The 144179-nt window shown below is 39.2% G+C and overlaps 1 protein-coding gene across 4 annotated transcripts; it reads left to right on the top strand.

The window, feature by feature from the left end:
- On the top strand, positions 85763-143797 carry PELI1 (pellino E3 ubiquitin protein ligase 1). Of its 4 annotated transcripts, none has more exons than XM_018055418.1 (7): positions 85763-86143; positions 127826-127965; positions 131023-131152; positions 137660-137761; positions 140300-140497; positions 140585-140773; positions 141345-143797. In XM_018055418.1, exons 2-7 carry the CDS (start codon positions 127895-127897, stop codon positions 141909-141911), a joined length of 1257 nt encoding a protein of 418 aa, XP_017910907.1. In that variant the 5' UTR covers positions 85763-86143; positions 127826-127894; the 3' UTR covers positions 141912-143797. The 4 variants fall into 4 exon arrangements, with proteins under 4 accessions (XP_017910907.1, XP_017910909.1, XP_005686855.1 ...); XM_005686798.3 differs by lacking the exon at positions 85763-86143 and adding an exon at positions 113425-113692 and having other exon boundaries at positions 141345-143791; XM_013967837.2 differs by lacking the exon at positions 85763-86143 and adding an exon at positions 123667-123806 and having other exon boundaries at positions 141345-143791.

The raw sequence follows: 144179 nt of genomic DNA, 5'->3' as shown, positions 1-144179 counted from the left end.
TGCTAAACTGGAATAAATATTTACTTCATAGATATGAAAGAAAACACAATAGAGCATGCAACACAGGTATTCAAGAAAGGTCAGTTATTATTAAGATACAATTTAAAAGGTAAAAAGTCAAATATGAACTCAGGAAAAAAATAAAAGAATTTTTTTATATTTACTGTAATCTCAGTGTGAAATAACCAAGTAACATGTTTCAGGTGCAGACGAAAGCTTGTTAATGTAAGTATGCGTAAATCAGTAAGAAAGAGTCCAATTAATTCCAATTGGTCAGATCCTGTCTCTTAAATTCTTTGTCCCTTTCTGAGTAGCATACTTGAAAGGTAGCAAGGAAAAATTAAACAACATCCAGGATGGTGGAGACCCAGAAACCACAATATATGAAAACTAATTGAAAAAAATGGTGGTGTTTACCTAGGAGAAGAGATCAAGTAATAGCTATCTTCCCATATTTGAAGAGCTATAATGGGAATAGGGTATTAACTTCGTTGTCCAGTCCAAGTAGTAGAATTGGGACAAATGATTGGAAGTTGCAGTGATAGATTTTGGACTCAACATGTAAACTATTCAACAACGCAATGAACATTCTTTAAAATAGCAAGCTCACAATTACTAAAAGTATTCCTGTAGTGGGTAGAAGACAGTACTCAAAGATAATGTAAAAGAGATCATTGTGTTGGAAAAGAAAGTGGCCTGGTCTTAGATTAGACTTAATAATATACCATATATATGCCTATACCCTGACCATGGCAGGTATGACTAATCAATGAAAGCTCTTTTTCTCCACTGAGCTAAGCTCAGCCTAGCAATCCTTTTCAGTGTAGTGCTCCAAGAGCATCACCACCATTTCATCAGAGCTGACAGAGTTGACAGTCCACCCAATCCAGATGATCCCTTAGAGTCTATAAAATTCTATAACTTAAAAATTTCCCCTATAGTATAAATATAAAATATGTCTGTAACTGGGAAATGAGCCACAGTTAAATGCAAAAAATATTTCCAGATAGCTCTGTCTGTGTGTATTTTTAATTTTTGTAGGTGTACCTTTGTGTGTGCATATATATGTGATAGTACCTAGATGCATTGGCCCAACCCTAAAACAGGAATCCCATGAGGAAAATAACTATGCACTAGAGCCCTTTAATAGTGAATCTCAATAGGGAGATGACAATAGTTAATGACACTGCTTTATGAATACCCACCCATTTCTTCTGTACAAAATTTAAAACTTTTCTTACCCTATCCCATGCCCTAGAATTTTCAAATTCACTTTTCAAGTTGTAACTTTTTGAACATCAAGGACAAGTTGATATTTTTAAAAAAAGAGAGAGAGAATTTGAAGCATTGGAAGAGATAGGGCTGGAATACTTAGTAAAACCTCAAGAAAGGGGAGCATTATACTAATAAATAAAACTAACCAAAGAGAGGTCAATGAGGACTAAAGTACAATGTCCAAAGATATAGCAAACTTAGTTTTAATTGTTGTTTAGTCCAGGCTAGTGAATGGACAGCAGGAACCTCCTGAAAGGGGCAGCTGTTGAAACCAGGTGAGTGGTAGCTCTAATTTTGGCTCCCAAGCTAGAAATTAAGAGAAACACTGAAGCCACTCTAACTCCCAAGGAGAGGGACAAAGGTTCAAAGACAATCAGTTAGTGAAAAGATAATCCTTTCAATAAATAGTTCTACAACAACTGGATCCTTGCATGCTCAGTTGTGTCTGACTCTTTGCAACCTCATGGACTATAGCCCAGCAGTCCCCTGTCCATGGGATTTCCCAGGCAAGAATACTGGAGTAGGTTACCATTTCCTTCTCCAACAACATGTTGGATGTCTATATGCAAAAAATGAAACCTCTCATCCCATGCCTCTCACCATATTTCACAAATTAATTCAAAATAAATCATAGACCTAAATATAAATCTTAAAACCATAAACCTTCTTGAAGTTTTCTTTCTCAAAAAGATTAAGTATGAAGTGAAGTCGCTCAGTCGTATCCTACTCTTTGCGACCCCATGGACTGTAGCCCACCAGGCTCCACCATCCATGGAATTTTCTAGGCAAGAGTACTGGAGTGGGTTGCCATTTCCTTCTCCAGTGGATTTTCCCAACCTGGGGATCAAACCTGGGTCTCCTGCATTGCGGGCAGATGCTTTACTGTCTGAGCCACCAGGGAATCCCCCCAAAAGATTAAGCTATTCCAATTTTAAGAGTGTGTCCATTTATATGTGTGTGTGTGTGTGTGCACATGCATACGTAAATAAGAGTATATACCGGTAAGATGCAAATATCCAAAAATGATGAAGGTTGCATCCACCACTACCCTTTGCCACATCACCTCCAAGGGCTAGAGAGGGTAGTCTAGCTCCATCTAGGCAGTTCAGTTCAATTCAGTCACTCAGTCATGTCTGACTCTTTGTGACCCGGTGGACTACAGCACACCAGGCTTTCCTGTCTATCACCAATTCCCAGAGCTTAGTCAAACTCATGTCCATTGAGTCAGGGATGCCATCCAACCATCCTATCCTCTTTTTTGTCCCCTTCTCTTACTGCCTTCAATCTTTCCCAGCATCAGGGTCTTTTCCAGTGAGTCAGTTCTTCCCATCAGGTGGCCAAAGTATTAGAGTTTCAGCTTCAGCATCAGTCCTTCCAATGAATATTCAGGACTGATTTCCTTTAGGATTGACTGTTTTGATCTCCTTGCAGTCCAAAGGACTCTCAAGAGTCTTCTCCAACACCACAGTTGAAAAGCATCAATTCTTCAGCACTCAGCTTTCTTTACAGTCCAACTCTCGCATCCATTCATGACTACTGGAAAAACCATAGCTTTGACTAGACAGATCTTTGTCCGCAAAGTAATGTTTCTGCTTTTTAATATGCTATCTAGGTTGGTCATAGCTTTTCTTCCAAGAAGCAAACATCTTTTAATTTCATGGCTGCAGTCACCATCTGCAGTGATTTGGAGCCCAAGGAAATAAAGTCTGTCATTGTTTCCATTGTTTCCCTGTCTATTTGCCATGAGTGATGGGATGTTTAATGCAGAATTCTAGTCTCAGGAGGAAAGTCAGCATGCCAACTAGGAAACTCTACTGGAACCCTGTCATGTGGGTGTGGGAAATTGGAGAAGAGTGAGAGGAAGCTGCTGTCTGCAGCCCAGAACTTCCCATCTCCCAGGATCTTGAGTCTAGGAGACAAGAACATCAATCCTAGATGCCTCTAGTCAATGCTTGTGTGGCTGCTTTTCAGCAGCCTGGCCTGACAGAGTGGGCTCAGCTGGGCAGGTCAGAACTTGAGGAGTAAAGCTATCAGTACTTGCAGCTAAGTGAGCTGAGGAAGGCCAAAGATGAGGAAGGTGTGCACTGCTCATCTCTCATCTTAAATTCCTGGACATTAGATTATGACACCAGTTACAACATCTTCCTTTATCAGGATCAAACTCTAATATGTCAAGAATTATAAAACAGGAATACTGCCAGGGAACTCCCATTTCACCAGCTGATTTTCTAAGAATGTAACAAATAAAATATTCCATCTTTCTTAACCCATAAAATTCTCATAAAGACAACACATTGTAAAGTTTAAAAGTATTAGCTATGGTGTTATGTTGCCTGGGTGTGAATCCCAGCTCTGTCTCTGACTAGATGTGTAAGCTTGGCCTGGTTTCTTAAGCTCTCTGAACCTTAGTTTATTCTTCTGCAAAATGTGGATGATTTAAAAAAAAAAAAAAAAGTCTCCCAGAGATAGAAGATGTTGCTTATGAACGTGTTTGTTTTATGATGCATTTAGCACACAATAAGTACTAGGAGTTACAGAGTTGGAGGGATCTTAAAGATCATCTAAAACCTCTTATCTGCTGCATTAATAGAGCAAGGCCCCCAAACACTGGTGACCCCCAGTGCCCCATAGCTAAACTAGGACACACACCTGCCTTTCAGAGACTGAAGTACTGTCATTTTTTATTTCAGTTTCCTTTCCTCCCTTGGTGGTTGGGATCATTTTCCTAGTACCTCCTCTTCTTATGCCAGGCTTAGAACAACTTGCACCATATTTTACTCTGATTTTCCATGGCTTCACTGTGACCCTGCATTCTTTTCGCACTCCTACATTGTGAAAAACTGAACACCATCTGTCATTTGATCAGTGCACAACAGTCCCTTAAGAGCTTAGTAAAAGCCTTTTCTATGAAGCATCCTTTCCTTTTAAGGATAATGCAATGTTATAACTCAACTTTCAAGATCCACTCAGGAGAGAAGGGATAATGAAACAGGTCCATACATCAGCATTCTCCCCCTGGGCAGCCTTGACTATAAATACACCAGGATGTGCCCTTCTTGAGCTAACAACAAATTACCTAATGATCTTCCAGGCTTTTAAGTGCCTTCTCTCAGAAAGAAAAGATGGTGTGTTAGTTTCTACATTATCTCTTCATATAATGGCCATAAGCTGTTATTCCAAGAATATCATCTAGCCACACGAACTGATCCAGGTGGAAATCTCCTTTGCCCTCCTGTTTTCTCAAAGTCTATAGGGTAGAGTCACATAAACTACAGCAGCAGGTTTTACTAATAACAGCTCACCAGAAGGACAACGCTATTTGGAAATTAGGTCACATCTTAGGGCTTTCTGCCAGACTCACACACAGGAATAGTAACATCATTGCCAGAAGAATCTTTGAACACAAAGCACAGTGACAGATAATGTTCTCCTGGGAAACGCTGAACAGCTAGATTCCTTATAGGTTCTCCTGGGGCAGAAGTTTCCTGACGAAAATAAAGGGGTGACGGGAATGCTTTCAATGCCTGCCTTTCCAAAATACACTACTCCTCTGTCCATTTCCTTATTATATTTCTATTCCCTGTGTCTAAAATGCCTGGCTCAGAGTAGGGAATTAAAATATGTGGAACAGAGAAATGAACCATGTATTATCTTTCTCTTCGTCTGTCATCCCATCACCGTATCACCTCAGAGAAACACATAAATAAGGGCAAGCTTTCCCAGTGAAGAGTCAGACTCTCCTCCGGGTTCTTTTCCTGATGTTTGTGGGACATTTGATTGGGGCATCATGTTATCAAGTGGCCTGTTGAGTGCTCAGCACACTTTCCTTGTCATACCGCTTGTCTGTACTACCTTGGAGAGATGATGAGTTTAAAATCCCACTCCAGGTAACACCTGAGAGGGTGCTAGAGCTGTAGGATCTCAGGTCTCACCCCAGAATCCACATCTGCACTTTCATGGGGTCTCCACAAGACTCATGCACACATTTAAGTTTGAGAAGCATGAATGTAAAGCCTGCTCGAATGGTGGGCCTGCTGAACACTAACTGCCTGCCAATTTCTTGAGAGGCATAGCCTCAGAGTGCATTTCAAGTAGCAGGTTCTTTCCAGAAAGGAAAGAAAGACAAGGAGCCCACCAGACGTCAAGTGCTTCCAAATTGACAATAGTCATCAGATACATGGCAAGGGACAGAGCCTCTGCTTCAGGGGACTGAGGCTCACAGTGGGCCCAGACAAGCAAGCAATATATTCATTTCCGTACATCTCAGCAAGACTTTGAAACTACCCAGGGCCTTTTGCTGTTTTTCTTCTGTGTGTTTCATAAAAACTGTTGCCAAAGCATTTCAAAACTTAAAATTACAACTGATCGCCTAGTTGTCTATTAAAAGAATAAAGCTCCTTGGGGGACACAAATTTCCATTCCAGAAGAAATCAATAGAAAATTTTAATCTGTCAGTGATTAATCATTGTATGTATTGATTTCCATGGCTTTTAGGGCTCTTAGTGGTAACGGGGAAAGGCTAATCTTTCTGGACTATGTGTGCACTTGGAGCATCGCCCCAGGGAGCGGGGAGCTCGCCTGTTAGTCAAGAGTGCGTTGTACACAAATTAAAAGCAAAAATTCCTTTAACGTGATAGAATTCTCCCTTTCAGCTACTCTTTAGCATTTGTAAGGCAGACAATATGAAGGATGGAACAAATGTTTAACAGCCATCTGCTTTGCATGTACAATTGGACAGAGCAATTCACATGCAGCATGCTACTTCAGTCTTTCTTTTCAAATACTGCCAGCAGTGTTGTTCATTGAAACCCTTCCCTTCAGTCAAACTGGAAAAAAACCTGCACACCACTATTCTACTGGTTCTGTCTTATGAGACTGATACACAGCTGATAAAGAATGAGAGAAATGTACTGGAAACATCTATGATATACGTTCTTTTGTAGTTTGAATTTCACCTCCATATATTTACTCATGGAGTTCCCGCTGCCCACATGCTTCCCCCACTATCTCCACCATTTAAAATCCTACTTACACTTAAATTTTTTTTTTTTTTTTTGGAGAATAATTGCTTTACAATGTTGTGTCAGTTTCTGCTGTACAATGAAGTGAATCAGCTATATGTATCCATGTATCCCCTCCCTCTTGGACCTCTCTCCTACCCCACCCCATTCCAATCATCTAGGTCATCGTTATTCTTCATAGTGTTCCTCTGTGTTCCGTTCTCAGAGCTCTTGGAGTTCTCTTTGCTTCCTTTGTGTTCCCATGACAAGTTATGTGATCTTCTAGTACACCACGGAACTCTTTCTACCTTCCGTTATAGTTATCTGACATGCATTATTCCTGCTGCTACACTGTAGGCTTCTTTAGAGATGCATCTCATTAATCTTTGTGGATTTCTGTCTACCACAATGCTTGACACATTGTGTGTAGTCCCTAAGCAGATTTTAATTTGAACAAATGAGGGTTTGTTGAGTTCTCATTATCCAGGGTCTCACAGACCAGTGTGACCACAGAGCAATCAACATAGAAAAGCAAGTATTAGGGGACAAGGAATGGGACTATACTAAGGTCTTAATTCTCTTTGTCACCCAGTCAACAAATATTTAATTAGCGCCTATTGCATACTTGGAAAGAGGAAATTCTAAAACAAGGAGAAGAAAGTTACAATCAGGTTATGAAGACACGATATTCAGGGCAAGTAAAAGGCACAACTATGAAGCAGAAGTTTAATCCACCACCATCAGAGGGAGGGGGACACCAGCAATCCCCCTCCGTCTAATTTCCTGCTGTCTTCAGTTTCTCATCTCTTTTGCCAGGTCTCTGTATGTGCATCTAGTGTAATTCTTATCACTCTATATTATCTGCAAGTCCAGAAATTAAGTTTGAGCCTGGACCATAGTTGAGGGTCATGTATGTCTATTCTCCACTAATGACCCAAGAACCAGGCTTGAATTCTTACAGAAAGAATCTGACAGAGAATTTGAAAAGACTGTGATCACCAAGGACTTGGGAAGAGAAAGGGCATTAGGACCCAGAGAACAAAATGTAGCACCCAGTGAGGGGAGGGGTATTCATTACTGGACAGCAGTGAAATGTGGAATACAGGACTAACTTTATTTTGGCATCATCCATTCATTTTGTTCATGTATGTCTTGTTTATATGAGATGCTAGTGTCTGGCACTGTCTTGGACCCAAAGAATACAGCACTGAAGAAAAAGGACAAAACTCCTGCCTTTTTGGAGCTTATTGTTGCTATGATGACCAAGAATTACTGTCTGCAGAAATTTATGCTCTTTTTTTATGTTTATTTATTTTTTATTAGACTTTTTATTTTGTATTGGAGTATGGCCAATTAACAATCTTATAGCTTCAGGTGGACAACAAAGGGACTCAGCCATATATATATACATACATATATATATATGTATATATATGTATGTATCATTCTCCTCCAAACTCCCCTCCCTTCTAGACTGCCACATGTAACATTGAGCAGAGTTCCATGTGCTATACCGTAGGTCCTTGTTGGTTACCAATTTTAAATTTAGCAGTGTGTACTTATCCATTCCAAGTTCGATAACTGTCCTTTGTCCCATCCTTGCCCCCTCCCCCAGCAAGCATAAATTTGTTCTCTAAGTCTGTGAATCTGTTTCTGCTTTGTAGAGAAGTTCATTTTTATCATGTCTTTTTAGATTCTGCATGTAAGGGATATCATATGATGCACAGAAATTTATTTTCTTTTAAAATCTACTGCTGAAAATGAGGGGCAACTGGCAGAGCTTGAGAAGAAAATATGGTCTCAGCCACTCTCTTGTTCCATTTTTCTCCTATACTCTAGCTATACATTTGCTTAATGAGTTAAACTTCAGTTCAGTTCAGTTGCTCAGTCATGTCTGACTCTGTGACCCTATAGACTTCAGCACACTAAGGTTTCCTGTCCATCACCAACTTCCAGAGCTTGCTCAAACTCATGTCCATCGAGTCAGTGATGTCATCCAACCATCTCATCCTCTGTCATCCCCTTCTCCTCCTGCCTTCCATCTTTCCCAGCGTCAGGGTCTTTTCCAATGAGTCAGTTCTTCGCATCAGGTAGCCAAAGTATTGGAGCTTCAGCTTCAGCATCAGTCCTTCCAATGAATATTCAGGACTGATTTCCTTTAGGACTGACTGGTTTGATCTCCTTGCTGTCCAAGGGATTCTCCAGAGTATTCCTCAATACCACATTTCAAAAGCATCAATTCCTCAGCCCTCACCATTCTTTATGGTCCAACTCTCACATCCATACATGACTACTGGAAAAGCCATAGCTTTGACTACACAGACCTTTGTTGGTAAAGTAACGTCTCTGCTTTTTAATATGGTGTCTAGGTTTGTCACAGCTTTTCTTCCAAGGAGCAAGCATCTTTTAATTTCATGGCTACAGTCACCATCTGCAATGATTTTGGAGCCCAAGAAAATCAAGTCTTTCACTGTTTCCACTGTTTCCCCATCTATTTGCCATGAAGTGATGGGACCAGATGCCATGATCTTAGATTTTTGCTGAGTTTTAAGCCAACTTTTTCACTCTCCTCTTTCACTTTCATTAAGAGTCTCCTTAGTTCCTTTCCACTTTCTGCCATAAGGGGGATATCATCTGCATATCTGAGGTTATTGATATTTCTCCCAGCAATCTTGATTCCAGCTTGTGCTTCATCCAGTCTGGCATTTTGCATGATGTACTGTGCATATAAGTTAAATGAGCAGGATGACATTATACAGACTGATGTACCCTTTCCCCAATTAGGAACCAGTCCGTTGTTCCATGTTCGGTTCTAACTGTTGCTTCTTAACCTGCATACAGATTTCTCAGGAGGTAGGTCATGTGGTGTGGTATTCCCATCTCTTTAAGAATTTTCCACAGTTTGTTGTGATCCATACAGTCAAAGGCTTTAGCATAGTCAGTGAAGCAGAAGTAGATTTTTTCTGGAATTCTGTTACTTTTTCTATGATACAGCGATGTTGGCAATTTAATCTCTGGTTCCTCTGCCATTTCTAAATCTAGCTTGAACATCTGGAAGTTCTTGGTTCATGTACTGTTGAAGTCTGGCTTGGAGAATTTTGAGCATTACTTTGCTAGCGTGTGAGATGAGTGCAATTGTGTGGCAGTTTTTCTCCTGTTTTAGCTCTACATTAGCTTACTGAGTTAAACTTGTGTCTTCCTTTTTGAAGCGGGTCAGTCTGGAAAACAGTAATTCTCTACTCTGAGTGGTTCTACAGACACTAATGGTCAGTCAGGCTACATACTACAGAGATTTATCCCCAGTTGTGAACTGAACTGAAATTGTTTTTTAGAATTTTTTTTTAAAAAACAAAGTGAAAAGCTTAAACCATATTATCATTGTTTTCCACCATTACAGAAAAGTTTTGAAAATCAAAAAACAAAACAAAACAAAACCCAACCAACTGACCAACAACAACAAAAAAAGCAGCAGAAACCTGAAATGGAAATGGGTAAGTGGTCAGCCTGGGAACCCATGTCAAAAGCTTGACCGGAGGCTGTGTTCCACATGCGTTAAGTGGGACAAAGCTTGTGAAATTTGGGCTATTTGTCTTAGGAGAACCATATTTGTACTCAGGAACTGGTGGAAACCTAGACAAATTTGGTTTACATAATGACTTATTTATTTACTTCCTCTCCTTTTAAACTATGGACACACTGATACTAGGGACTTTATCTCACCAGCACATAGAAGACTTAAATGTGCTTATTGGGCATATCATGGTGTCTAACAATTATGTGAGAAAGGAAAGGAAAAAAAGAAAATACTCAATGATTGCAGATATTTAAGATGAATCTTTTTTTTTTTTTTTGCAAATGGCAGGAATTAACTCAAAGCCAATCCTGATGACAATGTGATAGATCTTCATCAATATCAGATATGAAAATAAAATGAGGAGACTGGAGAAATTCTAAAGATGCTTTGATACGGCAGCATTGTTGAAATATTAACTTTTAGCTGCATTTGCATTTAACAAACTTCATTGGATGTCTGAGCAGTGGCATGTGTGCTTAAGTCTTTTTGATACTCTACAGTCATACCTCATGTGTCAAGAGCTAGATTGTATGTTATTGATCATAAGGCCTGCAGAATTCAAAAAAGAGCTCATTATCAGGGAAAGTTTTCATCTGCTCAATTTTTAAAAGAATTGGTATTATAATCTTGTCACTGGAATACTGTACTTAAGAAAGGAAGAATCAAAAAGAAGAAATAATATGAACTGATCAGCATCTTAACCAGAAAAAAAAAAAAGTAAAATGATTAAAAGAGTATCTATGATGAGGCTATGGTTTTTCCTGTGGTCATGTATGGATGTGAGAGTTGGACTGTGAAGAAGGCTGAGTGCCGAAGAATTGATGCTTTGGAACTGTGGTGTTGGAGAAGACTCTTGAGAGTCCCTTGGACTGCAAGGAGATCCAACCAGTCCATTCTAAAGGAGATCAGTCCTGGGTGTTCTTTGGAAGGAATGATGCTAAAGCTGAAGCTCCAGTACTTTGGCCACCTCATGCGAAGAATTGACTCATTGGAAAAGACTCTGATGCTGGGAGGGATTGGGGGCAGGAGAAGGGGATGACCGAGGATAAGATGGCTGGATGGCATCACGGACTCGATGGACGTGAGCCTGAGTGAACTCCGGGAGATGGTGATAGACAGGGAGGCCTGGTGTGCTGCGATTCATGGGGTCGCAAAGAGTCGGATATGACTGAGCAACTGAACTGAACTGAACTGATGGTGAGAATCTGAAAAAAAAAAAAAAAAAAAAAGGTAAAGATGTGTTTGTTTACAAATAACAGAAGTAAACTCTGGCTGGTTTAAGTTACAAAAAGGACTTAATAGAGGGATAATGACAGATTAATAATTAGCCAATTTACCCCAAGATAACTGTTGTATGTGTTTGTGGTTGGTTGGTGCTTTCTGCATGCATGTGTGCATGCTAAGTCACTTCAGTTGTGTCCGGCTCTTTGTGACCCTATGGACTGGAGCCATCCAGACACCTCTGTCCATGGGCTTCTCCAGGCAAGAATACTGGAGTGGGTTGCCATGCCCTTCTCCAGGGGATCTTCCCAACCTAGGGATTGAACCCGCATCTCTTATGTCTCCTGCAATGGTAAATGGGTTCTTTACCACTAGTGCCACATGGGAAGCCCAGTGTTTATGCATACCCTTGGTTAAATATTTTGGCCATCTCTTCTGAGCACTGAAGATCCTTATAGACTCCAAGGGCAAGATGCAGCTGGCCCTCAGAAATGGACTAGAACCTGAGTATCATAGGTGGTAGTTTGGGCAACAAGTAACAGAAAACGGACTCAAAGTGGCTTATAATGGAGGCTAGCAAGTGACTGCAAGGAGATCCAACAAGTCAATCCTAAAGGAAATCAGTCCTAAATATTCATTGGAAGGACTTATGCTGAAGCTGAAACTCTAATACTTTGGCCACTTGATGCAAAGAACTGACTCATTTGAAAAGACCCTGATGCTGGGAAAGATTGAAGGCAGGAGGAGAAGGTTGAGACAGAGGATGAGATGGTTAGATGGCATCACTGACTTGATGGAAATGAGTTTGAGTAAGCTCCAGGAGGAAGAAGCCTGGTGTGCTGCCCATGGGGTTGCAAAGAGTCGGACATGACTGAGCCACTCAACTGATTGAACTGAGCAAGTGACAGCCTCAGGTTGGTCCCCAGGTATTAAGTTGGAGCACATTCATAGCCATCCATATATGTATTTCCGAAGGCTGTTTTAGTGCTAAATGGCAGAGTAGACAAAGTAATGACAAAGACTTTCACTTCAGTTCAGTTCAGTCTCTCAGTTGTGTCCAACTCTTTGCGACCCCATGAACCGCAGCATGCCCTACCTCACTGCCCATCACCAACTCCCGGAGTTTACCCAAACTTATGTCCATTGAGTCAGTGATGCCATCCAGCCGTCTCATCCTCTATCGTCCCCATCTCCTACCCTCAATCTTTCCCAGCATTAGGGTCTTTTCAAATGAGTCAGCCCTTTGCATCAAGTGGCCAAAGTATTGGAGTTTCAGCTTCAACATCAGTCCTTCCAATGAACATCCAGGACTGATCTCCTTTAGGATGGAATGGTTGGACCTCCTTGCAGTCCAAGGGACTCTCAAGAGTCTTCTCCAACACCACAGTTCAAAAGCATCAATTCTTCAGTGCTCAGCTTTCTTTATAGTCCAACTTTCATAGTCATATATGACTACTGGAAAAACCATACCCTTGACTAGATGGACCTTTGTTAACAAAGTAATGTCTCTGCTTTTTAATAAGCTATCTAGGTTGGTCATAACTTTCCTTCCAAGGAGTAAGTGTCTTTTAATTTCATGGCTGCAATCACCATCTACAGTGATTTTGGAGCCCAAAGAAATAAAGTCAACCACTGTTTCCACTGTTTCCCATCTATTTGCCATGAAGTGATGAGAGTGGATGCCATGATCTTAATTTTCTGAATGTTGAGCTTTAAGCCAACTTTTTCACTCTCCTCTTTCACTTTTATCAGGAGCTCTTTATTTCTTCTTCACTTTCTGCCATAAGGATGATATTATCTTCCTATCTTAGGTTACTGATATTTCTCTCGGCAATCTTGATTCCAGCTTGTGCTTCTTCCAGCCCAGCATTTCTCATGATGTACTCTGCATATAAGTGAAATAAGCAGGGTGACAATATACAGCCTTGATGTCCTCCTTTTCCTATTTGGAACCAGTCTGTTGTTCCATGTCCAGTTCTAACTGTTGCTTCCTGACCTGCATACAGGTTTCTCAAGAGGCAGGTTAGGTGGTCTGGTATTCCTATCTCTCTCAGAATTTTCCACAGTTTATTGTGATCCACACAGTCAAAGGCTTTGGCATAGTCAATAAAGCAGAAATAGATGTTTTTCTGGAACTCTCTGGCTTTTTCCATGATCCAGCGGATGTTGGCAATTTGATCTCTGGTTCCTCTGCCTTTTCTAAAACCAGCTTGAACATCTGAAAGTTCACGGTTCATGTATTGCTGAAGCTTGGCTTGGAGAATTTTGAGCATTACTTTACTAGCATGTGGGATGAGTGCAATTGTACGGTAGTTTGAGCATTCTTTGGCATTGCCTTTCTTTGGGATTGGAATGAAAACTGACCTTTTCCAGTCCTGTGGCCACTGCTGAGTTTTAAAAATTTGCTGGTATATTGAGTGCAGCACTTTCACAGCATCATCTTTCAGGATTTGAAATAGCTCAACTGGAATTCCATCACCTCTACTACCTTTGTTCATAGTGATGCTTTCTAAGGCCCACTTGACTTCACATTTCAGGATGTCTGGCTCTAGGTGAGTGATCACACCATCATGATTATCTGGGTTGTGAAGATCTCTTTTGTAAAGTTCTTCTGTGTATTCTTGTCACCTCTTCTTAATATCTTCTGCTTCTGTTAGGTCCATACAATTTCTCTCTTTTTTTGAGCCCATCTTTGCATGAAATGTTCCCTTGGTATCTCCAATTTTCTTGAATAGATCCCTCATCTTTCACATTCTATTTTTTTCCTCTATTTCTTTGCATTGATTGCTGAGGAAGGCTTTCTTATCTCTCCTTGCTATTCTTTGGGACTCTGCATTCAAATGGGTATAGCTTTCTTTTTCTCCTTTGCTTTTCACTTCTCTTCTTTCCACAGCTATTTGTAAGGCCTCCTTAGACAGCCATTTTGCTTTTTTGCATTTCTTTCTCTTGGGGATGGTCTTGCTCTCTGTCTCCTGTACAATGTCACGAACTTCATTCCATAGCTCATCAGATCTAGTCCCTTAAATCTATTTCTCACTTCCACTGTATAATCATAATGGATTTGATTTAGGCAATACCTGAATGGTCTAGTGGTTTTCCCCACTTTCTTCAGTTTAAGTCTGAATTTGGCAATAAGGAGTTCATGATCTGAGCCACAGTCAGCTCCTGGTCTTGTTTTTGCTGACTGTATAGAGCTTCTCCATCTTTGGCTGCAAAGAATATAATCAATCTGATTATGGTGTTGACCATCTCGTGATGCCCATGCGTAGAGTCTTCTCTTGTGTTGTTGGAAAAGGGTATTTGCTATGACCAGTGCGTTCTCTTGGCAAAACTCTTATTAGCCTTTGTCCTGCTTCATTCTGTACTCCAAGGCCAAATTTGCCTGTTACTCTAGGTGTTTCTTGACTTCCTACTTTTGCATTCCAGTCCCCTATAATGAAAAGGACATCTTTTGGGGGTGTTAGTTCTGAAAGGTCTTGTAGGTCTTCATAGAACCATTCAACTTCAGTTTCTTCAGCGTTGCTGGTTGGGACGTAAGCTTGGATTACTGTGATATTAAATGGTTTGCCTTGGAAACAAACAGAGATCATTCTGTCATTTTTGAGATTGCATCCAAGTACTGAATTTTGGACTCTTTTCTTGATGATAATGGCTACTCCATTTCTTCTAAGGGATTCTTGTCCGCAGTAGTAGATATAATGGTCATCTGAGTTAAATTCACCCATTCCAGTCCATCTTAGTTCACTAATTCCTAGAATGTCAACATTCACTCTTGTTAGCTGCCGTTTGACCACTTCCAGTTTGCCTTGATTCATGGACCTAACATTCCAGGTTCCTATGCAATATTGCTTCTTAAAGCATTGAACCTTGTTTCTATCGCCAGTCACATCCACAACAAAGACTTTATAGTCTTCAAATCTTAAACTTTTTACTCTCTGCCCTTAAGAAAAACTTTGATGACCCTGACTTCTGTAATAGGTCATTTACTATCTAACACAGTTGATTCAGTCCAGGGTGGGCTTAAAAATGTCATCAAAGGCTTTTTAGAATTCCTCCTGCTACCTTCTTCATGTTGCCTTCATCCCAGGATGGTCACTCTCATAGTGGCAAGAGAGCAGACAATGATAATCAGGACTATGTGCTTTCCTGTTCATGTCCAGCAGGAAAAAGAGTAACTTCCCCCAGACATGAAATATAAATTTTCAATCAGATTGGGTCAATATAAGAGGCATGCCCCTCACTGGATCAATACCACTGGCCAGGGGTTTGCTGTGCCTATATTTTTTCAGTCAATCTGCAACCCCCTCTAAGGATGGGAGGACCCAGAACATCAATATTGTTTAAAAAGGAGAAAATGAAAAATGGATGTTAAGGAAGCAAGCAGTAGTGCTGAGATAGTCAGGCATGAGAGGACTTTGGGGAACCTCTTCTGTGCTTCCATCCCTAAATCTCTGCTTCTCTCTTTGACTCTGATTCATTGTTTTTACTCATTACAGCCTGTTTTCTTCTACTTCCCCTAATACATGGTGGAAAACAAAGCAGCCAATAGCTCATGTATTTACTCTTACAGTCTTATAATTCAAAGAGATGAATCTCTTTTTTATTTTCAAGTTCCTGGGGAAAGCTTTTGATTGGCCCACGCTAAGTCAGGGGCTCATGTTTCAATTAAGGTGAGGTCATGTTCTTCACTTTAACTAGGTGAATGGTGGCAGAGAGAGCTAATAGTTTTCAGTTTTGGAAAATGGTGTCAGAGAGATGAGCTATTAGGTGTCTGCTACAGTATGTTTATTTCTTCATGTCAAATGAAATAGTCCAGTATTTTCCATTGTAGGTGATTGTGTACATGTGGATTAGTTTTCATTTTGAAAAACATTGACCCATAAGAGTATTCATTTAAACAGGATGGTTTATCTTTCTTTCATATAAAGCTGCAAAGGTGGGCAAGCTGGTATGACATTTCTACCCCCTCATCTGCTGTGTTGCCCTTGTCTTCATGATCCAAGGTGTCAGTGAGAGCTCCTGCTAGCATGCCCATGCTTGTAGCAGCATGATGGAGGAAGGGACAAAGAAAGGGCAAGAGGTACACATCAACTGTCACTTCAGGCAAGTTCCAGAAGTTGCCATATAAAACTTCCACCCAGTCCTATGCAAAGGAAACTGGGAAATAGTCCTTTCCCCGCCCCCCACCCCCGCCATCCCCCCACCACCACCCTGCTGCCCTCTGAACAGCTACATTCCCAGCTTAAAAATGAAGGGTTCTATTGCTCTGGAAGAAAGGAGAACACATATTAAGGGACAAATACCACAGTGATCATAGTCTCTGTATACTCTCTGTATAGTGATTACTCATTTTTAGAATACATGGGTTTTTAAGCGAAAGGGATTTCTTTTCAACTCAGAAAGAAAATAGTCCTTATTAAGAAGCATAAAGGATAATTTAATAATACAATACAATGTCTTATACACCCATAATTGAGATTTCAACACATTAGAGTAACAAGAAGTATACAATACACAGCCATTGTTTGCTTGTGCATGTAAGACCTTTGACTAAAGGCAATGCTGTGTCCTAGTGAAGAATTATCTTGCAAACTATGATGACCAGTTCACATCACATTAGACAAAATTCTGTGGAATTCTATAACTATTGTTACAAATTAGCATTTCTTAAATTCAGACTCAAACATAGAAACATAAAATGCTGAAAAGCTATTATTTAAGCCCAGGAAACTTCGGCCACTGGCTAAGCTATCAAGATTTAAATATCCAAAATGACCAGGTATATTTCCTCAACTGAAAAACGAATTCCTAGTTCTACTTGCTGCCATGACAGCTTGAGAAGGTTTCATCAAAGGATTTGTAACTTGCCTTTCAAATTATGATTGATAGACCTGCCCTTTTCATAGCCAATTTCCAGGGAAAGGAGATTCAAATTGTATTTTCCATGCTGCCGTGGTCTGTCCTTAATGGTGACTATAAAAGCCTGACTCTCAGTCCATTTAGATTGAGGAAAAAGTAACAAAGCCATGAGTCTCTTGCCTGTGAATGAATGGGGAATAGAAAAAGGTTTTTTTTTTTTTTTTTTTTTCCCTTTAGAACCTGAAAAGTTCCATCAAAGCCAAGTTTCACTGCAGAGGGTGTGCCAGCATCCAGGGTAACACCCTTCCTGCAGTCAGGGAGTACAAGAGCATGTACGCAAGTATTATTTGGTGACAAAAATAAAACAGTATTCTGAGCAATAAACTGTTATTCAAATTTTACCAAAGTACACAGTTGCTATAATTTGATAATTATTCTAAGAAAGAGTGTTTAATTTAGAAATTACCTAACCTTTTTGGTTTCTATCTTTGATGACATTTGTAATCTAAATTAGCAACAAACCTATGTCTCTCAGGCTTTTACATTAAACTCCAAACCTGATTCACAATTTTATTTTAGGATCTGTAACCCATTTACTAGGGTTCAGCCGGTCTCAGAGATTTAAAGCCAGTCTAGGCCCAGGTAATTTGCAGATGAAGGGTAGAGAAGCAAAGGAATTAGTGCCCTTATCTTCAAGCCAAAGCAGAGGAGTGACCATGTCACCACGGGGCTGGCATCCTCCCTCCTCCCCTGCCCACCATGCTTCTCCCAGAGCTCTGGGAAAAAGAGGAAGTTACAGAATGGCTGATGTTTCAAAGTGTTGTGACTTTGGCCTCTCCCTATAAACCAACAAAATACCTATAGGGTAGCATAGGACCTAGTACAGACAGGTGCTTGGAAAATTATGGCCAAAAGAAAGAATTATTAAATGGGTTTGCAGAGGATCTAAAAGTTATCTACAACCAACATCAGACTATTTTATTGGTTCACAAATGATCATAACAGTTAGATGGCGTTACAGGTAATCTATTTAATTGTCCAAACTTCTATAATGTTATCATATTCCTATAATGGTAGTATATTCCTCTAATACTTTTAATTAAAGAGAAACAGTAATTTCAAGCAATAGTGTTAAAAATTGAGTGATGAATTTTGATCTGTCCAAACAAAGTTACTTTAAAGTAATAGAACTGCCACTATAAATAACAGATAGTTGCTTGTTTAAAATATAAATCAATTATTTAATCATAGTAACAGATCCTATCTATCGTATGCGTAACACAGTTACAGCAAATCCTCTTAAGGCTTCCCTGGAGTAGGGAAAAGGGCATGGGTGAAAACTACAGAATAAAATAGCTTATACTATTTTGGGCTTTCTGTTGAGAAAGACAGTGAGATAATGACCCTATTTTAACCTCTATACCTACTATGTTGTCATTCACTAAGCACTCATGATGTCATGGTTAGGCTTACCAGAAAACACTCATGGGCAGCCTCAGAAATTCTGTTATTAGTACATGCAGTCAACCTTATACTATTGAGAAAAGTACTTCTTGAAATGTCTCAAAAAGGGAAGTATTAATATAAACACATAACAGCTATGGTTAGTTAGGCCAACAGACCCAGACCAATGGTGTCATGCTTTTACCCACAAACCAACTTGCTGTCAGAATCCCTCCCATTTTCAGCCGAGAAAATAGGTCTCATGTATTAATATAAACATGTAACAGCTATGGTTAGTCAGGCCAACAGACCTAGACCAATTGTCATGCTTTTACCTGCAAACCAACTTGCTGTCAGATCCCTCCCACTTTCAGCTGAGAAAATAGGTCGCATGAATTTTAAGGCCCCTAACAGTATTATGAACATTATGAAGCCTATTCAGGTGAAAACTATGAATATTATCATCCAGAGACAATATAGAATAAATATTGAGGACTTGTTTTGGCCAAGAGCCCTGATAAATTCTATCCTTCATCTAAATGCCTTTCTAATGTCTTCCCAGCAGAAACAACCAGGTTATTTGAGTATTTAAAAGGAGCTTACCCCAAAAGAAAGATAAGATGTTTTACCAAATTCTTCAAAAGCAACAGTTGAAGTGAACAAACTGCCGTGGGTGCTTTTAATATGTGAGTTTGTGAAGTTATATGCTCATTTCTGTCATCAGGAAGTAAGATATAAGAATCCCTTTTTAAAATTACTGAACCAATATAGATATGATCTTTACAGGCTTTTCTCATTTCTGTCTCTGAAGATTTGAATTTTCATTCATTTAAAAATATTTACTGATTTCATACCAGGTAACTGACACTGATCTGGTGCTTAGAATACATCAGTGAACAAAATAAACAGATCTCTGTCCTTTGGAGACTACATTATAGGTGGGGAACAAAAAATAAACCATAAACACAATAAGTAAGTAATTTCCATAGACATTAGAAGGGATAAATGTTATGGAAAATGGAAATAGCAGGGTAAGATGATCAGGAGTTCTGGGTGTGGAGAGGGAAGGCAAGTTCAGTTTCAGTAGGTGGTGGGGTGGCCCCACTGAGAAGGTGAAAACCTAGGGAACATGTGAAGAAGTTGAAGGTGTAGGCCATGTGGTTATCTGGGGAAAGCTTTCCAGGCCGAATGTCTGGGGTGTTTGAGGAACAGCAAGGAGATCAGCATGGCTGGAGGGGAGTGAATAAAGGGGAAGTTAGCAGGAGTTGAGGCCAGAAAGGTGATGGGGAAGCAGGTGACCTGGATTGTATAGGTCTTTATGGGCACGTGTATTACTCTGAGTGAAATAGAACACCATTATGAGGTTTCTGAGCATAGTGTGATTTGACTTTATTTTTGAAGTGTCTCTCTGACTGAATTCTCGAGACTAGCCTGTAGTAGAAGCAAGGGGAAAGGGTAGAAGAGAGGTGACTTGTTAAGAAGTGATGGCAATTATCCAAGAGAGAGATGATGATGGTGGCTCAGACCAGGCTAGGAGAGGTGGAGGTGGTGAAAAGTGGTTGGATGCCAAATATACTTTTTGGAGGAGGAGCCAACAAGATTCGGATGAGAAAAAAGAGACAAAGAGGAGTCAAGGATGGCTTTGGTCAGAACTAATTAAGGGTAGGATCGTCATCCAGTGAGGAGGTGTAGACTGTGGGTAGAGCAGGCTTTAAAAGGAAGAATGGGAGTTCGAGTTTGGACTTGTTAATTCTGAGATGTCAAATTGGATAAAGGTCTAGAGTTCAGAAGAGGAGTCTGGGCTAGAGATGTACTTTTGGCAGCATGTAAATGATATTTAAGGCTGTGAAACTAAGTTGAGATAACCAAGGAGAGAGTAAGGAAGAGAAGAGGCCTAAGAAGAAGACCCGACGGCCCTCCGGGATTATGAGGTCACAGAGGAGAGGCAGGACCAGCAAAGGAGACTGAGAAGGAATGTCCAGTGAGGAGGAGGAAACCCAAGAGAGGGCGTGTCCTGGAAGCAAAGTGGAGAAACTTTCAGAGTAGAAGAAACATGTTACTGCGGCAAATGCGACTGACACACACCTAAGCAGAGGCCTGAGAACTGACAGATGGACTTAGAAAAGTACAGTCATCAGCGTCTTCAGAAAGAGTAGCTTCAATGAAGCATTCATGACAGATACATGCTTGGAACAAGTTTGAAGAGGTAATAAGGAGAGAGAAACTAGAGGCAGCAAATATGGATAACTCGTTAGAAAACTTTTGCTTAGAAGAGTACAAAGAAATGAAGCTGTGGCTCCCATTTTCTGAAACGTTTTATTCATTTATAATACGAATAATTAATAATTTCCAAGGGAATGCTTTATTTTCTTTCAAATAGACAAACATGTCCTGAACATGGTTATTCACTATGGAGTTATTTAATTTTTAACTGTTAATATTACTTTCTGTACAAGTTCATTTCAGAGATTATAAAGTCACCTCCACTATATAATTTCCTTGATGCATATGATCCAGCAATCCCATTCCTGGGCATATATCTGGAAAACATGAAAACTTTAATTCAAAAAGATATGTGCACCCCAATGTTCAGAGTGACACTGTCTACAATAGCCGAGACATGAAAGCAACTGAAATGTCCATCAATAGATGAATGGATAGAGATGTGGTACATACACGTAGTGGAGTATTACTCAACCATAAAAAAGAATGAAATCATGTCATTTGCAGCAACATGGATGGACCCAGTGGTTATCATACTAGGTGAAATAAGTCAGAGAAACACAAATATCACATGACGTAACTTATATGTGGAGCCTAAAAAAATGATACAAATGAACTAGTTTATAAAACAGATTCATAGACATAGAAAACAAATTCATGGTTACCGAAGGGAAAAAGGGGTGGGGAGAGATAAATAAGAAGTGTGGGATTAATAGATGTATGCATGTATGCTCAGTCACTTCAGTCGTGTCTGACTCTTTGCAACCCTATAGACTGTAGCTTGCAAGTCCTCTGTCCATGGGATTGTCCAGGCAAGAATACTGGAGTGGGTTGCCATGCCCTTCTCCCACAGATGTATACTGCTGCTGCTGCTGCTGCTAAGTTGCTTCAGTCGTGTCCAACTCTGTGTGACCCCATAGATGGCAGCCCACCAGGCTTCCCCATCCCTGGGATTCTCCAGGCAAGAACACTGGAGTCGGTTGCCATTTCCTTCTCCAATGCATGAAAGTGAAAAGTGAAAGTGAAGTCGCTCAGTCGTGTCTGACTCTTAGCAACCTCATGGACTGCAGATCACCAGGCTCTTCCGTCCATGGGATTTTCCAGGCAAGAGTACTAGAGTGGGGTGCCATTGCCTTCTCCGAGATGTATACTATTATACATAAAATAGGGAAATAGTAAGGACCTACTGTATAGCACAGGGAACTATATTCAATATAATATCCTATAATGGAAAGGAAACTGAAAAAGAAATACATATTTTTTCAGATTGTATAGTTGTTTGTATAGTTTTATATACATATATATGCATATATATATAACAAAATGAAGAGACAGAGAAATATGTTCCCAATGAAAGCACAAAATAAAACCCAGAAGAAAAACCCTAATGAAATGAAGATAAGTAATTTATCTGATAAAGCATTCAAAGAAATAATCACAAGGATGCTCGCTGAGTTTGGAAGAAGAATGGAGGAACTCAGGAAGAATTTCAACAAAGATTTAGAAAACATAAGAAAGAACAAATCAGAACTGAAGAATACAATAACAAATAAAAAACATACTAGAAGGAGTCAACAGTAGATTAGACAATACAGAAGAATGAAAAAGTGATCTGGAAGATAGAAGAGCAGAAATCACCCAACCAGAACAGCAAAAGAAAAAAAAATTTTTAAACTGAGGACGATTTAAGGAACTTCTAGGGCAACATTAAGCATACTTAACATTTGCATTATAGAGATCCCATTAGGAGAAGAGAGACCGAAAGGGATAGAAGACTTACTTGAGGAAATAATGGCCAAAAACGTCTCTAAACTGCAGAAGGAAACAGACATCTAGATATAGGCAGTACAGAGAGTTCCAAACAAGATGATCTAAAAGAGATGCGCACCAAGACATAACGAAAATAGAAAAGGTAAAGATAAGAGAACCTTAAAAGCAGCAAGAAAAAAAACAAAAACAAAAACAAAAACTAATGATATACAAGGGAAATCCCATAAGACTAACAGCTGATTTTTCAGCAGAAACTTTACAGGCCAGAAGGGAGAGGCAAGATATATTTAAAATGCAAAGAGGAAAAAATTATACAACTGAGAAAACTGTTTGGCAAGGTTATGATTCAGAATTGAGAAAAAGATAGAGTTTCTCAGATAAGTAAAAACCAAAGGGCTTCATTACACCTAAAAAAGCCTTGCAAGAAATGTTAAAGGGTCTCTCTCCTTTAAGCAGAAAGGACCATACCTAGAAATAAGAAAATATATGAATAAAAATTTCACTCGTAAAAGAAAATATATTGTAAAGGCAGTGAGTTCAGTTCAGTGTCTGACTCTTTGCAACCCCATGAACAGCAGCACGCCAGGCCTCCCTGTCCATCACCAACTCCCGGAGTCCACCCAAACCCATGTCCATTGAGCTGGTGATGCCATCCAACCATCTCATCCTCTGTCATCCCCTCTCCTCCTGCCCTCAATCTTTCCCAGCATCAGGGTCTTTTCAAATGAGTCAGTTCTTTACATCAGGCGGCCAAAGTATTAGCGTTTCAGCTTCAACATCAGTCCTTCCAATGAATACCCAGGACTGATCTCCTTTAGAATGGACTGGTTGGATCTCCTCACAGTCCAAGGGAATCTCAAGAGTCTTCTCCAACACCATAGTTCAAAAGCATCAGTTATTCGGAGCTCAGTTTTCTTTATAGCCCAACTCTCACATCTATACATGACTGCTGGAAAAACCATAGCCACTAAAAAGCTAATGTGACTGTTAAAAGACAAAAGTAGTATAAACAGATGTAACTACAATAGGTAGTTAAGGGATACACAAAATAAAAACAATTTTAATGTGACATCAAAAACATAAAACATGGAAACAGGGAAACTAAAATGTAGTACTTCTAGAATGCCTTCAAATTTGAATGACTATCAGCTTAAAATAGACTGCTATAGACAGGGGTTTGTATGTATGAACCTCATGGTAATAAAAAAATCCTACAATGATATACATACACAAAACGAAGGGAACCCAAATATAACAATAATGGAATGCACCAAACCATAAGTGAAGAAATCAATATCAAGAAACAAACAACAAGACTAAAACTTATAGGATCTGAGTAGACATTTTTCCAAGGAAGACAAACAGATGGCCAAAAAGAGCAAAAAAAGTGCTCAACATCACTAATCATCAGGGGAACGAAAACCAAAACCGCAGTAAGATACTATCTCACCCCTGTCAGGATGGCTATTATCAAAAAGACAAGCAGTAAGTGATGGTGAGGTTGTGGTAAAACAGGAGTCTTCATGCATTTTTGGTGGAAGTGTAAACTGGTGCAGCCACTATGTAGAACAATATAGAGGTTCTCGAAAAACTGCAAGTTGAACTGCATACCATCCAGCAATTTCACTTCTGGATATTTTTCTAAAGAATATTAATTCAAAAATAACTCATTCCATTATGTTCATGAAGCACTATTTATATAGCCAAGATATGCAAGCAAGGTAAGTGTTCATCAATAGATGGATAAAAAGATATATATACACATGTATGAAATTTTAAAAAAAACAAGCAAATTAAACAAAACAGAAACAGACTCATAGAACTGGTGGTTGCCAAAGGGGAGGAGAATGGGAGAATATACGAAACAGGTGAAGGGGATTAAGAGGTACAAACTTCCAGCTATATAATTAATAAGTCACAAAGATGTAACGTACACAAAGGGAATCTAGTCAACAATATTGTTAACAAATTTGCATGGTGACAGGTGGTAACTGGAGATCATTTTGGTGATCATTTCATGATACATAAAAATGTTGTACATCTGAAATGAATATCTTCGTATAAATAAATAAACACATAAATAAGGTGTACTCCCCTCTCCCACAACAAAGTCGTAACTGGGAATCAGACAGGTTAGAATTTGTATCCCAGTCCCTCAGATTACTTGCTAGGTGACTTTGGGTCAATTATTAACCTGACAGGGCCTTGGTTTCCTCACTGATAAAATAAATGGGAATCATTCAGCTTACCTTCATGGGTGAGGATCAGGTCAATTAAGGCAGTAAATCACTTGGCAGCTAGTCAACTCTTAACTGTTGATCGCTATCGGAGTTCACCATTTGGATGAAGAGGATGTGGTCAGGAGCCCTCCTAGACAGACTGGAGTCTGCAGTGGGGAAGGGGTGTCAAGGCAGCAGGGGCATCCCAACCATTGGGAATGCCCAGGAACTGCTTTATCAGTACCGCTGCTGCCCCCAGCACCCTCCCCCATGCTCACAGCTTCTCAGGGGGGACTGAAAATATATGGAGAACTTTGTAAATGTCAACTGTGGCTAATAATCTACCTCAGTGAGAAACTCAAACACACACACACACCACTGCACATACAGACAGGGATCTAGCTTCAGAGCAATCAAGAATGTTATTTTCCCTGGGCCAAAGCAGGGTCAGAGATATTCCAGGACCTGTCCTCAGGGGAATTATTTCTAAGAACCTTGACAAAATGTACAAAACTAGGGTAGAAAATAACAAGGTATAAAGCAGTGGTTAGGCAGAAGGTTTTTGAAGAGGAAGGACTAATTAATTGCTCCAATTGGCACTTCTTTTATATATTGATTCCTATTCCCAGGTCAGCAGCATCACTTTCCAGGGGATGTGAAAATAGTGAATATACAGCAGAAGGGCCTGGCAGGTGTACAGAGCTAAGTTAACAACTGTCAACTGCCCCGAAAGTATCTTCACTCATGGGTTTGGGGGGCTGCTTCTCCTAAGGATCCTTTCCATTAATTTTCTGGTAATAGAACCTAAAAGACCAATGAAACAAATATCAAATTTGGGACAAATTTATAGCTAAATAAACACAGGCTTTGGGATGCCACAAAATTGGGCTCCTAATACCAGCCTGGAAAATGTGGCTAATAACCTAACATCTCAGAGCCTTGATATGCTCATCTGTTAAATGGGTCTTAGTAAAGCCTGCTTCTCTAGGTAGCTGCCAGGATCAAATGAGACATGTTTGCAAAACTCCAAGTACCATGCATGACACAGAAAGAACTCAACTACTGGAAGAGTATTATCATTAAGTAAAATGTGCAATGATTCTTCGGTGGCTTCTTTTAACATAGGAGTTTCTATCCATCCCCAATACAGAATAGCTATTCTAGTAAAACTGATCATTTATTATGATTTGTGAGTTCACTGTCCAACCCAAGTTCCCGTGGAACATTTCGTGTAATCAAGCTGAGGCCCTCAGCAAGGTCCCTGGGTCCAGTCTTCAAATCCAGTATCACTATGGCAAAGAACTAGAAAAGAGAAGAAGAGTACCACTGTATGAAACACACCCTCTTTCCTTTTCCTTAAACCTGTTTATGCACTTCGCTTGTTAGCTCTTCAGTTCCCAGAGAGCAGAGACTCCTGGGAAACAGGAAGTAGCAAAGCCCTATGAGAAAATCCCCAGATGAAGATCAGCAGTAAATCTCTCCCAGCAACACTTTGGTCAGAAGAGGGAAATTCCCCACCAGCCCTCAAAAACAGTCCCTCAAGAAAGCTTAGAGAAGGTTAATTTGGGAAATCCCCTCAGAGGCAACAGAACAGAAACGGAAATCTGCTTCTTAAGAGAAATCTGAAACGAGTAAGCCAGTTAGTGGCTGCCTGGGGAGCGCTCAGTGTTAAGCCATAGTGCTGCTGCTACCTCATTTCCCCCTTTTCATCCTGATCCTGAGGGCAACCCTGACGGGACTCAGTTGCCAGAGCCACTTGACACCCTCTCTTTCTAGGCTCCCACCCCAGGGGAATGAGTGCAACCAATGCTAAGCCAGATTCCCCTCCCATGCAAACCCTCTCCACACGTGCGTGCATGCTAAGCAGCTTCAGCCATATCTGACTCTTTGTGATACTAGGGACTGTAGCTGCCAGGATCCTCTGTCCAGGTGATTCTCCAGGCAAGAATACTGGAGTGGGTTGCCATGCCCTCCCCTCCAGGGGATCTTCCGGACTCAGGGATCCAACTGGGGTCTCCTGCATTGCAGGCAAATTCTGTACCTTCTGAGCCACCAGAGAAGCTCCAAACCCTCTCCATACCCAGCTATCATTTTCATTTTGTGAGTTTCCTTTAGTGCCATGAAATAACAGACCCTCAGGTTTTACTGAGTTCTAATCTGAATGTGACCTTAGGGTCACATTTCTTAGCTGCTGCTAAACTCCAAGAGGTGGGGGAGGAACCCTTCCCACAAAGAAGAAAAACAAAATCACATAAACCTCGTCCCTTTGAAGAGCTTAGAATGGAATATCTGCTGATGAGTGGTAGCAGAGAAAGTGTATAAAAACACTGTTAAAGGGGCCTGTCAGGGGAGGTGGAAGTGGGGGAGGGGGGGACTGTGATCTCTACATGCAAACCAGGCCCAAGTCAACTAGCTGTCCACGAATAGGATCATTCCCACAGGGCTTCCACTGGGTGTTTTTTGTTTTAATTTTTATTTTATATCAGAGCATAGTTGTTAATAAACTATACTCCATTGAATGGATTTTTTATTTTTTTTAATCTGTGATTCTTAAATGACCATTTCAGGAAGATGACAAAAATGAAATTTTAGCAAAAGAGTGAAGAAAGTAGATTCCATGACAGCTAAAATTTTCTTTACTGTATACTTACTCAAAGTAGGTATCAAACTTTAGAAAAGAGAATTTTTTAAAGGTGTAAGCACTCTGTTTAAAATTCTATAAAATATTATACTCTCCTAGAACATGTGCCCTTTATGTTGTCAGGACCCACCACTGTGTGATTCACAATTACAGATTCCACTTTAAAATACTTTTTGACTCCTGGAAAATTACGCTGCCAAAAATCACTTTCCTGGTACTTTCAAACAAACATAGTTCTTGTTTGCTTCAATTCATGTGTCTTTGTTAAGATTCCTTTTTCCAGAAATTGTAAAGATTCTTAGCCACCTACTTTTCTCCATGCTTGGAATAAGCCAGAAAACTCCTTTTGGGGTTTGCATGTTTCTAAGCAATTAGGCTAGTCTTTAAATTCATTCTGTACACATGAATAATAATTACAGTAGTTACATTTAAACAACAATCCTAACTTGCAAATTCTAGTTTAGTCAACACACCCTCAAGAGGCATTCTTTCTTTCTTTCTTTCTTTTTTTTTTTCATTTCGGAGCCTAGGAAGTATTTAATTCTCAGTTCCTAGCAAGACCAAAGAATATTTCTGATTTTAGGGTAAACTTTTCATCTGCTCTTGGCTCTGCCTTAGTTACAAATGTGAAATCAATTAAATGATGCACGTCAGCAAAAAACAGCCCTTTAATGCCTGGCACAGATGAAACAGATTCCAACATGGGTCTAAGAGTAATAAATAAACTAATAAAAAAAGGAAACCAAGGAGCAACTTTGATGGAAGTAAGCCGTTTGCCTTTGCCCTGGAAAGTTTATAGTGTTTTAAACAATTGTAAACATGTCAGTATACATGGATACCGTTTCCATAGCAGCATAGCAACAGTTAAGAGTTTCTCCAAACATATCCAAAAGGAAACTAAAAATAGCTTGTCTTCAATATCAAAATACATATATATACATATTCAGACAACAGTACACAAAATGACGTGTAATTAGAAATTCTGCAGACACCAACCTTTCACAAAAGCTCATTGCAGGTGGCTTTAAGAACCAGTGAGCTCAGTACCTATAGGAATTGGATAGAGACCAAAGAGTCCAAGAGACAGGAAGGTAGATGCCATGGCGAACTCTCAGATCAGAGGCTCTTGACCCCAAGTGCCTCCAAACATTGCTCTGTCTGCTCCACCTGACACTTCCCTGTGTCCTATTCACCTTTGGCTCCTAAAACTGGAGTTGAGTGTATGATACATACTGTTATCTCCTTTTAGTGCAGTATTCTCTCATCTTCTTAAGTTTTCTAGCCAATATATCCTCTCAATAGAGATTGAACAGTAGTTGCATTCTAAAAAAATAATGTCAAAACCAAATGCCACAATTTCCCAATGAACTTATTTCAGTTGACACACACAGACAGTATTAATAATTCCCAAATGAAGATGGTGGGCCTTCCCTGGGAGTTCAGTAGTTAAGACTCTGTGCTCCCAATGCAGGGAGTTTGATCCCTGGTCAGGGAACTAGATCCCACAGGCAACAACTTTGCTGCCAGGCCACAACAAAGACTTGGCACAGCCAAATTTTTTTTTAAAAATGAAGACAGTGTGTCAGTATATTTTTTGCACCTTTGCTGTTTGTACTTTTTATTATGTCCAAGAATTAAAAATATTTTAAAAGCATCATCTATTGGGAAATATTATTGCCAGGATATACGCAATTTGTCATCTAAACTGGGAAACTTTTGAGATTGAAACAGCATTATTTATTATTACGCTAGGGAAAGAGGTGTAAACCAAAGACTGCCCCAGGCAGGCCCATACAAACGGTCACACAATATCACACATAAGACTATAAGCATCTTGAAGGCAGGGATAGGGTTTGCTTATTTTTGTACTTCAGCACCTATTGCAGCACTTTATATGTAGAAAGAACTCAATAAATATTTGTTAAGAGAATGAATTTTACCATTGGATTATATTCTGTAAAACTTTAAAAAGTATCTGTATACCTAATACTAAGCTGGCCATATTTCTTTTTTCAGTCTACAGTCTATGTGTTCGGGTTAAATAAAATCCAACATAGCTCTGCAGGTGAATCTTTCTTTTCCATCATCTGATCTTTTCCTTGAAAGTTAAGAGGATAAAACTGAAAAAGTAAAATATATCTAGGAGTCGTAAAAAGTAATTCTATCAGTGTGGAATGGTTTATGAAGGCACTGAAGGAGGTTTAGAGCATGGATTCAGATAGGAAGCAGTTTCATAATCTCTACAATGGTTATTATCCTGGTTTCATTTTCCCTGCCAGGAATGCTGGCCTCTAGAGAGAAATGCAGAGCAAGTATCAAGTGAGTACACTCCAACTAGGAAGGATGCTATTTGTCTTTCAAGATGAGGAGTTGGGAAGAAGGCTACCACTGGTGAGTTCCCAGGAGTAAAGGTAAAAGCCTCTTTACCTTCTGCCCGGATCTCCCAGGACCACGGGGGATTTTTTATACAAGTCACTTCCCATTTGATGGACTGCCGGTTCTTGGCTTACAAGCTGCATGAAAGGATTGCTGTGGAAAATAATCACATTGTTCAAGAGAAGCACTTAACAGTCTTCCTGTGAAAAGCATGATAAATCTCCCTAGCCCTCCGTGGAGAAGCAGCAGAGTTTGGGAGGTGACACTGCCTATCTTCAGGACCTCAGCATCTCAGACTCATGCTGTTTGTTCTGAGTTTTCAAGCCAGATTATTCTATAAGATATTGCCTAAACTTTGGGGGCTCTGGTTTCTTCATTTTTCAAAGAAGGAAAATAATTTTTGTCACTTCTTAAAGGGTTGTCTATGAGGGTTAAATGATATTCATGTAAAACACCTAAAACATGAATGTCAGCTATTGTTCCTATCCAGCTCTGTTTCTTTGGGCATTTGGCAAGAATTCAACACAAAAAATTTAATTAAAGGCAAAAATTATGCTTTTATATTTCCAACCCAAAGAAATCCAACTGTGTGTACCTAATGCCAGAAGGAATCTTCTATTCCTAGGCCACTTTTAGACTTGATCCACATTCTGTTCTCATCTCTCTCCCCAGAATTTGCTTGTTATCCTAACACCAAGGGGACCCTGTGTTTATTTTTATTATTAATTAATTAATTAAATTCCATCAAACCAAAGGCAGTTTGTGTGCTGGGCCACAACCAGCCACTCCATTTCAGGGAAAGCTGAAAGCCTGCACCCAAAGATTGATACCTCTTTTTAATATTGAATTTAGAAGCTAGGAAAACTGCAGAGAAATGAGTTACTTTACAGAATTATGTAAGGCTTTATACTTAATGAATTTCTGGTGTCTAAGTGGAGGGGGGTGGGGAATGGGCCCTTTATAAATATCAAACCATATTGTTATCTACAGAGAGTGTGCCAGTTGGTTAAACAGAGCCAAATTCTGTTCTGTCTGATAATTACTGAATTTGACACTCATAGAAGTTATTTTTTAATTTTGGGAATAAGAAATCTACAAATTCATTAAATTATGAAATGTTTCAACTCTATTATCCTAATACAATGACCCCATAGAGTACGCTGCTGCAGGAAGTCTTTGGGACAGCTTCTGATGTTTAGAATGACTCAACAATAGGAATTCAATTCATGTAAAAGCCAACACGATATGGTTTAAGAAATGAAACTGAACATTACTCCATCTGATTTAGAGTCATAGTTAATGATTCTAAGGAAAGATATTGGTACTCACTCAGCACAGTCTTTTGTTCAACAAATCTACACTGGTATTCAAAGTGCAGAAGAACAGAGAATTCCCTCGTGGTCTAGTGGTTAGGATTCTGTGCTTTCACTCCCAAGGTCCCAGCTTTGATCCCTAGTTAGGGATCTAAGATCCCATGAGATAAGTAGCCAAAAAAAAAAAAAATATATATATATATATATATATGTATATATATAAGTGAAGAAGGGCAGAGGAAACAGGATCCAAATCTGCTTAAGGATATTTGAGGGCGGGAGAATTGGCCCCAACATTTGTGTGTTTCTTTTGAATAATAACAGCAACAACTCATCTTCTTAGCAGTGTGGCCTTAGTCGGTCAGTCGTGTCCGACTCTTTGCAAGCCCATGGACTGTAGCCTTCCAGGCTCCTCTATCCATGGAATTCTCCAGGCAAGAATACTGGAGTGGGTTGCCATTTCCTCCTTCAGGGGGATCTTCCCCCTACTTAGCAGTGTTACCCGTTATTGCTTCCTTAGCCACATCAAAAGTGAAAGTGAAGTCACTCAGTCCTGTCTGACTCTTTGAGACCTCATGGACTGTAACCTACCAGCTCCTCCGTCCATGGGATTTTCCAAGCAAGAATACTGGAGAACACGCCATTTCCTTCTCCAGGAAATCTTCCAGACCCAGAGATTGAACCCGGGTCTCCTGCATTGTAGGCAGACGCTTTACCGTCTGAGCCACCTGGGATGTCCAAGGAAGCCACATCAAGAAAAATCTATTTCCCACAAAATAGGAGTTTCTAATGAAACTTTTATTTTTTTGTATACTTAATAAACTGTGAAGATCTAAATAGCATCTAGATTTTCTTAGAGTCTTTAAAAACCCTGACTTCTTCACATTCTACTTGAAACGTTCATGTGCTAATGAATGAAACCATCATCGCAGAGTGAAAGTTGTCGAGCCTGGGAGCTGGAGAAATAGAACTCCTGTAACTGTTTTGTGATTTACTAGCTGTGAACTTGGGCAAGTCATCTGGCAATCAAATACTGCTGGAGAACAAGAAATTAACATAATCTCAAAATTTTACCAATATTAAGACTATTTCTTGATACTCTTAAGGGAGAAAGTTACCTGTACAATGAAGAAATCTGTCAGATACCACCTTAATCTTATGATCAAACTTAACATTGCCAATGATAGTCAAACTGACACTATATGACCCATTCCAAGCCCATAGCAGACACCACCAATGTTCTCAACATGGTTTCCCAGGAAGCCAGGGCATAGCCTCGGGATGTCTCTCAAGATCACTGGTGTCATCCCAGAGGAGTCTGAGAATCTAAACACACTACTGATGCTGTTCCACTTTGGCCTGCAAGTCCTGGGCATAGCATGAAGTGATGCTGCCTCTGCAGTGCTGGGGACCTCCAAGACATTTCCCAGGGGATTCTGAGAGCCTCAGTAGATGAAGGATTAAAAATCCTGGAGCCTTGCAAATGGGACAGTCGCAATGGCTCTGCCATCTGGGGAGAAAAGTGTGTGTGTGTGTGTTTGTTTAATCCAAAAAGAAAAGCTATTGTCAGTTGGCCAGGGCTGCCAAGTGACATACAACTTATTTGTTATCACAGATTGTTTGTGGCAACTGAGTTATCACATTTGACGCTACTTTGTTGATTAGGGTTACACTTTCATATCCTACAGAAAAAAATTTTTGCTGTAGGAAAAGTGGGCTGTGCCCAGTCCACCCAGGCTTCAAGATTGTCCTTCAAAATTAAAATGTATTCATCTGAATACTCTCAGTGGTGGCAAGTAGATGTTTTTAAAGGCTAAATTTGTGCTTAAAGTCACCTTTCCCATCTAACTGTCTTGTTATTTCTCTAACTCAACCCCTTATCTGTTTCCTTTATACTATTTACCCCAACTGGCAAGTATTTTTAAAATTTGTTTGTTAGCATGTTGCTGTGGGGATGGTTTTAGTCTGTCTTTCCTATTATAACCTCAGCTCCAACAGAGCAGGGAACATTTCTGTCCTGTGCAACACTGAATCCTCAGCTTCTAACATATAGCCTGGCATATGGGACACTGAATGGATATTTAATTGATTACATTAATCAATGGATAAATGAATACATGAGTAGGTACTTTTTCTAAAAATCACAAGTTATTTGGAGTTAAGTCTACAGGGGAGAAAAACAAGTAATCAGCCTTTTGTGTCATAGCTAAAAATTGAGATGAAATGCTAAGTATTTAGTCCTAAGTGGTTCACAATCCCTAACCCTGGTTCTGAAAGCAACTCTGAAACAAAAAGTTCCAAAATGCTTTGAGCAGTGCTTTGCTAGGATATGTCTTCCAACATAACTCTTTGAAGGATAAATACTAATTTGAATGTATATGCTGTGTCATATTTTTAGTTATATCATTTTTAAAAACAAGTTTTATTCATTGCCTCAGAGTCCTGCATACCTTGAATATCTTACATAACACATGGAAAGGAATGTTCTCTCTATAACCCTTGCTTCAGAGAGCTCTCTGGTTGTCAGCTGAAGCTCCTGAACAAAGTGTTCTTTCAACACTGTTCAAGACCACAGCTGAACAGCAGATCAGATTAACCAATGCCACCATAGCTGTGATGACATCCCTAGAAACTTGGAAGTCCTCACTGAAAGAACAAAGATCAATATTTAGTTTCTTATATCTCATCTGGGTGTTCCATCAATTTTATGGCCTCCTGTTCAGCCAGTTCCTTCATCTACAACCCTACTTGGCTCTTCTGGGAAAACAGACTAGAAATAATAGGAATACAAATGTGAAAGCACATCTACAAATTATAAAGTTTGAATCGCAATACTTGTACTTTGTTAATGCCAAGATTTGGCTTTAAAAAAAATCAATCTTTTCTTGCTATATTTTTAACACTTCAGTGTATGTTTTTTTGGTATGAGCAACATGGACTTCACTAACTACCTTTCAGGTGAAAGGAAGAAGCAAAAGTTGCCTGTTTATTTTATATCCCTTTTGCTCACCAAAGCCTGTAATACTAAGCATTGCACAGTTTGACTCTTGGTTTCAACTATTCCTAGATATAGATTTTACACACTGTTGCCAAGGCTTCATCTCACACAATACACCAACTTACCAATGTTCACACATTTATTTTCATTTTTTAATAAAACAAAGAGGAAATAAAAACTAGTTTGGGAATAATAAGACTAGTTAAACCCACCAAAATATCTTGGAATTGGAGCTGACGGTGTAGTTTGGAGAGAGTTGCTGGTGGCCAGAGGAATGTGATATAATACCCTGTGCAGTGAGGAGCTAAGCCCAGTCCTGTTCACCATCCACCTTTTCTGGCTACAATACATCCATTAACATTGCCAAGAAATAGCAAATGACAAGGTAAAAATGGAAGTTAACCACCAAATAGAATATGTTAAAATGAATGACTGATATGACTTGAGTGAGACCACAGCCAGAGGATGGTGTGAGAGAGCCAATTAGATTTTTAGTAGCACATAGCCTTGAGCACGACAAGCTTCCCACCTTGTGTTCCTATCATGGATGCAGTGGAGACTGTGGAGAATGACAACTTTACTGGCTGCAAGCTACTGTCTCTGCAACTTAGACATCATCACAAACTATTCTCTAGTTTGTGGATAATCATTTTTATGTCTTTATGTGAGCTTCCCAGGTGGCGCAGTGGTAAAGAATCCACCTGCACTGCAAGAGAAGTGAGTTTGATCCCTGGGTTAGGAAGATCCTCTGGAGAAGGAAAGGGCAACCCACTCCAGTATTCTTGCCTAGAAAATGCCATAGACAGAGGAGACTGGTGGGCTACAGTCCATGGGGTTGCAAAGAGTTGGACATGACTGAGCATGTATACATGCACTTCTTTCCCATAAACTTAACATTTGTAGACATAAAGTCCAGATACACCTAACAATTTTTTTTCAACCTATTGGAGCATGTTTGCATTTTTTTCTTATGACAAGATTTACTTTTACTTTTTTTTAATTACTTACTTCTTCTCAGGAGCCTAACCAACATGCTGAGCAAGAGAGATAAGAATGGCCTGCCCAAGGTGCCCAGGGATTAGCTAGTTGCAGCCTTTGGGCATTTGTGTCACTTTGACTCCATCACAAGCATTCCCTTCTACCCCTGCCCACATCCCATCTCACACATTCACCCAGCATGCCTGTCTCCAAGGCCCCTGGAACTCCAGAATGACCCTACCCTTTTCTTCTAGTGCTTCTGAAAGAGTCCAGTTGCGTGAAGGGCCCGCCCTCATACAAAACTGAAAAGTGGAAAGGTTTTTCTGTTTCAACTCTGTCTGAATCCTTCTGGTATCCCTCTCCTGGCATTCATTCAAGGAGGAGAGGGTGGGCAGAGGCAGGTGGTTATGGGGTTGCAGGAACATAGGATTCTTTATGGGATCATCTCTTTCTTTGGGCTTCAATCCACCTCACAGCAACAATTCCGTTATGGAAGGAGGAAGATGAATTTTGGGTGATCTCTTAGCCATTTCAGCTACACAAAATTTTAAACTCCCTACTTTGGATGTACTTACGCTTTATTTCCAGACCCATTTGAACTGAAATTGGAATGGCCTCAAAATATTCAGATCTCATGATTTGGTTTTATTTTTGTTGTTGTTATAGATCCAACTCACTTAAATAACAAAGCTACTTAGAACTTTGCTGTGTCGCTTGTCTAAGATAGATATCTACCTCCTCTATTATGTCCCAAAGATCAAATATGTAATTTTATTTCTTGATAGTTCAGAAGTAGTAGCAATTTTCACAGGTTTCCTGTTAATTTTCCATTTCCAGCGTAGGGTTATGCAACCACTAACACAGTTGTATTTGTCTGCAAACCCCTGAATTTGCAGCATGCAATCACTTAGTTGCTTAACTACTTCAGTGAAAAGAAGAACCATTGGTCATTTACGAGCACAGATTTGTAAGTAGGAAGAAGGACCACACCAAAATTAATGATGCAAATATATAGATTAAAACTGAAAATTGCCCTTAGTGATCACAAATAGCTAATTAGAATTATGTAGTTTCTTCTGCAATCAACTGATACCCTCTTTATCATCCAGTCCCCCAGTGGCCACCAACTCTCTGGCACAGGTCTCTACTTCAGCCTTCTCTAAATTCTGACAGTGGCCCAGATGCATGGGATATTGGCTAAGACCCAATTTTCAGCCATAGCCCAGGACTGGCAAAGAACTTTGATTTTCCCCCTTTAACAGTATAGTCACATTCTGTCTTAGTGGTTTGTATGTAGGTCTTCTCTCCCGTTCTAGATAATAGATTCCTTGAAAGCAGGATCCATGTCATGCTTATCTATCTCCCATAACACTTACCTGGCACATAATCAGTACCTTATATTTCACTTGTTTTAAATTAAGCCAAGTCACAGATGAATCTGGGCCCAAACCCGCAAGTAAGGCCACATTCAGATGGTGTTTCCACTAATTAAGCTGCTGAACACACACATTGGTCCCTTCTCTGTAGACCTTTTTGGGAAGACTTCTGTCTTCCTTTTCACCAAAGATGCTGATGTCATTGGACCTTGTCTCTATAGCATCACATACCAAAAGAGGAACTCGAGAAGGAAAGGGAAACCTTTGTTCAGACCTCACCCTTAACTTCCTTTTTTCCTTTCCTGGTTGCTATGTTGGTTGTGTGGCAACCATAGAAAGATTTTTTGGAGCTCATTGGGAGGTTCCTGAAAAATGCAGAAGCTCTGATAAAAGTCTGGGCCTTCTCTGTAGTCTTTCCTTATCTTCATGTTTCGAAACCAAAAGGGTCACTTTGTTTCCTTCAGTTCTTCAGAAAATTGGAGCCTAAACCCAGACAGACTGTAAAATTTCTCTACCATGAGATTTTACAAAGCTCGATAGTATCTGGGAGAGAATCAGAGTCTTGAACTTAATAGCAAAGGCACCCTAGATAAGCCAGAGCACCCATCTGGATCTCATGCCTCAGTGCAGAGTAAGGTTCAGTTAGAGCACCTCTAAAATCTTTTCGAAGCCAGGAGTAGAAATCACTGATATGGTGCACAGTGGCCTTAATAACGGAGGCACCTTCCCCAGTTTGCCAAAAACGGGGTTTCCAATCCAAGCTTCTGTGTACTAGAACAGTCACATTCAGCCTCCATTTCACATTATTTTCACACATTCTGTTTGTAATTCCCTCTAGTTATTTCTATCCTTTCATTTAAAAAAATCAGGAGTCTTTCATTAGAGAGGGTGTAGGAAAGTAAGACTTCTTCACATCAGCTCCCATCAGGGGCCACCCAGAGGGAGGAGCTGGAGGTCAAGGATCCCATTGGTTGCTTACAGTGATGGAAGCAAGGACCCAAGGAGGAGATAAAGGTTTGGGGGTGAAGTGGGGGGAGAGAGGATGGTTATGGGGACACTGATGGTGCAGATTATAAGCTGACAGGAGGCCAACTCTCTTTGTGGTTCTCAGAGTATAGTCCCAGGCAGAACAGCATCAGCATTACTGGGAACCTGTTAAAAAGGCAAATTCTCAGGTCTCACTTCAGACCCAGTGAGTCAGAACCCAGCCATCTGTTTTAATAAGCCCTCGAAGTGAGTCTGAAACTAGTCAAGTTTGAGAGTCACTGGATATAGAAAACAAACTCATGGTTACCAAGGGGGAAAGACAGGAGGAGGGACAAATTCAGAGATTGAGACTGACATATACACACTACCACATATAAAATAGATAACAAATAAGGACCTACTGTGCAGCACTGTTCATGGGGTTCTCAAGGCAAGAATACTGAAGTGGTTTGCCATTCCCTTCTCCAGTGGACCACATTCTGTCAGACCTCTCCACCATGACCCACCCATCTTGGGTGTCCCCACAGGGCATGGCTTAGTTTCATTGAGTTAGACAAGGCTGTGGACCGTGTGATTAGATTGACTAGTTTTCTGTGATTACGGTTTCAGTGTATCTGCCCTCTGATGCCCTCTTGCAACACCTACCGTCTTGCTTGGGTTTCTCACACCTTGGACATGGCGTATCTCTTCACGGCTGCTCCAGCAAAGTGCAGCTGCTGCTCCTTACCTTGGACGAGGGGTATCTCCTCATCACCGCCCCTCCTGACCTTGAACGTGGTGTATCTCCTCTCAGCCCTCCTGTGCCCAGGCAGCCAAAGCTCCTTGGACGTGGGCTGCCACCCCTGGCCTCGGGCATCGGGTAGCTCCTCCCAGCTGCTGCCCCTGGCCTCTGGCTTGGGGTAGCTCCTCCCTGTTGAAAATTCTGAAAGACATGGGAATACCAGACCACCTGACCTGCCTCTTGAGAAATCTGTATGCAGGTCAGGATGCAACAGTTAGAACTGGACATGGAACAACAGACTGGTTCCAAATAGGAAAAGGAATACGTCAAGGCTGTATATTGTCACTCTGCTTATTTAACTTCTATGCAGAGTACATCATGAGAAATGCTGGGCTGGAGGAAGCACAAGCTGGAATCAAGATTGCCAGGAGAAATATCAATCACCTCAGATATGCAGATGACACCACCCTTATGGCAGAAAGTGAAGAGGAGCTAAAAAGCCTCTTGATGAAAGTAAAAGAGGAGAGTGAAATGTTGGGTTAGAGCTCAACATTCAGAAAACAAAGATCATGGCATCTCTTCCCATCACTTCATGGGAAATAGATGGGGAAACAGTGGAAACAGTGTCAGATTTTATTTTATTTTTTGGCTCCAAAATCACTGCAGATGGTGGTTGCAGCCATAAAATTAAAAGATGCTTACACCTTGGAAGGAAAGTTATGAGCAACCTGGATAGCATATTCAAAAGCAGAGACATTACTTTGCCAACAAGGGTCTGTCTAGTCAAGGCTATGGTTTTTCCAGTGGTCATGAATGGATGTGAGAGTCGGACTGTGAAGAAGGCTGAGCACCAAAGAATTGATGCTTTTGAACTGTGGTGTTGGAGAAGACTCTTGCAAGTCCCTCGGACTGCAAGGAGATCCAACCAGTCCATTCTAAAGGAGATCGGTCCTGGGTGTTCTTTGGAAGGAAGGATGCTGAGGCTGAAACTCCAGTACTTTGGTCACCTCATGCAAAGAGTTAACTCACTGGAAAAGACTCTGATGCTGGGAGGGATAGGGGGCAGGAGGAAAAGGGGCAGACAGAGGATGAGATGGCTGGATGGCATCACCTACCTGATAGAGTGAGTCTGAGTGAACTTTGGGAGTTGGTGATGGACAGGGAGGCCTGGCGTGCTGTGATTCATGGGGTCTCAAAGAGTCGGACACGACTGATCGACTGGACTGAACTGAACTGAACTGTGCAGCACAGGGAACTCATCTCAATACTCTGTAATGACTTATATGGAAAAAGAGTGAATATATGTAATGTATAACTGATCCTTTCTGCTCTACAGGAGAAACTAACAGGACATTGCAAATCAACTATACCCCAATAAAAATTAATTTAAAAAAAAGCTTGAGAGCCATTGAGCTAGAGGCAGGTGACCCAGGGAGTGAGAAGCCACCCTTTGGGTGATACAAAAAAATAGAAAGTGGAGGTTCAATCAGCGAAAATTCTCTACCCTCTAGTGTTTATTCATCTTTAAAATTTTTCTTTTAGATCTTAATAATGGAAACATTGCTTATTTTAGGAGGGGAGGAAAACAACTCTACAGTCAAATTTGCTGAGTACAGAGTGAAGGGACATCTGCACCAAACTGGCTAATTAAGGTCATATAAGTAATCAAGGCTGGCGAGTCAAGGGCAGTTAATCTCAGACTTGTCTTGACTGGTTCTGCTATCTTCACTGATCATGTAAGCCAGGCTATCAACAATCCCTTCTTAATTTTTTGCTGTGTAGACATTGACGGAATGTTCACAAAGTATTCCTAATCTATACCAGAAAGATTAAGTTATTTACTCAATTCCATACATAGGGAAACTAAGTTAACTACTCAGGATTCCACAAATGAGCAAGATCCAGACTCCAAGGTTCTGATACTAAACTTGAAAGTATCAAGTTCAACTTTTTCTTTCTCTTTTAATTCTTTCCTTCCTGATGGACTATAGCCATTTGACTAATAACTTATTTTTTCTGCTCATGAGGCGTTCACAATATTTGTCTTGAAAACTCATTACCTTTTTAATAAGATAAGAAAACTAAGGTTGAACTCAAACAATTTAGTAACAACCCACTTCAATTAACCTCTTTTGCTCCTTAGGTCACTGCCATTTGCGTAAACTTGCAAAACCCTACATTAAAATTGAGTTTCCCTATGATGCTTTCCTCAGAGTTAATTTCCATCAGGGACCTATTAATCATAGACTAATTGTAGAAGCTGTCATACAATAATGACTTTCCAGTAACTCTAGTACTAGCCCCTCCTCAAGGTTACATTATGAAGGTAGATGCCATGAAAATACAAGAATTTTTTCCTCACCAAAACTAGCCAAGTCTCTATAAAAATTTGTTTGCTGTGGTTAAAATTTTTTAATTTGAGTTATAGTTGACTTAACAATATTATATCAGTTTCAGGTGTACAACATAATGATTCAATATTTTTATAAATTATAGTCTATATAAAGTTATTTGTAAAATATTGGCAATATTCCCTATGCTGTACATGACATTCTTAATCTTATTTATTTTATATCTGGTAGTTTATACTCTTAATCCCCCTCAGCTATCTGGCCCATCCCTTTCCCAATTATTTGCTGTGATTTATGTTTTAGATATGATAATTATGCTTCCATGTTTTCTTGTTTTAACATCTAAAATGACCTTGTATCAAATGTTTTAGCCCCTTTGGTAAAGTATGTAGCAAAGATGAACCTAGAAGTTTGTTGGCTTTCCCCTCACCCCAGGATTTAAGCAATAAAATTTAAAAAATATTTTTTTGACATTGTTGTCTTCCTCCTCCTACTGGGCCAGTTAACATATCACATTTACAATAATTCCTCCTTTGTGTTTCTCAAAAGAACATTCTGGTCTAGATCAGATGTTGCATTTCAAGTCCTGTGAATTCTTTACCATGTAGTTATTTGGAAGCTCACAGCTTCTTTCTTCTTCTCATGGGCTTTTTGATCAGACCCCATCGTAAATTGGTCCAGAGGTCTGCCTCAAGCCAGCACGTTCTCTCCCAAAGCCCAGAGGCAGGCTGACCCCACGGCCTAGTGAGAACGTATTCCTGCAGAGGAAAGGAGTTGCTTTTGAGATGTGCACTCTCTTCAGGCTTTGCAACTAAATGTTTTGTGAAGTTCTTTAACTGCCTTTTCTTGAACAAGTGAGAGAGTGAGCCACTAAGTGTCCTATTATATTACCAAGTGAGGATAGATTTAAGGAAAGGTTTTATTTTTCATTCTTTGTGTTAGTTGTAACACTAAATTAGCCAAATAATTCACACCTAGTGGCAGGTGTAATCTTCCTTAAGAACATTTCTGAAGCATCTCCAACCTTTCCCAGCACAGGCGTACGTGATTTTATTCAAACTTTGAAGTGACACCAAGTGGAAACTCTATGTTCCCAAATGACCCCATCTTGGTACAAACAGCAGATAAACTAATCAAACCAAATCATAAAAGCAAGCCTGAGCTACAGATAAAAAGAGCTAATATTTATTGAGCATTTTGGGTAAGGGGAGGCACCAGCTGCATATCTAAAGGTTTTCCATGTATTCATTTGAACTTGTTAACAACGTGACATTTTACACATGAGGACAGTGAGACCCAGAAAAGTTAACTTGTCCAAGGTCACACTGCTGGTGATTGGACAGGCCAGTTAACAAGAGCTCTAATAGTAATATATGGCCTGCAAAGAGCTCTTTAAAAAATTATTTATTTATTTGTTTGCACTAGATCTCAGTTGCGGCACTTGAGAGCTTTAGTTGTGGCACACGGAATCTCTTAGCTGGGGCATGTGGGATCTAGTTTCTTTACCAGGAATTGAACCCAGGCTCCTGCATTAGGAGTGTGGAGTCTTAACCACTGGAACCTCCGGGGAAGTCCCCCCACTCCTCTTTTATTCCACTGCCTTCCACTGACCCTCCATCCCTCTCCATGCATTTATACTGTGGGGTTAGCCTGGAACTCTGGTTGCCTTCAAGCTCCTTTGTTTCCCTAAACCCTATTTTCCCCATAGCCACATCTCTGCCCCTGGCTGGAGTCACGCAGAAAGCCTGAACATCTGACATGCATTGGTCATGCATGCATCTGACATGCATTAGTCCCCTTTGGGGACTAATTTCACACTGTACTTAGTAAGGCACACAAGAGCATCACCTCTGGCTGCAAGCAGCAGCCCCTGGAGTAGAAGTGCATTCTCTGCCCACGGCTAAATTTGGGAAAAGTGAGGGACCCTAACATACAGGAGCAAGTAAATTCCTAAAGTGCTCACACTAAAGATAAGACAGGACAAGATGAATATATCTAGAGTTGTGTTTCAATCTGGTGATTCAGCCATCATGCTGCACACCCCACTCAAGACTTTGTCCCCGTGAGGAACTCTGAGTGGCAAGGTGCCCAACTGTCAGAACCCTAGCAAGGCACCAAGGACCATTTTTAATAAAGTCAAGTTGCTACTGCTCCTTCATCTTTCCCCTTATCTGAGTGGATTGTAAGTCCAGATGCCTATACGATACAGAGTGCCTGACCTAAAGGACCCTACAGTATTAGTTTATCATTAACACCTGCAGGATAAATAAGAAAACACCTGTCCATGAATAGCAAGCATACTGTCCTCCTCTGCTCCCCACCCCACCAAATACTTGTGTCAAAAGCAACTGGAGGCAGCAATTGTTGTATTCAACATTTGTCCAGCTGAGACCGTCTTGGGGTCTGCTTTATCTCTGCAAGCATCCAAATCCAAGAGGAGTTTCAGGATTCAACATTACCAGGGAAGGTTTATCTTTGCCACATATGACTTGGACAATATCGAGGTTATTATCCAAAACTCATTTGAGGAGTGTTTACTATAACATCTGGGAGTTTCAGAACTTGCTTAGGGGAAAGCTTTAACCATACGAATAAGCACAAAGCCAGTCTCCTGGTATAACTGACTGTGACATAAATAATTTCCCTTTATTATGAAGTCAACACAGATCTATGGCACTTGCCAGGTACCAGACTGTCAATATGCAGAGGTGAGTGCCATAGACAAAGCCTTCTGTCCTGGAGAGACTTTACAGTGGCTTTTTCTTGGAGGTTCTTAGACGTCAACTATTTACTTTCACAAGATTCAGTGGGAATTTTAATTTAAGAAATATTCATGACAGCCGGTTCGGGGGCAACTTTTACAAACATGCTGTAACAAAATCGGCAATTTTAGCTAAATCACACCCTGTTCCTCAGACATTTGACTCAGATTTTTCTTTACTACACTAAGTCTGTGATCAGAATGCTGAAATGTGTAGGGAACCAGCCACTCCAGTTCAGTCTTAAAGACAAATTTTCAAGCTGGACTGCATTTTCCAGAAGACCAAGCCCTTTGGATGTTTTTATTCAAAGAGCACAGAAATGACCAACCTGAATATTTTAGTGGAAGCCTTTCTAGGATTTTGCATTGGAATAACCAATGAAAATGAATAGACTCTGGAAATGCCAGATCTTCTAATAAGGAGAAGGAAAAAAGGAAAATATATACTCTTGAGGTTTTCATAAGATGCTTAGGCACTGGACAATGCTTCAGATTCTGAGTGACTTTATGTATTAGGTGTTTGATGACTCACATTTCATATTATCCAACAAATACCTATTCTACATTCATTATATGTGTATGTGTGCTTAGCCGCTCAGTTGTGTCCGACTCTCTGCGAGCCTTTGGACTGTAGCCCACCAAGCTCCTCTGTCCATGTGATTCTCCAGGCAAAAATACTGGAGTAGGTTGCATTCCCTTCTCCAGAGGATCTCCCCAACCCAGGGATCAAACCTGGGTTGTCTCTTATGTCCCCTGTATTAGCAGGCGGGTTCTTTACCACTAGCACCACCTGGAAAGCCTGTTCATTATCATGCACTAAACACTTTACTAGCTTCTTCACTTGAAATCTTCCAGATTGTATACATTTTTGATGTTGCTATTTCTGTTGGTGCCTTACTGAAGTTGTGCTTTAAGTATGCTTTTCTGCTATATCACTAGAATTAGTGTTATAAAAATGTCTCTGTGTATTATATACACCCCTTAAACAAACATATTAATTTTCTATTTGAACACTATTCTTACAAGTGTTTAAAATAAAAGTGAGTGTGATCTTCAAATGCTCATCCTTCCATTATTGTCTCCCACTTTCAAAAATGCCCAGTTATTCAAAGCTGCCTATTTCTCAGTTATATATGATTACAACAGCAGTAAGTGATTGAAAGAAAAGATGTTTTCCTTCAAGTTTTAAGAAAGGCCCTTTTCTATGCAAAGTTTCAAAGAGATTTTGATGAAAGAAAGTCAGGCAGTGCAATAATTACAAAGAATTACTCTTTAGTGTCAAAGAGACCCAGGTTTAATCTCCAAACCACAGCTCTACTTCTTATTAGTAATGTGATCTTGAGCAAGTTACTTAATTTTCTAAACCTCAGTTTTCTCATCAAGAAAATGGAAATATCAACTCTCCTCAAAGTTCTTGTGAAGATGAATTAGCATAGTACCTGTATCCTGCTTGATCCAGGACCAGCGCATAGTAAACTCTTCAGTGGCTGCTAATATTATCATCAACATATAGGAACACTGACTGTGTAACACATAGTGCTGGAGGTTTCATATATGCTTTCTCATTTAATCCTTCATGATCATGTGAAGCAAGAAAGAAAAATCCTTCCACATTTATAGATTAGGAAGGTAAGAGTTGGAGACATTAAGTACCTTGCAAAAGGCAGGGCCTTGCAATCAACTCTACCCAGCTCCAAAGTCCATCTTCTTTCTCAGTGGAAGAAAATTATCCTTTCTAAATTCCTTTTGTCATTTCATGTAAAATATGGATTGCCATTTTCAAGTTTGTGTTATATAATGCATAGCTACATTAAACCACTTCTATCTTACATTATCATAAATGACAAATACATCTTTTACCATATTTAAATCCATCATCATTCAATTCAAGACAGACACATTTTCCCTAACAACAAAATTCTGTAAAGCAATTATCCTTCAAGTAAAAAATAAATAAATTTTAAAAAAAGATTGTATTGGCATGTGGAAGAAACTCAACATCTCTACTTAAGACTTATAAATAGAAGAAGCAAATTTGAGGTGAACAGGTGTCTGTTTCTTTAATTCCCAGTGCTGGATGTGTATCTATCTTGATCTGAATTTGGATTTCAGTCACTGTAGCCCATCTTTGTACATTTCTTATTTCATTCAATAAGCATTTATTGAACTCTGGATGAACTGGGCCGAAGTCCTGCCCTCAAGGACCTGAAGGTTCAATAGGAAAGATAAGATGTGCCAAAAGATCTATGATTCCAGACAAGAAGCGATTGATCAGTGCCAAAAGAAAGGTAGACATAAACTGCTAGGGAGGTTCAAGGATCACCGCTCCTTCCTGCTGGGAAGAAAAGAATCAAAGCCATCTATAGAGGGAATGTGACCTCCTCTATTAACTGCTCCATCCAAGTGCAAACTATTCACAAACTTGCTTCAAAATTATACAAGTGGTAGGTATATAAGGGTGTAGATGAAATAATACTGGCCACAAGCTGGTCATGTAGAAGCTGAGTGATGGGAGTATATGGAGCTTTATTGTACAAGTGTGCCTCATTGTTGGATACATTTAAAATTTTCTATTATAAAAAGTTTGAAGTTTTCTATTATAGACAGTTAAAGTATTCCAGGAGATCATTTGATTATGTTGTAACCTACATGCAAAAGTCTACAAAATGTATTGTATAATGGTTTAGGCCTGAGAGAGTGATTGGACAGAGAGGCATTAGTGACCACTAGGGTAGGTGGCACGGTGATAAAGAATCAACTCTTCTCAAAAAAGAGAAGGAGACATAAGAGATATGCATCCCACCCCTGGGTTGGGAAAATCCTTTGGATTAGGAACTGGCACCCCACTCCAATATTCTTGCCTGGAAAATTCCATGGGCAGAGGAGCCTATAGTCTATGGGCCTGCAAAGAGTCAGACATAACTGAGTGATGGAACACACACACACACACACACACACACACACACACACACAGTGAAATGAATGGAATTCTCCTCCCCAAACCACTACTCTTTCCTGCCTCCCCTCCATACACAGAAGCCCCCTCCGCAAGAATTGTTTCATGTGAAACTGCAGACTAGAAAGACTAGATGTAGGGTAATAACAACCCAAGGATCCCCTAGTAGCAATGCCTGCCTCTGGAGAGGGAGTGAGCATGTATCTTGATAAAAACAATCAGTGTGGGTTTGATAGAAACTTGAACTCTGTACAGTCAAGTTTAGAGGCTTCAGGGTATCTGTGGACGTGAATTTTGGAGCATTGTCCCATCACTCATGGAGATCTTACCTGTTGGCTTACAGGTCAACATTTGTAGGTGAGAGAGAAACATTCGGTGCTACATAGATCCTAGAGTTCCTAGTGGTTCTAGCCAGCACACACCCCAGAATGGTCCATAGGTGTGTTCTGAAGTGATTTATGTTAGCTAAGCACAGTGTTATTTTTCTGTAAGCATGGTGCTAGCCGAATTCAGATGCTGTCAGGGATACCAGGAAAAGTGGGGGGAGGGGGGTTGGGGGGAGGTGGTGTGGGAATAGAGTTCAGCCATCGGGCAGCATGCCACAAAACCAGATTCATGAAATACTGCACAGGGCAAAGTGTTCGATACTCTCCTTGGAGGATGATAGACGGTTTTTCTCTTAGATATTCTGCCTGGATATTTTTTTTTTTACCAAGGTCAGAATATTTTGAAGAGGCATTGCCACCCTGACTCTGAACCCCAAATTAAAATGACAGCAGGTAAAATTAGAGAGTGTCACGTGCTACTTTAATGTTGCGCTGCTGTTCTTTAGTGGCGTCTCATTTAAGAGTACGTAATTATTTTCAAATTATCATATATCATTTCATGGTTAATTTAGATTACCAGCTAGAACTTCCAAGGAGATTGGAATTCTAACATGCAAACTAGATTCTGATGACTATTTATGCTCCTTTGGATCATTTTATTTCCTGAACTTTCCTGAACCTTCACAGATGACCATTCTAGGGTACTAGGAAATATTTAGATGGAAGAGATCAGTGCTGTTTCATGGGGCGTGTTTACAAGAGACATAGTTTGTCTATATCAGAAACTTAGCTACTATTCAGTAGAGGTATAGGTTTCCAAGAACATCAAAATATTTCTTTAAGGAAAGGTAATTTATCTAATGTCTTACTTCTTAATTTTACCCAAGTGTGCTTGTGTGTGTGTGTGTGTGTGTTCTACAACTTATTTCAATAAAAGAGAATGAAGCACTTAAGAGGGTCTGTGCCTTAAAGACAGAATGACTTGGAAACTCCCTGGATACCCCATGATCAACTGTTCTACTTTCAGTTTTGACAGTTTTAATTCTTCTAAGCCACCAGGCTCCTGATATTCTTCTTCTTTCTAAAGAGAAACAGTGATTTTGTTTACATGAGTAGTCAGTCTGATAATTATCTAAATTTGTTTCTACCAACCCTGCTTGATCTCTGTAGTGTCAACTGATAAAATCTATCCCTTTCAAAGGGCCAAGCAGCTTTCAGATCCCAGGTCAGAGGTCACTCCCTTGAGAGAAATCAGAAGACTTTAAAGAGGTTGAATAAGCCTGGATTTCCTCACAGAAATCAGCCACATGGGATAATCTTACAACCATCGCATTCTCCTAATTCCCACCAGCTGTGTGATTGTTTGATTGGTTTTCATCTATTCCATGAGAGAATATAAACCCGAAGAAGGTGCTCATCATATTCTCAGTGGCTGAAACAAAGAAGGTGCTCAAAAAATATTTGTTGAATTAATGAATGTAAAAGTACATAAAACGTGTACATGAATAGATGTGTGAACTAAAGATATTGCTCAAAGAGGCTTTATCTGTAACACTTTGGAACAGCATTGTCCAATGTAATAGCCACTAAACACATGTGGCTAGTTAAGTTTGCTGTTTAGTGACTAAGTTACGTCCAACTCTTTTTGCAACCCCATAGACTGTATGTAGCCCACCAGTCTTCTCTGTCCATGGGGATTTCCCAAGCAAGAATACTGGAGTGGGTTGCCATTTCTTTCTCCAGGAGATCTTCCTCATCCAGGGACTGAAGCCACATCACCTTCACTGCGAGAGGATTCTCGACCATTGAGCCACCAGGAAAGTCCCATGAGGAAGCTTTAGGAACTGTCTAATCCACTGGTTAGGGCATCCCTGGTGGCTCAGCAGTAAAGAATCCTCCTGCAATGCAGGAGACGCGGGTTTGATCCCTGGGTCAGGAAAATGCCCTGGAAAAGGAAATGGCAACCCATTCCAGTGCTCTTACGTTGATAATCCCATGGACAGAGAAGCCTGGTTGGCTACAGTCCATAGGGTAGAAAAGAGTTGGACATGACTGAAGTGACTTAGCAGGCACTCAATCCACCCGTCACATTATATAGAAAGCAGGTGCCCAGTCACACCCACAGCTGAGTAGTATTGTAATCTAGAATAAAATTCAAGTGTTCTACATCCTAGGCCATTAGATGTTCAGCCTCATTTAAATGCCTTCTAAGACACTCCAGTGTTCTTGCCTGGAGAATCCCATGGACGGAGGAGCTGGTGGGCTACAGTCCCTGGGTCGCAAAGAGTTGGACACGACTGAGCGACTTCGCTTTACTAAGACACAGATTAGAGAAGTGAAGTTTCTTCTATTGAGTTCCATTAATCTACCAAGAAAATATCTATGTTCACATATATAAAACTTTAATTTTTAAAATAGAGACATAGATTTTTACTTCTCTCCTTTAAAGAGAATGGTAAAGATGATAAGGTGCTCAGATTCAGGTGTACAAACCAGGAAACCAAAGATACCAGGAGACATTTGCAGATGCAAGTCCCTAGGAGGCTTGTCTCTTGTAATAAAAAGCAAGGTTCTGGGTCTTCTTTTAGCAAACTAGACTCTATCTCACCCTATTTTTATCCACATCTCTATAAAAACACAAAAGACTATCCAGTAAATACTATGGTTACCTTAACTGCACCCACATGTTTTGAGTTACATATCACTTACTTGTCAATCTGTATCATAAAATGTCCAAACCAGCTTTTGAACCAAATACATTTTACCAAACCATCATTTTCACATCCTAAGTTTCAGAGACTGTTAATAGAAGTGACAAGTACCAGCACTGTTTTTGACAGGTAACCACCTCAATGCCAAACATGCTCGTCAACATAGCTGAAACATTATCATTTATCATATTCTAGCACCTTTAAATTTTCAGATCAAGGTGTCCCAAACCATGGGAAATCAAATATTTCCCTAACAGCACACTTTAAAACTTCAAGCCCAACAAACTAAGAAAATACACCAGTAATCCTTTTTTAAGTGTATTTGCAAGAATGGATCTCACCTGTGTCTACTTAGGAAGGAACATGCTTAGATTTTCTGCTTCACTCTTTCGGTACTTAGCCCTTATATTTTGAGGTTTTTCTTTTGTGAAGTGCATGTCACACTTGGCAAAGTTACAAATGTATGATTTCTCCACTTGGCTCTTGAGCAATTCAGACCTTGCTTCTTAAAAGGTAAACCTAAGGGGTTGTCAGAATGTTACACAAGTTCATCCATGAAGAACTTTAAGGAATATGTTGGGTGGTGAGGGACCAAATGAGTAGAAAAATACAATTGGGAAGGTCCATGTGCCTCATCTCTGCTGATTTCTGTGTGGAAATCCAAAACCAGACAATCCCTTTGAAATCTGTGCTTCTAGAGACCATTGCAAGTTTGGGAACTCAAATGCCTTGTAAGTCAAGGCATGTAACATTGATGAGTGAAGTAAATAAGGCTGTATGACAGAAAATAGAGATGAATGGGAACTGTGATAAGCTCCACCTGAAAATATTTAAATTTTTGAAAAAAAAAATGTTTAAAAAACTCCAGAAGCCCATTGAGTATAATCCATGGGGTTGCAAATTTAGAGTTTCTGCTTTAGGGGGCAGAATGGGTTTGGGGCAGGTTGGGGAGAGAGTTACTGCCTGGAATAACTTGACAAACTTTGCATTCCAGTAAAAGTCACAAGGCCATGCTTTAAGAAGGCAAGGCAGTCCTTTTGAAGCGAGTTTTTCGAGTTTTAGGTTGCAAAATTATATCTAATTATAAACTAACTTTAACCTTTCTCCAACTCTTCTCCAGTTCCCTCCCCAAACACCTCAACACTTGTTGGCTTGATTCAGGCTGCTTTGCCTAACATAGCCAAATACTGAGTTCTTTCTGACCGCTGGCTCTATAGTCCAAACCATGGAGAGCAGATTTATAATCCGTCCAAATTTTGTGTGAAACAATAACAACAAGAAAGGAGTTCTGAGGCCCTTTGGTAGTTTTGAAGGTGCTGTATTTCTAAACACCTCTAGAAAGTACCTCTTCCTGGAGGTGGTACTCTCACCCTTAATGAAAACAGAGTATTTAAAATGGGCTTCCATGACTCGGCTCTCAGCTGGTACTGTGTCAAAATCGTGTGCTATTTGGGGCAAGTAATAATCTCTCTACTTCAATGTCCTCATCATTTCCTCATCAAATGATGACGGCAGCTGGATTGTAGGGTTGTTATTAGCATCATGCCTGTTGATGCATAAAAAGGTCACAGAGTATGTACTCAATAAATAGTATCTATTTCACTGTTACACTTGCCACATAATTTACTGATTATCCTAAACACTGATGGTGGAATGTTAATGACACAGAAATTTGGTCACAGTGCTTAGGTAGAAGCACGAAACATAAGAGAAAAAGGATTGAAAATGAAGAAATGACAATTAACATTTAGTGGGGTGCTTACAGTGTTTTAGATGCTGTGATAAGCGCTTTCTTTACATGTTTCAAGTCCCATTTACTTTTCACATCTCCATGAGTTATGAACTCTTAATAACTACATCTTGAAAATGATTCACATGGTGGTTTGTACTTTAAAAAAAAAGAAAAAAAAAAAAACGGTCCAACTAGACCTAAGTTCCCCAGAATCCTCTTCTCTGTGTGACTCTGGGTTTGATTTAGCCCAAAGTGGAATTTTCCTGAGATTTGAAAGGCAGAATGACGCAGTAGCCGTTATTCTGAAGGTCATCATGGTTAGATGCAACAATGGACAGACATTGAAGTACCAGTAGGTTCCAACTATCCACTCTTCTCCACTCCACATCCTGCAGGTACCTCTGGCCTTCCTGGTCAAACTCAACATCACCAGATGTTTGAATGCAAACCTTTCGAGGCATTAGTTCCTCATAGATTTCTCCACCAGCTCTCTACTTAGAGACCCATTCAGATGCTCTGACCTTTCATCTCCCCCTTTCAGACCTTCACTTTCTCAGTACCTCCCACATTAGCAGTTCTGCTTCCCTAAATGAACCTTGACGGATACAAGGTTGTAGCGACATGGCAAGATAAAGCAGCTTACCCAAAGTCCCTCAGTGTCTGGTGGAGCCAGATTTGGAAGCCTTAGTCTGCTTCCAAAGCCCACGCTTTTAATGACCACTGTGCAGCATTGCCTTGAAGAGGGAGACGAGGAAGAAGGAGATAGGGAAGAAAGAAAAGAGGCAAGACTTGAAAGTTATAAATAGGGAGAAAGGACACAATGAGAACTAGATAGGAAGAAGGGGAGGACAGTGGTAAGGAATCAAAAATAAAGGGGGACAGGAGAGTGAGTTATTTGTTTTTGTTTATGTTTTTTGGTCACGCTGCACTGAGAGGCCTGCAGAATCTTAGTTCCCTGAGCAGGGATAGAACGCTGGGCCCTTGCAGCGAAAGTACCAAGTCCTAATCACTGGACTTCCAGGGAATTCCCAATACTTCCTTTTTAGCACAAAGGGGGAATTTTAAGCATAGCTAATATATGCCAGAGGACTGCTGAGTTCCAGTGTTCAATTGCTGAGGAAGCAAAAGCCCTTTCAGTTTTACCTTTCTATTAGAAACTGAACCTTAAGTTTCATAAAAGGTTTGTTTTGCCTTTTTGTAACAGAGAACCTCGTAATTTCGTAAATTGTTCACTTTTCTTTTTTAGACTGTTAATCAGTCTTTTAGAACCTTGCATGTCAGAACCTTTTAAGCCATTTAGAACCTTGTAAGCCAGCCACCTTTATTACAGATCTTGTCCACGAGTTGAGAAAGCAAATATTTTTAAGCAACAGAACAATGACTGATAATTTAATTTCAGATCATCATGTTCAACTGGGGTAATTATCAATTTAACTATGTGATATTCAGCATGAGGGATGCAGCAAACTTTGCACATAATTCCAAAATAGAGGTGTGAAAAATCATTTTCCATGTGACTACTTGGTTTACCCTAGATATTTATTATGTATAATATGACAGCTGCCAAGGAGGCATAGAAATTAGTTAAAAATCTTATTGAATTTTCTTTTCCACTTTGAAGCAGCTAAGACTCTGAGTACAGAAAGTGATCTTCAAAGGTCCTGATGTTCACACAGGCGGGAGGACATTGTACCTGACTCTAAGGACAAATCCTCTCATTCCCACCATCTGCCCATGCAGTGTTTCTGACTTGCATTTTAAGCATTGATCTCTATGCTTTGGCAACACTCTGCGAGGACAATGGATTTTATGAGAGGACGGACAGAAGAGGTCCTCTTGCCCCAAACCATCCCTTCCCTTCTCTCCTTTAGGGAGTAGGGTACCATTGCCTTCTCCCAAAGCACTGCTTAAAATGCCGTTATTTAAAAGCTCGTCTCTTCTAGGGGCTTCCCTGGTGGCTCAGTTGATAAAGAATCTGCCTGCAATTGTAAGAAACGTGGGTTCAATCCCTCAGTCATGAAGATCCTCTTTAGAAGGAAATGGCAACCCACTCCAGTATTCTTGCCTGGGAAGCCCCATGGACAGAGGAGCTGGTGGGCTACAGTCCATGGAGTTGCAAGAGTTGGATATGACTTAATGACTAAACCACCACAACCTGTCTTCTGATTTGTTCACTAGATTTTGGTGAGTTCTGCCTCATAAGAGGTTACCACAGCCTCAGAATGGTATCTGAAAGTAAATATTAAACGTTTATTATGTATGATTATTAAAAATATGGTTGCTAATTATCTTATACTTAATTATCATCATATTATAATAAATAATTATTCATTATTTACTATAACTGAAAAGGAAAAACATTGGTCTCTTGGAGTCTTGGGCAGGGCCTGGAAAAGAAACTTTATCCAGTTAAGCCCAACCCCTCTGTAGCCATCAGCCCAGATAACTGGACACATGGAGCCCTATCCTTCAGCCTTGGTCCTGCACCTCTCTATATGCCCCCTCTCATAATTCTTTTCCCTACCAGTTATCAGCTCACCCAGATTCTGGCACCCTGGGTTATTTTCTTATCTGTAGCCCCACACAGGACTCTGCTTACCACCAACCTGGTACTGACATCTGCCTCTCCTGTTCACATTTCCTGGTGAGACCCTGGGTTCCCACTCCTCAACACAGACACTTCCGAGTAGCAACTTCCCAGTTCATCCAGCACCAAAGAGTACCTGAACACAAAGGCAGAGAGCTGAGAGATGTGGTATTCCCTAACTAAGCCTCGATTCTGGGGGCAGCTATTGGCAGCTTATTCTCCAGTCCCTGCATTGTGCCTCTGGATGACAGTATGGCCAGCATGGTGTCAACATTATGCTTGCACTAAGAGCTCCTCCAGATGATCATGGACTTTTACCTGAACTCTGGAATACATGGCAAGACAAACAGGGACCAACGTACAGGAAATATGAGGGAGGGAACAAAGCATAGGGACACTCAAAGATCAGGTGTGTTTGCCTTGTCTGGGTTTATAAGCAGGTAAGGTGCTCCTATACCATAGAGGTAGCATCCAATAAAGACCCAACTCCACTACCTCATTCACAGGCTTCACTTGAGACATTTTCTACTTGATTCAACTTCTCCTCTCCTTCTATACTTGGTTTTAATCAACATAAATTCTGAGCTTTTGACTCATTTCCTCAATAGTTTGTGTTGTGCCCTTGGGTTAGGGTTAGATATTAATCCTTTGTTACAGGCTTTGATCTGCCTTCTTAGGGACACTTCCAATGTGCTTTGAGGAGCACATGTGCTATGTACCCAGCTCTAGCAACAATCCCTATACCAATCCTAGATGGGACTCCAACCCGCAGCATAGCCCAGTTTGCTCCAATCCCTAAGAAAGGAATTGAACAATTGTAGAGTGAGTATAGTGAAGGAGAGAGGGAGGGAAGGAATTACTAACATTTTTGAGCACTTTTTATAACCCAAGTATTCTTCTGGACTTTTTGTTCAGAGTATCATCTTTAGCTTTCATGATTCATTAGAATGTAAATTCCTTGAGGTCGAAGACTTTTGCTCTTGCTATCTCCAGTGCCCAGAATAGTGCCAGATGCATAGAAAATGCTCAGAAAATTTTGGGTGAGCACACCTATCACCAGATCTTGATTGCTAAAAGCCATTTCCCAATCAAAGGAACCAGGGCTCCTTGGAGAGACGGCTGATTCTAGAGCTGGGGCAGAGAAAATATAAGATGAGCCCAAAGCATGTTATAGTCCCAGAAAGAAAGTAGTGCTCAAAAAAAGGATGTAGGTGTATCAGAGGGGCACAAGAACCAACCTGAAAGGATTCCCCATGGTCAAAGCCAGAACAATTTGAATAGCAAGATAAATAACATAGCATTAGATTATTACCTAAAATATAAAAGAAACACAAGTCCATATGAATGAATAAATGAATAAGAAACAACTCTTCCTTACCAAAGAACTCCAGATATTTTCAGAGTTGACCACTCTAGGTAGGAGTTTACAGCTTATAATGACTTTTCCCCAGTAGATGTCCCAGGTTAGGCAAATTTTAATAACTACTTGCCTGTTTAATATAATGAGGTCAGATTCTGCCCCTAGTATACACAATTTATATTAAATTTGTTTGAATATTTTATACAATTATCCAAGGGCTGAGAAAATATTTTCTTTTGTGTCATATGCTGTCGTGTCAATATAACTGACAACAGTAAGCATATATCTTCATTACTATAATCCTGTAAGTATTATTATCATTCATTTTTTACAAATAAGGAAACAGAGTTGGTGAGGTTAAATGACTTGCCCACACAACTAACAAATGATAAAGCCAACATTTAAACTTACACTGATTCCTACACCTATATTTTCCCCACTGTGCCATACTGCCTCACCAAAACTAAAAGTCCTGTAATACAGTATTCCATATGCAAAGCGCTATGAAAACAGGAAGAGCTAAAATCATGCCTACCAATTTTGTTTCAGATTCTAGATGTGCGGCATACTTATTGTTTCTTGCCTGAGGATTTACTCTCTCTACTTGCCTGACAGAGAAGGTAACAGATGCCGAATGTGAGAGCAGAAGGAAAACAAAATGCGTCCTGATGCCAAAGTCAAAATTAACTTAACAGGAGAGAAAAGTTGAAGAAGGCAAATTCTTTTTTGTGATAGAGTTTAATTTAGATCACTCATGCTTCAACAACATTTTACAAGTCATAAAAGACATCGGGATTCTACCTTGGCTTTGGTTTTTTTTTTTTTTTTTTTTAACTCTTTCTTTAGTGGAAAGGGTTGCAGATTAAAAATAAAAAAAGGTTGTTTAACATTTCTTGCTTATTTGCTTGCTGCTACTGCTAAGTCACTTCAGTCGTGTCCAACTCTGTGTGACCCCATAGATGGCAGCCCACCAGGTTCCCCCATCCCTGGGATTCTCCAGGCAAGAACACTGGAGTGGGTTGCCATTTCCTTCTCCAATGCATGAAAGTAAAAAGTCAAAGTGAAGTCGCTTAGTCGTGTCTGACTCTTAGCGACCCCATGGAATGCAGCCCATCAGGTTCCTCCATCCATGGGATTTTCCTGGCAAGAGTACTGGAGTGGGGTGCCATTGCCTTCTCCAGCTTATTTGCTTACATGCCATTATTTCCCTACTAGGTTGAGTGATCCACGGAGATCACCATGTCTTATTTATCATTTTATCCCAATGGCTGACAAAAAGTAGGAACCCAAAAAGTAATGACCGAGTGAAGGAATGAATGAAGGAAGAGACAACAAGCAAACCACTCTCTCACCAACAATGGTACAAAGGGGGTAGGGTACCCAAATTCTCTTCCAGCCAGAGAATTCATTCCAGTCTCTATCAAGATTAATCCTCAGTAAGACAGGAATCTCTTTCCTGAGTTTATAAGGTGCTTAAAAGGCAGATTCACATTCAGCTCACACCCACTGAGAACCTGCCATGTGTCAGGATCTTTCATGTACAATATCTTACGTAAAGCATCTAATAACCCTGTAGCTATTTTTATCCCCATTTTTCAGATGAGGATGCCTAGGCTCAAAGAAGTGAAATGCTTTGCTCTGGGTCACACAGCTAAAAAGAAAGAGAACTGGAAGCTGAATCTGGTCTCAATTAAAGATCAACACTCTCCATGCCCTCACTGCAGCTTCCCCACTGTATACCAAACCCATGTCTACCATTTACCATATTTCAGTAGAATTTACGGCACACCTTTTTCACAACTTAACATTGCTGAAATAAGGATGCGTTTTATAAATGATAGTCTCTTATGTGACTTGAAATGTGCTCATGGTTTCTCAAAAAATGTTAAATCCACCATCCCTATCCTGTGTCATTTGTTACCTCTGACTGAGAGCTGATGTCAGAGCCTCTATTCTGTTTGTAGAGTCAAAAGGAAGCACAAAGGACCTGTTGCAACAATTTAAAGAACCGTAGGAAGGCATTTCTGATCAAAACACTTTTCTACAGTGTTTTTATTTTGTCACTTAACTACCAGAAATTCTCATCTTCAGTTCAGTTCAGTTGCTCAGTCGTGTCCGACTCTTTGCGACCCCATGAACCTCAGCACGCCAGGCCTCCCTGTCTATCACCAACTCCCGGAGTCCACCCAAACTCATGTGCACCGTGTCAGTGATGTCATCCAGCCATCTCATCCTCTGTCGTCCCCTTCTCCTCCTGCCCCCAATCCCTCCCAGCATCAGAGTCTTTTCCAATGAGTCAACTCTTCGCATGAGGTGGCCAAAGTATTGGAGTTTCACCCTCAGCATCAGTCCTTCCAATGAACACCAAGGACTGATCTCCTTTATTTTTTTTTTTTTCAGATTTTATTTTATTTTTTTTTAGCTTCACAATATTGTATTGGTTTTGCCATACATCAGCATGAATCCGACATGGGTGTACACATGTTCCCAATCCTGAACCCCCTCCCACCTCCCTCCCCATACCATCTATCTGGGTCATCCCAGTGCACCAGCCCCAAGCATCCTGTATCCTGCATCAAACCTAGACAGGCGATTCATTTCTTATATGATATTATACATGTTTCAGTGCCATTCTCCCAACTCATCCCACCCTCTCCCTCTCCTGCAGAGTCCAAAAGACTGTTCTATACATCTGTGTCTCTTTTGCTTTCTTGCATACAGGGTTATCATTACCATCTTTTTAAATTCCATATATATGCATTAGTATACTGTATTGGTGGAGAAGGCAAAGGCACTCCACTCCAGTACTCTTGCCTGGAAAATCCCATGGATGGAGGAGCCTGGTTGGACTGCCATCCATGGGGTCGCTAAGAGTTGGACTGAGTGACTTCACTTTCACTTTTCACTTTCATGCATTGGAGAAGGAAATGGCAACCCACTCCAGTGTACTTGCCTGGAGAATCCCAGGGACGGGGGAGCCTGGTGGGCTGCCGTCTATAGGACACGACTGAAGTGACTTAGCAGCAGCAGCAGCATACTGTATTGGTGTTTTTCTTTCTGGCTTACCTCACTCTGTATAATCAGCTCCAGTTTCATCCACCTCATTAGAACTGATTCAAATGTATTCTTTTTAATAGCTGAGTAATACTCCATTTGGAGAAGGCAATGGCACCCACTCCAGTACTCTTGCCTGGAAAATCCCATGGATGGAGGAGCCTAGTGGGCTATAGTCCATGGAGTCCCTAAGAGTCGGACACAACTGAGCGATTTCACTCTCGCTTTTCACTTTCATGCATTGGAGGGGGAAATGGCAACCCACTCCAGTGTTCTTGCTTTGAGAATCCCAGGGATGGAGGAGCCTGGTGGGCTGCCGTCTATGGGGTCACACAGTGTCGGACACGGCTGAAGCAACTTAGCAGCAGCAGCAGCAGCAGCAGCAGCAGCAGCAGCAGCAATATTCAATTAAAATGGACTGGTTGAATCTCCTTGCAGTCCAAGGGACTCTCAAGAGTCTTCTCCATCACCGCAGTTCAAAAGCATCAATTCTTCAACGCTCAGCTTTCTTCACAGTCCAACTCTCACATCCATACATGACCACTGGAAAAACCATAGCCTTGACCAGACGGACCTTGTTGGCAAAGTAATATCTCTGCTTTTGAATATGCTATCTAGCTTGGTCATAACTTTCCTTCCAAGGAGTAAGCGTCTTTTAATTTCATGGCTGCAATCACCATCTGCAGTGATTTTGGAGCCCCAAAAATAAATCTGACACTGTTTCCACTGTTTCCCCATCTATTTGCCATGAAGTGATGGGACCAGATGCCATGATCTTCATTTTCTGAATGTTGAGCTTCAAGCCAACTTTTTCACTCTCCTCTTTCACTTTCATCAAGAGGCTTTTTAGTTCCTTTTCACTTTCTGCCATAAGGGTGGTGTCATCTGCATATCTGAGATTATTGATATTTCTCCCGGCAATCTTGATTCCAGCCTGTGCTTCTTCCAGCCCAGCATTTCTCATGATGTACTCTGCATATAAGTTAAATAAGCAGGGTGACAATATATAGCCTTGATGTACTCCTTATCTTAATATGTAGTAATTGAATTGGCTTATTTCCTTTTAATCCCAACTAAATTTACCTCAGGGCTTCCCTGGTAGCTCAGCTGGTAAAGAATCCGCCTGCAATGAAGGAGATACTAGTTCAATTCCTGGGTCAGGAAGTTCCCCTGGAGAAGGGATAGGCTTCCCATTCCAGTATTCTTGGGCTTTTCCTGGTGGTTTAGACAGGAAAGAATCCACCTGCAATGCAGGAGACCTGAACTCAATCCCTGGGTTGGGAAGATCCCCTGGAGGAGGGCATAGCATCCCACTCCAGTATTCTTGCCTGGAGAATCCCATGGACAGAGGAGCCTGGCAGGCTATAGTCCATGTGGTTGCAAAGAGTCGGACATGGCTGAGCAACTAAGCCCAATACAAGGTCACCTCAGAGGCAATGGGAATTTTAACTGAGGATAAACTGAGGGCAGTTAGGGAGTTGAAACCATTTGAATGGGAAAGTAGAGAATTTGGGGAAGGAAGGTGAAAGAGGAGAGTGAAAAAGTTGGCTTGAAGCTCAACATTCAGAAAACTAAGATCACGGCATCTGGTCCCATCACTTCATGGGAAATAGATGGGGAAACAGTGGAAACAGTGTCAGACTTTATTTTTGGGGCTCCAAAATCACTGCAGATGGTGATTGCAGCCATGAAATTAAAAGATGCTTAATTCTTGGAAGGAAAGTTATGACCAACCTAGATAGTATATTCAAAAGCAGAGATATTACTTTGCCAACAAGGTCCGTCTAGTCAAGGCTATGGTTTTTCCAGTGGTCATGTATGGATGTGAGAGTTGGACTGTGAAGAAAGCTGAGTGCCGAAGAATTGATGCTTTTGATTTGTGGTGTTGGAGAAGACTCTTGAGAGTCCCTTGGATTGCAAGGAGGTCCAACGAGTCCATCCTAAAGGAGATCAGTCCTGGGTGTTCTTTGGAAGGACTGATGCTAAAGCTGAAACTCCAATACTTAGGCCACCTGATACGAAGCACTGACTCACTTGAAAAGACCGTGTTGCTGGGAAAGATTGAAGGCAGGAGGAGAAGGGGATGACAGAGGATGAGATGGCTGGATGGCATCACCAACTCGATGGACATGAGTTTGAGTGAACTCCGGGAGTTGGTGATGGACAGGGAGGCCTGGCATGCTGCTATTCATGGGGTCGCAAAGAGTTGGACACGACTGAGCTACTGAACTGAATTGAACTGAAGAGGGTGCCTTAGGGGAAAGTAAAACAATAGGGGTTGGCTTAAAGCGTAGAGTTAAAAATGGAAAAAGCATTTTAAGAAGATAAATAAATATAGTCCAACCAAAGATTACCGCACATTAAAAAGAATATTTAAGAGAGAATGTCGTAGGAGGCTGATGTTAAGAGCAGAGAGAAGGTCTTATTTCACATTTATAAGTTAACTGAATGCCCAGAGTGAAGTGAAATGGTCCTTAATTTATATTTTGATATTAAAGCCATTTTTAAATCATTGAGTATTGCACTACCCTAAAACTATCACCTTTTGTGTCTCTTATGAATCAAAAAAATTCTGAGTGAGATATTTAGTTCTTGATCAGTGAAAGAAAGAAAGAAAGAAATCTATTAATAAGAGACCAGAAATCTCCTGCACTTGACCGTGTATTGGATCCACTTTTCCTGTCTCATCTAGGAAGTATTAGCTCAAGAAAAATTCTGTCCTGTCACAGGTCACAGGTCAATTTGCAGATCAAGGCCAAGGTACCTGTGCAGTTCTCTGCCCACAGCAATGGAGTAAGATCCTGTCTCTCACTGACCTGAGAGATCTGGATCCTGGTTTACTGGGCAAGTCAACATGGTGCCTACCATATCTATAGCACTATCTAATAGCACTCCAAACTACAGTTCTTGATGAGGGGAAGATAGGGGTGTGAAGGTCAGGGGAGATCCCAAACTTCTCCTTAAGCATGGATGACCATGTTTTGTAGCTCATGAACTAATTTCATGGTTTTTGTTAATTGGACCAGAGGAGGACATTTGACTCAAGGAAAACCAATTTGTAGACTGATGGCATCACGGACTCGATGGACGTGAGTCTGAGTGAACTCCAGGAGCTGGTGATGGACAGAGAGGCCTGGCGTGCTGCGATTCATGGGGTCGCAAAGAGTCGGACACGGCTGAGCGACTGAACTGAACTGAACTGATTTGTAGCAGGCTATGAAGTAATCTGGCTCAAGAGCACTTTCTTTTTATCTATTCATTTAATTTCTTTGGCCGTGTTGAGTGTTCACTGCTGTGCAGACTTTTCTCTGGTTCTGGTGTGTGGGCTTCTTATTGTGGTGGCTTCTGTCATTGTGGAGCTCGGGCTGTGGCACATAATGGCTTAGTTGCCGTTCCCAGGCCATAGAGCACAAGCTCAATTATTGTGGCACCCAGGCTTTGTTGCTTCGCGGCACATAGGATATTCCCAGTTCAGTGACTGATCTTGTGTCTCCTCGCAGGTGGACTCTTTACCACTGAGCTACCAGGGAAACCCAAGAGCACTTCCTAATGCGTGTCCAGATTGGAGCAACTGAGTTCTGTCTCTCTGAAGGACAAATGAGAGATGCAACGACGCCAAGAAAGAGAAGTGTCAATTGGAAGTGGGAGAAGGAGATGGACACAGAAAGGAGAAGCAGATTCAAAGGGAGAAGCTGAATCACTTCAGTGGTGGAACAGCAAAGATTGACAAGGATATTGAATAGCCTCCCAGTTCTATTTTCTGAGACAGCTGGCCATGGTTCCTGTTTTTCCTGAGATGTTTTGCTTACTTGGGTTTTTCCTGAGTTTTCCTGTACTGCAGTACATTCGTCAGAACTGGCTGAGTTGTGTGGTGGTAACAAGGAACAGGATCAACTCCGTAGTTTAACATAACAAATTATTTCACTTTGTACAGAATCTGCTCCAGATTTCAGGAGACATAAGCACAAGCTCTATGCTTATGTCTAGAGCATAAGTCCTTCAACATTCCAGACTTCTAGCTGAAAACTAATCCCTCGTTTTTAAATTCTTCTCCCTACCTGTGATCTATTGCTTCTACTAACAGCCATTGACCAGAGCTTATCACATGGTCCACTCGACTTCAAGGAAGCTGACAAATGGGATTTTCCAAGTACCGAGAAGAAAAATGGAAACATGGGTAAATTGGGTACTTAAATATGGGATACCTTTACCATACCCGTAGTCTTTCCTTGGTGCCTTAATCATTTTAGCTCCTCCTTTGCTTCACTGAAACCCATCAAGCAGTGTTATGTTCATGTCATTTACTCACCTTTGATTCACTCTCAATGCACCTAGCCACATCTCTTGCCACTAGCAAATTTGATGCCTCATGATAAATAGCAAAACTTATAGCAAGCAAGGACTTGGACTGTTGAGTAGATGCCTTCAGCAGCCTTTTTTTCCCTTCTAAAATAAGAATAGTAGCAGAGGATGATGGATTTTTGCCATGTGGTAAGGGGGAGGGAAAAGATAATGACAGTTAATGAGATCATCTCAGAAATAAATTACTGTAATTTATTTTTTTGCAAATTATTGTAAAAAGAGTAAGTTCAATTTAAAAAGAAAAAGAGGCTTAAAATTTCCTGAGTATCTACTATGTCCATCACTTCACACAGACATTATATCATTTATTCACCAAAAACCCATATCAGTGGACTAGCTATTACTGTCTTCCAGCTGGCAAAACCAAGAAGAAGAGGTTATATAATTTTAGAAGCAGTTATATGAAGAGGTTATATGATTTTCCCAAAGTCACACAGCTATGATAACTGAGAATTCAATCTAGGCTTCTAAATCCAGATTTCCAAATCTATGCTTTCACAATTTCATGAAGCAGAAGCAGCAGCAAACTTAAAATACATTCTAGGAGAAATGTTCCAGATTTTCTGGGGCTATTCCTAGAAGAAATAAGACTTGGGAAGGATTGAATTGATTTTAGGAAAGCCCCCAAGGCTTTTCAAGATGATGACCTCATGCATTCATTTATGCATTCACTTATTCAAAAAGATTTAATGAGTGAGGAGAAAAAGGAAGTGAAGGTGAAAAGACGAGATTGAAAATCCCTGTTCTCAAGCTGCTGACTATATTTAGGCATAGCCCCACAAGTAAACAATGATGGGATAAGAGTCACACTAGGAATAAGCAAGTGGTGTTGAGAGCCGTAACCCAGTGTTACCATGCAGTTTCCTGTGAAACAGAGTCAAAGATGGAAATTTATGTGCAGAAGACTTGCTGTCATGATTGACACCTGTAGGAAGAAGTGAAAGAAGGTGAACTGGGGAAAAGAATAAATTGAGCTGTGATACATTTGTGACAAAGTCCTCAGTCTTTCCAAGAGAGAACTATGGGGCTGAAATGGCCCACGGCACTGTCCCAGTGGGGGCACTGGGACCAGGCATTTATGCCTCTGTCTACTTCTGTGACTAGTCATTGCAAATGGGCTGCCCCAAGGAAGGAAGGCATGACCTTTAGTAAGTAGCTCTTCAACTCAAGGTAATCTCCAAACTGAAATATGGCAGGGATCTGAACTGCTACCAACACTCTCAGCAGTTAGAAGGGTGAGTGCTTTAGTCCTGAGGAGGCAGAGGAATCCAAGCGGCACACTATTTCATCCCTATAACAACCTCCAGGGAAGGTTTTCTGGAGGTGACCCTGGAGCTGAGTCTTGAAGGACGGCAGTTGTTGTCCAGGGGAAAGGCAGGTACAAAGACATAGCAGCTGAGAAGAGCGCATTCAGGATGGTTTGTCATGCCTGTAGAAATGAATATTCATTTCTACAAATGTCTAAGGAAAGTCATAAATGCTGAGGTTTAAACGTGGAACATGACGTGTTGTGCTAAGGAGTTTGGACTCCTTCCTGAATGCAATGGGAAGGTAGCGAAAACTTTTATTCTGAGAGTGATATAATCAGATTTGCTCCGTAAAGATATCATTCTGGCAACAGGTGAATGTATTAGATGAGGAAGAAACCGAAGGAAGTGAAGCAGGGCACTGTGACGGTGAACCCAGAGCGAAGAATAATTGAACTGACTAGTAACAGTAGCAGTGAGAATGGATATTCCAGAAATTGTCAGTGAGCAAAACTGAGGAAACTGTAAGACATCAGTGATGTCTTGAACTGAAATGGTATGGGTAGGGAAAATTTAAAAGTCAAGAATGTCTCAGAGGATAGTTCCATCCATTTGTTGATATAAATATGGAGGTAAAAATGCTAAATTCAGTTTTGAACATATTGTCCATGATGCATTCATGGGGCAGTCTCCAGCTACAGAAGTTTGCCCACCTCCAGAGCTCAGGAGAGAAATCCAGGTTGGAGACAGAGTCAGAATCCACATGTGGATGGTGGCAGAAGCCATGGGAATGGATGAGATCACCCAGGGAGGACGCTCTAAAATGTACATATACATGTACCTGCTCTAAATGTACACACAAAAGAAAAACAGTTTTTAGAATGGAAGGGAACTCACAAATAAATGCTAGATATGTCACAGGAGAGAGGAATGTCTTAGAAGCGAAAAGAGAGGAGAGTTTTAAGAAATGCCAAGGGCAGCTGAATGCTTTTGAATAGTTAAGACACACAATTTTCCAGAAAGGTAAAGAGGGGATGTCTGGTGACGTTGGCAAGGAACACTTTGATGGCATGAAGAAGAAAGGATCAGAAAAAAAGACAATAAGGGAAACAGGGCTGAACCTTGAAGACATTATGCCAAGTGAATTATCAGCCACCAAAGTATAAATACTGTATGACTCCCCTTGTGTGAGGTACCCAGAGCTGTCAAACTCAAGAAACAGCAAGTGGGATGCTGGTTGCCAGGGGCTCATGGTAGAGGAGGAGGAATAGAGAATTATTATTTAGTGGGTATGGAGTTTTAGTTTGGGAAGATGAAAAAGTTGTGGAGCCAATAGCGGTGATGGTGGTATAATAATACGAATGCACTTAATGCCATGGAACTGTACGCTGGAAATTGTTGCAATGGCAAACTTCATGTCATGTGTATTTTACTAAAAGTGAAAGCGAGTGAGAATAAAGGAGGGAATGAGAGATGAGAAAGTGGAGGGACTGAATGTAACCCTTTCTCAGGAAGCTTGAAAGGGAAGAAAAGGAGACAGGGTGAGAGCTAAAGCAGAGCTGTGGATGGGGGAGGCATTTTTAGGTGAGAGCCAGTAGAGAGGCATTCTGGAGATTTCAAAGATACAGCAAAGAGAAGCCATGCTGTGAGCTTAGCAAGACCAAATTATGGTGAAATAAGGGCTATGCGAGCTGCTGCTGACTCTTTCCGGTGAACACCGAGGGAGGTTGGATGACATAACTAGAGAGTGAACTTTGACCCTGAAGGATGGCCAAAGATCTTACTCTGCCCAGACCATTAACTTACGTTGGCAAAATTTGGTAAGCCACCAATGCGCTAAGTTGTGACTGTCTTTATTTTTTTAACTTATTAATATTTTTCACTGAAGTATAGTTGAATTACAATATTGTGTTAAGTATTTCCAACCAGTCCATCCTAAAGGAAATCAGTCCTGAATATTCACTGGAAGGACTGATGCTGAAGCTGAAACTCCAACACTTGGGCCACCTGATGTGAAGAACTGACTCATTTGAAAAGACCTTGATGCTGGGAAAGATTGAAGGCAGGAGGAGAAGGGATGACAGAGGATGAGATGGCCGGATGACATAACTGACTCAATGGACATGAGTTTGAGTAAACTCTGGGAGCTGGCAGGAGGTAGATGGACAGGGAGGCCTGGCATGCTGCAGTCCATGGGGTCACAAAGAGTTGGACATGACTGAGTGACTGAACTGAAAGTTACTCAATTATACATACATATACTTTTTTTTCATATTCTTTCCCTTTGTGGTTTATCACAGGATATTGGGCTGGATGAAGCACAAGCTGGAATCAAGATTGCCGGGAGAAATATCAATAACCTCAGTTATGCAGATGACACCACCCTTTTGGCAGAAAGTGAAGAGGAACTAAAAAGCCTCTTGATGAAAGTGAAAGAGGAGAGTGAAAAAGTTGGCTTAAAGCTCAACATTCAGAAAACGAAGATCATGGCATCTGGTCCCATCACTTCATGGGAAATAGATGGGGAAACAGTGGAAACAGAGACTTTATTTTCTTTATTTTGTGGAGCTCCAAAATCACTGCAGATGGTGACTGCAGCTATGAAATTGAAAGATGCTTGCTCCTTGGAAGAAAAGTTATGACCAACCTAAATAGTATATTAAAAAGCAGTGACGTTACTTTGCCAACAAAGGTCTGTCTAGTCAAAGCTATGGTATTTCCAATAGTCATGTATGGATGTGAGAGTGGGACTATAAAGAAAGCTAAGTGCTGAAGAATCGATGCTTTTGAACTGTGGTGTTGGAGAAGACTCTTGAGAGTCCCTTGGACTGCAAGGAGATCCAACCAGTCCATCCTAAAGGAAATCAGTCCTGGGTGTTCCTTGGAAGGAATGATGCTGGAGCTGAAACTCCAATCCTTTGGCCACCTGATGCAAAGAACTGACTCATTGGAAAAGACCCTGATGCTGGGAAAGATTAAAGGCAGGAGGTGAAGGGGACGACAGAGGATGAGATGGTTGGATGGCATCACTGACTCAACTGACATGAGTTTGAGTAAACTCCGGGAGCTGGTGATGGACATGGAGGCTTGCTGCAGTCCATGGGGTCGCAAAGAGTTGGACATGACTGAGTGGCTGAACTGAACTGATTGAATATAGTTCCCTGTGCTATACAGTAGGACCGTATTGCTTATCCCACTCTATATATACAATTTGCATCTACTAATCCTGAACTCCCAATCCAACCTGCTTCCATCTCCTTCCCTCTTGGCAGCCGCCAGTCTATTCTCTATGTCTCTGATTCTGTTTCTGTTTCACAGATAGATTCATTTGTGTCAGATTTTAGATTCCACAAATGCAGTATCATATGGCATTTGTCTTTCTCTTTCTGACTTACTTCACTTAGTATGATAATCTCTAGTTGCATCCATCTTGCTGTAACTGTCATAAGCAGATAATAGTGGCCTCATGTCACTTTCAGATTAAATTGCTCAATCACATAGAGCAGTGCATCACATATGATGAATAGACACAATAATATTGTAATATGTAAGTTTTTATTTTTCAATTACACGTTGGATGATATTTTATAAGAAAGGGCAAAACATTTACAAATTTTGAAGCTCGTTAAAACTTCAAGGAAGAGTATTATCTAAATTTCAAGAGTGTAGTCTAAAAGTTTTATTCTTAAATATTTCCCTATTTAATTAATTTTAATTTACTGTATGTTATTTTATAGCATATTATTTAAAATACCTACAAGGAAAACATTGTCAAGTCACAGTGTCCTTTGAATCAAAGGGGAAAAATTAGTTAAGGAGAATAACAAATTTTCTCCAGAGTGAGAAAGACAGGGCTTCTGTTTAGAAGCACCATATTTAATCCACATATTTTAAGGCAAACATTGTGTTGTATTTTTTTCTGTTTAGACACAAAAGTTTATGAATTAAAAAGATAGGAATCTTTAATATATCTAGTCATGAACATAAACATACGCTCACCAGTGCTTGTAGAAGATTTGGCTTTTGGCCATGATTATGTGAATTCGTATCATTTTTTAGTTATATAAAGACATGGAGCCAGGAAATCAAATGTAAACAGAAATGCTCTCTCATTTCCAGTCTGCAGTCTTGAGTTGAGTCCTGAGGTTTCTGAGGCAGCTGTTAGATCCATTCTATATGATTATGTAGTGGGTTTAAGAGCTTCCTTCTTTGCTACATGTGTATGATTTTGTCATTAAAAAATACATTTGGGGTCATACGATGAGTCATAATAATGACACTAATATATAAATTTCTGTGTATATATATGCATACATATATGCATAATTTTTAAGAGACATCTATATGCATTATCTCAAAAACTTTTTTTTAATCTTTATTTGAGACATGGAAAGTATGTCATAATTGTTACACAAGATATATGTAATAAGTATGACACAAAGACAGGTGTGTCTTAGGAGCCACCAATATTACACCCGTTGTGTGTGCATGGTCATTAGGAAATTGAGGACATGCCACATTAAAAATGAAAGATGACATTGTCCCTTGAGGTCTGGAACATGTGAACCAACTAAAAGTTGTAACGAGAAAAAGGAAAGTAAAAGATTAGTCTTTTCTGAGAAGATGTCAAGCAGGTGGAGGTAATCTTCCCTTTCAACCTTATCCTTAATAAACGAGAAATAGGTATGCTCTGCCTTTATATTTCTGCTAAAATGCTTCTTTTCCTTTAAAGGGGAAGAAAATAGGACATCACGTTCTTTTAATGAGTCTCTACTCTCTGAGTCTCTACTCTGGCAGAAAGTGAAGAAGAACTAAAGAGCCTCTTGATGAAGTAAAAGAGGAGAGTGAATAAGTTGGCTTAAAGTGCAACATTCAGAAAACCAAGATCATGGCATCCGGTCCCATCACTTCATGGAAAATAGTTGGGGAAACAGTGAAAACAGTGGCTTATTTTTTTGAACTACTCTCTTAGCCTCTTCTGAGTGTGTGAAGTATCATTCTAGGCCAATTGATCAATTGTTGCTTTGACAAAGTCTATCTTCAGTTCAGTTCAGTTCATTTCAGTCGCTCAGTCGTGTCCGACTCTTTTGCGACCTCAGGGACTGCAGCTCGCCAGGCCTCCCTGTCCATCACCAGCTCCCGGAGTTTATTCAAACTCATGTCCATTGAATCAGTAATGCCATCCAACCATCTCATCCTCTTTTGTCCCCTTCTCCTCCTGCCTTCAATCTTTCCCAGCAACACGGTCTTTTCAAGTGAGTCAATGCTTCGTATCAGGTGGCCTAAGTTTTGGAGTTTCAGCTTTACCATTAGTCCTTCCAATGAACACTCAGGACTGATCTCCTTTAGGATGGACTGGTTGGATCTTCTTGCAGTCCATTCAACATTTAAATGATTCCCTGGAAGATATAGTAAATGTTTTTAAAAGGGGAAATATATCATCTTACATGTTGAAATGTTGTCCTAATAATAGACAATGGAGTCTTTCTAACTTACAGATTAATTAGTATATATGCACTATATATATTTATACCAAGGCTGGAAGAAAGACCTTTCAGAGTATTTTTGGCATGAGAAAGTTCATAAGTAATCTCTCTTTATTGTTATAACTCATCATATTTTGTAAAATTTCAGAAGTCCATCAAAAGAAAGACCTACTCAAAATCATTAATTTTTTTATTAATTAAATGTTCTAAGTATCTAAATGAGTGCGGGACCTATATTTACAAACTGTTTCCTATTCATAAATATTATTAGGAATCAAAGTGAAAGTAAGATTTTCCTAAAAATATTAGACCATTACCCTCTATGGTGTCCAAATATTTTAAAGCAAAAATCAAAGTGAATGGCTTAGCATAGCTTCAAAAGGGAATGTTAACACTGGAACTGTCCTGGAAATTTTACAGAAAGTAATTGTAGCTACACATCTTTCTTCCACCATGTGAAAACTCAGGAAGAAAATGTTTTTCTTTCTCTTGTACTTTAAACTAAATCCATTTCTTTGATCTTTTTGGAAAATCCCCTACAGTTAGCAAGAGGTCTTGAACAAAACATAACCCTTATTTGTGATTATGTTTTTGAAGTGCACTTTTGAGCACACAAATATATAGGTGGAAATTAAGTCATTATCTCCCACACATTGTTTTCTTGCAACGCAGTAAAATATTAAAGCTACTCAGTAACAAGTAGTATTTTTGTTTGTTTGAGTTTTGTCTATGATCATTAGCCAATTGAAAAATTCTTTGTAGCTATTTTAAAATTATTAGATTTTTCATAAAAAATGCATCAAACACCTAAGCAGGACATAGGACTTTAAAAGAGCTTTCAGGTCAATACAACTAATATGCCATGGAAAAACTATAATTTTTTATATTTCTAGAACTACTTTCTATAATTTTTTTTCAAATGCTCCCTTGAATAGGCCTGACAATAAAGTCTTATAATATTTGTGTCATCTGAAATGCATTAGTTAAGCAACATTTGGCTAATTTTTAAAAGACAGAAGCAAATGTATTACTCCCAAATTACACTGATTATAGTTTTTAACTTTTTGCCTTTTTATAGCTCAGAACGTGCATTATCATTACAAGACAATCATCAATACAGCGCCATACATGGGACAGTGTAGGAAACATAGTTAAACATTGGATTAATACATGCCACGAATATTGTTCTCTAATGTAAATCCTCTGTTTACTTGGCACTGAATACCTGAATTTTAAATTCAGAAGTCTTTGAAGAATACCCAATGTCCTTTTGTTCTCATGAAAGTATGGTTGAGGGGAAATCCAATTAGTTTACTTTCCTAAAAGCTTTAATTCCTTTAATTATAATCTCTCATAACTTGTAGACACACTTTTTAGATGCTGAATCATTCAGTGTTAACACATAATCCAACTTGGTATTAAAGTGTTGGGACTATTTTTGTTAGACCCTGTGACACAAAATTGTGTTAACCTTCATCTGTCTATTTGTACTGTTTCCCAACATAGAAAACTTTATCTGGTTTCATTAGAAAAGAAGTATTCCAAAAATTTTCCAGACACTCAAAGTTCATCTCTTTCAATCCACAAATTTGTTTTATTTTCACCATGTCTATTTTTAGATTTTTAAAAATATGCTATACATTTTCTTAAACAGAGTAATCAGCATAATGTAACTGGTTCTTGATTGTTCAGGTATCACTTTTACACATTCATTATTGTCCCACTTTTACATTTAACCATTTTATGCCTCGCGCAACTCCCTCACAGCCTGGTGTAGTATGTACAGGACTGTCTCCTTTTGCACCAGGTGGACTAGACTGGGCTTGCCGCGTTTTGTTAGAGTAGTGACAAGCCTGGCATGCTTCCAAAGAGTTGGACATGACTGAACACTGGACAATAACAACAAGTGATGTGTAGGAGCAAGGAATTCAGCTTTCATGTCATACAGATGTGGATTCCAATCCCAGGTCCACTATTGATGAATTATACAATTGGGGGAAATTTGTTTAGCTCTTTACAGTTTCGACTTCTTCATCTGCAAAGTACTTATGCTAACTTGCAGAATGGTTGCAAAGAGAGAGCTAAATCATAACTGTAAATGGTCTGGTGGTCCCCAGTCCCCAGCCTCCTTCCTTGCTCTGCTGTGTGTCAGTTTCTTGCTCCTGCCAGCTTTCTTCTCTTACACTGGCTTGTCCCTGTAGATTGTGACAGCAGGAACTTCCTCAGACCTGTTCATCACTGGATGCCTGCCACAAGAACTCTGACAGTGTGGTCTCTGGTCAAACAATGCTTGTCTTTAAATTCTGACCCTATCTGTTTCTATTGTGTGATTCTGGGTAAGTTTATCAACTTCTCTCCAACTGTTTCCTTTTCTGTGAAATGAGGGGACTCATAATACATACCACCTAGGATCAAATTAGCTATTTCTGTAACTATCTCTCACCCACGGTAAATACACAATACATGTTAGGGTCCGTAAAGACTGGGGCAAAAATTCATTGTTTCTAGTGTTCTGTGCCCCCAGAAATGAAATAATCAAGTTTATTTAAATAAGCTTAAGTATAAGAAAACTTCTGCTAATAAAGATTATGAGCTTTAGTCTAGTTTTTAAAGCTTTCCCCCTCCTTTCTTTTTAAAGCCACTTAGAAATTTTGCACTTACCTTTGGGTGAGTGGGTCCTATTTTGATTGCTGAATAAATGATCTCAAGATAATTGGAATTTTTTTCTTTTAAGTCTTTGAGATAACCTATCTTTTTTTCTTACTGTTATTTTAATCCATTTTCTCTGTTTTATTTACAGTGATAGATTTGAAGTTTCATATAAGTTAACCAGTTTGTATGTGTTCTCACATATAAATGTTTGCCTTTTATTCGTGTGTGACCAATCGTGTCAATATCCAAGGCGACAATTCAGCATGTCATTAGTAAAAATTCACAGCAGTTGTATTTCTAAATCTTAACACCAAACTCATTTAAATAGCGAATAGAAGTCAAATATTTACATTATGTATTCCATTTCTTTGTGTTTAAGTATCATCTATTTGTCTTCAACTCTGTTTTGTCTAATCTTCCAGCTGAATAATTCGTTGTAATTTGGAAGTAGTGATAAAAAATGAGGGTACATGCCTATTGCTGAGGAGTGAAGAGCAACCAATTGTTTAGAAGAGCAAAAGAAATCACTTATGTGGTCTACACAGATGGTTCAATTAAATCTAGAACTTGAATAAACAAAAGTTTTAACTGATTTCAAGCTATGAAAGGAATTATTTATTTACAGTCTCACTACTATTGGTTATTTCTATTACTCAATCTCACTACTCTACATATAAAACAAGGTTTTTCCTGTGTTCCTTTTTATGCTTATCAATCAAGAAACTATTTGACATTGATTGTAACATCAGTAGAATTCTAATGGTAGTTTCTTCCCTCTGTGTGAAGAGTTACACACAAGATCTAATCAGGCATATGTTATTACTAATGTGATAATTCTCTTCTGTTCCTTGGACATGTTTGGTTATCCATGTGATTGAAGGGACCGCTTGAACCACACACTTGTTAGGTTGGTTGGCCAGGATCTAGGGGCAACAGGCTAGAGTCTGGAAATTCAAAAACTTTCCTACAGAGTGGATTAGAGCTTGAAGGAGGGGGTATTCCTAGAAGGATTAGAGCATCCCAGAAAGCATTTGGCAAATGCTCAGTGATTGCAACATAGCAGGTATTTTTCCAAGGGGGAAGGTGAGACGCAACAATGATTCATTGAAGACCATTCCCAAATCTCAGGTCTGACTACAAATTTAACATTACAGAGGGTCACTAATCAGACCACTTGTGACTCTCATGGCCTTATAAGAGAATTTTTCTTCAGAGTAACTTGACCTCTTCTGATTTTCTTATTATGTATCATCTCAGTTCAGTTCAGTTCAGTCGCTCAGTCGTATCCAACTCTTTGCGACCCCATGAATCACAGCACGCCAGGCCTCCCTGTCCATCACCAATTCCCGGAGTTCACTCAGACGCACGTCCATCGAGTCAGTGATGCCATCCAGCCATCTCATCCTCTGTCGTCCCCTTTTCCTCCTGCCCCCAATCCCTCCCAGCATCAGAGTCTTTTCCAATGAGTCAACTCTTCCCATGAGGTGGCCAAAGTACTGGAGTTTCAGCTTTAGCATCATTCTTTCCAAAGAAATCCCAGGGTTGATCTCCTTCAGAATGGACTGGTTGGATCTCCTTGTAGTCCAAGGGACTCTCAAGAGTCTTCTCCAACACCACAGTTCCAAAGCATCAATTCTTCGGCACTCAGCCTTCTTCACAGTCCAACTCTCACATCCATACATGACCACTGGAAAAACCATAGCCTTGACTAGACGGACCTTAGTCGGCAAAGTAATGTCTCTGCTTTTGAATATGCTATCTAGGTTGGTCATAACTTTTCTTCCAAGGAGTAAGCATCTTTTAATTTCATGGCTGCAATCACCATCTGCAGTGATTTCCCTAGCCCAGTCTAAACCTCCAGTGTATTACTATCTGTTGGGATTTGGAATTGGACAGTAAAAGATGAGGGTAGATAGCTATGGTTGAGGAGTGAATAGCAACAAATAGTTCTGGATAGCAAAATCATCTCATAACTGTTCTAACTGAACAATGAAAATTAGAAAAGGAGTAAATAAAAGTTCAAATGAACCTGCAGTTACAAGGGCTTATTATCTTATATCAATCCTACTATTTTATGTGTACAGGCAAGACTTTTTTACTGAATCCTTTTACTGAAATCCTTTACCTTTCTTTTCAATCAGTGAAACTACTTCTGAGTGACAGCCCTTTCTTGAATTCTAATCTTCTAAGAGGTAAGAATTACTGTTCACAATTTTCGTAAATATTATGAAATTTGCCCAGTCAGAAACTGCAATGTAGCTGTCTATAGTAATGATAATCTTATTAGCCAAGTTGCTTTCTTTAAACATACATAATATTTTTCCAGCACCACTTCTTTTTCTTTTTTTTTTTTGTCCCAATTCTAGGCATTGGGAAGAGATGAGAACCCTGTTTTACATATCCAGTTGATCCTTATTATTTGTGCAGTACATATTTGTGAATTTACCTACTCACTAAAATTTACTTGAACCCTCAGATCAATACTCATAGTGACTTTACAGATCATTTGTGACCATATGAACAGCAGCCAAAATTTGAGTCACTCAGTGCTCACATTCCTAGCTACGACTGAGTGAGCCAATGCTCTGCCTTCTTTCAACTCTCACAGTCAACCAGCATCCTTTTTGTGGTCCATTTAGTGCCAAATTTTTCAGATTTTTGTACTTTTCATTGGTGATTTTGTTCAAAATGGCCCACAAATGTAGTACTGAGGTGCTGTCTAGTGTTCCTAAGTACAAGAAAAGTGTGATGTTTCCTTTGGAGAACATACGTGTTAGATAAGCTTCATTAATGCCAACAAGGGTCTGTCTAGTCAAAGCTATGGTTTTTCCAGTGGTCGTGTATGGATGTGAGAGTTGGACTATAAAGAAACCTGAGATCGCAGCACTGTTTATAATAGCCAGGACATGGAAGCAACCTAGATGTCCATCAGCAGATGAATGGATAAGAAAGCTGTGGTACATATACACTATGGAGTATTGCTCAGCCATTAAAAGAATACATTTGAATCAGTTCTAATGAGGTGGATGAAACTGGAGCTGATTATACAGAGTGAAGTAAGCCAGAAAGAAAAACACCAATACAGTATACTAACACATATATATGGAATTTAGAAAGATGGTAATGATGACCCTGTATGTGAGACAGCAAAGGAGACACAGATGTAAAGAACAGACTTTTGGACCCTGTGGGAGAGGGAGAGGGTGGGATGATTTGGGAGAATGGCATTGAAACATGTATACTATCATGTAAGAAATGAATCGCTAGTCTAGGTTTGATACAGGATATAGGATGCTTGGGGCTGGTGCACTGGGATGACCCAGAGAGATGATATAGGGAGGGTGGTGGGAGGGGGTTCAGGGTTGGGAACTCATGTACACCTGTGGTGGATTCATGTCAATGTATGGCAAAACCAATACAGTATTGTAAAGTAAAAAAAAAAATTTAAATTAAAAAAAAAAAAAGAAACCTGAGCACCGAAGAATTGATGCTTTTGAGCTGTGGTGTTGGAGAAGACTCTTGAGAGTACCTTGGTGCAAGGAGATCCAACCAGTCCATCCTAAAGGAGATCAGTCCGGAATATTCATTGGAAGGACTGATGCTAAAGCTGAAACTCCGATACTTTGGCCACCGGATGCGAAGAACTAACTCATTTGAAAAGACCCTACTGCTGGGAAGGATTGAAAGCAGGAGGAGAAGAGGAAGACAGAGGATAAGATAGTTGGATGGCATCACCGAGTTGATGGACATGAGTTTGAGCAAACGCCGGGAGCTGCTGATGGACAGGGAAGCCTGGAGTGCTGCTTTCCATGGGGTTGGAAAGAGTCAGACATGACTGAGTGACTGAACTGAACTGAAGCTTCATTTGGCATGAGTTATAGTGCTGTTGACTGTGAGTTCAATGTTAATGGATCAACAGTACATATTAAATAAGGTGTCTTTAAGAAGAAGTGCACATAAAACATGGTTATGTACTGATCAGTTGACTAAAATGTTAGGACCAGACACTCTCAGAAACTTACCTTGTGTTTCCTCTCAGAGTAATCATTCAGTATTTGCTAGTTCACTGTTCACAGCAACTTTATAAAAGACGTGCAACTTAAGAGACTTAACCATTGGTAGTTTTATGTAAGAATGTTCTTAGCAGCTTTATTCTCCATAGCTAAAACCTTGCATTAGCCAAATGTCCATCAACAAGAGAAAAGATAAACATATGTGATAATCAGAGCAATTATAACAAACTAATCCAATAATAAGGATGAATTTCATAGACATTATACTGAGAAGATGCTGAACATAAAATAGTATAATATTCCAAGAATATTGTAAGTCACTACAGCCTGACTCTTGTCCTCACTATAGACCGAATCTGGTCCTCTCTTTGCCTCACAACGGCTTGACTCTTTGCCTCACTGGGACCTAACTCTTGACTCTTTGCCTCACAACAAAGAGTCTGCCTGACTCTTTGCTTCACGACAGCCTGACTCTTTGCCTCACTGGGACCTAACTCTGGTCTACACTGGGCCCAGAGTCTGGTCCTCACTGGGCTCTGACTCTAGTCACCACTATGGCCTGACTACGGTCCTCACTGTATCTTGACTTTGGCCTTCACAAGGGCCTGATTCTAGTCCTCACTTTGGCCTGACTCTCATCCTCACCACAGTCTGACTCATCACGGTCTGACTCTGTCCTCTATGGCTGACTCTTTGCCTCACTGGGGCCTGACTCTTGTCCTCACTGGAAACTGACATTGTGCCTCACTGTGCCCTGACTCTGGTCCTCTCTATGGCCTGACTCTGGTCTTCTCTGAAACCTGACTCTGTTCCTCTCTACGGCCTGACTCTTTGCCTCACTGGGCCTTGACTCTGGTCCTCACTGGGCCCTGATGCTGGTCCTCACTACAGCCTGACTATGGTCCTCACTATGTCCTGAATCTGGTCCTCACTAGGGTCTGACTCTTTAATCTAAGATTAAAAAAAAAAAATCAAAGTTGTTGCTAGTGAAGAAGTAAGAAGCAAAAGAGAACCATCTAGGGAGACAGAAATGTCCTGTGTGATGATAAGCACTCCCCAGGTGGCACTAGTGGTAAAGAGTCTGTCTGCCAACGCAGGACATGCAGGAGATGAGGGTTTGATCTCTGTGTCAGGAAGATCCCCCAGAGTAGAAAATGGCAACCCACTCCAGTAATTTTGCCTGGGAAATCGTTATGAACAGAGGAGCCGTGGCTACAGTCCATGGGGTTGCAAAGAGTCGGGCATGGCTGAGTACAAGTGTGTAGTGTAATGACAGAGGTGTTGGGTATTTTCATATATCCATTTGCCAAAATTGTACCACTAGGACTTGTATATTTAAATATATAGACATTTTACCTCAAACGATTGAATGGAAATTGGAGAGTAGATGGAGGTATAGGTGGTACAAGAATGACAAACTGTTGATCATTATTGAAGCTGGGTATTGAGTACATATATTTTTCTGTTTATTTTGCATATGTTTGGAAATTTTCAAAGTACAAGTTTTTGGTTTTTTTCTATGAAGAGAGAGAGACTTAAGAGATATAGCAACCAATAGCACATATATTCTTTTTTTTTTTTTAATCTCAATTCATAAAACTGTCTGGGTGTTTGAGGAGGTTAGGGAAGTATCTGAGGGACGGTATTTTTAGGTAATAATTGCATTATAGTTATGTTCTTAAAGATACTTTTGAAGAGGGATACAAATGAAATTATATGGCATCTGGGGGTTGTTTTGAAATAAACTAGTTTGGTAGAGGTAGAGATAAAACAGGTTTGACCGGGAGTTGAAAATTGTTGAACCTGGATGATGAGTAGGTACATGGGGTTCATCAGACTATTCTCTGTCATTTTGTATACTTGAAATTTTCTGCAATAAAAAGATTTTCAAATGATATATTTTTTATAAGTACTCTCACAAATTGAAAAACTCCAGGCTGGCTAAGTCTAATATGGATGGAACTGGATCTCTACTAACGTGTGATGCTGATTCTACTTGAGAAGAGACGGGGTAGGCTGGGGACAGGAGCCTGGGCTGGTAACACTAGAAGGGGGCATCTGGTGACGTGGGTTGGGAGGCTGGGAGTTTTGCAGAGTGACACAGTGAGGTGGGGTTGTGAAGAAACTGATCTCTGAGAGGTAACTATGGAGGCAGGACAAGCAGGAGGAGACACAGATGATTAAAGCAGGATGTGAAACTGCATGGAGGAACTACTTGGGAAAATATTAAGGGGGTACCAGTTCAAGAGACGTAGTTACAAAGAATCAATTCTCAGAGAGGCAGAACTCAAGTAGGAAATTTCTATTGGCGAAGTTCACCATTCCTGTATTTAGGCCTACAAAGAGATTAAAAACAGACAAACAGAAAACAAAAAACTGAGGAGTTTAGGGAGTAACTTGCTACTTTATTTATTAAAGTAGCTCAGAGAACTAGATGAAATAAACAGGGAAGATTGGGTTATGGGGCATCTACCTAGTTGGGAGGATGAAATAGGGAGCGTTAAAGCAAGTATCATGAGTTTATAGTTTTATAACTTAGCAAATTTAAATATGATTCTTTACCTAGAACCTTCTCCCCACTCTCCCCTGGCCTCCTAAGACTTTCTATTCTACTACTCAAGACTGTAATGTTTAAAAGTCAACATGTTTCTTTTTTACAAAAAAAAAAAAAATTGTTTTATTTATTTGGTTGTGCTGGTCTTAGTTGCAGCATGTGGGATCTACTTCCCTAAACAAGGATTGAACCCAAGGCACCCTGTGTTGGGAGCATGGAGTCTTAGCCACTTTGAACACCGAAAAAATGAAGTGAAATCGCTCAGTCATGTCTGACTCTTTGCAACTCCATGGACTGTAGCCTACCAGGCTTCTCTGTCCATGGGATTTTCCAGGTAAGAATACTGGAGTGGGTGGCCATTTCCTTCTCCAGGGGATCTTCCCCACCGAGGGATCGAATCCAGGTCTCCCACATTGCAGGCAGATGCTTCACCCTCTGAACCACCAGGGAAGACACTTTGAATACTAATGAAGTAGTATTTTAGAAAGACAGATGCGTTCTTAAAAGTTTTGGGATATGGCTAAGTGTTTAAAATAGTTTTCTAAAAGAATGAAAAATAAGTTCCTACATCATGGCAGACAGCTAATTGGAGCCACCTTTTCTGATACAAATACATAGACATGCTGCATAAGTATAACAGAAGCAAAAATGAAATACATAGCTGAGCTTGAGAGAGATAATTTCATTCAGCTTGAATGAAATACATAAGCTGAGCTTGCAGCAAAAAAAAAAAAAAAAAAAGTTGTGCCAGGGGAAGGGGACTCAAAGTCAGAGACCTGCTATTTCATTTTTCCATATCTTTTCTAGAGTATCAGTTACACTGAAACGTCCTTGCTTATCTGATAAGCACCTTCTCACTTATCAGGACTCAACCCAACTACCACCTCTTCTTTGAAGTGTTTTCTGACTGCTTTCTCATGAGAAATTATTCCCTATCTATAGTCTCACTATTTCCTAAACATTCTTCTAGAAAAGTGCCTATAAAATCTCATTGCACTTATCTATACACTTGATTATAAGCTTCTTGAGGGTTGATAAAATGATAATTAATCTTTGTGTCCATAGCCTGGCACCATAGTAGATGCTCAATAAGTATGTGGTGAAAGAATAAATGCATGAAATTTGAGGTAAGAAGATATCAATACAAGTAATTATTCCATGATTAAATAAATTAATAGGGATGGAAACACAATCTAAATCTTCCCTTCATGAGTTTTCCACTCCTTTCATTATTTAGTAATTTTTACAGTCCCAAAGTAACTGCTGGCACACATATTGGTTGGACTAATACTAATATAGAGACTGCATTCTTTGATGTACAAACATACTCCTTTAAAACATTAAAATCTTAACTAGCTTGTCTTTGACATTTTCCACATACATCTAAAATGTCAGAACCAACATTTGGGGCCTACAAATCTTTTGAGTGAAAGCCCAGGCCTTCAAATTGTGTGTCATTCACAGGTTTAAAATAGGAACATGTTCCATGTTGACTATGAGCTATTTGGAGATTTTTGAGGACATTAGAAGAGAATAATTTTATTTGGGGGAGAAATGTTAGAAGGTAGGAGTTTTGAGAGAGAACCTATTTATTATCTGAATATTGAAATGAACACACATACATGCACACACACACATACATTATTACTCTCAAATCCAAGAGCCTCAGCAAGAGTTAAATATGTAGTCTAGGGTCTTCCTGATTCAAAAGGGAAGTCTGCCTAAATTTTTAGGAACAAAAAATAACTTTTAGCATACGTGAACTAACAGTATGTAATCATTTGTCAGTATAAAATATGAGAAATTTGGATTAAACATAAAAAGATATATTCATTTGCAGGAAATGAAAAATTTCCCATGTAAGGAAAAATACAAGTGTGCAATATTTCAAGTCATAAGAAAAGCTGAGTGTGTCTAATTTCCTCTGCATCATTTACTAGTAAATTAGGTTTATTGCACAATGTTTTAGAGACAGGTGCCAATAATGTGATTTTTCCTTATGTTCACATCCTAAATACCATTTTTATATTTGCCTGGGGGAGAGTAGAAACATAGTTTTATCTGACTTTCATATAGTCATAAGGTAGAGGAAATATTGAAATTTACTAAGCAATTTCCCAAGATGAAAAGGGATTCAAGGGATCCCAGTAATATAACTTATTAGTCCCTTGTATACTTCGTTGCTCAGTCGTGTCCAGCTCTTTGTGACCCCATGGACTATTGCCCACCAGGCTCCTCTGTCTATGGGATTCTTCAGGCAAGAATACTAGAGTGGGTAGCCTATTCCTTCTCTAGGGGATCTTCCCAATCCCAAGAATTGAACCAGGTTTCCTACATTGCAGGTGGATTCTTTAACAGCTGAGCTACCAGGGAAGCCCTATTTGTTCCTTGCTGCTGCTGCTGCTGCTTCTGCTGCTAAGTCGCTTCAGTCGTGTCTGACTCTGTGCGACCCCATAGATGGCAGCCCACCAGGCTCCCCCGTCCCTGGTATTCTCCAGGCAAGAAGACTGGAGTGGGTTGCCATTTCCTTCTCCAATGCATGAAAGTGTCCGTCCATGGGATTTTCCAGGCAAGAGTACTGGAGTGGGGTGCCATTGCCTTCTCCTTAGGATTCACTAAAATGACTAGATATCTGAATATAACATATTTGGAACTATAGATTTTCAACCAAAGGAGAGCTGCTTTGGTCAAGGAAATGTAGGTATTAGACTAGATATGTGGACCAAGTAGGTGGCAACTGGAGGTGAACGCATCTTCTGTGACTCAACTGTCCTCTACTCAAAGGACTTCAGATTTTGAAGAACACAGTAGAACTGTGGTGGGTAAATTTCGAAAAGAGATTCACAGATTTTGACATATAAATGAATGCCACCTCGATTTTCTATACCTGGCACTAGAGCACAAACCCCACATGGGCCTAAGTGGTGGTACATCTACTTGTTATTGCAGCTCTGTTTCAAAGTAACAGATATTTACCAAGCATTTGCTGTATTCCAAGGACTACGCTAAGCAATTTACATGTATCTTTTCCTTCAAGAACAAACTGATTGAATTGACTGTAATAAGTGATACTTATACAAGAGATGAACTGTCCTTGGAATTCTAGTGACAAATACATGACCCCAAAACATATGCTGAAGTTATTGGCCATGCATCCAAATTCTGAGCAATGTGTGGGTCTGCCTGATTCTGGGAAACACTTTACTTGATGAAATTACTTTAGGCTTGTGGCTGTTCTGATTAGCTTCAGCTGTACGTAGCACAGACTACAAAAAACTATGCCTCTAAAGAAAACAGACGTTTATTTCTCTCACTTAAAAGAAGTCAAGAGGTGGAAAATCCAGAGCTGCATGTCATTTCCATGGTCCTTAGGGACACAGATTTCATTTATATTTTTGTTTTTATTAGCTGTTATTATTACCTGCTTACTATTGGCTTATTAGCTATACCTGTTTTTTTTTTTTAATGGCTGTTCTAAGGTTTAGAATATGCAGTTTTAATTTATCACAATTTACCTTCAAATAAATTGTGGTGGTCATTTTGGCTTGTCTTACATCAGATTTGGAGAAGGAAATGGGAACCCACTCCAGTATTCTTGCCTAGAGAATCCCATGGACAGAGGAGCCTGGCAGGCCATGGTCCACAGGGTCACAGAGAGTTGGACATGATTGAAGCACTAAGCACACACCTTCAAGTAATAGTATAACACTTTACATATGATGTAAATTCTAATAATGTAATTCCATTTCCTGCTTCCACCCTTTGAATTCAAATAGTTATTGCGGTCAAGCATTTTACTTCCATATATGTTATGTTGTTATGTTGTATAAATTTTGCTTTAAATAGTCAATTATCTTTTAAAATTTTTTTAAGTGAAGGGAAAAATCTTTTATACTAACGCGTATAGTTTCCATTTCTGACACTTTTCATTCTTTAGTATAAATCCAAGTTTCTATATAGTACTATTTTTCTATGCCAAAGAATTTGCTTTAACATTTTTTATAATGCAGTTCTGCTGGCAACATTCTCTCAGCATTTGTTTTCTTTAGCCTTCATTTATGAAAGATATCTTCTCTAAATATAGGATCCTATGTGACAGACTTGTTTTCTTTCAGCACTTTAAAAACGCCCTTTCATTGTCTTCTGACTTGTGTAGTTTTTAATTAGAAGTTTACTGAAATTATTTTTTTTCTATACATAATCTTTTATCCCCCACTGGCTGTTTTTAATTTTTATCACAAGTTTTCAACAATTTAATGGTGTCTTTTGCACCATTTTTGTGAGTATGTGGGAATGTGTGTGTTTATCCTGCTGAGGGCTCACTGAGCTTCTCGTCTCATAATTTTTCATCAAATACAAAAATAATATCAGCTATATTACTTCAAATAATTTCTCTATCACCTTTCTCACCCTCCTCTCATCTATATTACATGTATATTAGAATACTTGATATTATCCCACAGATCACTGAGGTTCTCTGTTTTACTTTTCTTAATTGTTGTTTCTCTAGAAATTCCATTTTTAAACCTTTAATTTCTCTGTATCAGCATATAAAACATTTGCAATAATTGTTTTAATATTTTGACAGCTAATTCTACCATCTCTGTAATTTCTATATTTGTTTATTGGCCGACTTTTTCCCTGCATATAGATCATGTTCTCCTACTTTGTATGTCTTAGTGTTCTTGCTAGTTCCCAGGCATCTTAAGTGCTGATGTTCCCAGCACTTAGAAAGTAGGCAGGAAGAGCATGAAGCTGCCTCTATGCTTATTATCGGCTCTGAGACTCCTGGATGCTATTAGCGACTTCTTTTCTGCTGTGCATTCTCTCCCTGACCGATCTCATCCACTTCCAAAATTTCCATTACCATCCATATGATGGTATACTCCAATTTGATCTTCTACTGTCCAGATCTCTCTTCAGGGCAGTAGAGTCATGTATATAACTGCCCACTCCACTTCTCCACATAGATTCAGAGCCATCTCAAACTCAGTATATCCCAAAAGAAACTCATCAAATTCCCCGTCAAAAGCTGCTCAATGTCTTATATTCCTTAACTCAGTGAATGGCATCACTTGCTCATAGTCATACAAGTCAAACATCTGGGAGTCATTATCCTTTCCTTCCATGTAGTAGGTGTTGTGGTTCTCCCCTTCTCAGCCTCCATTCTTCTTTTTCTAGGTTATCACCTCAATTTTCATTGGGATATCCACACCTTCTCATCACGGCTTTGGATCTAGAGGCAGGATATATTTCTCTATCCTAAGAAAATTAGACTCATGCCATCCCCTGGTCACCATGAATCAACTGGTGAGACTTCTAAGAAAGGAGTTTTCTCTCCTTTCTAAAAGAGTTTTAGAAAGAGTTTACAAAAATGACTTCCTCATCTTCTCTTCTTGGACCTAGATGGTGAAACTCACAGCCACAAGAATTGTTGGCAACTGTAAAGCCAACACTAAAGAAGAGCAATGAAACAAGAAAGAAGCATGTCCTTAATGACATCACTGACCTGTTGAATCATTTAGCCCTGTAGCCCATCTTTTCACTGGACTTCGTATCTAGACAAGTCAATGTTGGTTTATTGGTTAAGCTAGTTAGAGTTGGGATTTTTGCTGCTTGCAATCCAAAGCATCATAACTGATAACTTTTCTTTATCCTTCACTCCCTATCACAGGTAATTGACTCACTAGGTGCTAGTAATTCTTTTACTTAAATAGTGTCTGATTTCCCTCAGTTCTGTCTCCTGCCACTGCCAGTGCCAGTTCAGGCTCTCATCTTTTTTTAAATGAATAAAATGCATTTATAAAATGTACATCTTACTAAAATTTGCTTCCAATCCTGGCACAACTTTCCATTGCTTCTAGACAAGCCTGCATTCTTTGCATATTATACGAGATTCGTCACAATCTGTCTCCTTTACCTTTTCCTCTCTCCTCTAGCCATTCTGTTTAACCCCATCCTACCACCAGCAATGATGAATTCTTTAATGGACCAAAATATTCTTTGATCTCACACTTCTAACACTAACCCTAGCCCTAGCCCTGCCCACAGTGCTCTCACTTCTCCCTTTTCCTTCCTCCACCAAAGAACACAGACACACCGACTCCTAGTCATCCTCAAGTTTAAATGTTCTTTGAAGCATTTCCTGACCCTATCTGAGTCTGGGGTAGGTGTGTACCAAACCATCTGGTAAACTTTTCTACTAAGGTATTTATTGCAGTTTGTTTATTTACCTGGCTCTTCCTCTGCACAATAAGCACTTTGAAAATAATAAATATTTCTTTTACGCTCCTGTATCTCTATTTCTGGGAACTGAAGAAGTACCTGAGACATACTATACTCAATAACTGTTTTTTGAGTATTAATCATGGGGTCTGCAAACACAAGGATCCTTGACCTTGAAACTCTCTACCTGAAAACCGCAGCTTTTCCTGTGTTTCTGATTTCTAAACGCTAGTCCTTTTCTTCCAGAGTATGGGGTTCTAGGTAGGCAGAGAAGGAAAACAAAAGATCTTGGGATAGGTTGCCTTTAGTTCTCTGGAATCCAGTAACATGTCCTGCCTTGCACCACCCTCGTCCACCATCTCTTCACACCTGGCTGTCCCACATGGGCGTAGACTTAGCTGACCAGCCCCAAAGCATACTCAGACCTTGGTTCAGACTTCTCTTATTGCCAACTGAAAGTTGGTCAATGTACGTACAGCAAACAATTTTCAACTTTCCACTTATCTTTTGAACTTCTACTTTATAAAATTTGTATTTCTTGAAAATTGTAGGCCTTAAAATTTAAGAAATTTTTTAACATGGATGAAGTAAGATATAGTGATCTTAACCTTGAGCTTTACCTTTGCTGGCCTTAAAGTTGGATGTGACTGCGTGAAGAAATGATGGGAATCTGACAGTGGTGATGCTCCTAACCCTTTTATAACCTAATTAATTAAGATATCGGAAGCAACTGGTGGCTCAGATGGTAAAGAATCTGCAATGCAGAAGCCCTGGGTTCCACCTCCGGGTCAGGAAGATCCCCTGGAGAAGGGACAGGCTACCCAATCCAGTATTCTTGCCTGGAGAATCCCAAGGAGCCTGAAGGGGCTACAGTCCTTGGGGTCACAAAGAATCCGACATGACTGAACGACTAACACCTTTCTACAAGTCTTAGGTTAAACAACAAACAAACAAAGAACCTTAAATTTAAGGCAGAGAGGATACATTTGCGGGAAGGGAGGGAAATGGGTATTTGTGATCCTGAATTTATGGGATAAAATTAAGCAGCAGGGAAGACCGAGATATGGTGAGGAAGTCAGATTTCACTGGGCACTTGGCGTGATGAGGCTAGAAGCTGGGGGTGGAGCGAAGTTAAAGGACTAGCCAAAAGTGGGATCCTTAACAGTACCATAACACAAGGAGGGCCTTGTTCAGTCAGCAGCCTCGCTTAACACGTTCCCTTCCTTAGTGTGTCGGTGACCATAGTAACAGTAGGGCCGAGCCTCCCTCCCGAGCATGCGCTCTGCAGAGCGAACGCAGACGCGTCCTCAACAACAATGTACAGCTTTTTTCTTGAGGAGAACTACAACTCCCAAGAGACCGCTCGGCGCCGCCGCACCGCCTCCCTCTGTGGCCCTGCCCTGTCCCCTCCCTCCAGTCCCGCCCCCCCGCTAGTCCCCTCCCCTCCCTCCGAGCGTGGGTCAGAGACCCAGAGGCGGTGGAACCGTCGGGGGGCGCCGCCGCCGCCGCCGCCGCCTCCAGCAGCAGCACCAGCCTCGCCGCGCGTTCGGATTTGCCTCGAGCCCTCCTGGAGCGCATCACAAGGCGGATCCCGCGTCTCTTCCTCCGCCCGCGGCTTCTCCAGCGTTCGGCTCCGCGGCCAACTTCCCCTCGTTGGGCTCGGCCGGCTGGCGAACAAGGCGGCGGCGGAACGCCGGGCTGTCTGCTCGCGCTGCCCGCGCACGCACACTTCTCCCCCCTCGCTCCGTGTCTCGGGGCCGTGCTGGGAATTCCGGCCACCAGCAATTGTCCGGTGAGTGTGGCCGCAGGAGGGGTCGCGGCGGGGCCGCCGAGGGGTGCGGGCCAGGCAGGCGCGCAACTTCCTCAGCGGCTTACCCGGGCGGCCGGCCGGCCGGCTCTCCCCGCCCGCCTGCGCGCCCCCGCGCCGGAGGCGGCCGGGAGCGGAGTTTGCGGCGCCGGCATCCCGCGCCCTCGCAGGAGGAAGCGCCTTTGTCAGGAGCCTGCCCGGCGCGCCCTCCCCCTCTGCCTGGGAGCGGGCGCGAGGGTGGCCAAGTCCGAGCCCCGCGCCCGGGGTAGGGTCGCCAGCTGCCGGAGGGGAGCTCCGCGGGGGCTGGGAGCGAGACCGAAACCAAAGGGAAACAAAAGGGGTGGTGGGCTTTTCTTTTGTTTGTGCGAAACTGATAACTTCTTTTTCCTTTCCTTACATAACACAGACTTCCAAGTTAGTCATTCTTTTAATTATGATTATTGTCATCATCTCTGCGTGTCCCTCGCGTTTCCTTTCATCTCTGGATCACAGAGCACTTAAAAACATTAATTAATTACACCTCCGGGGCCCCGACGAAACAAGTTAATAAGCCCTTTTCTGTAAGTGGGTAAACTGAGGTTCAGAAGAGCTTGCTCCTCCACCGCACCTGGTGTCTGAAGACCTGAAAGCATTTATGAGTAAGAACTCGTTCTCCAGTGCCCCGTGGAAAAGTTAAAGATGTTCCTTTTACTTATAGGCTAACTAAAGTCTAAAAGAGGTCGGGGTACTTGTTAGGTAGTTCAAACCATAACTCTTCTTACATAGTGTTTGAATTTTAAAACCTCAAAAGTCTCTTGAAAAATGCCCGGAGTGGGGAAAATACTGTGATCATAAACTCAACCTCACCCATCTAGTTGTGGTTTTTGTACATGTAGGTTTCTTACAAGGCAGACGAGCAGGGATGGGGGATGGCGGTGGGAGGACAGACTTTTTACTGTAGGCTTCACAGATTTTAATCACTGCACACAAGGAAATGTGTCTTGGTTTTAATAGCACCAACAGCTTTCCCATCGTTTAGTCATCAGATAATTGAGTGAGCGCTTTATCCATAAGGTGCTGGTTGTGCCAAGAACTGAAGCTTTAAATATACGAAAAGGTCATCTATTTGTTTTGGTTCAAAGACGGTGTACTTCTCTTAGTCTGCAGAATGTTATTTTTTCACAGCAGCTGATCTTTTGTTTAAGAACTGGCTTTGTCTTTTTCTACATTGTGTATGTGTTACCTTAATTGAGCAGAAAAATTAGAGTGTTTTTGTTGTTATTTACTTTTCATAGTAGTGTGAATTTAAATTTTTGAATTGTGGAGAAGGTTCAGTTTCTCCAGTTCTTGTTTCAGTTTATGGCGTTTTCTTTGTAACTAACAAAGAGAAAATGTTTTCTCAGAGTGATCAGATTTATATCTTTCAAAACATTGTCCGTCTTGTACAAATACAGCATATAAATCCCTTATGTTTTTTACTCGCACCAACAACCTCTTGTGGAGGAAGATAATTCTGAAGACAAGTTTATTTTGGTAGTTGACCCAAACTAGAAGGTAGTGCAAATTTAAATCAAGCATCATTTCTACTAGTTATTTCCTGAGGTGAATAACGATCAGAACTGTAATAACAAGACTTTTTCTTATCTGCAATTCTCTTGAATTTAATTTTGTATTTTATAGTTGCCCCTAGATTTTAGATTCTGGTGATTCCATCAGAAAAGGGAAAGGTGTTCTTATTTTGATATTTCCCCCCAGTCTTCTAACCTGTTCTCTTTCTGTTCTCTTTCTGTAGTATCTTGAAAGAGATCTTGACTTTAAAACAGACAGTTGGAAAATAGAACAGTTAAGTGTATGGAAAGATGCATGTAGTGAAGTGTTTATAATGCTAAATCTAATAAATTTAAGACTTTTAAAGAGAAAACTGTCACCTGGATTTTTATTAATAATACAGAAGTGCTGTCATATAATAATAGTGGTATTTATTGACTTTAAAAAAGAAAAAGAGATCCTGGGAATTGTCTCTTTGTGGAAGATTTGGGGGCAGGGAGAAATCTGTGCTCTCAATATTTTCATTGAAGTGCCCTTACAGTTGGTTAAGTTGAACTTTCTCTGCAGCATTTACAAACCAGATTTACCAAAGGCATTTATTTGCTTTAAGAAAGCTACTAACACAATGTCTGCTCAGTCACTGGAGTCCAAAGGCAGCAGTTAGTGTTGACCGTCAAAAGGCTGGCATTGCAGGTTTTCCTAGTTTCTTTGGAACCCCTTAAAGGAAATGACTGAAAAGTACAGGGAAGGGAACTGAGTCCAGTATGCTAAATGCTGCTGAGCCAAGTTTCAAGGGGAAGCCTAAATATGCTTCCATCTGTCTTTGTTTCACCTTCCTTTCAGGTCGTCAAAGTATCACTTCTATATGAAGAGTTCTGTGAATTCAGAATATGCCTTATTGTGGTTGTCCAGTAGGTCAGATGATAAGGACTGTAGTAGTCATGCTCTGTGAAGAACTGTTTTCAGACAGAAGCTTCTGTAGCTAAGAAGAGATTTTAATCTGGAAGACTTTGAACACTAACATTCTCACATAATATGCCTTATCATGGCACATCAGTAGAGACCTTTTCTCATATTTATTGAATCAGAAAGACTTATATGGATTATTTTGTTACATCTGTTGTAATTGTATCTGTGAAAACAATGACAAGCACATGATGGCACTGAGAGGTGGTGCTAGAAGTTTCTTTGGAAAAATCATGCTGATCCATGAAGTTACATTTGTGTCTTTTAATGAGGAGAATAAAAAAATTTAAAAGCCAGTAGAAAAAAGAAAGAAAATCGGTAGAATGAAGGAAACCTGATGAAGATACTTTTAAAGAGTACAATATTACAGATTACTGGCAACAGTATGTAAGGGACAAAATTCTAGCTAAAGTCAGTAAACCGTGAATTCCGCTTAGCATTTTCTGTTTATAGATCACTAGCCTTGTTTTCCAGATTCTCTCTAAATATATCACATAAGAAATGTAAATAGAAATCATTCCTTCAAGGGATTTGAGTTGTTGGGAGGGTTTTTGGTTTTTTTTTTTTTTTTTTTACACACATGGTAAAGGGGGTTTATTGTTTTTCTTTGTTTTCTGTTAGAGAATAGTTTCCCCCAGACTAATATATAGGAACCTCAGTGCAAGAAATATTGGATACTGAAATATCTAGATATAATTTCAGGTTGTACCACTAGCTTTTATATATATATATATTCTCTCGAAAGAGCAGTTCTAATAATTGTTCCTTAAAGAGGATGAAAATAATTGCACGTAGTAGGTCTTACATAGTTTTTGTTTTTGCTGAATGAATTTGCAAGATAAAGAGAAAGCACAAAATTTCTTGAGTCAAAGAATTTATTTCATTTTAAATAGAAGTAACTAATTGAAACATGAACATCTGATTGAAGCCCTTCAATTAGCATAGCTTTCTTCAGAAATAAACTCAAAGGGAAAGAGCTTCATCAGGTACTTTAAAAGAACTGGATTGCAAATGAGTCTAAGAACTGGTTATTTTTTCAGAATGTTGTACATGTTTTAGATATTTTGCTACGATAAACTCCCATTTCAGGGAAATAGAGTTCTACAATTACTCCTTGTATCACCCCCGTAATACTTTTTTACACTTCAAAATACCATTTACAGAAAATAGAATATGTTGCTGGTGCCTATGAGAAAATCCTGACATTTGTCATCCCCCAGTTAATCGTGACCATCCATGTAGTTAAAAAAAAGTTTTTAATTGAACACACATGTAATGTACTTCCTTCCTTCCTTTTTGAGAAGTTTATTGCTGATCTTTGATTTTATAATGTGCCTCTTGGGATGTTGCTACTTCTAAAAATATGTAGTACCTCCGCTTAGTTTCCCACCATGTTCTGCAGTTTTTCCTATTAATTTTTTGGCTACAATTTGCTTTTCCCTCTAAATTGTCTAAAATGAGCTAAGAAATATTGAAACATACCTGACAAGAAATACAGTCAGTAATTTATTATGCTAAGCTTCAGCTAAATTTCAAAGTACAAGGTTCGTTGAATCTATTTTGGAAATAGAAATGTACTTAATTTAAAGGTGGCTGATATAGCTAATAGATTTCAACTTGGGTACCAAATCTGATTGCCTGGTGGTGACTGCCTAGAGTGCCATGTAGAAAACATGGAGTCCTGGTTCAGTCTCAGCAGGACAGAGTGCTGTGATTAGCAGTTTCTGCTGTGCACGTTTGGCATGAATGCCAAATATTCATTTAGTGTTTTTTGGATGCCTTTTATGTGTCAGGCATTGGTCTAAATGCTAATAGCACACAAACTAAAATCTCTGCCTTATGGTGTTTACATCTTAGTAATGACACAGACAATAAAATAAACAAGTAAAATATTTTGTGTTTTAATGACAAATGACCTGGATTCTTTTAAGAAATAAATAGCAAGAAATCAGAGAGGGAGGGGTATTATAACTTTAAAAGCAACTCAAAGGTCATATCTATCAAATGCATTGTATGGTCCTTAGATCCTGCTTTGAGCAAACTAACTATAAAAGACATTGATGAAAAATTTGGGAAATTTGGACATTGGGATATTTAATGAAAAGGAATTGTTAGTTTTTAGGGTATAATGTATTGAACATGTAATGTAGTTTTAAAACAAGAGCCTTACCTTTTGGAAATAGATATTTATGAATTAAAATATGATATCCGAAGTTTTTACTTTAAAATAATTGGGAGGGGAAAAGAGCATAGATGAAACAGTATTGGCCACGTATTGAAAGTTATTGAAAGTGGATAATGGATACATGAGATTTCTTACTTTCTACTTCTGTGTATGTTTGAAAATTTCTGTAATTAACAGTTTTGTTTTGTTTTGTTTTTTTGTAATTAACAGTTTTACACACACACACATAAAGCAGAAAGGGAGAAGAGGGGATATATGGGATGGGAGTGTGGAGATAATAATTATATGAGTAAAGACCTGAAGGAGTTGAGAGCTAAAGCCTTGGAGCTAATTTTGGGGCCGGACATTCCAGGTGGAGGGAAGAGCTATTACAGTGACCCTGAGGTTGAAGTTTGGTTGGAAGGCAAGAAATTACAAGAAAATCAGTGTGTCTGTGTTAGAGTGAGAGAGAATAGCCGGGATAGTCAGAAGTACAGGGCTTCCCAGGTGCCAGTAGTGGTAAAGAACCGTCCTGCCAATGCAGGAGACATGGGTTCAGTCCCTGGGTCAGGGAGATGCCCTGGAGGAGGGCTTGGCAACCCACTTCAATGTTCTTGCCTAGAGAATCCCATGGACAGAAATGTCTGGTGGGCTGTAGTCCTTAGGGTGGCAAAGAGTCAGACACGACTGAAGCAACTTAGCAGCAGCAGCAGTCAGAAATGTAAATGGAGGGTAGAGGAGACCAGCTGGTATAGGATTTAGTTGTCCATCCTTCCTTTAGAGTAAGGATACTTATTTTATACACTTATCTAAAATAAGTCTTTAGCCACCCTGAAAGCTCTGCACTTATTTCAACAATACTGCTGCTGCTAAGTCGCTTCAGTCGTGTCCGACTCTGTGCAAGCCCATAGACGGCAGCCCACCAGGCTCTTCTGTCCCTGGGATTCTCCAGGCAAGAATATTGGAGTGAGTTGCCATTTCCTTCTCCAAAGCACGCACGCATGCTAAGTTACTTTGGTCATGTCCGACTCTGTGCAGCCCCATAGACAGCAGTCCACCAGGCTCCTCTGTCCACAGGACACTCTACGCAAGAGTACTGTAGTGGGTTGCAATTTCTTTCTCCATCAACAATACTAGCATTACTCAAATATTTTTGGAACTTAAAAAATTGCCTTCTAAGCCAATTTAAGAGCCACACATGAAAATAGCTCATTACTTTCTATTTACTCCTTGTTTTTAAGGAAAAAGGGGGTATTAGCTACATGGTATCTCATTTTATTTATCAGATATGACTCAGAAAGGCTTTTAACAGAAAGAAAATAGGAAATAACTTCAGGCTATTTGTGAATATCAGATCTACTCTGAGAAGGCCATTATTGTTTCTGAAAATCAGATCTACTCATAGACTAAAGAGAAGTTTTAATAATGTCCTAGACAGTTGCAGCATCATGTAGAATAAGGATATAACCTGTGAGAATGACTAACATGGAAGAGACTATACTCATTTGGATATTTAAGTTCTATCTCATACATGAAGACACATAATATATACACACAAGACATGCATATTTCTTAATACTTAAGTATTCGAAACAGTCGTTGCTGATAAATTGTGTATCATGCATCCAAAATGGAAGAGATAGCATTTATCATCATAATGAAACTGTGTAACTTTCTTGTTGCTATGGCATACATTTGGAATTGAAAGACTAGCATGCATTTAGTGTTAGGAATCTGGCTTTCAAGTCTTCTTGTGTTCATGTTTCAAATCTCAGATTAGTAGTTGTTTCAAGAACATGCTGATTTCCCACAAAGAACTCTTTTTAAATCTTTATTAAAATTACAGAAAAATCAGACCCTCCATCCTCCCAAGTGTTTGAAAGCTCTCCTCCCCCCCCCCAAAAAAAAACCATCAATAGGAGTTTTTTTAATCATCTACTTATAGGACAATGTAGATGTAAAGACTATTAGTTTTGAAATTTTTTATACTAGTTCATTTTTTTAATAGGAATGTTTTTCAACCTGAGAAACAACATTTGAATGCTCTTTAGTAACATTGAATAAAGAAAACATCCTTTTTCTAGTCAATTATGCATAATAAGAAGGCACAATATTTTCTTTATCCAATAATATGATATGTAGATCTCTGCAAGGAGATCAAACTAGTCAATCCTAAAGGAAATCAGCCCTGAAGGAATGAAGCTGAAGCTGAGGCTCCAGTACTTTGAAGAGCTGACTCATTGGAAGAGACCCCGATGCTGGGAAAGAGTGAAGGCAAATGGAGAAGAGTGTGGCAGAGGATAAGATGGCTAGATAGCATCATCAAACTCAGTGGATATAAGTTTGAGCAAACTCGGGGAGATAGGGACAGGGAAACCCCGTGTGTTACAGTCCACGGGTTCACAAAGAGTCAGACATGACTTAGCGACTGAACAATAGCAACAACATAGAAATTAATGGAATTAAGTAGAATTTATGAAATTTTATTATATAATAGATTACTAACAGTGACCACTAAGCACATAAATACGTAACTGTATAAGGAATACTTTAACCAAGATTCCTGTTTTTCAGAAAATTGTTAGGTATCTAGTTCTTTAATTCACTCAAGAGTTTTTATCCTTTTGGTGGATAGATAGGTAGATAGCCAGATCCTTTCTTCATATACTGCACATACTATTAGGATTAAGCTGCTTGGCTGGATTATTTAATGTGTTTTAAACACTATCCTTTGAGCATGGAACATAGGCCATGTTTAATTTTTGGGCTTTCCACTAACTCTGGAAGTCTTTAACAACTATCTTTGATTCACCTGTGAAATAAAAGTGGTGGTAGTTTTTTGGAAAGGACTTTGAAATTCTAAGAGGTGACTGTATTTGAAATAACAGGCAGCCTTTTGATTTTGGTGGTAGGATTATGAAGCTGTTTTCTCATTTCCATTTTTTGTGGAATAAATAGCTTATGAAGGAGGAGAAAGAGAAAGAGGGAAAAGGGAGAGAGCAGGAGAAAGAAGGAAAGAAAAAAATCGGCTCTCACAAAATAGTAACCATGACGAGAAAGCCCTAGTAACTTGGATCTACTTACGTGTCCGTGACCTAATGAGCTAAGATTCAAACTTATAAATGCAGTAGAGAGTAGTAATAAGAGTACAGCTTCTCTTTTAAGGAAAAAAGTTGCTTTGCAAAAGGGCCATGTTATATTTCACATTGACTTGAACATTATGACCATGATAAAGCCTATATTTCATTTTGGAGTGAATAATGATGATGGTGATTAACAGTAGTTTATGGAGTTATATGAAAATTCAGTCTGTTACTTAAGCTCTGTTGATGGTTGCAGCATCAGGTTCCAGGTTATTCTGTTCACCTTGCGCGTTGCAAATACTCATTCCACCTCTGACTTCATCTCTCTCTTACGCTCCTCTCCACTCTGCCACTGGCTCTGTTTATCTTCCTTTGCTAGCTTTAGTAGAGCCCATTGCTCTTCCACATTTTTTTCTGCCATTTTTTATACTTATAAAGTGGATTTTGAATGAATTGAGGGCCTAAAAGAAGTGACATGTAGATTGCAAGTGTAGTACTTTTCCTGTGTGTGTGTCTTACCTAGTTAGCTTCTTTTTATCTTTTCTTGTGCTTTTTATGGTACATGTTCTAGTGGAGAGATAGTATATTGTATCAGCTGGCACTCAGAGATAACTGACCTAATAAGATGGAATATTTTTTGAACTGAGTAATGTAGGAAATAGTAATAAACTCAGCCTCATAAGTTAATCCTGCATCCATCCATAGTCTATACCTCAGCTAGCCTAGTGGATTTTCAAAAGCTGTTTTCAGCTTTTGGTGTATGTTGTTGTCTTTTCTGAAAATGTCAAACAATCAAGAACTTCATCATCACTGTAATAATAGTTAATCATAAATAGCCTTGGGGAAAAACTGTCCGGACTTCTGTTGAGCTGTTTTTTGACAGTGGAGAAGAAAGGAGAAAAAGATCAGTAATGTGATGAAGTCCTGTATAACTTCTTCCATCCATAAAGTAAATTATAAGGTGACTGGCCCTGATTTTTTTTGCTAGTTTTAGTGTTCAAGGTATCTATCAGTTGCCTTAATCTTCAGAAGGCACAGTTCAGTTTAATTTTACTTTTTAACAATAAGTGAAAACAATTGGAGGTATGTGGTTCTTCAGAACCTTAGAGTTGTACTCCTGGTTCTTGGCAGATACTATCCACAGTACTTCGTGTTCCTGTGGGTTTACACCAGATTTAATGAACTACATGTACTGGAAACACTGAGAGCTGATTTTCTTTAATTTTAGACTACAGTTAACATAATGGATTTTTCTTCAGAGTGTCTCTCACTACCATACTTTAAATGTACCAAAGGACTAAAACACCCAAATTGCAAAACTAGTTAAGTTTACCATTCATGAGAAAATGTGTGAATTGTGTGTCTTTTATAAAGTACGAGCTGCTAATTAGAAACCACCATCCTATAGACAGACTTCATGTATCTGAAAGCTTTTCAAATTTACTTACTGCTTTACTGTAATTTTCATTTAAAGTAGGAAGATTCAGTCTCTGAATTAGTCCTGTCAGGTCACTGAAGGGCTGTGAATTTTGAGGTAGACTCTTAAACTGTTCAGCAGAGAGCAGATCTGTGATGTCAGTGGCCCCAGATCTTTTTTAATTTCATCACGGACACTTCCTCAACAGAAAGTAAATCCCATTTTACTGAAGCTTCTTGATTGTATCACTTTTAGAAATGGCACACTAGTTTATCTACAGATAGTTGAGCTCTTAAAGACCAGTCTTTTTAAGGCTTTCACCAGAATTTGCCTCCTGAGGCTGTCTTTTAAATGGCTTCCAAAAAGGATTTGCTACTTTTCCAAGCTGAGTAGGCTGTGAACAATTCAGTATGCCCCCTCATTCTCCTCCTACCTCTTAAATTGAAAGCGCCTTCATAGCACCTAGGTGCCCTGAGTCATCATGGCTAAATTCTAAAGAAGAATTGTCACATGGAAACACTCACCATGAAGTAAAATTGTCAGAAAACAATCTGAGTCAGAGATCATTCATGGATCACAGTGATACAACTTAGAGGTTGTGGGCTTCATTTAAATCTTTGAATGTACTTTCATCTAAGTCTTTATCATAGGCTTGTAAATTTCAAGGACTTGTTTATTCCCAGTTAAATTTTAATTGGTTTGATTTTTATTATCTACTACATGAAAATGATTTACTATTTTTAATAAATGTATCCAAAAGGAGAAGCAGTATGGTTCAGGATAAGAACGTCTCTTGATTCAGGAGTCAAGAGAAGTAGAGTTCTGGTCCATTTATTTGGGATGTACCTCATGTATTTCACTTAATGTCTTAGCTTCCTTTTCTTTACAAGGAAAGTCAGGAACTCTATGGGAGCCCTCTTTGGAACCAACCTATGGCAGATAAAGCTAATAGTGAAGAAAGCTGAGTGCCGAAGAATGGATGCTTTTGAACTGTGGTGTTGAAGAAGACTCTTGAGAGTCCCTTGGACTGCAAGGAGATCCAACCAGTCCATTCTGAAGGAGATCAGCCCTGGGATTTCTTTGGAAGGAATGATGCTAAAGCTGAAACTCCAGTACTTTGGCCACCTCATGCGAAGAGTTGACTCATTGGAAAAGACTCTGATGCTGTGAGGGATAGGGGGCAGGAGGAGAAGGGGACAACCCAGGATGAGATGGCTGGATGGCATCACAGACTCGATGGACATGAGTCTGAGTGAACTCCGGGAGTTGGTGATGGACAGGGAGGCGTGGAGTGCTGTGATTCATGGGGTTGCAAAGAGTCGGACACGACTGAGTGACTGGACTGAACTGAACCCCAAAATGGCCCTAGACTCCTTTTTGGTACAGCATTGTCAGCACCTTTATGGTTGGTATTCTAGATGAAATCTGTCATCTCAGCCTTATAAGGTCCCTTCTAACTCCATGATTCCATGACTTCCCGTAGGCCATCTCCCTCTCCCAGTCTTTACTGTCTTTTTCACATGAGTGTCAGGGTTGAAACTCACTAGGTAAATTTAAGTATTCTTATTCTTTGTAGTCAGGGATAGCATGTGTATATTTCACACAGGACTGTAGACTGATGTTTATACCTGCCCGAAATGCATGTGTAGAGACCTCATCCACAATATGACAGTGTTTGGAGGTACGGCCTTTGGGATGTATTTAGGTCATGAGGGCAGAGCCCTCCTGAATGAGATAAGTACCTTGTAAATGACCCTGGAGGGATTTCTCGCTCCTTCTATCATGTGAGGACAGAGCAAAAAGATTTGTGAAAGAGGAAATGTCAGGTGGGCCCTCACCTGACATCAGATCTGCCAGTGATTTAGTCTTGTACTTCTTTGTCTCCAGAACTGTGAGAAATAAATATCTGTTGTTGATAAGCCATCCAGTCTATGGTATTCTGTTATAGCAACTCGAATGGACTAAGGTATATTGCACTATTAAGAAAAAATGATTGGAGAAAATTCATGGGTACACTTAAAATTCCAAGTGAAGTGGAACATGTCAAAATGGTCAATGATAACTTGATTGACTCATTTTAACTCCTAAGTGTTTCTGTGGCAAAAACCTCAGGTTAGTGAAGTTCATAGTAATGTTGTATCTGTTTGGAGGGCACATAATGAAGCAGGACTTATCCTAAATTGAGAGAGAAGAGGCCTGAGTTCTAGCTCTGCAAACTTGTTGACCTGGTTAGTATCTTCAGCTATGTAATGATAACAGACCAGGGCTTCTTGGACATTAATACAGTGTGTGAATTATCTGGGGGCCATAATTAGGTGCAGATCTTGGTTTAGTAAGTCTGGATGGACCTTGAGATTTTGCATTTTTAACAGGCTCCCAGATGTGCTACTACTGTGTGCCATGGACCACAGTTTGCTTTATGAAAGTACTGTGATGATATGAGGCTCTTTGTGCTGGATCTTTAAATCTTTACTTCTTTCTTTCCACCTGTTTCACATCATCCATTAAACTTTTTTTTTTTGAAGCCTTGTTTTCCTAGACTCATTCCCTGTTTTCTCAGGCTAACAGCTTCTTTAGTTTTGCTGTTTTTCTTTTTCCAGAACCAACTTCATAGGTGGTCAGTCATTCAAGTTAGTGTGGTAGTATAATAGAGTAGAAAGAGGCTTTGATTTGAAGAAAATTGGATTCAAATTCCTCCCTCACTGATTAGGAGCCTTATGTAGTTGACTTGGTTTTCCTCTCAAAGCTTTAAATACCTTCCAGATAGGGTTGCTGAAAGGAGTAGAAATTATATGTAAAGCCCTCAGCACAGTGTTAAGTGTTCAGTAGGTGCTCAAAACTCAGAAGCTGTGTTTATTCTTATTGGCATCCTGATTTGGTTTTGTAGAGGAGAAAAAAGCTGTGGAGATCACTTACTATCTCTGTATTGTTAAATCCAGTGACACTTCACCATTTATCTAACCTGACTTCTCAGCAGCATTTGGTATTGTTGATACTTCCTACTTTTTGAAACATTCTTCTTCACTTCCAGGATACCATATACCTTACACTAACACTTAATGCTGTTGCTTTTTTAATGTCTTTCAGAAGCTGCTGCTGATCTTGTAGAATCCTAAATTTTGAATTCCACAAGGCTTAGTCTTAGATTAGGTTTTCTTCTCTTATTCTATACTCTTCCTAGGTAACTTCTTTTGTATGTTGAAGATTTCCAGGTCTTTATTTCCATTCCAAGCTCCAGACTTATATATACAGTTGTTTTCCATGGATGTCTCAAATGTAACTCAGATTCTTGTGCTCAAACTAATGGGAACCTTAAGAGTACTAGACTGTAAAAGTTTTTGAAGAATGAGTTAACCCTTCAAAAAAGTTAATTTCCAGCCAGTTTTCCCCCCAATTTCTCTTTAGCAGGAAATACTTTGTATACTAAAATAATCACTTAAAAATAATTGACAAAATAAATATTAAATAGAAGTTGACAGTCCGAACTGTAACAGTAAACCTTTATTGAGCTGTTGCTTTGTACTAGGCACTTCGTTTCTTTCTCATAACAGCTCACTGAGGTAGGTAATAATATAGGTAATGTTAGATTAAAAGTTAATACACTGTAATGTTTATAAGTAATTTACTGATCTGGGTCTCAGTTTCCTTCTCTGTGAAACACAAGATGATTATTATTTGTCTCTTACGAACATTAACATCTCTTAAGAAGTAATTAACGAATTAATATGTAAAAGTCTTTGAAAAATATGCCTGGCACTTATGATAAGCACTGCATACATGTGAAGATTATGACTTATTAGTTATCTTAGGTTTACAGGAGAGTAAACTGAGCCTCAGTGAAGTTGGTCCAAGTCTCACACCTAGTAAATGACAGTGTCAGGCATCAGCATAGACAGTCTGACTCCAGAACTCCCTTAACCACTCTGTTTCACTTCATCTCAACCAATAAGAATTTATCTCCTTTTGCACACAGACTCTAAATTAATGGTCTCATAGTGATCATAAGAGAATTATAATTCACTTCAACTCTCACGCCTGGTGTTTGAAATATAGAAGATCTAAAATATGCAGGTAAAATTTCACTTCAGTAAGTTATGAGAGAGCTTCCCTGGTAGCTCAGTCGGTAAAGAATCTGCCTACAGTGCAGGAGATCCGGGTTCGATCCCTGGGTCAGGAACATCCCTTGAAGAAGGAAATGGCGACCCACTCCAGTATCCTTGCCTGGAGAATCCCACGGACCAAGAAGCCTTGTGGGCTACAGTCTATGTAGGCAAGAGTCGAACACAACTTAGTGACTAATCCACCACCGAAATATGAGAAACACAAGGATATACATCTTAATTCCATTTTATTCCATGTGTATTTTTGTTTTTTCCCTTTTCTTATTAGCAGTTAAGTCACCAAAATCCCTAGAAAGTGGAAGTCCTAATTCTATATTACTCTTAAGTGACTTTAGTTGTCTTTTACTTACTCTGTTAAATTCTCTCTGGCTGAAAATTGGAGGCTCAGTAACATGTTGTGTCCACATAGTATGCTTAAAATTAATAATTTCTATGATTTTGATTAACGTCTTGAAATTGTGTGGTGATTTGTCTGTTTTCAGATCTCTAAGTTATTTCAATTTCCCGAAGAATTTTCCTTTGAATTTTATCAGCTGCTTTTTGAATAAGAACTTTGATTTTAGCATTATGATATCTTTATATTACATTCTACATGTGGTTGAATCTGCTTAATTTATAAGCTTTAAAGCACATCTGGTTATTATTTACAGTTTCTATAGCAGATTTGTCCCCCGCTCCCACCATTACTTATTTCTTTTTTCCCACTGTTGATTTTTTATTCTTATTCCTTTGAAGTAATTTTTTTTTAACTTTGTGTTTAGATGATATAAAGGCAGAAGATACAGTCTTTCATAGCCTTTGAACTTAGTAGGGAGATGGGGTAGCAGGTTCTTGAAAAGGAGTGGACTTTGAAAAACCAGAATCATCTATGGGGAAGAGTCTGTTTTTACTTGTTTTTGGAACTGAATTCTATGACCTAGTGTATTTACTTTGGGGAAACACTTAAAATGGTTATAATGTCAGCTAAGACTCTATTGTGACAGAAAACTCCATTGAAACTGGCTTAAGTGGGGGCCAGCTGGGGGCACAATTTATAAGGGTTTTTGTAAACTGGTCCAGGATAGGTGCAGCATCAAGAATAGCTCCACCCATGGCTCAAAGTCATCAAGACTCAGTTTCTGTATGTTTCTTAGTACTGCTTCCTCAGTGTTAACTTTATTCTCAAGCCATGCATGAGCAAAAGATAACTTTTAGTCCATTCAGCCCCTAAATCCTTAATCTGAAAAAATTAACTATCTTTTTTCCCTGGAAGTCCCAGCAAAAGTCTTACTGTATCTCATGGATTCATACTCGTCCACTGCCCTTGTGGCCACGGGAATGTGACGTTCAGATTGTCTGGGACAGAGCCATGTACCCAGCTTTTGAGTTTGAGGGTTAGTCAACTACATAAGACACACATAAAACTATATGTATTTACAAAGGGGAATGAAGATATCAATATACCACCCGAAGGGTGACTGATTGATTGTTGGGCAGTGGAAAATAGATGTACTTTGTAGTATCTTTTCCATTTTAAGAGTTAGCATGCAACTAGCAAAGATCAGTTTGATTATTTTTTAATATAATATTTAGTGCTAATTTGAAATTTGTGTGATTTCACTTTTAAATTGCTAAAAGCAGTATGTATATGGAATTGCTAGAATTTTCACCTCTGAAGAGCTTTGAGAATGTATCAAAATGTAAAATTTGGTGCTGTTTTAACAAATACCATACTACTAATTTTCCTATTAGCTGTAGTAATCCAATTTGTTGATAGCTAGTTCTTATGAGATAAGGCATTGTCTTTATGGATTAACATCTTTTTCTAGGTTAACACTTCCTGGTGGCTCAGAGGTTAAAGCATCTGCCTGCAGTGCAGGAGAGCCAGGTTCGATCCCTGGGTCAGGAAGATCCCCTGGAGAAGGAAATGGCAACCCACTCCAGTATTCTTGCCTGGAGAATCCTATGGACGGAGAAGCCTGGTAGGCTACAGTCCACAGGGTCACAAAGAGTCAGACACAAATGAGTGACTTCAGAAGAAGAAGAATGCCTTAAGCAGACTGGGCTCTTGGACCAAGAAGTTCATAAAGAACCATAAAATCAAAGATTCTCTTGGACACTCAGGGCCTTAGAGAGAGGAGGGAGGAGTAAGGGGTTATAAGGGACACTAGTAAAGGCATCAGGAGAAGGCAATGGCACCCCACTCCAGTACTCTTGCCTGGAAAATCCCATGGATGGAGGAGCCTGGTAGGCTGCAGTCCATGGGGTGGAGAAGAGTCAGACACGACTGAGCGACTTCACTTTCACTCTCATGCATTGGAGAAGGAAATGGCAACCCACTCCAGTGTTCTTGCCTGGAGAACCCCAGGGACGACAGGGCCTGGTGGGCTGCTGTCTATGGGGTCACACAGAGTCGGACATGACTGAAGTGACTTAGCAGCAGCAGCAGCAGCAGCAGTAAAGGCATCACATATTGATTTCTATGACTGATTTTAGTCTGAAAATGAAAACTAGATTTTTATTGAAAAAATGATATTGTAGGATTACTCTTGCTTTTTAACATCAAAAATATGAAGTGGTAAATGTTATTTGCATTTCAGTCTCTAATACAATCATTTAGATACTGCTTCTGGTTCTCCGGTTACATTAATATGTATATGAATGAATATATCCATCCCCATAGAGCTTTAATATTCTATAGTCTCTAGGAAATGTTAGCTTTTTCTTTTAAATTTCTTGACATCATAGAAATATTTATGCTTTATGCACCAAATTAAAATGAAGACTCCAAAGGATCTAACGTAAATGTATATTTAACATCATCTTGTGCTTTATTATTAAGTGCTGCAGAATGAGGAAAACAGTTTTTATCTTGGGAGTTTTCAGCTTTAATAGGAGATAGCATAAGCTCATACATACCTATAATGTAAAGGTTTTGTAAGAATAAGAGTTCAGGGGATAAGGAAAAATTACGTTATAAGAAAAGGAATATCAAAACGGGTCTTGAAACATTAACAGAATTTCTTTTCAACTAAATAGTGAAAACATTAAAATAGTTACTGTTTACTGAGCATTTGTCATATATTCAGTTTCATTTTTGTCAAAAATATGTGGTATATGTGACATACAGAGGGACAGCCATGGTACTTTATATTTGGAAGAAGTTGGAAAGAATTTGAAGTACAGTGAATTCAGAAGACACAGGGTTTAAAACTTAAAAATTGAAGTAATGGAGCTTATTGGGACACATCACTTGGGGACCTTTCTGTTTCAGCCACCACAATAGCTCTTCCTAGTGTAAATAAAAATTTGAGAATCATTTCTTAGTGAATATTTTCACTATTTAGTTGAAAAGAAATTCTGTTAATGTTTCAAGACCCGTTTTGATATTCTTTTTCTTATAACGTAATTTTTCCTTATCCCCTGAACTCTTATTCTTATAAAACCTTTACATTATAGGTATGTATGAGCTTATGCTATCTCCTATTAAAGCTGAAAACTCCCAAGATAAAAACTGTTTTCCTCATTCTGCAGCACTTAATAATAAAGCACAAGATGATGTTAAATATACATTTAAAAAATTTAAAAATTACTTTGTTTCTCTGTAGGTAATCAGTGATTTGAATCAAAACTTAATAGTACATGACAGAAAACAACAAAATTCTGTAAAGCAATTATCCTTCAATTAAAAAACTTAATAGTAGTTACATTGCTTTGAAGGGAAGTCACTCAGTTGTGTCCAACTCTTTGCCACCCCATGGACTAGCCCGCCAGGCTCCTCTGTCCATGGGATTCTCCAGGCAAGAAGACTGGAGTGGGTTGCCATTTCCTTATCCAGGGGATCTTCCCAACCCAGGGATAGAACCCGGGTCTCCTGCATTGCAGGCAGATGCTTTATCCTCTGAGCCACAAATTAATCTAACATTAGAGTCATTATTAAAGAAATCCCTGTGACTATATGGATCACCAATATTAGCAGTTGTAGACTGTATTCTATATCTTATAGAATCAGCAGTGTATCTATTTACTTGGTTTTTATATAGATACTAGTGCATTTTGGCACCCCACTCTAGTACTCTGGCCTGGAAAATCCCATGGATGGAGGAGCCTGGTGGGCTGCAGTCCATGGGGTCGCTAAGAGTCCGACAAGACTGAGTGACTTCACTTTCACTTTTCACTTTCATGCATTGGAGAAGGAAATGGCAGCCCACTCCCTTGTTCTTGCCTGGAGAATCCCAGGGACGGCAGAGCCTGGTGGGCTGCCGTCTGTGGGCTTGCACAGAGTTGGACACGACTGAAGCGACTTAGCAGCAGTAGCAGCAGCAGCAGTAGTGCGTTTTACAAATATAGGATGGTACATTTAAAGTAGATTTTCCACAGTACAGTGTGACATGAAATGAGTGGTCTTAGAAAATTTGTAATTGGTCTAAATATTTACTGAAGAACATTTTCATAATAACAAAAAAGGGAGTAATATATTTCATGAGCTATTAGACAAAGCCAGTTCGAATATGATTTTAATTGCAGTTTATTGAATTTTATGAGAAAGAGCCCAGAGTAGTTTAAACATATAAGATCTGAATTTATGGTCTTCTGAGCCTAGTATTTTTTTCATTGAATGTTAGGGTTATATATTAAAGTGCCTGCATTTATGTTTCTCTACAAAAGATTGTTCTGACAGTAAGTTTAAGTCATTTTCACAGTTTATTTGCTGTCTAAAAATTTCCCTTGACTTCACATTTTGTTCTGAATGTCTTGGTTTCCTTCCTCCACCTACACAATATTGAAGGCAAGTGAATCAGGAGTTGCAAAGTAACAGTGAATTTGAGAACCCTGGCTTTTTTTTTTTCCCCAAAACAAAATAAACCTTTATTATAAGGTTACTTTTTATTGATACCAAAAAAAGAGCTTTTTGGTGAGTGTTCAGTAAATGTGTGAATAACCTAATTGATTTAGTGGAATGAATAGGAAGCTTTGCTATTTGTCTTTGTAGCTGCTTGGCTCAGTAAACACAGTTATAGACCAAATGCTGCATGGTTTAAGGTAAAAACAAAACCAAAAACCCTTAAAGCCCTCCAAATGTATAGATCCAAAGAGCAAATTTCATGTCTGTGTCACAGCCTCCTAAGAGAAAGAGCAGTATGTTAATTAAATCTTACTTCTGTTGCGACAAATACTCATGTTAAGTACATAAAACTCAGTGTTTTGACCAATGTTAATATGTGAAAATATCAGTAGTAAAGCCTCTCCTTAAGAATAGTAAACTGTATGCAATTCAAAGATATGTGTGGAAATTTAAATATATATACTTTACAATAAAACTCCAATAAGGGCAGGAAGCATAATGAGGGCAAAGATAACAGCAGAAGCAAATTAAGAATTTTTTAAAAACTCATTATAGATATCATATTCAACTCAGTCTGTAAATTTTAGGTTAAAAGGTTGAAAAGGTTAAGTTTTAGGAAATTTTAGGTAAAGACTAAAAGGTAAAATTTTAGGAAATTTTTGAGGTCTGATAAAAAGGTATTCTGTAGTGGGAGAAGAAAGATAAAGAAGTGTTCGTGGCAATTAAAATGTATACAGTACTTTTAAAAAGTACATTTGGAATCTGATTACTTAGCCTGAAATGCACAGAAGTGTATCATGTATAGGTCTATTTGCTTGTAAGACCATTAAATGGTTAAAAGTAGGAAATCTCAGAAGAATTCCGGGGGGAAAAGGAGTTTTCCCTAATTTTAAGGACTTCATTAAAATATTTCTCAATTATCTTTGTATCTATAATTTCTCTTATAGTACCTGACCCATAGTAGGCACTTCATAAACTGAACTAATTACAGTTTTAGAAATATCCATATAAGACAGTATTATTTTGCTGGGCTTTAAAACAATACTCTCCCCACCACCGCCTACCATAAGGCACACACCTCTGTATCTCAGATTTGCTACAAATAGGTTTTCAGTTTTGAATGTAAAGGAAACTGGTATTTTTCATCTATACAGTCTTAGCTTGAACTGAAATTACTTAAAAGGGAAATCAGTTTAACAGCATTCCTTCTTTTCAGGTGTCTGATGTATATAGAATATGGATTCTAAATGATATGGTTGGAAAGAATCTGGTTTTATCTGAGATGACTGGTTGGAAAAAAGTAAACTAAGGTGGAGAACTGGTTTGAGAAATAGATTTCTTCTTGTCTAGTGGTCATTCCTAACAAATGTAGTTAAAGGGAAGCTAAATTCTGGCTTTCAAATGGTTAGCTGAGGCAACAACCTTGATTTTCCGGGTTAGTTCCAGTTTCAGGTACAAAATTCCTTTGACAACAAGGAAAAGAACTATGGTTAGCAAAACTGCAACTGTTGCAATCAAAATCTGATTGGAAATAAAGTTCAAGATAGTTAGGAAACTTCCCTGGTAGTACAGTGGTTAAGAGTCCTCCTGCCAGAGCAGGGGCTACAGGTTTGATCCCTGATCTGGGAAGATCCCACATGGCGCCACAGAGCTGCTAAGTCCATGCGCCACAACTACTGAAGCCTTTGCTCAGCAGCAAGAGAAGCCATCACTGTGAGAAGCCTGGGCACCACAACAAGGAGTGGCCCCGGAAAGCCCACAGCAACGAAGACTCAGCGCAGTTAAAAATAAATAAATCTTTTTTTTTTTTTTTTTAAGAAAAAGTTAAATGTTGTTTTAAGTTTTTTAAACTTATTTTTAATTAGAGGATAATTGCTTTACAATGTTGTGTTGGTTTCTGCCGTACATCAACACGAATCAGCCTAGGTGTACACATGTCCCTTACCTCTTGAACCTCCCTCCCACATCCCACCCCATTCCCCGCTCTGGGTTGTCACTGAGCACCAGGCTGAGCTGGGAAGGAGAGGGTGGGGAAAATTGAGAGAGTGGCATTGAAATACATACATTACCACATGTAAAACAGACAGCTGGTGGGAAGTTGCTTTATCACACAGGGAGCTCAGCCTGGTGCTCTATGAACATACTTTTAATACAACAGAGTTCCAGAAGGCATCTACTTCCAATTCAGCAGTGTTAATAACCTGACTTACTTAACATTGTTTAGGAAACATTGCTGTGATGGCCATAATCTACTAAAACATAGTCTCCCAACAAGTTTATACAGAATCATGGTCTTTGAAAACTTTTCAAACCAGCTCTTAATTGCTTGGGATTGGATGAGTTTTGTGCTTTTGTCTTCCCATGTTTTGTTGTTACTGTTTAATAAATACAAGCAAAGGGTTAGGTCACAGCCTGGACTTCTGCAATATGCTTTAAGAGAATGTTTTTTTCTGGTCTTGGTAATCTATCCATGATTGAAAAAATACAGTGTGAAGAGATTTTCTTTGTTGTCACGCTATAATGAGGAATCAGTAATTATTGTCATACTTTTTCTTTATGTGGAAACTGAATTTTTTTAAACTGAGGTTTTATATTTTATTGCACAAATGTTAAAGATCGTAACTGACAAGTGATTTCTGTAGCTTCCTTCCAATCTTACCCCACCCAGCTCCTCATCCTCATAGGTAAACTCAACCATAGTCAGGTTCTCCTGGTTCTCAGTAACCTAAAAATATGAAAACCCTATCCAGCATCAGACATTCTTTTTGATCAGTTTTGGCCTGGCTAGTTTTAAATAGTTTAATAAGCATCCTTCAGCTTTATATGCTGGCTAAGTCACTTTAGTTGTGTCTGATTCTTTATAACCCCAATAACTGTCAGCTTTATATACAGATTCTTATTTACAAATGTGTTTCTTCCAGAAACATGTATGCAAATGATCTCACATTTGCACATTACTGGTTTGTTCTTGACCCATGGGCCTGAGGAAAAGGACAGGTACAAATCCATTTCTGTATGGTGATCCCAGGGTCTTTTCCCTTCCTTAGGGAAGACCGTTTACCTGGGAGAAATTGAATAGTAACATACACAAATGCTCAGGGAGCCCACCAGCCTTCTGTATTCATCAATATAGATTTCCATAAGTAAAGAGTAAAGAATCATCAAAACCCTGTGCAGAGACTCAGTAACTAGAATAAGGAGGCGTGCGGCTCGTGTCTTTGTGGGCTTTCCGTGGCCTATGTCATCCATTCCGTCATAATGCATTGGCATGTATTTCCCTCTTCGTCTTCAGATCTCTTAATTAGTTTAATCTGTTAGAAAGATAACTCTTTCTTCAAGATGACTTCTCAAGAATCCCAAAAATGATGTGACTCGTGCTAAGTAGCTTCAGTCGTGTCTGACTCTCTGTGATCCTATGGGCTATGCCCCACCAGGCTTCTCTGTCCGTGGGATTCTCTAGGCATGAATACTGGAGTGGGTAGCCATTCCTTTCTCCAGGAGATCTTCTCATCTGGGGATCAGACCCGCATCTCTGTCTCTCAAATCTCCTACAGTAGCAGGCTGGTTCTTGGCCACTGGCACCACCTGGTAAGCCCTTTATGTGTCTACTCCAGCCTATATTTTTAGATCAAGCTATCCCATCGGTCTACTCAAACTTGGCAAAAACCCAGTTACCATAATGTAGTAATAAGCAGACTAAAAAAATTAATTTGATATAATATCAAATTTGATCATGGACATTGTGGCCAGACATCTTTTGGCCCTGGCTTGATTGATTGAATTTTGCCAGCTAGAATGATAGACAGGATGTATGTTTAAATTCAGATCTCAACTTCTGCCACTTAGTTTCTGAATGACCATGAGCACATAATTTATTTCCTCATCTGTCATAGACAGTTAGAAAGATTGAGTTTAACACAGGCATACAAGTTGTTTTCTTCCCTTTCTGAAAGCCTTTCTTAAAGACTTTAGACTAACTCCAGAGAAAAGTTCTATCTCTTTACACAGACTCTTAAGGCCTGCTGTATCAGGCTCTTCTTTACCTTTCAGTTCCTGGGAACCTAACCTTTCCTGAGCACACAGTACATTTTTTTTTTTTTTTTTTAAGTCTTGATGCACGTTGTTTCTTCCACCTGAAATGATTTTTCCCCACTTACCAAAATCTAGTCTGTCCCTCAGGGCCCAACTCAAGTACCTCTCCTTCTGTGAACCTTTCCCTGGGTGCTCTTCAACCAACATGGTAATACTTTTCCTTGAAGTGTTACATTATCTATTCCCTTTTGCTTTAATATGGTACCTGATTTGGGTTGAACTGATTGATTTACACCTTTTCCCCTCCAAACTGTGAGTAAATGAGTAGTGGTATACGGAATCATACTTTTTGCATTAGTTTGAATATTCTTATTGCTTCTGGCATTATAGTAAACGCTATTTGTTGGGATTGTAATTGTATTATTATTCTCTAGGTGTGACTCCAGATGTATAAAATTAAAAGTAAGGAGACCATAGGCCTCAGTTTGAAAATTACTCAAACATCTAAGCTAATTAAAGTGTAGGGAAGCCCACAATTGCTGCTGTTAGTAGAGGAAATCATTAATGGCATTTAGTGGAATCTAGAGGATTGGGAGAAGGGTGGCTCTTTATAATCCTGCTGTCAAGAGATACCATCATCTGGTAACCTAGACCTTAGTTTTCTGTTTTCAGCTATTTAGCCAAATGAGACTATAAGCTATTTAATACTCAAAATATTTAAATAACACTTCCCTTTATAATAAACTGGTAAATGTAAGTTAAATTTTCTCCTGAGTTGCGTGAGCCATACTAGTAAGTTAGGGACCATGAAGTCATGGGAACCCCTGATTTATGGCAGAATTCCAAGAATGGGCTTGATAAAGGACAGAAATGGTATGGACCTAACAGAAGCAGAAGATATTAAGAAGAGGTGGCAAGAATACACAGAAGAACTGTACAAAAAGGATCTTCATGACCCAGATAATCACGATGGTGTGATCACTCATCTAGAGCCAGACATCCTAGAATGTGAAGTCAAGTGGGCCTTAGAAAGCATCACTACGAACAAAGCTAGTGGAGGTGATGGAATTCCAGTTGAGCTGTTTCAAATCCTGAAAGATGATGCTGTGAAAGTGCTGCACTCAATATGCCAGCCAATTTGGAAAACTCAGCAGTGGCCACAGGACTGGAAAAGGTCAGTTTTCATTCCAGTCCCAAAGAAAGGCAATGCCAAAGAATACTCAAACTACCGCACAATTGCACTCATCTCACATGCTAGTAAAGTAATGCTCAAAATTCTCCAAGCCAGGCTTCAGCAATACGTGAACCGTGAACTTCCAGATGTTCAAGCTGGTTTTAGAAAAGGCAGAGGAACCAGAGATCAAATTGCCAACATCCGCTGGATCATGGAAAAAGCAAGAGAGTTCCAGAAAAACATCTATTTCTGCTTTATTGACTATGCCAAAGCCTTTGACTGTGTGGATCACAATCAACTATGGAAAATGCTGAATGAGATGGGAATATCAGACCACCTAACCTGCCTCTTGAGAAATCTGTATGCAGGTCAGGAAGCAACAGTTAGAACTGGACATGGAACAACAGACTGGTTCCAAACAGGAAAAGGAGTCCGTCAAGGCTGTATATTGTCACCCTGCTTGTTTAACTTCTATGCAGAGTACATCATGAGAAACGGTGGGCTGGAAGAAACACAAGCTGGAATCAAGATTGCTAGGAGAAATACCAATCACCTCAGATATGCAGATGACACCACCCTTATGGCAGAAAGTGAAGAGGAACTAAAAAGCCTCTTGATGAGAGTGAAAGAGGAGAGTGAAAAAGTTGGCTTAGAGCTCAGCATTCAGAAAATGTAGATCATGGCATCTGGTCCCATCACTCCATGGGAAATAGATGGGGAAACAGTGGAAACAGTGTCAGACTTTATTTTTGGGGGCTCCAAAATCACTGCAGATGTTGATTGCAGCCATGAAATTAAAAGACGCTTACTCCTTGGAAGAAAAGTTATGACCAACCTAGATAGCATATTCAAAAGCAGAGACGTTACTTTGCCGACTAAGGTCCGTCTAGTCAAGGCTATGGTTTTTCCAGTAGTCATGTATAGATGTGAGAGTTGGACTGTAAAGAAGGCTGAGCACTGAAGAATTGATGCTTTTGAACTGTGGTGTTGGAGAGTACTCTTGCGAGTTCCTTGGATGCAAGGAGATCCAACCAGTCCATTCTAAAGGAGATCAGTCCTGGGTGTTCTTTGGAAGGAATGATGCTAAAGCTGAAACTCCAGTACTTTGGCCACCTCATGGGAAGAGTTGACTCATTGGAAAAAACTCTGATGCTGGGAGTGATTGGGGGCAGGAGGAGAAGGGGACGACGGGATGAGATGGCTGGATGGCATCACTGACTTGATGGACGCGACTCTTGAGTGAAATCCGGGAGTTGGTGATGGATAGGGAGGCCTGGCGTGCTGCGATTCATGGGGTAGCAAAGAGTCGGACATGACTGAGTGACTGAACTGAACTGAACTGAAGGGTTGCCTGAGATTTGCAGCTGGCATCGTAAGTGCTGAAGTGGGGCTCTTTTATGGGACTGAGTCCTTTAACTTGTGGGATTTGTGCTAACTCCTCCAGGTGGATAGTGTCAGAATTGAATTGAATTCTTGGCCACTCAGTTTGTATCAGAGAATTGATGAGTTGGTCTTAGGGGAACACCCTTCACTTGTATTTATTGAAGGTGCTGTAAGATGTCAGCAAAACCAAACAAAAATGTCTACAATAAAAGGTAGATTGACATAATATAAAATTAAACATTCCAAGCCTGACTGTGAATTTTGTGATTTTTGTACAAGAAGCAGTTGGGTTGGGAAAGTCTTCAGCTCTGTTTGTTAAAACCTATATATCTTGTAGAATGTTCAAATGATTGTTTCCCTCAGTTTCTTTGGTTCAAGAAGTAGTAAGTTCAAGATCAGTACTTGAATTCCACATGCACGCCAGCATCCAGTGATCTAGAGTCTATGGCATTTTTTTTTAAATGTGGAAATGCTTTGTTTCTTTGATAATATAATAGTTTAATTGAGATATACTTTATATACCATGCATTTGAAATGTAAAGTATATACTTCAGTGTAGTCACAGAGTTGTAAAACCATTATTAGAATCTTAGAACATTTTTATCACCTGAAAAAGAAACCCCATAAGCCCATGGCATTTAACCATTGCTCCCTCAAGTTCCCATTTCCGACCCCCCGCCCCTCCCCACGCATGTCCCAGCCCTGGGCAACCACTAATCATAGCTCTATCTCTGGATTTGCCTACTCTGGACATTTCAAATAAATGGAATAATACAGTATGTAGTCCTTTCTGGTTGGCTTCTTTCACTTAGCATAGGGTTTTCAGAGGTCACCTATGTTGTGGCATGTATCAGTATTTTATTCCCTGTTATTGCCAAATAACAATCAACTGTATGGATGTGCCACATTTTATTTATCCATTTGTCAGTTGATGGACATCTGGCTGATTTCCACTTTTTGGCTGTTATGGATAATACTACTGTGAACATTTGTGCACAGATATTTGTTTGAATATGTGTTTTCATTTCTTTTGAATATATACCAGGAGTGGAATTCCTGGGTCATATGGTAACTTTGTGTTGAATCTTTTGAGAAGCTGACAGATTGTTTTCCAAAGTGACTGCCCTATTTTCCTTTCCTACCAGCAGTGGTTGGGAATTTTGAATTTTCCACATCCTTGACAATATTTCTTTTTGATTACAGCCATCCTAGTGGGTGTGAAATGTCTCATTATTCAGATTTTGATTTACCTTTCCCTAACGGCTGTTGATATTGAGCATTTTTTTGTGTGTAATTATTGATTATTTATGTTTTTTAAAAAAGAAATCTCCATGGTACGCATATCATCAAACTTTTATTTGTCTAATTTTCAGCTTTTTCTTTATGGTGTAAAGTAACAGCACACAGAAAAGAATAGAGCTAAAGGTCAATATTTGGCCATCTCACATGATAGATAATACTATGGTACAGAGTATGAGTCACTTGTCAGCTGACTGCTCTCTTCTTTAGTATTGTGATATTGCCTCCAAAACTAATGAAACAACCTAGTAGAAGTGAAAAGATCTATTACCTGGCTCCACTACTTAGTTCAGTTCAGTTCAGTCGCTCAGTCGTGTCCGACTCTGTGACCCCATGAATCGCAGCACGCCAGGCCTCCCTGTCCATCACCAACTCCTGGAGTTCACTCAGACTCACATCCATCGAGTCGGTGATGCCATCCAGCCATCTCATCCTTGGTCGTCCCCTTTTCCTCCTGCCTCCAATTCCTCTCAGCTTCAGAGTCTTTTCCAATGAGTCAACTCTTCGCATGAGGTGGCCAAAGTACTGGAGTTTCAGCTTTAGCATCATTCCTTCCAAAGAACACCCAGGACTGATCTCCTTTAGAATGAACTGGTTGGATCTCCTTGCAGTCCAAGGGACTCTCAAAAATCTTTCTCCAACACCACAGTTCAGAAGTATCAATTCTTCGGAGCTCAGCTTTCTTCACAGTCCAACTCTCACATCCATAAATGACTACTGGAAAAACCATAGCCTTGACTAGATGGACCTTTCATGGCCAAGTAATGTCTCTGCTTTTGAATATGCTATCCAGGTTGGTCATAACTTTTCTTCCAAGGAATAAGTGTCTTTTAATTTCCTGGATGCAGTCACCATCTGCAGTGATTTTGGAGCCCCCCAAAATAAAGTCTGACACTGTTTCCGCTGTCTCCCCATCTATTTCCCAGTACTATGACTTAATCAAATACCTTACCCTCTCTAGATACAGATTTTTCTCATCTGTAAAGTGAGGGAATTGAAAATTGAAGAAGCTGATAGGATATTCTTTAAGGTTCTTTCCAGCTTTACAGTGTGGTTATATGATATAGTAATACCAGTGATATTTTTGTTATTGTCATCTTCTTCCTGTCCCTAACAATGGAGAATTATGCCTTGTTGAAAAATCTTAGACCTCAAATACCTTTTCTTCAAAAGGATTAGAGTTAGGTGCATTCGGCAAGTAAAAACCTGGGCACATGTTCAGTAAAAGCTTAATGTGGACTAGCCAAGGCCATCTATGTAAATTTGCCTTATGTCTTAGAGGAACATGACATACGTGTCACCAGTGAGGTGGAACTAAAGGATGAAATAGTTTACACACTTGCTGTGGGTGTGGCTAGAGGTAAAGGGCCTAGGAGGAAAGAGTCCTTGACTGCATCCTCACAAGAATTCAGAGACCATTAGAGGAGAAACAGGCTCTCAGAGGGAAGTCGTGTTCAAAGGTGAAATCAAAACCTAAACTACAACAGATAAGAAAAATAAGACATAAGAAAAGAAACATCTGGAAAGGCATACACGTTTTCAGGTAAGTGCACTTTGTTTTATTTTTCTTTTGGATTGATTTTTAAGTTTTCAGGGTACTGAAAGTTTATCACTGATCTCAAAAAAAAAAAAAAAAAAAAACAAACAAACCCAGCCCAACTGAAATAAGTCCCAGAAGTTCAGATATTATAGGTGAAGACAAGGCAGTTTGACACCTGTAAGCCAAGGCAGATTCAGAAGAAGAGTGGGGAAGGGTTATTGAGGTTAAGGTCCATTTGCCAGTTTGGTAACTTTGATTCCTACCAGTTAGCAAAACTACTTAATGTTTTGTTTTTGTATTTGACTGGGCCTCCCCAGTGGTTCAATAGTGAAAGAATCCGCCTGCAGTGCAGGAGATGCGAGTTCAATCCCTGGGTCAGGAAGATCCCCTGCAGAAGGAAATGGCAACCCACTCCAGTATTCTTGCCTGGGAAATCCCATGGACACAGGGACAACAGAAAACAACGAGATATTACTGAATCAGACATTGTAAATAAAAAACAAACCACATGTGAAAAGCAAAAAATGTTCTTAAAAAGCAAACCCAAGTAACTAGTCAATTCAGATTGGGAAAGAAAAGCTTAAAAATTTAATTCTAGCCCTTTTCCCTTATGAATACGGGTCTTTGTCCCATTTTTAAATTGCTCATCATTCTCAATAAATAGGGAGGTTTTGTCTTCAGTGTTTTCTTGGAGTTCTTTAAGAAAAATATATTCCTTCAGATTATTTGGTAAACACAGAGCTTGAAATACATAAGGAATTTTTATACTCCTGATGGTCTGTTTTTAATCATTAAAAGATAAGTCACAGTGACAGCGTATGAGCTATTGATGTATTTGATTGCCTTAGGAGGTGAGCAAGAAATACACTCCCCAAGTTAATAAGAGAGTCAGTATATTGGTCTCAAGAATGGCAGGTCCTCAAGTTTTGTTGTGGCATCAAGTTTAAGGCATAGTCAGTCACAACTACATTCTGTTTAGTATGAGTATTGGACCGGTCACGTCCGGCTTCTTGAGCAGTTTCATCAGCCTGGAATCCCATGATGCGGCAGGATCACCAAACAGCAAAACGTCAGAGTATGCCCAGATTACTCTGACAAATAGGTTTCCTGGACTGAGCATGTATCTACATTGGACAAAAGCAGACTACCTGAGCAGATTTACGTTCACAGTAACCTAAGTGGGCCTGCTGCCAGCATAATGAGCAAAAGAAACATTATGCAGATTTGCTCAAGAATAGCTGCAGGGGATATGACATAGTTATGAATGCTGGGTAGCAGCAGAAGTAGACTTGTAGCTATAAGCTAGAAGAGAGTTCATTTTGTGACAAGATATTATTTGGTAGATATTAGGTAAATAGTAGATACCCTAATTTACTACTATTTGGTAGATATCAGGGTATCTGATATTAGGGCTACCAAATATTTTTCTATAAGAGCATTTGCTCCCTAGACTCAAGCTGAACAACAATTTAATGGGTGAGAGTATAGATAGTTTGCATGTGCAGCTTATTGAACAGGTATGGACCAGAATTTGCTCTTGTAACTTAATTTAGCATGCTTAAAAAAAAAAAACCCTGAAATATAATTAAGCTCAGAGCAGGTTTATTTTTGGCTGTGTAGAGGAATAACAGGTTCCATGTATAACCCTTCACCATAAGAAAACACATTTCTTAAGAAAAGATGCAGGGAAATTTGGAAAAGGAGGCAGTAACTCTTCAAATAAAGCTTACAAGTAGGATCTAAAAGCTGCTGAAGTCAGTAAATAATTTGGTGCCTTCAGTGGCTGTTGGTGAAACTTACACAACCCCAACTCGCTCTGGGTACTGGTATCATTTCTCCATGTTCATCAGCACCCGGTGAATCTATTTTTAAAGTATAAATCTGGAAATAAGCACGATCAATTGGAAATGTGATTGAATGTTCACCTGTTCTTATGCCTGGAATAATGTAGTTTTTTGTAACAAAACCAAAAAAATCTGCTTCGTTGGATAGTTCTAAAAGAGCCATCTTTCTTTGCATGAATGGCATTGATTCTTCTGTTTTTTTAAGTAAGAGTGTTTCTTAACAGATTAAGTATTATACTAAATCTGTTAAAATAGGCTATTACTTTATTACGAAAAGATAGTTTAGAATTTTATATTTCCAACATTTTTAGAGAACCTTTAGGTAGTCAATTCAGTCAGCCTTTTAAGAAATAGAATACTCCCTTTTGAAGTACCGTATTCCATAACTTGAAATTCAGTCTGTTAAAAATTGTTGAGTGCTTTCCTCTTACTTCCGTTTCTTCTCTTTTGGGATACAGACTTCCTTAGGGAGGAGAGGGGAGAAGTGAATTCTCAACTCAGCCAATAGAATCTAGAATTACATAGTGTTTACCTGTTTTCCCTAACACAGGCCCACCCACACACGTTATGAGGTGCTTAAGTGAAAGAACACTGAACAGACTGCTTTTCTGTGTGTGATTCCAAGTGTAACTGGAAGATGCGTTAGTACTATCTGGATTTTATCATCTGGTGAGAAGGTTGTTTATCTAGCTTGTGGTGATAGCAAAGGAATAAAGAGGTAGATGTTCTATGGCTTAATTTTAAGTGTCATATTGTCAGTGCTTCAGGTTAAAGGTAGGGTTGCAAAAGGAATGGTTGGAATCATCAGATGGTTTATACTTAATTTTTTCACATTTAATTTTAGAAATATGTTATGTATAAATTATCTTTTCTTCCCTCTTGGGAAAAAGGTTGAATAAATCTCAGGCTCCAAGGATTTTGTGTTTTTAGGGAGGTTTATACTATTAATTTTTACCTCTCATTACTCTTAGAGAAATAACTACAGGGATTTACTGCCTGTTGACTGTTGGTCAGCAGAAAACTAAAAATTCTTCATTTGCAGTGTTTTTCCGATCCAGGCTACAGTATTTAGTTTTTAACATACTTTGGAATTCAGTATTATTCATTGTTTTCGTTTGAACTATTAAATTTGAGAATTACATTGCTCTATGAAGGAAATCGTTTGGTAGCCAGAATGATGGCACTGTCATTTTACTTTGGTTAGCTGTTTATAGCTTATTCAGAATTTAGCTTTTTGACGGTAAGTCTCCCAAGGTCCCCTCAAAGAGATTAGGGCTTTGAGATAACTACAACTTACTATTTAAACATTTTTACAAGGTAGGGAAAATTTATAGGATTTTTTAAAAATATTGAGAGTTTTGCTTTATAAGAATTTTAGATGATGTTTCTACCTGAATGCTTTGTGATTGTTCTATAATGTGGTAGGAAGAGATTTAATAATTCTAGATCTGCCGACTGATTAAGAGGGGGTGAGGCTCCTGCTAAAAAATGAACAGTTTTATATTCCCAGCAGTGTTCTTTTCTGAAGCATTTTATTTTCTTTTAAAGAAAAGGTACAACTAAGATTCTCTTTTTAAAATTTTGTTTAAAACTGACTGACTGCTAGAATACCAACATGCTGCCCAGTAATGTGTGTCCATTTTTTATCAGATTTTCTAATCTGTGAGAGGGGACTATACACTCTCTTGGGTATGTATACAGCAGAAGACAAGGAGAAAGTTGCAGATTAGGAAGAAAAATTGATCTTGATAAGTTACCTACTTGGGAAATCAGAGTGGAAAGAGGAAATTTGTAGAAATATCCCGGCTACATGTATGTATTATTTTCCTAATGAAAAGAATTAGATAGGAACACCATACTGAGTGATTTAAAATATTCACTCTGCTAAAAAATAGATGTTCTTAGCCTCCCACCCACAGTGTCTCTAAATTACTGCTATAAAAATTTATGGGGAAAACATGATTTGGTCAAAGAAAGATCAGATGCTGTTACTTGTGAGAACTTTTCATGAACCACAGAGAAATCATAAGATGAAACTTTGGTTCATTAGTGAGATTATAGTAGTCATCTTTTAATAATGACTTCTCCCTGTGGGTAGCTGACTTTACTGTTAGTAGAAATATTAGAGATTTAGTTGTTATTTGAATTTTCAACCACATTTTCTTTTCCCATTCCTTTTTAGTAAATCTTGTAATGAAATTGTGAAACTATGAAAGAGTTAAAGTTAACTCCCTGTAAGAGCAGGAAATTGTTGTTCCTTCACTAGGTTGTGTCCTACTCTGCGACCCCATGGACTGCAGCACTCCAGGCTTCCCTGTCCTTCACTATCTCCCAGACTTTGCTCAAACTCTTATGTCCATTGAGTTAGTGATGCCATCCCACCATTTTATCCTGTCGCGCCCTTCTTCTGCCCTCAATCTTTCCCAGCATCAGAGTATTTCCCAGTGTGTCAGCTCTTCACAACAGGTGGCCAAAGCATTGGAGCTTCAGCTTCAGCATCAGTCCTCCAGTGAATATTCAGGGTTGATTTTCCTTTAGGATTGACTGGTTTGGTCGCTTGCTGTCCAAAGGATTCTCAAAAGTCTCAAAAGCACCATAATTTGAAAGCATCAAAAGCAGGAAGTAAATACACTAAATCTAATTTGATTTAGATGTAGCTTTTTCCACTACTGCGAATCAAAACATTTCTATAGCATTCAACCTTAAAACTAATTGCTATGATCTTTGAGGTTTTTAATTTCAGGGCCTGTTATGTTTATGAGCAGTAGAAAACTAGAACTTTATACATGGTATCAAGTTATCGACAAAGAGCAGACCATAAACATTTGTTTAAATACTGAGAAATAAAGATGCATCTCTGAGAAAACAAATATTAAGTGATAAGGCAGCATTACCATAAATTATTATCAAGGCCAACTTTGTATTATTAGATATATTATTTAGATTACCAAGTATTATCTAGCCTAACTGAATACATTTTACAAATACTTGATTTTTTTTTTTTTAACATTACATTACGACCTTGAAAATCTCTGGTTTAACTCTCACAGTTTGAATAATTTTAAGAGACTCAAAATTCTGTGACTTGAGTGAATCAAGGAGATGGCCCAACAGAACAAATCCCAGTGCGGCTTTGTTTCTCATTCAGATCCGGTGACAAATCCTATGAGGTGAGGGAAACGTCCCCATTTGGGGGAGTTGTGTGTTACAGGACTGGTTTGTAGTTTTGAGAATTCATGAACGACCCTGGGTCCAGCCCTCATGACTGTCAAGGGCCAGAGTTCTTAGGGTTGGCCTTAGGGAACTCTGTCACGGCGTAGTCCTTTGCAAGTGCTGCTTCCTGTTTGAAAAGAATAGTATCCACAATGAAATAATTAATGAATGATTCAGGAAAGTATTTGACTTTCTGGCTTTTCAGGATTTATTCTAAATGAAATGTGTCAAAAATCACCCAGGGCTGCTGCTTCCTAACTCTTCTTTCTCCCATCCTTCTTTCTGTTCCCTTTTATAAACTATTGAGAACTCAAATAAACTAAAATCCTGTTAAAGGTCAGTGTATAGTATAGCATTAAATCAAAAGCTATGATATAATTCCATATACAGAGTATTTTCTAATAAAACCTTCTAGAGCATTCAGTAGTAAAGTTGCTCTTATGTCATAACTTTGAGGGGAAAAAAAATCATGAAACATGATTCTGCCAAATTTAGATCAGTGTGTGGATATATCACTAAGGTTCAGTTTTTATCACTCAGTCCAATGAATGCCCACACTTGGCAGTAACAACTTTCCTCACTAAAGAGGCTGTGAATGGGGCAGCTTCACATCAGAGACAGGACAGGAGACCAGACGCTGTGACTTGACAGGCCCAGCATAAATGAAACTCTCACACATTTAGGTTGTGAGAGGGCTGGAAGGAAGCAAACTTTAAATCTTGAGTTCATTTCTATATTAAATTTTTCACTTTAAAATTTTTATTAAATTTCATTTTCCATTTTTATTGTCTTCTCTTTTTTTACTTTTTATTTTGAAATAATTCTAGCCTTAGAGAAAAATCGGAAAAATAATTCAGTGAGTTTACATATACCTTTTATTTCCTCTAATGTTAGCGATCTGTATAACCAGAGTATATTTATCAAGACCAGGAAACTGACATTGGTACACTACTATTCACTAAGCTATAGGCCATATTCAAATTTCAGTTTTCCACTGTCCTTTCTCTGTTCCAGGATCCAATTCCTGATCCTGTGTAGTTGCTTCATCTCCTTCCTCTCCAACCTGGGAGTTTCTCAGTCTTTCCTTGTCTTTCATGATCTTTGTACTTTGAGTACTGAGAGTTGGTTTGTAGGCTGTCAGTTTGGGTTGGTCTGATATGTTCTCCTGATTAGATCGAGGTTACACGTTTTCTGGCAACATAGCACAAAAGTGATGTGGCTTTCATACATCATAATCAGGGAAGACACGATATTGAAACATTTTATTGCAGATGTTAACCTTGATCAGTTAGTTAAGATGATATCTGCCAGGTTTCACCCTCTGTAAGTTACTGTTTTTCACTTCATAATCAATAAGTATCTTGGAGGAGGTACTTGAGACTGTTATTGGCCTTTTTAAAATGCATGTAATTTGGTCAGTGTTTTAATAAAAATAAGGACTAGAGAAAACCTTGATTATTCTGTTTCTGGGAGTAATCTAACTGTCCAAAATAATCATTACGCAATACTTTTTGTGGAACATGGACTCCATATTCCATTTTTGAATTTCATAGGCTGGTATAGATTTAAAGTGATTGAGAAAAATCCGTTTGTTCATTTTTTCAAGTTTAAATTTTATCCAAGGGACTTTTGAACTCAGCTTTAAAATAATTGAGTTACTAGAAACTTCAGATGGTTAGTCAATATTATAGAGGTTTGTCCTGTATTAGAGCAATAGCATTTATATAAACTCTCACTATTAAATATGTTATAGTAGGAAAGAGTTGGAGGTTTTTCTTGCTTGTTGTTTAGTTTCCCAGTGCAGTTCTCTCCTCCCCACCCCCCATTTACTTTTCATTTTAAACTCAGTTGTTTCAGCTGATCCAGAGTACTGGTTTGAGTTTGAATTGTAACCTTGGTTTTCTTATCTGTTGAACCTCACAAGGTTGTTCTGGGATTAAATCAGTTGTTTTATGTAAAGTATTTAGAACAGTGCTTGGCACAGAACCCAGAAAGTGTTGGACACTAGGAAAAAAGGGTAGCAGAGGCATGGGTTGCCTGCTGACTTGAAACTATAGCGTTTACAATGAGTATAATTCTGTCAGAAGTTTTTCGTTCCGAATAGCTATCTAATCCCACTGAATTTGCTGCTTTCTGCAAAATTTTCTTCAAGACTTTAGTGGTGAAATCTAGGGGAATTTCTGGTCTTGCTTTCCTGAGAGAAGCATATTATCATTTTAGGCACTTTGGTAAACTAAAAGAGTTGAATACAGGCCAAGCATGGGCAGACACAATTAAAAAAAGAAAAATCCTTAGTTGTGTCCTTTAAAATACATTTTCTAGACGTGGGGAGTTAAGTGATCATTTTGGGGTAGGGTGGCCAGGTTGTATTTAAACCCCCACCCCCGTCAGGAATACTGCCCTGCAGTTTTTTCTTGGCTGTTAACTTTTCTGGGATTGCATGAAACCTGTCCCTACGCTGTCTGGGCTGTCTTCTCATATATGTGTTTTTCTTCCTCATGGTGCCAGGAATTTGTCTTAGTGTAATACTGTGCTTTTCCCCTTGGATTCCTTTCTCCCCTCCTCATTTTTAAAGAAAAGCTTACAAAGTCCACTTTATTTACTGATGTTTTTATTGTTGGTCACTACCAGGCAACACGGTTGACAAATACAGTGAGCTTTGAGGAAGTGACAAAATTTCAAATAATGTCCAATAGCCCTAGTCATAATTGCATAGTTGCTGTTCGTCTCTGCTGGAGTGTAACTTGTCTAGAGTTTATTTTACTTTACAGTCTCTTTTCCTAAATGGCCCCCTAATGGCCTCTTACTCTTATTAATATTTAGGAACCAACCCTACCCAACCTTGTTTGGGGTGTGATAAGTTATTTATCAAAAAACCTGAACTACTGCTTAACTTCTAGGAGCATCAGTCTTCTCATTTATCAAATGGAGATAAGTAACTATACTTGACACAGTTGTGATAGAAATTAATTAGTTAATGTATGTTTGTTTAATATATAGGTTTCAGTTTTAGCTCTGTCACATAGTACCTGTTTGGCCTTGAACCAGGCACTGGCCTTTCTGACTGACAACTTCTGTTCCCTGTCTGGACAATGGAGTTAATAAGACATCCCTAACTAATTCACAGGGCTGTTGTGAGGGTCAAATAACCTAATCCTGTGAGAAAGCACTTTGCTGATTAACTTTCTGTGCAAGTGTAAGAGAGACCTTAATCTAAGTTTGATTCCAATTGCTATTGATATGCCTTTTGATTTAAAAGCATTCCCCTATGCTTTTCAAAGCCTGCTTTTAGTTTCTCTGAGTTTGGGTTCCCTAGGTCAAGAAGATATTTCCTCATCTGGCCTCCACAGATTAGCCTTTCTCTAAATGTCAGGCTGAGCTTCCCTGGTGCTTTAGTGGTAAAGAATCCATCTGCCAATGGAGGAGGTATGGGTTTGATCCTTGGGTTGAGAAGATCCCCTGGAGAAGAAATGGCAACCCACTCCAGTATTCTTGCCTGGAGAATCCCATGGACAGAGGAGCCTGGCAGGCTGCAGTCCATGGGGTTGCAAAGAGTCAGACACAACTGAGCGACTAAGCAACAACGAAATGTCAGGCTACCAAGCACTGGCCAGAAGGAAGGTTGAGAGAGGTTGCTGAAATATTAAAATATTTTAATGCACAGAAATATTCATAATCACCATCAAGATAAGATGATAGTTCTCCCATTCTCATTCCAGCCACTCTTATCAAGTGTAATGAAATACTGAAACTGCAGCTTCAAAGCCATTGCTCTCCCTATCACACGGCTTAGTAATAACTCTTTAAGACCAGTGGTTAAGACTCACACTCTCAATGAGGGAAACATGGGTTTGATCCCTGGTCAAGGGACTAAGATCCTGCATGGTGTGAGGTGTGGCCAAATAAAATTAAAAATTTTTAAGACATCAGTATGATTATGGTAGTAAGCAAATGTTTATTAAATACCTTACTGTGTACTAAGTACTATGACAAAAATAGGGGAAATTCCTAAAAAAATTGTTATCTCCAGTTTGTTCTCAGTGGTTCTGAGGGTGAAGGGTGGGAAGGAAGTTGGGGGATGGAGTGTGGGAAGGTGAGACATTTCTCAGGGGTGCTGCTGAACCTCTGACAATGTGCAGGCCATCTCCCCCCTCCACTCCCCATGTCAGAATGTCAGTAGTGCCAGGGTTGAGAAACCCGAGTTTAGGGGAACAGTCACTATCTGTGGGAGAGATGTTAATTGCTTTCCCATCAGGATGAAAATACGTTATCACTGTAGCTGATAGGCTATCAGCATGTCACTTGGCCACCCTGAAAAGCAGGGCTGGGAGTTCGTCCAGAAGTGCCCTGTATCTTGAGAAGGGGAACATGGCCTTCACTTCTTTCAGTGGTCTACTGAGAAGCCAAAAGACACCAATAGAAAGAAAAGCAGTAACCTCATACTCCTACAGCTGACACCATTATTTTGCCTATCTCTTTTCTCCATTTATGGAAAAATGCTGCTTATTAATCCTGCTGATGGTGAAAGAAGGAAGATGATGATTAACTTTTCACTCTTAGCAAGAAACTGCTCTAAGTTTACCACCCTCCAATCATCAGCTAATTTGTTTTCACGAAATGGCTCCACCACCACAAGCATAAGAAAAGAGTTCCTTTTGTTTGAATCATCCTTTTGATTAACCACAGGGGAATGCTGGTGTAGATGGAATTCTGTTTCATCAGAGATAACATATGCAATCCACATTATATTTTTTACCATAAAAAAATTAAAACATTTCACGTTTTAAAACATTTTCCTCCCGCGCCCCCAGCATCCCTTATACCTACTCTCTTGCCCACCAAAATAGGAGTGTTCAAAAGATTATGTAAACACATTCTTAAGGTCTGTTTTGTCCCTTGCTTAGTGTTTGTTTTGCTTCTTTTTATTTTTCAGGACAGGAATTTTGTACTTGTGTTTAGTGGGTAGAAAGCAAAAAGGCTGTGTGCAGTGTGAAAAAGAAAAATGTTATGTTAAAGGAGCAATGTGGACCAAGATTGGTTCCCCAGTTTTCCTTCTTAAGGTAAAACTGACAGTTACATATTAGAAAGTCTTTTTCTTTGCAAACACTTGATAAGAAAACAGTTGTATTTCACTGGCCTTTCCCCACCCCACCCCACCCCCACTGGCCTTTAAAGAACAAATGATTAGAATGTTGTATCAGTCAAATTAATGAGACTCTAAGAAACGTATTTTATGGCGAATTATTCATGTTTTCCTGACCGCCCCCCCCCAACACACACACACACAAATAGCGTTCCAGAATGTATTTCTTTTAAAATCTGTTCCACTTGGGAAGGTCCCTGCTGATGAGAACAGCATGCTTAATTTTCACAGATCAAGCGGACTTCAAAGTAATAGATATAGGAAACAGCCTTATTGTGTTAGCAAGATTTTCTCTATCATTTTTTCCAGTCTCATATAGACTTAATGGTGCTATTTCTTATTCTTTTTGCTAGGTCACTTTGGGATGGGACTGAATATATGGGGTCAGACCAGCTAACTTAACTGAATACCACCAGGTGTTGTCTGTGATTGAAGTATTAGAATACACTTATGTACATATGCATTTCATGTTCTCAGGAGTATGTCTTCAGAAATTGATCTCCAAGAATTCTGTATATTATTCAGATTTTTAAAACACAGGTTATGTACAGAGAGTGAATGCAAGAGTTACTACCTAGCTGCTGGGCTTTGTTTAAGATCGTAAATAACCATTACTACTAAAGTATCTTATTTGAGATTTTAGATTATTAGATACAGAAATAGAAACCAAGTTTCAGTGTGTTCCTGTGATTGAAATTTTGATATCTGATAAATATCTCAAATTAGACCTTCTAAGGGATCTAACCAAAGTAAGAATAACTGGGAACATGTTGTTTTCCTTGGCTAATTTGGCCAGAGGCTCTAGAAAGTATAGAATGGTGAGTATATGCCAGCCCTACTCTTATTCCTTGTCAAAGCTAGAATTCTTGTTTTGCTATAGGGGCAATAGGACTAAATCTGTAGTGCTGTATGCACATTACTTGTAAATTCTTATGTTAGGACCAGATGTTCTCTGGTATATTTTCACCTCCAACGTTCTCTTCATTTTACTTAAGTCCCTTCATTTTTAGAGATGAGGAAGCAGATTGGTTTATTCAAAGAGAACTAGAACTATAACATAGGTTAATACTTGCTAGCCATGCTAAGAACTAGTGTCAGCCAAATATGGGCATTTATGTATCATTTTCAGATTTTTGCCATATCTATGTGCTTACTAATCCTATTTAATACTGTTGAAATTGACTTCTTTAAATAAGTTCTTTTTAAGGAAATGTTTTGCTGCTATAAATGAAAAACCCCACTTCCTAAAAATAGAAAGTAACTCTAAAAAGGAATCTGAATCAGGACAGTGTTATTAAAAGTTAATTTAAATTTTAAATTTAATTAATTCATGTTATTGAAGTTTTAATTCTTACTGCTCTTGGTCAGAAGTGTGCCACAGCAGTGTTGGCATGTTTAGATGGCAGTACATTAATTGTCTAAGAAGAGCTCATTTAAAACCTCTGGTTAAATCTTCTGCTTCAGGTTTTTAAAATGGAATGCCTCTTTAGGGGAGAAGTAAAAGGGATAGACATTCATATATTGATATATGACATAGTGTAGATCAGATGATCTTGTTATATGAAACTATAGCACAATATCACAATATTCTGGTTTTATAGAATACTGACACTGATAAGGCTACAGACCATTTCCATCACCGCTGTGGTGCCTTTCTGTTGCTTTTTTGTAGTCACATTCACTTCCCCCTTGCTCCCACCCCTAGTTTAACCTTTGGCAGCCACTTATCTGATTTCTGTTTCTGTAATTTTGTCATTTCAAGAGTGTTGTATAAAAGAAATCATATATGTAACCTTTTGAGCTTAGATTTTTATACTCAGCACAATTCTCTAAAGATGTGTCCATGATGTTTCATGTACCAGTAGTTTATTCCTTTTTATTGCTGAGTACTATTCCGTAGTATGGATGTACCACAGGTTAATCATGCACTCAGTAAAGAACATTTGGATTAATTCAAGTTTTTGGCTACTATGAATAAAGCTGCTATAAACATTTATGTACAGGTTTGTGTGAACATAAGTCTTGATTTTACTACCATGTTCTTTGTTCTTTTCTGATGTTCCAAGCTATTTTTTTTTTTTAATTTATTTTCTGTTTAGAGAATTCCTGCTAACCATGCTATTAGAGTAGCTCTGCTGGTGCCAGACTCTCTTAATGTTTCCTCCTATGAGAATGTCTTAGTTTTTCTTTCCATTTTTGCTGGAATCTGGTTGATAGTTACTTTCTTTCAGCACCTGAAGAAAATAGGCCACTTGCTTCTGGCTTCTGTAGTTTCTGGTGAAAAATTCATTGTTTTCCCCCATAGGTAAGATTTAGTTCTTCTCTGACTGCTTTCAAGAAAATTTCTTTGCCTTTAAGTCAGAAGTTTAATTATTGTGTCTTGGCATAGATTTCTTTAGTTTTATCCTATGTGGAGTTTGTTCAGCTTCCTGAATCTGTGGTTTTGTTTCCTTTTCACATTTGTTGAATTTCAGTCGTTGTCTGAGTACTTTTTCAGCTCCACTCTTTCTCCTTTCTTTCTGAACTCCAGTGACCCTAATGTTATTAATAGGGCCGTTTTGTAGCCCCACAGGTCCATGAGGCTCGTTCCTGTTTTTTCCCAGTCTAATTTCCTGTCTGTTGTTAAGACGGTACTTTCTGTCTTCCAGCTCATTCCTTTCCTACATACCTTCCATTCTGGGTTGAGCCCATCCAGTGAACTTTACATATTGTCTCTTTCTTTGTGGAGACTATTTTTTGTTTGTCTCTTTGCCCCAAACTTGTTTGTAATTGATTACTGAAATTTTTTATCATGACTGGTTTAAAATCTTTGTTAGATAATTCTCACATCTCTGTCATCTAAACTTCTGGCATCTGTTGATTATCTTTTTGCATTGTTTTAATTCTGTCTTCTACTTTATGTAGTAAGTGGCTTTCTTTTGAAAGCTGGACATTTTCGTTTTATGTTCGGACACTCTGAATATCATCCAGACCTTCTATTTTCACTGGCTTTTCCTCACATTGCTCTGTCAGGGGAGTACGGGGAGCCTTCTTACTACTACTAGGTGGACATGGAAGTCCAGGTTCCCTGCTCGCCCTCCATTGACCCCTGAGGGAAGAAGATCCTGCCGAATTGGGATGGAACCCCAGGCTCCCTGCGCTCTCCACTGACACCACTAGGGCAGGGGAGGAGGCATGTTGCCAGTCAACAGGGTGGTCATGCTGGCTCTCCACTTGGCCTGTTCTGACACTGCCTCTGGCAAGTAAGGTAGGCCCAGGGGGAGGTCAGGCCGCCTCATTATGGCCTCCTGAGGTAGATGTCCGGGCTCACCACTCAGCTCTTGCTGGTGAGTGCGATGGTGGGGTCACAGTGTTTTCTGTGGTGTTGGCTGCATTAGAGCAGTTATTGTCAAAAGTTTTCTGTCTTGCTAAGACTGCGTTTTCTTGTTCTTTTGACCAGAGAGCAGCAGATGTTTGTTTTTCTCTGTGCCAGTTGGCATTTCCAGGTTGCTAGATTCTTAAGCTTCAGATCTGGGATATATTGATATTAGGCAAAAAGAAAGCCGAAAGAACTTGCCACTAAGTCATTCCATGGACCCCAAAGCTCCTAGCTGTTCTGCCTTCTCTCTATTTTTCAGAGTCGTCTTCTGCTTTATATATAATTTCAGGGTTTTGTGTTATAATTAGCAGAAATCATAGGGAAAATAATGTCTTCCTCATCGTCCTGGAACTGGAATTTACATTTTTAATGTAAAGTTAACATTCCTAAATTTACAGTTTAATGTGTTTAAACAGTTATATCAAATATACAACCATTATTGGGGGAAATGTCACACACTTTATATATTATGTGATAATTTTCATAATATAGTGCTCACAAGGACTTTTAGGAAAGAACATCTTTACTTAAATTGAAATTCATTGTTCAAATTATTAATGAAAACTTTTCCCCTCTAGGAAATAATGCAAAAGGTGTCCCAAGGCTCCTGACCAGTGAACAAAGATTTGAGAAAGACAGCCAAGCTCATGTTTTCTCCTGATCAAGAAAATCATCCATCCAAAGCACCAGTGAAATATGGTGAACTCATTGTCTTAGGGTAAGACTTCTCCATCTGATGAGCATAAAATTGAATGATATATGGTAACTTGACATCTTCGTTAAATGAACTTTTTTTTAGAATTTATATCCTGTCTATTTCCAAAGAGTATTTAAAGCTACAGAGTTATATTACCAAATCAAGAAATTCTTTTAATTCTCCATTTTTATGTCATCCTTTGTAAGTACTCAAATGCTCCATAAACTCTGCCTCACCCTCATCCCTAGAAAGGACAAGCCTTCTTAAAGATGAAGTGAAAACTGTACTTGTCTAAAGTCACATAGCCAATCCATTTGCCTTCCCTATGCCTTCTTTTAGAAAATTTGCCTCAGCTGACTATACCCAAAATCTCCCCTCTGCTTAGGTCATTTCATGTAGTTTAGTGTTTATTTGTCCCTTTGCCCTCTGAGACAGATGCTGCTTTGTGCTTTTGGTCCTGTACTTAAAAGAGTTGTATAGACATAACAATATGATGATTCTGAAGCCCAGGACATTGCTACTTGTTTGCTTCAAAAGTAATCTCATCCATTCAACTCATACAGTCTTATGATTGATGAATAAATGATTCCATTATTTCAGTTTATCCAGTCTAAACTTGCCACAGTGTCAAAATGGAGACACAATGTTAGTCTGTTTCTTAGAGATCTCAGAAACTAGACATTGTAAAATTTATTTTCTCCCTACTGTTTCTGTCCTGCCTAAAAAGCAGTTCTAGACATTTACAACATATTTTAGAATCAGGTTGGTGCAAATTATTCTTTAACTGAGACTGTGGCCATTGTTTCAGATAAGAAAGTAAGAAAAACTAGGGAAATAATATGGTGTTACTGAGCTTGACTGGAAGCCAGGAATCCTGAATTCCGGTACTTTTTCCAGCACTGCTAGCTGTGTGGCCTTAGGCAAGTCACTTAACCATTTTGGGCCTTAGTTTCCTCTTCTGTAAAATGACAGACAAGATCAACTAAGGTCTCTTGAGATTAAAGAAAATGTTGTTTTCTCAAAAACAATTTAAAGATTGTAAACTTAATATAGGAACTACAATATTACAATTTAAAATCACATAGATTTTTATGTATTAATAACAGATTTTTAACCACTAAAAGCTATTCAAAGTTAAATTCTTCAGCAGGAAATTTGAGTCATTTGAAGACTTAGAATTTGAAATTTAGTATATGGTTTAAACTGGCTCTTTTAGCCCAGCAGTGTCTCAGTTAATCTTATAAAATGGTTGTCTCTGTACCTGGCATTTGATGTCTTAAAATGCAAACAGTGCTGCTTCTCAACATTTTAGAAGAAGTCAAGCTGGATAAGGTGGTCAGTTTTGTGCTGGTGCTATTTAGAAAAGAGCTCTGAGCTATAGGAACACAGTGTAGGAATAGAGAGCATATGTCCAAAAGAGGAAGGAGGTGAGCTCTGGTAGACAGTAGTGAGGGGCAGTGAGGAGCCCTCAGTTTGTGAGACTGGGGCAGCACAGTCCCATGCAGCAAAATCCAATATGTATTAGCTGAGCGGCACTACTCTGAACCTTTAGCAAGGTTAGCAGGGGCTTTTACCAGAAGAATCAGTGTGTTTTACATTTTATAAAGGTGGTTCATTGTAATTTCTATATCTGACAACCTTTGAGTAAACTCCCTTCCCTTCCTTGTCAGCCACTAGTGTAGGCCATTTTATAAGCACAGTCTCCTCCACCCTCAAAACTGTACCCATTCCTTGCCTCAGTTTCCCCCCAGATGAACCAGCTATAAATAAGAAACCATCAAACCAAAGGGTTTTATCGAGCAAGAAGGGGACAGTGTGTGAGGAGAGAGTATTATTAAGCTACTGTCCATGCTTCAGCGAAGCAGTAAAGAATGAAAGAAAGCACAGCAAGCGCCTAGATTCCAGTTCCAGCTTTGCCAGTGTCACCTGTGTGACCTTCAGAAAATAATGGAGGGACTCAATTCCTCTGAAGAATAACTTAATTCCTAACCTGTAGCAATGGCAAGTGGTACCAGTCTTGCAGTTTTTATGAGAGAATGGATAAAATAAAGTGATTGGTGAAATAGAACCCACTAGTGCCTAGTACCGGAGAAGGCAATGGCACCCCACTCCAGTACTCTTGCCTGCGAAATCCCATGGGCAGAGGAGCCTGGTGCGCTACAGTCCATGGGGTCGCTAAGAGTCAGACGTGACTGAGAGACTTCCCTTTCACTTTTCACTCTCATGCATTGGAGAAGGAAATGGCAACCCACTCCAGTGTTCTCGCCTGGAGAATCTCAGGGACAGAGGAGCCTGGTGGGCTGCCGTCTATGGGATCACACAGTCGGACACGACTGACGCAACTTAAAAGCAGTGCAGCAGCAGCAGTGCCTAGTACGTAGTTAACACCCAGATGTTTGTTTTGAACCTTTATTCCTATTGGTTCACTCCTCGCTCACTTGCTTACCTTTAGGGTGTGTTTATGTTATCATGGAGAAATGGTCATAAGATCTGAGCAACAACCGTGTTTAACGGCCACTTAATTATGCTCACTCAGACAGGTTTTACTGACTTAACGTGAATGTGTACAAGCCAGTAGCTGAGACTAACAAACAAGTCTAAAAATTCCTAATTTCAAAAGTTCACTTATTTATAAAGTGTTTGGTTCATAATTAAAGGAGATTCTATTTTAAACAAGTCATATTTGTTTAAATATGTACTTTTAAAGGTTGTATTACCACACGCAAACATTCACCTTAAAAAAAAATAGAATGGGTCATAAGAAGTCAGATATGCCATCAATCAGCTCTTGATTATCTTAAGTAAAAGAGGGAAGAAAAATACAAGTAATTTAAAGCTGTGTGTAATCCAAAAGGTACTTCTCTGTGACTTCAGACGTAGACAGAAAAAAATCTTTTTTGTTTCACACTCAGGCAGCTGGTCTGGGGATCAGCAGTTGCTAAAAGTTAATTCCAGACGCTTATAATCTACTAATAGATAATTAACCAGTGGTTGATCCTCTAAGACAAAGTAAAGCATTTGTTTTAGAATTGTGTGGTTCTTTCATGAGATCATCTAAACTTTTTTCTCCCCCATCAGGTATAATGGGTCTCTTCCAAATGGCGATAGAGGAAGGAGGAAAAGTAGATTTGCTTTGTTTAAAAGACCTAAGGCAAATGGGGTGAAGCCCAGCACTGTGCATATTGCTTGTACTCCTCAGGCTGCAAAGGTAAAACAAACAAAAACTAAATAAATTAACTTGGAGAAATTGAAAGACTTATATTTGCTGTTTATGTTCTTAGCAGACCCTTCACATTGTATCCCAGAAGTTTCCTTTTGTTTGGATGGGAGAAGACACTTGGGAGATAGGATATCTAAAGAAATGCCATCTAAAAGGGCATAGGACTTTTTTTTTTTAATGACACACTGGGATCCATGAGTAGAAATTAGAAGGAAGTAATTCCTTTTTTGTCATTAAAAAAAAAAGTGGGGGTGAAGGGGGAATGGGGATTCATCTAGAATTTGGAATTGTGGGATTGCCCTGGGATGTAGTGTGTTCCCGCTATTACTCGAGGGACCTCCCTGAGCTGGGCAGGGAGCGTGGTACAGAATATATGTATTCAGGGCCTAGAAACATGTTTGGATGAGATCATTTTTTAATTAAATGGTCTTTATCAAAGGTTTTATGGATGCTCTTTTTATTTTTTATGATCCCCACAGCTTTGTAGCATAGTGCCTTAAACACAGTAGACTTTCATTAATTATTAAATCAAATCAAAGCTGTGAAAGCAAATACCCAGTTGTGTCTATAACACAACTTCTCAGTCTCCTGGCCTACTTCATGCTTCTAACCCCGTTTTTATTCCCAACTAAAATTCCCAGAAGCTAGGCCATCATTTCAGGACACTTGGACTTTTCCTAGAGTGATAGACAGTAAGGGGACATTTCAGATCTTAAATTTCCTATGTATTCTTCTACTTCCAATTTTACAACACAGACTAAATTTGATGCTGTGGTGAATGAATAAACATTACAAAGAGTTCTTTACATCTGGAAGTACCTGTATCTTTAAGCAACCCTAGAATGTACATTAATATTACACCATCTGAGGTATATTTTTGTAGATTAAAAATAAATGAGAGCGAAATTGGCATATAGTGCCTTGTTTTAAGTCACATTTGTGGTCCCTGGACTTTTGGCTTTGTTTTATATCCAGTGTGGTGTCTAAGCAAGAGTCCTCGAGGAGTCATTTAAGGGCCAGGGAATGCAGAAAAGTGACCATTTTCTTTTACGTGTTTGTTCCTGTTCTTTTGCAAAGAAGGGATGTGCTGATAAATAATAAGCAGGTGGTAGAGTGAAAGGTTTATTGATCTGAGGAACTTCTTTCCAGTATTTCCCCACTGAAGTGCTCTTGGCATTTTGGGTGTTCCAATTCTTTATTCAGGACTGTCCCACCTGTTACAGGATATTTAATATTAGGTTGGTGCGAAAGTAATTATGATTTCGAACCGTGAATTTCAAATCATTTTCAGTTCAGTTCAGTCGCTCAGTCGCGTCCGACTCTTTGCAACCCCTTGAATCGCAGCACGCCAGGTCTCCCTGTCCACCACCACCTCCCAAAGTTCACTCAGACTCAGGTCCATCGAGTCGGTGATGCCATCCAGCCATCTCATCCTCTGTCGTCCCCTTCTCCTCCTGCCCCCAATCCCTCCCAGCATCAGAGTCTTTTCCAATGAGGCAGCTCTTCGCATGAGGTGGCCAAAGTACTGGAGTTTCAGCTTTAGCATCATTCCTTCCAAAGAACACCCAGGACTGATCTCCTTTAGAATGGACTGGTTGGATCTCCTTGCAGTCCAAGGGACTCCCAAGAGTCTTCTCCAACACCACAGTTCAAAAGCATCCATTCTTCGGCACTCAGCCTTCTTCACAGTCCAACTCTCACATCCATACATGACCACTGGAAAAACCATAGCCTTGACTAGACGGACCTTAGTCGGCAAAGTAATGTCTCTGCTTTTGAATATGCTATCTAGGTTGGTCATGACTTTCCTTCCAAGGAGTAAGCATCTTTTAATTTCATGGCTGCAATCACCATCTGCAGTGATTTTGGAGCCCCCCAAAATAAAGTCTGACACTGTTTCCCCATCTATTTCCCATGGAGTGATGGGACCAGATGCCATGATCTTCGTTTTCTGAATGTTGAGCTCTAAGCCAACTTTTTCACTCTCCTCTTACACTTTCATCAAGAGGCTTTTTAGCTCCTCTTCACTTTCTGCCATAAGGGTGGTGTCATCTGCATATCTGAGGTTATTGATATTTCTCCCAGCAATCTTGATTCCAGCTTGTGCTTCTTCTAGCCCAGTGTTTCTCATGATGTACTCTGCATAGAAGTTAAATAAGCAGGGTGACAATATACAGCTTTGACGTACTCCTTTTCCTATTTGGAACCAGTCTGTTGTTCCATGTCCAGTTCTGACTGTTGATTCCTGACCTGCATATAGGTTTCTCAAGAGGCAGGTCAGGTGGTCTGGTGTTCCTGTCGCTTTCAGAATTTTCCACAGTTTCTTGTGATCCACACAGTCAAAGGCTTTGGCATAGTCAATAAAGCAGAAATAGATGTTTTTCTGGAACTCTCTTGCTTTTTCCATGATCCAGTGGATGTTGGCAATTTGATCTCTGGTTCCTCTGCCTTCTCTAAAACCAGCTTGAACATCAGGAAGTTCACGGTTCATGTATTGCTGAAGCCTGGCTTAGGAAATTTTGAGCATTACTTTACTAGCGTGTGAGATGGGTGCAATTAAGTAGGCTCAAATATGTCTTTATATTAATCAAAATAGGAACCATTACAATCAACACATTTTTGCCAATGAGAAGTAATTTTGTTTATTCTTGTAGTATAAAACTCTGTGCTTCAGGATCCATGAACTCTTGGAAAGCATTTTCTGCCGCCTCCTGGTTGTAGAAGTGTTTTCCCTGCAAAAAGTTGTCAAGATGCTTGAAGAAGTGGTAGTTGGTTGGCAAGAGAGTCAGTGAATATGGTGAATGAGACAAAACTCCGTAGCCCAATTCATTTAATTGTTGAAGCATTGATTGTGCAGTGTGTGGTCGGGCATTGTCATGGAGCAGAATTGGGCCCTTGCTGTTGACCATTGCTGGCTACAGGTGTTGCAGTTTTGGGTGCATCTGATTGATTTGCTGAACATGCTTCTCAGATGTAACGGTTCACCAGGATTCCGAAAGCTATAGTGGATCATATGGGCAGCAGGCCACCAAACAGTGACCATGACATTTTTTTGGTGCAAGTTTGGCTTTGAGAAGGGCTCTGGGGCTTCTCAGTCCAACCACTGAGTTGATCATTGCCAGTTGTTGTATAAAATCCACTTTTCGTCACATGTCACAATCCGGTTGAAAAATGGTTTGTTGTGTAGAATAAGAGAGGATGTCACTTCAAAATGATTTTTTTGATTTGCAGTCAGCTCATTAGGCACCCACTTACCAAGATTTTTTACCTTTCTAATTTGCTTCAAATGCCAAATGACCGTAGAATGGTCGATGTTTAATTCTTTGGCAATTTCTTGTGTAGTTATAAGAGGATCCGCTTCAGTGATGCTTTCAGTTGGTCACTGTCAACTTCTGATAGCCAACCACCACACTCGTCATCTTCAAGGCGCTTGTCTCCTTTGCAAAACTTCTTGAACCACCACTGCACTGTACGTTCATTAGCAGTTCCTGGGCCAGATGCATTATTGATGTTACAAGTTGTCTCTGCTACGTTATGACCCGTTTTGAACTCGAATAAAAAAATTGCCCAAATTTGCTTTATATCTAGCATCATTTCTGTAGTCTAAAATAAATATAAACAAGTAATAAGTCATTAGCAAAAAAATAAAGTGAGAAATGCACATTAAAATGATGTATAATAACATAGCCACATTTATTTAGGAATTTATTCCAGTATTAAAGGCAGAGTTCAACAATGCAGAACAGCCATTACTTTTCACCAACCTAATATTCTTGGTCCCTTCCCACTGAATGCCATTTCAGCCCTCAAATCATTGTGATGGCCAGCAAACACAGCCGACAAACGCCCCTTACACAGCTGACACTACCTCTGGTTAAGAACTACTATCCTAGGGAAATCTTTCTAAGTCTTACTTCTGTAATTTCCTGTTGTGTACTTCTCTTCATGTTTTTACTGTCATACTTCTCATGTTTCATTGCTGGCTCCTTTTCATCTTTACTAGGCAGCAGGAATCTTAGGGATCAAAGATTGACTTTCTGCTTTTTCAATTTTGGAGGAGTGTATAATGAGGTCAGGAAGAAAACTAACTGTTTAGTCTAGCAGTCATCTGGGATGAGTGCTTAAACCCTGACTTCCAATCCAGTGAGAATTTAACTTGACACAGCTCTGTATTCTCAATCTGAGTAGATCTCATAGTTTTTAAAAAAAATAGCTTATAATCTCAAAGTACACAAAACCTGTGTTTTTAAATCCCTTTAGCCTTTAAGAATTAATGGCCAAAGTACTAAAAAATTATTTCATTGAAAAGTCAGCTGCTTAATGTTGAGATAAAGTAATTATAGATTTTTAAATCTTTAAAACCATTTTGTCATGTTTATGAGTGCATCAATGTGTAGTAAAGCCTGTTAAAGTGCATGGGAGTGACGTTAACTGTACTCTTGAGGTTCAGTTCCTCTACAGAGACAGGAGTAGGAAAGGACATATAAGCAGCCTTCATTATATTTGCAGTTTAATTTCTTTTAAAATATCAGAAGCAGAAATGGTATTAGTAAGAATGATAAAAGTTGAGTAGTTAGGACCAGGTATTTATATATTCTTTTTGTATATTTGAAAATTTCACAGTCTTAATTATCTTAAAACTTTGAAGACTTTATCTATTACAGGTTAGCTACCAATTGAAACCAAGTAAAATTTCATAATACCAAAGTTCTAATTACAAAAGTTTTTTTTTTTTTTCATTTAGCCTCTTTGCTGCATATAATCATTCTCCTGTGTCTTTCTCTGTTTCTTTTACACAGCCTGTTTCCACTTCCTCTGTGCAGGTTTTTCCCCCTCTGATATTATCATCAACTCATATGCATAGAAAACGCCCGAAAACAAAACTGAGAAGTTCTTTTTAACAATGTTTTTAGTTTGGCATATGTCAAAAGTACAGTCATAAGCATTATATCCATTTCCTTTGGTATGTTTAATCATTCTATGAATTTTTCTGTATCTAGCCTAGCATATGGCAAATACTTGTCATCTATAGAGTCACAGAGTGGCTAGAAAAACCAGTTAACTTTGCTTATTTGTTAACTTTAAACCTCTTTGAGTTATTAAATAAGATTCTTAAATAAATAATCTTGTCTTGCAAGATTTTGTGTTTTCTCCTTATCAGAGCAGTACTGAGTACTGCTTTCATTTTCTATCTGGGATTTGATTTTTAAGTATCTTATAACTTGAAATATAATGGAGACTCAGATTTTACAATATTTTTATACAGTGAACTTATGTTTTTACTCTGTAATTGCTTCAGTGCACGGATAGACCTCAGATATATTTTGGGATCAGTTTCAGACCACCACAATAAAGCAAATCACAACTGGTTTCATTTCCTAATATATATATAAAAGTTATGTTTGCACCATGCTGTGGTCTCCTAAGTGTGCAGGCGTCCCTGGTGGCTCAGAGAGTGAAGAATCCACCTGGTAAATAATCCACCTCCATTTAGGAGACCTGTCAATCCATGGGTCAGGAAGATCCCCAGAAGAAGGGAATGGCAACCCACTCCAGTATTTTTGCCTGGAGAACCCCAGGGATAGAGGACCAGGCAGGCTACAGTCCATCAGTCACAAAGAGTCGGATATGACTGAGTGACTGAGAACCAAGTGTTCAGTAATAGCATCATGAAAGTTACTCAGTTGTGTCCAGCTCTTGCGACCTCATTGACTGTAGCCTACTAGGCTCCCCTCTCCATGGAATTTCCCACCATTGAGCCACCAGGAAAGCCCTTAATTTTAAAGTACTTTTAATGCTAAATGCTAACCATCATCTGACAATGCAGAGTTGCCACAAATCTTCAGTTTATAAAAAATTCAGTTATCTGTGAAGCATAATAAAATGAGGTCTGCCTGAATTCTTCTGTACTCCACTCACTCTAAGAAACCACTGTCACAGCAAATGTTATGCAAGTTATTAATCTCTAAATTTCAGGGGGAAAATATGTCATACATGTAATAAATAGATCACTGTTTTTTAAAGAAAGAATAAAAACCTCTTATTTTTCTTATTCTCAATTGATCAAACATATTTTATTCAAAATAGCAGCAGTGATGTCCTTGATTATATATTAACATATATATTTTTATATGTCTGTGTATGGGTGAAATGAATACCAGCAGTGACATAAGAGATGTTTTGTTTTGTAATTATAAAATAGTTGACTTACCCTTGAAGCAATATAGTGGTATTTTTTTTTAACTTTTGTTATATGTTGGAGTACATATACTCCAATACAGTGTATTAGTGTTGGGTGTGCAACAGGGTGATTCAGTTATACATTTATATGTATCTCTTCTTTCTCAAATTCTTTTTCCAATTACATTGTTATAGTATAATGAACACAGCTCCCTCTTTTTTTTTTTGAAAAAAAGGTTATCTTTTATCTATTATGGTTATCTATTTAGATTGATGTACCTGCTAATTTTTGCTATTAATCTTTTTTTTTCTTAGGCAATAAGCAATAAGGACCAGCATAGCATATCATACACCTTGTCTCGAGCACAGACAGTAGTGGTTGAATATACTCATGACAGCAACACTGATATGTTTCAGGTATTATAACATCTAAACATTTTTTCTTAAAAAACAAAGGTTAAAAACCTGTTGTAATTGACTTTCGCTGTGGTCAGCTTAAAGGTTATCACACTTAATGCATTTCATTAAAATATATTTTGATTTCTAAACCCCATGTATAAAAGTCCACATAGCATGGGTAAGAGATGGGCTCTGATATCAGAATTTCTGGTAAACATTACTTAGCCACACTCTGCATCAGTTTCCTCCTATAAAGTGAGATAATAGAACTTTCTTCAGATGACTATTAGGAAGCTTAAATGTGTTAGTCTCTCTGAAGTATTCAGAACTGTGCCAGGTACCTGGTCAACACTTAGCTACTAGTATTGGTAGCTGTAAAAATTATTATTATCTATTATTATCCAAAAAAGAAACCAAGGGATATTTTATACACATTTATGATCTTTTTTGCTATTACTTCTCACTTTCTTCTCTAGGCAACTAAAAGTACAGTTTCTGATTATTCATATCATATACGTGAAGTTAAACTTTCTTCTCAGCACATATTTGGTCAAAGCTAATGGTATAGTAAGTTTTTATTTCTCTCATTCTTTGTACCAATCCAGTACTGATGATTTTATAAATCAATGATAGAAAAGCCAAACCTTAAAGACATAAGCAAGATTCTTGATATTCATGACATCGTCTCTCTCAATATTAGGTTTTTGTAAAGCCTTGGGCTTTTTTGAAACAAACTTAAATAGGATATAAAGTGCCTCATAATGTTGTTCTTATAATTATTGTCCCAATGACTTTACAGTTTTTCTTAAATTTATGAGATAAAATGAAGATAAAAAGGCCTGGAGGTGTCTTTGCTGTAGTCAGTAACAAAATATTTCTTTAAAGTCACTTTACAGTCAACCCTCTTAATGGAATGCTGAATTTTTTAGAATAGTAGAAATATTTTTATTTCCAAAGGTTTAAGACCATTTTCTTTAGTTATCGTATTCTTAGAAATAAAGAAAAGGAACATCCAAATGTTACATTTTTTTAATCAATAAATTTCCCCCTAAAACTATCCAGACTAAATAAGTCTTTGTACTTAGTGGCAGGATAAAAACACTAGTTTTATCTGAAGTGTGTTGATAAAAGGAATTCTTAAAGCTCAACTATGCAAAGAGCAACTTCAGAGTCATCCTCTTTGTAAAGGGTCAGTAGTTTTTCTCATTAACAATTTTCTTTAGCTTTTATGATACTACTTATTCAGTGTTAGTTATTTTTGGCTGTGCTGGATCTTCATTGCTGCGAGCAAGCTCTCTCTAGTTGCAGTGAGTGTGGGCAGCTCTGTTACAGTGAGCGGGCTTCTCATTGTGGTGGCTTTTCCTGTGACAGAGCACAGGCTCTAGGCTCATGGGCTTCAGTAGTTACAGTGCTTGGACTTGGTCGTCCCATGACACGTGGGCTCCTCCCAGACCAAGGATCAGATCTGTCCCCTGCATTGGTAGGCAGGTTCTTAACCATTGTACCACTAGGGAAGTCCTATGATACTACTTTATAACAAATACATTAATGAACTGATTTCTAAATGTTTAATACCCTGTGATAATTGTCACTTTTGCCTTCTTTTCCACCGATTTCATTTTTTCAACTTTGATCTTTCAAAATGAAATTAATTTACTAGCTAGTAAATTTGAAGATGTTTTTACTTCACTGACATCTCATCCAGCAGAACACTGTTCAAGGAAACTTGTCTCTAAAATATGGCCAAGAACCAGGAAGAAAACAGAAAAGACATTTAGGCATATCAAATAAATGCCACAGAGTCCATATACTGAAATTCCTTTTCTCTAACTCCCTAGAGAATCCCTTAGGCCACCGCCAAGAACCTTTTGAAGTACTGTTCTTTGAAGTTTGGTTATCTGATTTCTCAACCCATAGCAGAATTAAGAGTAGCTGGTTCAAGGAGGAGTATGCTGCAGAAACAAGTATACCCATCAGCAAGAAATGAGAGTTAACAGCCTGACAGAAAAGACAAGAGAAAATCTGTGAAGTAGACATAAGACCTCAAAGCATGGCTTTGTAAGGTTTCAACATAGGGATCAGTGTTCTTCTACACCTTTATAGGACCCAAAGACATCACTGCACTTCAGCTTAATAGAAACAGTATTCATAGTGTAATGTCCTGGAGTCATCATAGAAGATTTACTTTTATGTTCATTATGTTCTGTTAAGGAAACTAGAGTAATATGTGGTAGACATATTTCTATCCCAAGGGGTTAAAATTAAAATCTGCACCCACTTAGAAATCTCAGCCATCCTAAACTCTTCATTCTTAAGGGTTTCCTATATTCTGGGTTGTAAGTTCCTACTTAATTCTGTGCTCTAAGTGATTACTACATTAGAGGAAATTGGACAGGTTGGTTTTCAAGGGTATAGATGCCCCCAGAGTTAAGTGTGATAAGTTTGAGCTTTAGAAATTTCAGAGGCTTGATGATTTCACCCTATTGTTTGTGCCTTTGAGTGAATTTTCCTCTGTGTTCCTGTCAATAGTTTTATAGATATTTCTTTTTCTCTTAGATTGGCCGGTCGACTGAAAGTCCCATTGATTTTGTAGTAACTGACACAGTTCCTGGAAGTCAAAGTAATTCTGATACACAGTCAGTGCAGAGCACCATATCAAGATTTGCCTGTAGAATCATATGTGAACGGAATCCCCCCTTTACAGCACGGATTTATGCTGCAGGATTTGACTCATCAAAAAACATCTTTCTTGGGGTAAAAAGCTTTTTTCCTAAATGTTGCCTTTCACAACCACTTCAGTTTCCCAGTTTACAAATAAACAGAAGCTATTTTTCCTGCTAGGAGAAGGCTGCCAAATGGAAGACATCAGATGGACAGATGGATGGCCTGACCACTAATGGCGTTCTTGTTATGCATCCACGCAATGGGTTCACAGAAGACTCCAAACCGGGAATATGGAGAGAAATATCAGTGTGTGGAAATGTGTTTAGCCTGCGTGAAACCAGATCAGCTCAGCAGAGAGGGAAAATGGTGAGTACTAAGATGTAAACTTCTTAATTACAGTAGACTTCGTAGGGTGAGTTGGACTGAATGCATTACATATTCCCCAAAACTATTAAATCTTTTGCTGATACAAAGTACAAAGTGTGGCTATCAAGCTCTGACTTCCAAACACTATACCAGGAGGATAATATCCTAGTTTTTCAATGAGGACACTCTAAAAATATATTCTTTTATATTTTGTTAATATATTTTAAAACCTAAGCTTTCCCAATTTAAACAACACTCTGTGTGTATTTTCTACTTGTCTCTGTATATCTTTGACCAAGATATTTACCAAATTGTAAATATTAAGCCAACTGATTAGTCAGATGGTTTAATCATAAATTATCTTTACTATAACTCTGAAAAGATGTGTTACTGCTTAATATTTTATCCTTGATTTTGAAACCTGTATTTTTCATGACTGCCATTCAAGTTTCTTCAATAAACAACCAGAGGAAATCTCGATTCTTGAGTAAGGAGCTTGTAAGACCAAAACTCTGAAGTAAAAATCCAAAACTCCGTGGTGAGTGTGTTTTTTGATTCTTGTTTCTTCTAGGTGGAAATTGAAACCAATCAGTTACAAGATGGCTCATTAATTGATCTCTGTGGCGCAACATTGCTGTGGCGTACTGCAGAAGGCCTTTCCCACACTCCTACGGTGAAGCATTTAGAAGCTTTAAGACAGGAAATCAATGCAGCGCGACCTCAGTGCCCTGTAGGGTTCAACACACTAGCATTTCCCAGCATGAAGAGAAAAGATGTTGTTGATGAAAAACAACCCTGGGTGTATCTAAACTGCGGCCATGTGCATGGCTATCATAACTGGGGAAACAAAGAAGAACGTGATGGAAAAGATCGTGAATGTCCTATGTGTAGGTCTGTTGGTCCCTATGTCCCTTTGTGGCTTGGATGTGAAGCTGGATTTTATGTGGACGCCGGCCCTCCAACCCATGCGTTTAGCCCATGTGGGCATGTGTGTTCAGAAAAGACAACTGCCTATTGGTCCCAGATCCCGCTTCCTCACGGTACTCACACTTTTCATGCCGCCTGTCCCTTCTGTGCACATCAGTTGGCTGGTGAACAAGGCTACATCAGACTTATTTTCCAAGGACCTCTAGACTAACAGACAGTTGTCCTCCAGGACTACATTAAACATTTATAAGCTAAGTGATCTGGGCTTTCCAACCTGTTGTCCACGTCACAGTTTTTCTGCTCTGGTCGTTTGCATTAAGATGAAGATTTTTTAAAAACATTTGTAATAAATAGTAGCAATTTCTGAGCAAAAATCTGGGAAAATCAAGCAAAGGAATTTTTGAAAGTACCAGACTTCTGATTTCTGAGTTTTGAAAATATATTTTGAGGAGAAAAAGACATAGTCTAATTTGATGCCTTCCTTTTAGTGTTTTTGAATCACCCATCCTCAGTGTTGAAAAATTGTTTTGTATAACTGAGGGTACTGTTGGTTCAAACTATGTTAGTTTACAGTTTGTTGCAAAATTGTAAAATACAGCAACATGTATATTAACTTTTTTCTATTTATCTTTATTATAGAAAATATCTTAGAATGTTCCTGGTAGAGTAGCATGGTGACAGTGGTCTCACACTCCTGGTGAGAATGGTAGTTTAGCAAGCGTAGCTCAAGGATTTGCAGAGTTAGGAAGAAGGACAGGAGAGACTCTCTCCCCACCCCATTTAAATATGAAATTTGGTAAATTAGAATACTTTGTAAAAACAGATTCATATTAATTACCACTATGTAAGAGGTGTTTGTTTTTAACCACATTAAAGGTAATCGGGAAAGAATTTTTTCCTTAATGTTTCTTCCGAGTATAGTACTATAACGAAAACTTAATGCTAAGAAACATTTTATATGCTCCTTTGAAAATGCAATTTAATCTAGATTATCTATTTTTCTCCCACAATAACTAATCTGTTTTTAGTATCAGCAACATTTGGCAAGTTTATTTTTTAGATATAAACTGTGGTTCATCTGTTCACTGTTTCTAGAAAAAAATCATTCCCATGAGAAAAAGCATAAATTAACAAGAAAGGAGAGTGACTTGATTTGCTTTTAGAAGAAGAATGCTGAATTAGCTATCCTGTATTTGGACTTATTCAGGTGTTAAAAAACGTAGAAATATTTGAAGGGTTGAATGACAACAGTGCTTTTTTGTTTGTTTGTTTTTTTAAATTTAACAGACCAGCCTTAACTGTGGGTTTGAATCCTAAAAGGACATTTGCCACAGTGTGACTCAAGGAAGTATTTGGTTGGCAGGTGAGCACCAGTGACAGCCAAATAGAGGGACATACTTGCATGGTCAGTTTATTCTCCATTTCCAGTAGTTCTTTGGTTTCAGAAGGAAGAAAACATTTTCTCTCCCTTTCCCCCACCCACCCGTTCTTGTTTTTGTTTTTTAATTCCCACAAGGAAAGTATAGACAGCTGCACTACATCAAACGCTTTGTGACACTTGTAAAAATCAGTACACTTTTAGGTTAGACAGAATCATTTTTTTAATCTTTTGATTTGTTTTCCTTTAGTTCAAAAAGTTGTATTATACTTAATTGACTCTAGCAAGATTTTGTATGTGGTAGCATAGCTTTAATTTATCCTGTTATGATACTGTTCTGAATTTTCTTTTGGTTTTTAAAAAACAAAACCTGTTGCTTGGAAGCCATGAACTATCTTACTTTACTTCAACTTGTCAAAATTCACTTGTTTTAAAAAAATGATCATTTGGGTTCACTCAGGAAATGCATGTCAGGAAACTTGTATTATAAGTTGACTAGTTGTGATGTACCAGTAACTGCTGTTACTCCTTTTTCAAAGAAATACAATTGATTTTGAAGTTTTTTAGATTGTCACATGCTTTGTGACTAATGCAAGGAAATCAAGTCCTGTGTTGTATTTGTTCTAGTCATTTCTATTCAGGCTATATATTGTAGCTAATTTTTATTTGCAATTAATTTATTCAAACTAAGTAAATACTTTTCAAAATAGATACTTGAATTTGTTTCTGTGAGTTCATTTTTCCATAACTTAGAATGGGAAACCAGAAGTGAAAACTTGTGGACAAAACCAATCCACACGCCAGAAATACTCACTTGAAATAGGTGAGGAGTTTGCATGTAATGTAACTCTTTATTCTCTGGTTCTCTTAGGAAGGTATCTCTTCCCTGTTAATAAAGGAACTTCTTTAGTGGTTGAGTAATTGCAGCCTTTTTCTAAGTTAAACCCTGCTAGAGAGATAGCTGTTAGTAAGCTGCATAACTAGACTGTTTAAGCAGTGCCTCAGTATTCATAAAAGGTTCGTGTTCTTCCTGAGGTGTCTGAACTTCCTCCTATCAATTGGGAAAAATCTGGTTCATTTTCTGTCAAATTAAAGTTATGA

Source organism: Capra hircus, chromosome 11, assembly GCF_001704415.2.
Source record: "Capra hircus breed San Clemente chromosome 11, ASM170441v1, whole genome shotgun sequence".
NCBI classification, from domain to species: Eukaryota; Metazoa; Chordata; class Mammalia; order Artiodactyla; family Bovidae; genus Capra; species Capra hircus.
The sequence above is the reverse complement of the archived record's forward strand: the minus strand, read 5'-3'. Positions and strand labels throughout refer to the sequence as shown.

Bases quoted from the DNA above. Each gene is read 5' to 3' on its own strand.
- PELI1 (XM_018055418.1), top strand. From the start codon at position 127,895: ATGTTTTCTCCTGATCAAGAAAATCATCCATCCAAAGCACCAGTGAAA. The intron at 131,153-137,659 runs GTAAAACAAACA...TTTTTTTCTTAG, and splicing joins GTACTCCTCAGGCTGCAAAG to GCAATAAGCAATAAGGACCA. The intron at 140,498-140,584 runs GTAAAAAGCTTT...TTTTCCTGCTAG, and splicing joins CAAAAAACATCTTTCTTGGG to GAGAAGGCTGCCAAATGGAA.